Genomic DNA, 118,045 nt, shown 5'->3' with positions numbered 1-118,045 from the left:
ATAACATAGGAATTTTAAATTTACAATTTTTTTAAATTTATCCGTTACCAATAATTGTACAAAAACACTTTGATATACTTTAAAAAGGTCTAGAGAGTAATTGGAAAATTTTGTGTTTTGAGGGTCAAACATGACATAAACCATTTTTTACCCTATTAAACCCCGTTCCCATGGTCCGATCATTCTGGTTCGTGAACTTATTTAAGTATGTCCCGCCTTACACCTTCAAACTCAATTTCATAAAAATCAGACAAAAATTACTCAAGTTATCGTGTTCACAGATGGTAAAAATACTAATAACTGTATTGTATTCTTGATTAGCAATCTTTTAATAATTTCCTGTGGAAGAATCACAATATTAATCCCACCCAAGGTCAAGGTGGTTATGCCAAACTTGCCATACCATAGTTATTATAATAGTTTCTAGAAATTATGGTGGCATAACAAAAACACATCAAGAACTAGGGGAAATTTTCTACTTCCCTCTTATTATCTTTGCCCACAAACAATAATTATTGTGCTATAATAAAACAAATAAACATTTTAAAATATTTGTCAAACATTTTTTTTTATAACTATTGCTTTGTGTCGATGAAAGTGTTGTGTACCTACTGCCTTGGGTCTTAAAATTAGCCTAGCTTTTTTATACAACCAAAAAATAACACTTAGAAGCAAAATTTAAGGGATATAGAGTATTTTTGTTTAACAAGGGATAGTAGCCATGAAGTATATATTACAACCACATTAGACACCTCTACTAGATTGAATGTAATGCATTTCTTGGTTAACCAGATAGCGGGACGTTAGCAGTGCAATATAGCGTAGTGTAAGGGTAATTAACAGGTGTTCTGACAAGTGCTGCCCCCTACAGAGAATTTGAAAACTACAATGAGAGCCGAGACTAGTCGCCTGTTGAATAGACAAAGTAAAATGTTGACGTATGTGTGGTTGGTAGTAAAACCATCACACTTCCAGTCTCACACCCACATCAGGCTCACTGGCTCATTCATAGTTGGACGACATAGCTGACACTGCTAAGACTGAGTTCATATAACCAAAGTCAGCTGTTGTACAACTTTTGATTAATGAAAGAGAGTAAAGGTGTATAGTCAATTTCAGTACTAACCAAACCCTTACATTGGACTGCAGTTAAAGTTTAAGGATAAGGAATGAAAAAATTCCATATCACAGCAACTAGAATGATATATTTTGACATTTGATAACAGTTTTCTGATCTCAAAACCATTATATAGAGTAACATTCAACATCATTACATATAGGTTTAATTTTTAAATAACAGTTTTAAATGTTTTGATTACTAATAATTGTACAAGTGAGATTGTGTATTGTTATAAAACAAGGCCAAAAGTAAGGCAAATATACAGATAAACTGTTGCTAAAAGTTCAATTGAACATAAAATTATCTCAGAGTATGAATCAAAATGCATTACACATATTTAAATATTAATAATGCTTACAAGAATCAGGTATATGAACTGAGACAAAACTCAAATTAGGCAGTGTTACGCACAGTTGACATATTTAAAACATTTTTAGGGAATCTTAAAAGAGTTCAGAAGTACATTTCATCACAAATACTTTAATAGACTGTTTTAGATACAATCACAAACTTGCTTTGTCTGGAAAATAAATATTGTAAAGAAAATCTTTTTCCTACAGTCACCCATACATTATGGGCTATTATCAGTAGTCAACAGGCAGCTGTAGACATTTATGTGTACTATGTTTAAATATTTATTTTTCCCAAAGATAATTTATCGACAAAATCATAAAATCATATTTTAAAAGACATTTATTCTGACTGAAAATCAAAGACATCAAGCCTAATACAATGAATAGGCTATTACATCAATTAACCTACAGATCCATCGAAGTACAAAAATATATTGGAAACCAAGCAAAATAGTATTATTTAACAAATATCAAAAATATATAAAGAATAATCCAAAATATACATGTTTAATTAATAAAATACAATATAGATTAAAGGTAAAACAGGATAAACTTGGTAACTTTAGATTATATCAAAGGATAACCAAGGATAAAAGGTACACGACACTGGTGCCCAACTTCACACCGATTTGGACAAAAGTTTATCTAAAATGATTGGAAATTGATTTTTAAATAATCAGAATTTACCATATAATAAGAATAAAATGTAGAACCCTCAGAAAGGAAAAACCAATTCCCCAGATTTGGGGTTTCATTTCAGAAGAATCAGCTGTTATAATACACTAATGCCAACAACACCCAAATATTATTTCCACCAAGCTATAGAAGTAGTAACTAAGAACTGGATGTCTACTTAAAAACAATCTCATGCATTTTTTTTATTATTTCCCAACGGTATTAGAAGTATTACTGAACTAACTATAATTAAATTATTTAATATACAAGGTCTAAAAACTGTCACACAATATTTGTTTTCTCCAGATCTTCTCAAACGATATTGTTGAATCTTATAGAATATTAACTATTCAAGACGGGATTGCAAAAGAACTTTCAAAGGCAAGACATTCCGTTTTCAACAGGTTCGGAGAAATGTCGTCACGCGGACAACCCCTCTCTCTAATTGGAATGGCGAGAGGGGTTGCTTCAACTTTGGAGCCCTTTGCCTCTGACGATTTTTTGGAATACATTGTCCAAGACAAACCAATTGGTTTTATTGTATGAAATCAAATCAATGTCCAAACTGTGACCGCCCTATTGCCTGTGGGTTTATTGTAAATAGTGGGTGTTGTTGTTCATCCCCACTAAAAGGATATATTTTAGATCACATTTTGTACATGTACAATTTGTAGTTTTTATAGATTTAAAATACAAAGTTTTCAGGATATTTCCGCTGACCAATTTGGCCTTATTTTTTCCCTACCATCACACACACAGGCACTAGGCTCTAGCCCAGGCTCTTTTTCCCCATTACTTCAGGCTACGCCAGAGGTTGTGGCATTATCACTTAGATAAGATTGGTGATTAACAGGATTTGAGCCCAGGAACTCAGGGACCGAAGTTCCACACTGTGCCACTACTAGCTTGCTCCCCAAATTGACCTTATTGAGCTATGATTTGTAATATTGGATGCTGGAGGGAAAAAAAAACATAATACTGTACTATCATTGTAGTTGAACTAAAAGTAGAGTAGTAGACATCCAGCGCTAACACCGAGGTTGAGAAGCTAGTTGGAGGCTACCATCTGCGGACAGTTGGGTGCGATGCAGGAGAATCCTGCGTCTTTACCACAAGTGTCTGCGTAGGGAGTTAGCTTGGCGCAGGTGCTGCACTTCTGGATCTGCAATCATTGCACATTTACATCTTCAATCATTGCAAATTCCTATGGTTTTCCAATAAATAAAAATCTCTTTATTCTGACACATAAACGTTTGTGCATCTCTATAACGATTGGGGCTGTGGCGATGGCGGACGGTAAGGACGTGGTTGAGTGCCCGGTCTGCGAAAAACGATGTTTGGACAATGACAGAGCGATTTTCTGTAATGGAATGTGTCATTCCTGGCACCACGCTAAATGTGTGAACATAACTGTAAAAAAGTATGGTGAAATACAAAAAGTGGAAGATTTTATGAAGTGGTTTTGCCCGGTCTGTGACGTCAAACTGAGGAACTACATCTCCCGAAACAACGTGGAATCAGAGCTATCTCGTGAGTTACTTGACATTAAAACCCAAATTACATCATTTCAAAAGACTGGCTTAGGACTCGAAAAAAAACTAAATTTGCTGATTAATCATAGCATTAAAACTAAAGTAGCAATAAAACAAATTGTAAACTCAGATAATTCGTCTAGTAACAACATAACCTCATTGGACAAAACTTCAAAACCTGACATGTCTCCAATCCCCTCCACACATATGAGTGATGACGTATTTATGTCAATGACGACATCGAATGATGACTCTGTTATAATCCAACCCTCATTGGCTGGCGAAAAATCACATGAAATACAGAAGGCAGTGGATGAAACTGAAACTACAGAGATGACCAATCACAACGAAGAACCAAGAAATGGAAATGGACTGCTGGAATTGACGCTAGTTTCGGTACATAAGGAAAGTGAACTAAACGGTTATAACGAAACTGCTGATTCTCAAACTTCTAAATCTTCTCCATCCCAATTTTTAATTGAAAATAGTACCTCTTATCTCAACACAAGTAAAGCATCGAATATTTCCAAATACCCGAAAAGCTATTCTGATGTCCTTAAAACCAAGTCAAACAACACTGATGTTCACACTAGCAAGTCAAAATCGAAATACAATGACGTTCATAGTTGGAAGTGGTGTCTCAAATAAACTGAAAGCAGCTCGCAGAAAATCCCTGTTCTTTGTCTCTAGAGTCAGTTCCAACGCTTCAAGCGAAGAAATTTCTTGCCTGCTGAACGACAATGGCATAACCGACAGTGAGTGTTATGAGCTCAAGACCCGTTTCAAAGACTACAAGTCATTTAAAGTGTGTGTTCCTGCGGACCTTGAATCCAAAATCCGTGACCCTAACCTATGGCCTGCTGGAATATTAGTAAGAGCCTATCTTCCATCCAGACGTGAAAATAGTGAAAAGTCGTCTTTTTTAGGCAGAACCTTTTATCGAACTGTGGTGAGATAGTGGAAGAGAAGACTGTGGTTTTAGGCTCATCTAGGCCTACTCCCCAATCTAACATCTCAATTAGGCCTAACCTAAACCTGTCAGCGACTAGGCCTAGGCCATTGCAAGTTGGTGCTAAAAAGCCTGTTAGTGTAAATAAGCCTGTTATAAAACCAGTTACTGTAAATATAGCTTCTTTGAACGTTCAATGTCTTAGAACTAAAGTTGAGCTCTTGTCCCTCTTTGTGGAGGAAAACAACTGTGACATTCTGTGTATCTCGGAGCATTGGTTGAACGCTGAAGAATCAACTTACTGTATGAACTTAGCTTCCCTACAACAGGTTAGTGCCTATTTCCGTGAGGACCATAGAAATGGTGGTGTGGCTATCTATGCAGCATCCAATTTTAATTGTAAATATATTGATTTGAACATTTTTTGCATTGAACTTGCTTTTGAGGCAACCGCTGTGGAAGTAGTTGACATCTCGACAATCTTGCTGTCCGTGTATAGGTCACCTGATGGTCCCTTTGAAACATTCATTACACAGCTTGATTTGTGTCTCGACTACCTTAGTAAGCTCAACTCAAGACTGATTGTGTGTGGCGACTTCAACGTACATCTGGAACGCCCTTCGAGGGAAGAATCTATCTTTGTGAACTTACTAAGAAGTTTTGATCTCCACATATCCTCGAGGGCTCCGACCAGAAGAAGTGCATGCCTGGATGCTATAGCGACCAACATAAACTCCTGGGACCATAGGACTGTGGTTGTCAAATCACTGGTGGCGGATCACGATGGAGCTGTGCTCATGTCATTGGTAGCGGACCAGGTAAGGACCCAACCTGCATGGTGTGATAACTATCTAATTAAAAAGAGAGTTGTAGATAAGACCTATCTGCCTTCTTTGTGTCAAGAGCTAGGGAAAGTAAACTGGGACCCAATTCAAAATATTCAACATGCCGAATCTGCTTTTTCCGTCTTTTCTAAAGCATACCATGATAAATTTGATGAGATTTTTCCGCTTAAAGTTTGCAAATTTAAATCTAGTACCTCAAATAAGCCTAAGCCCCCAAATAGCAATAAATCATGGTATACCCCTCAACTTGCAGAAATTCGCTCTCATATGATCCTAGTCCATGATCATTACAAACTTGCCGATGATGAAAATCAAAAAAATCGCTACTTCCTACTCTATACTAAAATAAAACAGCACTATAGTTCTGAAGTTAGGAATGCAAAGAAGGCTCACAATGTTAAAGTGATCTCAGAATCCACAAATGCCTGTAAAGCCGCGTGGGGGATTGTTAATGAACACCGCAAACAAACTCCTGGCCCCATTGCTGTAGTGTCACCTGACGAATTTAATGATTTTTTTGTTGAAGTTGCGGATGACATAATCTCTACCTTACCTTTGTTACAGCATCAGGACCCCATAGACCAACTTGAAGATTTTTCCTCAAACCATACACTAACCCATTGGAGCAAGGTGAGTGAAAAACAAATTACTAGTATAGTCAAGGGCTTTAAAGATTCAACTTGCCAAGATATAAATGGCCTGTCAACCTCCATACTTAAGAGTACGATTAATGAAATAGTAAAACCCCTAACTTACCTGATAAATTTATGCCTAAGCAATAGTATTTTTCCGAACTGTCTTAAAATAGCAAGAACCATTCCAATTTTCAAAAAGGGAGATCCTTCAGTGATGTCTAACTATAGGCCAATCTCTATACTACCAGTGTTCTCCAAGATCTTTGAGACCGTCATGAAAATCCAACTGATGGCCTACCTTGAAAACAATCACTTACTTTCTGAGGCGCAACACGGCTTTAGGCGCGGGCGCTCAACGACCACTGCATTGACGTTCCTTGTTGAGAAAATCACCGAAGCCTTTGAGCAAAGCGAGTCAGTCCTTCTGAGACTCTGCGATCTAAGCAAGGCCTTCGATGTCGTGGGTCATGATTTGCTCATAGCGAAGCTTAGGAAGTATGGAGTTGGAGGTGCTGTCCTTGATACCTTGTCATGCTACCTGGCCGACCGCAAGCAGGTTGTCTCCCTGAATGGTGCTTCCTCTTGTATTAGAGATGTTCCACACGGAGTACCTCAGGGCTCGGTGCTAGGCCCAATCCTCTTTACCTTGATGATAAATGACCTGTGGCTTGATGGATCCACCATGTTATTTGCAGATGACACCACCCTCATATCACAAGGAAAGGATATTGGACTGGTTCGGACTGAGGCCGACCATCTACTGGAACGGGCCAAAGACTGGTTCAACATGAACCGTTTCAAGCTGAACGAAGACAAAACACAATCGCTGCTGTGCACCCTGAAGCTTGATTTGCATAAAGATGAGGCCGTGAAACTTCTTGGGTTTTGGCTGGACCCCAGGCTAAGTTGGAATACACATATAGAATATAGATAAGGTATGTACTAAACTTTCGAGAGTACTGTGTCTTTTAAGAAAGCTTCGTTACGTCATCTCAACGACCTATCTACTAAATGTGTATTATGCACTTTTCCATAGCCATGTCACCTATGGCATAGCAATGTGGGGACACGCACCACAAACTCAGGACATTCTCCTCTTACAGAAGAAGGCTGTGAGAATCATAACATCCTCAGACATTGATGAACACTGCCGGCCTCTCTTCATGAGGTTAGGAATACTAACAGTGCACAGCCAATATGTCCTGAGCAGCCTGCTACTCCTGAAAGAAAACCTTCACCGTTTTGAATTGAGGGAAAACCAACATAACCATAACACCCGAAAGGCCCAAGACCTTGATCTGCCGCGGTGTAGGCTTAGCCACTCCATCAAGAGCTACCCTCGCTCAGCTATTAAGATTTTTAATACGCTGCCAAAAGAAGTGAGAGAGCTGGACAGTGCGAAGTTCAAGGCAGTACTGCACGGCCAACTGGTAAATAGACCCCTCTATTCATTAGAGGAATTGAAGGAGGTGCCACTAAAAGTCAGTTGAAATCAGCACTCCAGTAGGTTAGGAATACAACCGCCACAGCCAAAAACCAAAAAAAATTTTTTTTAAGTGTATTTTATGCAAGAAGTCTGTAAATATTAGTTTTTAATTAATGTGTAAATAGTATGTTAATATGCCACTGACGCAATCTATCCGACATTGTCGGTCAAGGATTAAGGACACAAGTATCAAATATCAAGTATCAAGTAACCTACAGTTCATAAAGGTCTCCAACCAGCTCCTATTACGGACCAAGCTGGTTTAAATCATTCTTTGCTACTCCCACCCTTAATTCTGGGGGACCCCTTCCCTGTGATGCTGAAGTGTTGACGCAGTAATCATCACAGTGGAAGGGAAAACTGATGCTCCCATCAAGTAAAAACTCCATCCTATAATTGGATTTCTGAGATTTGAGGGGATCTCAACGCCTTTGTGTGTGGAAGACTAAAGAGTTCATGGTTGTAAATATGTGCTTAATTATTTCTCACTCTGTGACTAATGAACTATGTAAGCATTTATGATTATCAAATATATATATAAACAAACCTAAAATTATGTAAATATTATGTACCAGCTTGTGAGCTTATAGATAAGTTTGTTGACTTGCATCAAAGCTTGATTGATACAACAATACATATATTTTGTGGTAGTTTGAATAAGTAAAAGATGTTTTTGGCTTCCATTATCTTAGGATTTCCGTCTAAGTGGTTCTGTGACCTGATCGTAGAACATATCAAGCAAAGCAAGGGGTGATCCGGTACAGTACAAGATCCAAACTTTTAGTCTTTACCTAACCTCTAACCTTTAATCTAAAACTGTATTACTTTATCCATTACTTTCTCTTAGATGTCTCTCAGTATTTGAAACTTAAAATAATCACCCAATAAGAGGATTTTCATTATCGTTCTCCTGAAATCAATTATTGTGATTATTTTAATTCGTAATTTCAAAGAAATTGAGATTGAATACCTTCCAGATGCTCTAATACCAGTAGTTCTATACAGTATTAAAATAAGTAAGTTAAGCGCTTTCAAAACATTTCAAATGCATAGTAAATGGATAGTTTTCAATGAACAGTTCATCAACATACCGGAGCGAGTGGCAGTTTAAGATAGGACCAGATCTCAAGAAGGTCGTGCACAAAACTGTCAATCATCTGTTGGGAGTGGCGGGGGGTCGGGGCGAGACGTAGCTTCTCCTCTCCCAGCCGGACAGTAGGGTAGTTGATGGCTTGTACGTAATGTCCCTTCTTGCGCAACAACAAATCAGACACAGCTGTGCATTGAGCTGGGTCTCCAATCTGGAACCGAACATACTTTCAATTGTCAATATTTCAAACCTTGTGGATAGATAACCTATTTAATTTTGCCAACTATAAGATAATTCAACATGCAAAATGGTTTCCTGTGTTCAAATTCAGCCATTTCACACCAATCATAGCAACTGACTTTGAGGGGTGTACATCAGAAACCTAGGAAGACAAATGTGTGTTTTTTTATACTGCTAACTTTCAATTATCTGTGGCCCTTCATGGTGAAACACACATTTCGAAGAGGCAATAAATTAGTCATTGATATTGGTAGAACAATAAATTTTAAATCATGATGTGGAATCTTGTGACTTTTCAGTCACAGTGTCCAGTCTGATTCAGTGACACCTACAGTGAACAGTAGTAATTAATGGGTATAATAAGTACATTTCTGTGCTTTGTTGGATTTTTGACTATTGAAATCACCTAACTTTTTTAGCATTTAAATTAATGTAACTCAGGTGGGCCTTGTTCAATTTAAAATATAGGTTATCCTTAAGATATTCAAGCTCACAATGTTTTCAAGACCTTTCAGGATATAGAATCTGACCCTGTACTCAGGTGATAAAATATTTAAACATTACAAGAATAGTACACAAACTGAGCCGAAGCTGGAAAAACACAATAAAAACCACGTTCAGAGCAGTATAGTAGTCAAATACAAATAAATACCATAAGAATAAAAACAAACGAACGCCACTATAAAATATAAGCATTTGTTAGATAATGTACACTCCCCATCAGCAAAAATAAGGTTAAAAGGGATGTCGGATTAGTTTGGATGTCCAATTGTTGAGGAGTACATAATGAGGCTTCATGAGATGACTTTTCTTTGCTTGAAGATTGAATGTTGTAATTTTTTTTGGAAACTCAAAGTTTTTCTTATTTGACCTTGCTCCCACGAGAGATTCAGATTCAGATTCTTCATTTGTCACAATACATTTTCCTCCACAGCACAGCTGGTAAAACAGGTGACATGTCAACAACAGAGTTGAGTGGCAATAGGAGTGACACTTCAATTAGATATTCTAGACTTATTTAACTTTCAGATTCTGTAGACCCACCCTGATAGGAATGATATGAGATGGGGAAGGCTCCACAGGGAAGCCGTGCTCCAGCAGTTTAGTCTTCATATATGCCACATTCTCCTGATGTTTCAGCCGCAGACTACGACCCTCGGGTCCACTCAAGACGGAGATGGCCGCCCTTGCTCCAGACACCACCGTGGGGGGTAGTGAGGTGGTAAAGATGAACCCAGCAGCGTAACTGCGCACCATGTCAACCAGTTTGCTAGTGCCAGCGATGTACCCTCCAACGTTTCCTATCGCCTTCCCTAGGAACATAGCTCAATTAGCATATTCTGCAAATACTTCATGTATTTTTTTAAGGTTTCTTACCATCAAGTTTAGATATTCACTTAAAAAATATCCTAAATTAAATTTTTTGCTATCTATGAAATTATCAACGATGTCAAACCTTATTTATGTACACATTATTTTCTTTTAACATTTTCCAACACCAGATAATTTTATACAGTCAATCTCAAAATAAAAAAAAATCAGAAAGTAATGAAGAAACTTGAGCAGAATTAATAAAGTCCAAGACATGGTCCTATAGTCTATAGTCCTAAGAGGTGATGCTAAGCCTTTAAATGCCTAGAATTAAAAGATTTAAAATAGATTTCCCCATAGTGAATCAGATAATGAAAATTAAGTCCTTTATTTTAAATTGAGAAATAAGCCAACTGTAACATTTTACACTGGAAACGAGGTGGTTTCCTTCTCCATTGATATAGAATAGACTAAATTTTACTAGTCCTACTAGTTCGAACACTCCAAACATGAGTAATCCAAATGTCCCCATGATCTGAAAAAGTTCCAGAAATTTGTTGCTAATAATTTATAATAATGTAAAAATATATTTTAGAATATTAAATAAAATAAAAAAACTGTAAGTTAATTATTAATCTACTTTTTAATGTGTTGAGATGCATTAAATATTTAACTGCTCTAGCCCATTATTGACGTACAGGCTCCCACATCATTGTTTTTGGGACATCACAGTTCATTTGGCAAAAATAAAACGAAAGCAGAAAAAAGAAATATTGACCAATAGCTCAAAGATGACATCAAAGCTTGCACTGAAAATCGTCTGCTCCTGCAGATCTGTCTTTTGTGTGCTGTCATGCTAAATTTAATTAGCTTGGGACTGATGATGACAAGCTTAGTAGCTTGTGATTGAGTGTTTAAAAACCAGGGAAACTTTTGTAGCTGTGATTGGGTGATAAGTAAGGCCGGCCGCACACTGATCAGATTTACAAAACGTTTTGTCGGAAGACGTCTTGTCGGAAAACAAAAATGTCGCATTGGTGTGCGGTGGTCTCAGACAAAAGACAAAAACAGGAGGGAAAACTAAATTCTGTCACCCATAGACCAGTGTTCTGAAAAGCCAGAGATTGTGTGGTGTTAATAAAATGGATGAGGAAGTGGACGTAGCAATTATGTTGTGGAACTTTATACAACTTGCAGAACTAAACGAAGGAAGGTAGCATAAATATTCTGTATTTTCTACATAAATATAAAATGAACGACTACTAACTGTAAAGAAAATTATTACAAAATATGGAATAAGCTGAAATATTTAAAATTGAAATAACATTTATATTATTTTCTGCATAAATCGAAAATGAACAACTACTAACTGTAAGAAAAATTATTACAATATATAGATAATTTGAAGTATTTGAAATTAAAATATTGTTTTATTATTTTCTGCGTGAATCGAAAAGAAACTACTACTAACTGTAAGAAAAATTATTACAATATATAGATAAGTTGTACTGTATCCGCCCTCCGTGCATGCGCAGAACTGTTTGTCTGATCGCGTTTTGGCTTCAGACGAAATATTGGAGGCGATCACAAAAACACCCAAAAACGTCTTCAGACAAAACAACGCGTCTGAAGCTTCTGTCGCATCAGTGTGCGATGCCTCCATTTAACTGCATGGTAGGCCACTCCCTTCCGACAAAACGTTTTGTCGAAAGACGTTTTGTCGCATCAGTGTGCAGACGGCCTAACTATAGCAACTTGTTGAATGCGTGGAAGAAGAGAGACTAAAAAAAGAAGAGAGAAACCAAGAGAAAGAATTACACAGTGTTGTGTTGTTTTGATCTCTATCTTCTTTTTACGAGTGTTGTTATGATCTTGGGAAAATCAATGCTACTTGACTATTATTGTTATTGACACGCCTCTGTTCTGAAACAGCACGTTCCGATGAACTATCACCAGCAGGAGGTTACAATGGCTAGTTTGTTCTATATATGATTCATTTCTGTACAGTATTTGTCTAATTTCTTGTTAAGTTTGAGTTAAATGTAATTTAAAACATTACAGTTTGTATATATATCTTAACCAAAGTCAGTGACTTCAAATATCATGATTATGGAATATTAATGATTGCGCAGTACTTTTTTGTTTTGATGATGTAAAAAAACAAAATGTCCGATTACTGTGGTTTTAATTATTTGTGGTCTTCCTCCTCCCAATCACCCCGGTTAATCCAGGTTCTAATATATTTAAAACATTTAGGCTAATCTGAACAATCAAGTGATCCGAACACAGTTTGGTCCAGAATAGTTTGGATTAGCAGACTTAATGAGTACATTGCACAAAATTGAACATATAAAAAAGTCAAAGAAACTAGTCGCATTCTCATCTCAAACAAGATTTACAAATATGCCACATGTCTGGAAGTCTACCAACCTAAAGTTCCAGAAATGATATCCATCTGATCCAGAAGTCCGTCCCTTTCTCCGACTCCGGCCCCTTTGTATCCGTAGAGACCCACAGCGTGGACCTCGTCCACGAATGTCAATGCTCCAAAATCATGAGCAACCTGCCAATAGGTTACCGGTATATGAGAGATTATTATTTAAAGTTTTCTATTGTATGTTATCAAATACAACATTAATGTAGACAGTTACTCCCTTGATGATAGTAAAAAAGTAAATACCACAGCTGAAATAAAGGTCAAAAGTTCTATATTGATTTTGTTTTAGCCCAAATGATCTATTGATGTACCTAATGATTAAGGCTAGGATTATACTAGGACGCTGGCGTCCGGGATGCTGGCGTCCGAGAGGCTAGCGTCCCACCTCGAGCCGAAAAATGACGTGATTTGTGTTGGGATGCTAGCCTCTCGGACTGCCATTTTACTTCAATGTTTAGTCACTTTTTTATATCTAATTAAATAACATTATGTTTAACGAGTACCAAGGTTTGATGCTTTAAGGGGGCTAATAAAATGTGTTTTTAGTAAAATACTGTATTATTAGCTTAGTATAAAACAAATCGTCCAAGTTTAATATATCCATACACAAGCAAATTCCAACACATAACAACATTTTCTATAAGAATAACATGGCAATTTTTAGTTACTCTTTTTTTAATTTTCTCCATAACTAATAACAGTACAAAAACACTTAAATATATTAAATTATTTGTTTTTAAGCTCATTAAAATTGTCTAGAGAGAAATTGGGAATTTTCCAGTTTTATGGGTAAAAAATGACAAACCCCCTTTTTTAGCACATAAAACACCGTTCCCAAGGTCTGTTCATGCTGGTTCGCGAACTCATTCAAGTTTATCCCACCCCTCACCTTAAAACAGAATTTCTTCAAAATAGGACAAAAGTTACTCCAGTTATCGCCTTTACAGACAAATATATATTATTTAAATCTATACGAACGGATGGTGTTTTTGGCCTCTGGGGACATCAAAATTAAAAAGTAAATCGGTCCCGGGCCTAGGTCATACCATGCCACCTACGGTAATAGCTTCGAGCGTCCGGTGGCTCTTTTTAGCATCCGACGCTAGCATCCATAGTATAATCGCCCCCATTTGATTTAATGCCCCGCTAGCGTCCCGGACGCTGGCCTCTCGGACGCCAGCGTCCTAGTATAATCCTAGCCTAAGTTTTAAATGAGGAGCCCAACTGACATATTTTAGGTGCCAATTGAATATTAATAAAATATATCAGGACAACGACTAATATTGGAATAGTATATTTCATCACAACTACTGAAAGTGCCATTTTTCTGTGCGTGTTTAAGTTTCATGTGCAAGGCAAAGATGAACACAGGAATACCGAATTTGCCGTGTGTGATAAAGCCCAGAATGGTAGAATGAGTTTCACATATGAGGTGAAGCTAAGGTCGGGAACAATTGGAGCAAGCGCCAGAAAATTACTTTCAGTATAAGTTATGAACGATACTTTTCACCACGGCACAACAATACACACTCACAGAATAATAGACCTCAGTAAGATTAAAACTTTTGTATTTCTCAATTAAAATTATTTTATAATAATAAAAGCAAATAAGTAATAGTAAGTAAACCAACTTAACAAAGTAAAACTTATGCTGCATACATTTAGCAGGTTAAACAGTAACAACAGCTGATTTAAATTATGAAAATAACCACTAGAGTGCTTAGTGGACAAATGGAGAACTGATTGAGAGTAAGCGAAATTGTTCTTCACTTGCTCTGAATTAGAGCTTGGGAAACATTTGTCAATGAACATTTTAAGGACAAACGTTAAGTACGTCTGTCAAATGACTCAAATAATAGTAAATGGCATAATATTTTTAATCCATTACTGAGACGCCAAGGTCTGAATTTTTAATTGTCTATTGTTTAACACTGTTTAGGTATTAAGAGTGCTTTTCTTCAAATAGTCTTTTAGTTAATTAAGTTTTTTCTTGGACAGTGAAAAAATGATAACAATTAATTGTAATTAATTAAGTTGGTTACGTAATCCTGATTTTAGTACTATTTTCATAATAAATTTAACATTTAACTGACCTGACAAAGCTCATCCAAGGGGCAAATAGCACCCGTCATGGAATGGACCGTCTCAAATGCTACAATCTTGGGCACATTCTTGTCTACAGTAGAGAGCAGCTCAGCAAGGTGGGTCGGATCATTGTGGCGGAAAATGTGCTTAGGAACTCTGCTGTTGCGGATACCCTGAATCATAGACGCGTGGTTCCCCTCATCCGAGAAGATATGACATCCTACAGAAGAAATATAACATAAGTCATCAAATATTGTAATGGTTGCAAACCATGAGATGGAAGATGAAAACTCCAGAGTGAATTGGTAATGATGACTAATAAATTCAGAATATTGATATATAAAACTTATTTACAACAGGCAAGACTATGTTTTGCAAGTAAGAGTTGGTTTTGTCCTTCTGCTGAAATGTAATGTACATCAAAACCATGTCAGTAAATTCAAGAGTTACATTTTTCTTGCAATACGGTTCTTCGTTAATAATTTTGCAATAGTCTTCATTCATGATATTATCTCAAATTGAAAATATTATCGTAAATTGAATTTGAGATGTAATTGATCCAAATTGTTTACAGAAAATTTACCATACCCCATAAGGGATTATAATAAGATATATGAATCAGCGATGTATTTTTCTGCTTGTCATACTGATCCTAGTGTTTAAGGAGAAAGATCCAATTTTGTATTACTGTGTATCACTATTTAAAGTTGTTTGTACATTTACAATTAAAGTTAGAACAGTTACTTAACTCTATGAATACAACTTAAACAAAATCTTATACGTTTTTGAACACACCTGGTAGAGCCTTGGCTAAAGTAAACAATGTTGAATCATTTGCTACAAAACAGGAGGTAAACAAGAGAGCGGCTTGTTTCTGGTGCCACTGGGCGAGATCTTGCTCCAGGTTCTCAATGAGGATAGAGTTGCCAGAAATGTTCCGAGTTCCTCCAGCCCCGGCCCCGTAAGTGTCCACAGCGTCCCTGGAACAACCAATGAGGTTGTAGAGTGCCAAAAAGGTATAAATAGTTTATAGTTGTAGCAGAACAAAATGTTTGTTAACAGTGTCACTACATCTTAAACAGTGCTGCAAAGCTGTGAACTGGATTACAAAACTTTGAACAACTCAACAAAGTTGTACAAAATACTAAAGTTGGGAACTGTGTTACAATGGTTTCCAGGGATACTCCTTGCCTTGAATGTCTATATTTTTATTTTATCAATACTTTTAATAGTTAACAGTGAAATGACTTATAGACGTTGATCTAACAATTAATCTTATTAAGTTCATCAACCTTATTTTTAATTTAAAAGTGTCTATCGAGTCTAGATAGTTCTTCAGTCCTACAACATTCATCAACTAAGCTTTTTTGTCAATAAACTATTTATTTTCCAGTTTCTGATAATCATAAGTTTTGCCTTTTTTTGGTTTTCTATAGTTTTATAGTTTTTGTGTATTGGTTTTTACTTTTTGCACCATTTATGTATATAATCAACTTTATATAGTAAATGTGTACTGTAGAACCTCGATAACAAGACTCTCATAGGGACGATTAAATATGACTTGATATCAAGGTTGACTTCTTATCGAGGTTTGAGTAACATGTGATAGATAAGTGGTTAAATAAATAAAAGAAAGAGGTTTTGAAAATGACACTTGTTATCAAGGTTATACTGTATATTCATATTTAATAACATAAATTAATATGTTAACATATTCAAATTTGAAATGTTATACAGGGTGTCCCGGAACATTCTGGACCATAGACAAGTCAAAATATCATATCCAAAATTTCAAAAATACCGTATTTTTGGATAATTTAATATTTAAATAATACTAAGCAGCTCACTGATTTACATTATAACAGTTGGTATTGACATGAACACATTTTCTTACAAATTAGTTTTCTCCCTTATTTTATGAGCCGATTTTTTAAATTTTGGTGTCAACAGTTTTTTAATTGAATTCTCTTTTAACTACATAATCTACCAACACACCAGATTTATGTTATTTACCGGATTTATGTTTTTACATAATAGTTGAAATTTTTTCATTTGAGGTTTTTGAGATACAGTTGAACCTCGTTTGTACGAACCTCGATAAACCGAATTCCTCGATAAGACGAATTTTTCTTAATCCCCTTGACACTTTCATATAGGTCAATGCTAAAAACGCCTCTATACAACGTAGTAATTAAGTTAAAAACCTCCATAAGACGAATTTGTTTGTGACATGGACTAGGACTGATTAACCTCTATACAACGAATATTCTTAGCACAAAACCTCTACAAGACGAACGTGACCTCTATAAGACGAATTTATCATAATCTTAACCTCCATAGTACGTAGTTTGTACTCCAAACAGAAGCTTGTCTCAACATGAAACCCCCACCCATCCCTCCTCCTTCCTCAGTCATTGTTTTTGGAGAAACCTTGGAGCGAGGAGAAACCTCTATAAGAAGAATAACAGCAGCATTAAACCTCGATAAAACGACCCTCTTTATTAAGAATACCTCTATAGTACGAATTTTTCCCGTACCCCTTGAAATTCGTCTTATAGAGGTTCAACTGTATTTATTATTTACGTTTTAAATTTTTAAGTGACCGCCATTTTGAAAATGAACACTCTTACAAAAATATTTTTTTTTTAATTAGTTAAGGTAATAAATAAGGCTATATAACAAATTTCATTTTTTTTATAAATAGCTGTTTTTGAATTAAAAATGTTTTTGAAAAAAAAACAACAAAAAAGCATCTATACGAGTGTTTTTGATATTTGGAATATGATATTTTGACTTGTCTATGATCCAGGAGTAATACCTGAAAAGTTTGTTAGAGTTATGAGTTTGAATATTTCAAATGAAATTTAACTGTTAACTTCAATTTTGAAATGAGATAGTCACAACAGAAACTTTCAATTGTACAGCAATAGGTAGTAAGGTGACAGTTGTTGTCAGTTTCTACATGGAGGTGGCTGTCTGCCTAGCCACTTGTGTATTCATGAGCTTGGCTTATATTCAACCCATATGAAAGTCAATACCGCCTCTTTCTATTTATGGATGCACTAAATCTAAAACCTAACCTTACCTACTGAATGAATGGGGCTTGCTTCTTTCTTTATGGATTCAGTAGATTATGAACTTCCTGTCATTCGGTGTGAATTATTCATCCATCTTAATGACGTTTTTGGCAAGTTCCCAAAACATTATAAAGAGAATTTTTGATGTTAAGTTTGCCTATTTTAAAACTTTTGTAAAGTTGAAATACTGACAGCCTCTAAAGTATACATAACTTTCTTAATTTCATCCGTACTGTATTAATTTCATTTGTACTTTTTTACAGTACTTAAGTTAGAGTTGTGTACGGTATTTGAATTTTTTTATATGTTCTTGTGTAGTACATATAAAATGTAGCGTATATCTTTTTACTATGATGATGACAATGCCAATTACAATATTGCATTGTTCAAAGACTGAATAAATAACTATTCATTGTAAAATCACATGATACCTTATTTGTGAAACCAGAGACAATAAAAACATATCAAATAATGTAATATGATATGATTATATTATATGAATGAATAATGATGATAAGATATGAAAATGGAAAAACCCCTGAATTTAGAGTACACAAAGGGCTATCAGCCGCTTGTTGGTGTTGGAATGAGGACAGCAGTGTTTGTTTGTGTTTTGCGAGTGTGTGTGTATTGGGAAGAAGGTCTGTTATCTTTTGGGGGAAGGGTGGTGGGAGGAGGGGAGGGATCTACCGTTTGTCCAGTTGTTAAATAATATTATGTTAGCCACCAATCACTCAGACCACCAGCATAGCTTTCAACCTGCTCAAAATTCTTTTTCTTTCATCTTTTAAAAAAATTGTCAAAAATATATCGATTCTCTCCCATATACAGGAGTGAATTCTCCTTTGTGGGATATAACTGTGTTTGGTTTGATTTAAAAAGCGTTTAACAGAAACTTGTTATATTATTTAAAAAACTAAAAATATTGTAAATATCTTTGTACAGAGATTAAATTATGTAATATTTTAATTGTTTTTGCAAAATAAATGATATTTAGATTTGAGGGTTTGCAAGTTTTGGGTAGGAATAAACAAATGTTTTCTTGCAGTACCTGACAGCTTGTTTGATGGTTGGATGACAGGACATGCCGAGATAGTCGTTGGCACACCACACAGTGATTGGTTTCTCTCCGTAGCTGTACTCGAGGGCAGAGGGAAACTCCGAAGCCAATCTAGCCACCTTCTTGAACACCCTGTACGAGTGATCACGCTTCTTTCGCATTATCTGCTCGTGGAAGAAATCTTCATAGGGGAATGTACTTTCTGTAAATAGAAGGAAAATTATATAAATAGTCTTAACATTATACAAGGGCAGTTCGGAAGATAAAAATAACCTACATTTTCTTCTTTTGCGGGAAGTGAAAGGGGTAGCGCCGCCATCCTTGTGGCTGTGCACATCGCAGGTCAGTCGGCGTCCAGCTGTGGTAGTGTAACGGTCGTCTGAGCGCTAGTTTTTTTTCCGTTGCTAGTCAAATGAATACTGCAAACGAAAATCCCGCCAAGTGTGAAGTGCATCCTGTGATTAAATTTTTCGTAGCTAAAACAGTTTTCGGCATCAGCTATTCATAGAGAGCTTTGTGTTCTGTATGGACCTAAAATAATGAGTGAAGGAGTTGTTTGGGAATTGGTTCCCTTGTTAAAAATGACCGAACGAACGTGCATGATGAAGAAAGAAGTGGCAGGCCATCAGCGGTCAGTGACGAATTGGTTGAGAAAATCGACACAAAGATTCATGACAACAGACAATTCACAATCTCAGAACTTTTGGACGAATTTCCACAACATTTTTTTAAAAAAACTTGACTTTTCTGTATGAGTGACTAACAGGTTAGGTTACCATAAATTTTGTGCTTGGTGGGTCCCGGAAATCCTTTTGGAAAACCACAAGACTCAACGAATGACCTTGGCTCTGGACTTTTTGACTCAATACGACAAGGAAGGAGAAACCTTTTTGAACCGAACTGTGACTAACGATGAAACCTGGGTAAAACACATGAATCCTGAGACTTCTAAAGAACAGTCTAAGTTGTGAGGTCATTCGGCATCATGACACAAACTAACAAAAGCCCGGCAAGATTTTTCCAAGAAAAGCTCATGGTAACTGTGTTTTGGGACTCCCTTGCTGATGTTTGAATTTATGGAATGTGGTGCAAGAATCAATGCGGATTTGTACGTTGAAACTCTGAAGAACCTAAGACAGGCAATCCAAAACAAACCCTGCGGTCCTCTGTTGTCAGGCGTCGTTCTTCTGGATGACAACGCACGCCCTCATACTGCCTAGAAAACCATGGACCTTTTGGACCACTTCAAATGGGATGTTTTTTCGCATCCTCTAACATGTCCTCATATACCATCTCTTCAATCACATGAAAAAATTGCTGGGCTCCCGACGATGATGAAGAACTGAAAGATGCAGTCACGGGATGGCTCAAGGCACTGGTGGGTGATTTTTTTTCAAGAGGGAATTTCAAAGTTAGTCCATAGATATGATAAGCATTTGAATGTCCAAGGAAACTATGTTGTAAAGTAGAGGAAAGCCGTAGTTTTAAGATGTATATATAAAAATGTTGTTTCTACTCGTGTTTTATTTATAGAAAAACTGGGGTTGCTTTCCAAACAGCCCTCGTATATAATCCTGTGAGTTTCTGGATTTTACATATATAAATTATAGATATTTTTCACCCTAACAACCAGATTGGTAGATTGGTTATATGATGAGTGGCAGTAAAGTTAAAGAGTTGCTACCACGATAAATAATCTCAAATAATATGGAATAGTCCTAAATATTTTGGTTCTGTTCAAGTATTTTCAACATCATTCAGTCTTTTTTATAGATCTTGGTAATACAGCTTTATTTTAATGCTATAACATTGTAATTTTAAAACTAAAGAGGAAATTTTAAATCTAAAAAATTTAAGAAATGCAATTAAAATACTTATTGCAAACCCAAAATAAATAAATGGTAATTTTGAATGTTTGTTTTGTTGGATATTATGTTTCTATGTTAACTCTAAAACAAACAAAATTTGTATTAATGGATATTCCAATAAAAAGTAGTGACATCAGGCAATGTAGTGAACACCAACTTGAATAGAACATGAAGTTATCAATGTAAACACGTAGATGCTATAGCAAACACATTGCATGATAAACAATTCATAGACGTTTCTTGTTGAATGGGTAAGGTTTTCAGTAACAATGGACAATGCTAATCTTCCAATTGAAATAAGGTGCTTTTAGGTTACCTAAGCCCATTTCTCTATTCATCTAAGGAACTATTTTCCAAGTATTAAAAAAATCGCTGGAAAAAATCATAGACAAATAGAGGTTTTCACGTAATATATGCTTCGCATAAAACCGTTTACAAGGAATAGAGTTGAGATTTTCAATACTGTACTAAAAAAAAGGTTTGAAAAATAATATAAAAACACATCAGTTACACCTAAAAAGAACATCATGTAGACAATCAAGAGGGATAAGGGGGTACTTTTTAATTGGGTCGGAATCATAGTGATGGCTATACGTTTATATACAATGCACAAAGTACATACACATTCTTACGCGTTTTAAATAAGATCACTAATTTTGTAAATAGCATGTTGGGTCCATGAACCTGTCCACTTTTAGGGAGAGCCAAATCAAACATAATCACAATACCAGAAATAGAAACATCACTAAACCAGTAGTTTACAATTTACAAATATTCTAGTAATCACTATACACTATAATTTAATTAAGTCTATTTGCATTTTTATGTATTTCTGAAAGGTTTGGTTGTTTTTATGTAAAAAAAGAAGCAATTTAGTTTTGCATCTAAGATTTAACCCTTGACAATATGACCTGTCATTTGATGTACTGACATGTAATTCAATAAATAGATTTTGGTAAAGTGCCACTACAGCTAGCTTTGTCCATTCCAATATTCTTATGTCTTTCAATTAAGCATGATTGCAAAATCAAACTAAATGTGAAATCAAATTTTTATCTTAATTACTCTACACTTTGATCTAAACTGACAGATTGGAAATATTTCTCTCGGATATTTTTTGTGGTTATAAAATTATGTAATAATCACCAACAAGGAAATAGATTTTTTCTTGTAATAAAATTCAATTTGATCAGATAAAAATATGGGACTTCGGTCTAAACTGGTTATCTGTCTTCTAATGTTTCTCTGGTAGTCATTTGTTGTTTTTCTTGTTCTATTTGTCATTTTATGGAATAGTTGCATGTTTAATTTTTGCCTGGTGAGATCAACAGACTTTTTTTATTAATTGACTTTATTAATTTTTTTCCATTGGACTCAATTTCATATTTTTTCACATTTAGATTTATTGTCTATGTATAATAACAATGTATATGTGCTACAATGCAGCAAAAATAAGAAAAACCCATTTTATATTAATCTCATCAATGGTTTATGTCAGTAATAAAACAGTTTCATTTTTAACCCATGGTCTAGGCTCATATGTTTCAACTTTTTGCTTTGGTGTGATGGTTTTGCTTTGTGGTAGAAGAAAAAATTGGTAATATCAAGTTACATAATTAGAAATGTTTGCTGTGGAGTTAGAATGGCTGTTTATTAGATGTGTCACACCATCTGACATGTATTGTTGTCCTTTTTTTATATCAACTAATAAATCTATCAAGAATCATAATTTAGAAAAATTTCCAATCATATATACACCATATTAATACCTCAACAGATTTATGAACTTTAAGTACACAAGCTTAAAAATATGAACACAGGATTAATAGAAGTATATGCATTACAACATAACTATATAAGTAGAACTGAAAATGTGCATGCAAAAGCATTTAAGCTTAGCCCACCACCTTTGTCCTGTTGCGAAGCTTTTTCGGGGGACTTTCCTTTAACATCACCAAGGTCCTCATTCTGCTTGCCTGCCAACATAACATAACTGTATAACACAGACAACACAGACTAGTCAAATCCCAACAACAGACTGTACTTTAGACACTAATCAAACCCTTTCAAGAGACTGTACATAAAACTACTCTAGTCAAATGACTTCATGGTACTGTAAATCAAATACTAGTCAAATCCCTTATAGCCTAATCAAATACAGTAGACTCCCTCTTATCCGGATACCTTTTAACCGGGCTACACTCGGCGGAAATGACATCTCGTTAACCGGAAAAGTTTTATCAGCACATTGGTTTAACCGGAAAAAAATAGATCGGCAGGAAGTGGGCGGTACTGAAACGACTGTTCTCGTGGGAAAGATTTGAGACCAGTGATCACATGTCTAAATACAATGCTTTCCTAATTTTAAGTCAAATATCACAGTAAATGGTCCGTTTTAACGAGTTTTTAGGGATGTCAGTTTAACCGGAAAAACAGTTATCCGGACTGGCCTCGGTCCCGAGGAGTCCACTGGTCCAGTAGGTCCGGGGAGTCTACTGTACTAGTCTAATCGCTTCAAGTTACTGTACACCAAATACTAGTTAAACCCCATCAATCATGCACCATGTACAAATGTTAAAGTAAAATTCTCCATTTCTAATACCGAAAATGGGGGATACTCTCTGGGCATATTTAAAATAAATTTGGTGGCCTCTATTAATCTTGTATTTGATGTTTACATTGTCCTCGACCAGTACATAAAACATATAGAGCAAAGCAAAGGGTGAGCCGGTTAAGTACAAGAATGAACCGAGATAAAAAATATCAACGGCAACACTGGGAGATGAACCTATTACATAGCTGTCTTTGCTTCGTAGTTCGTTGCGCTACCGACTAGGCCACCTACTTACCTCAGTAATTTTAGGCTTACGTGAGGTCAAATATATTTGGACACATTATTAAAGGATAGGTTGTTCACGAGGTCAGTGTTAAGTGGTAGTCTCAAACCAGTCAAAATAACTGACAGTTAATTTAAGGTGGGCGATTTTGTTGGACTGGAATGTTTGAGTTAAATTTAAAACTTTTGGCTCTTGTCTCACTTGGGGATTAATGGTGATTGGTACAGATCATTCAGTAGGCATGCCAGTTCTGAGCTGCCTGTAATATTACATTAAAATTTTTGTTACAATTGTGTAGACCTACTTGAATTTCTTCTATCAATTTATGATTTATTTTGACCTTGGAAAATTTCCAGTGACCAATTTGAACTAGGCCTACTTTGCTGATAAAAGTCAAATAAAATAGTCAAAATAAAGCTCAAACACCCATGGGTCAGTAGTCCTTTTTGTTTAACACGTTCGCTGCTGACCGCTAGATGCCGGGACGGCGCCAGGAGCTGAACTAACGCTCGCCGCTGCGTAAAAATTGCTGCCGATACACTGAATTACAGTAAAAACAACAGTAGCTATACTGGATGGCAATGTTCTGCAATAAAACCGGCTTTGGACATAGTACTAAGTGATTCTGATAGATAGCAGCACTACCCAGGTTGCAGTCGGTAAAGTAGTGTCGCTATCTAGCAGGAAAGAGATGGGACAAAGCCCTGTTCTAAACGACCCTGGTGATGATTTTGGGAAACAATATTTTTTATTGTCAGAAAAATACGTCCCCACGAGCTGCAAAGAAATAATAGGACGCTCGTGATGAGCTGGCTGATCCATGAAAACATTAAACAACAATGAACGGCGACGTTCCGGAACGTTCCTAGCTCCTGGTGCCGGGGCCCGTTTGACGTTCCGGAACGTCCGTAGCAGCGAACGTGTTAAAATAGGTAGGCCTAACACATGCAAGCTATTTCTTTCAACTTATAAAAAGCTAAAGTTAAAATTAAAACCAGCTAAGAAAGATCAAGGACAATCCAACTAATAGGATCTGTTTCAACTGAACTAAGCCATCTTTCTTATTTGGGCTTGAATGTAAAAAAAAAAGAATTCAGTGTATATCCCAAATATAGGTTATACTTGCAGTTCAATTACATTGAGTTACAAATGGCTTTAATACACCCTCAGTATAATTTAGTAAATGATCAAATTAGTTTTGAATACTCTCACAATGTTATCTGTAGCAGAAGATTGTATAGACCTACCCATTTTACGGATGGAATAAGACTAACGATCAAACCATGTGGATTACTTACCAATGGAAGTTTTGTCTGGAAACTCCATGACATCTGCTTGCTGTTCCTGGCTCGCCTCCTTGACCACAGGAGTAGTGACCTCAGCCAGGAAGGGACATCTCGTAGCCAAACCCTCCAATTGTGCGGCTTGATCACTAGAACTGATGCTGGCTGCTAGACGCGACACCACGGGGCAGTGGCTGCCCAGGTTCTTCAGTAGGTTCAGCCCGTAGTTGCGGACATAAGCCGATGGTAAACGGCTCAGGAACGGGCAGGGCATCTTCATTTAGTTATTACCTTGATAATGAACTAAATATGCGTCTGAAAAATAGCAACATTTTTTTACTAAAGCATAGCATGTGATTACCATAGAGGTAGCACTATTAATAGTTGGTAACAACCTTTTTTGGATAAAAACATTTTAGTTATGTACTAAAAAAAATTATGATTTTACAATCATCTTAACTATTTAAAGTGCAAAGGTTGTACTATAAGAGACCAGAGCCATATTCTTAACTTTCCCCTCTTTTATTACCAATCTGGTCCCCAACCCTATGCGACTAGTCTCGTCGTGATGTAAGGAAAAATCCTACCAAGGATGGATTGTTCTGTGATTTGGTTACTTTTAAAATCGAGAAAGCATTAGATTCAGTTAACAGTTGACGGTCCTATGATGTGACAAGTGTAGCCTATAGGCCTAGATGTAACAAATGTGTCCAGCAATATCTTATTCAGTCACACTGTAATCCACAAGCTAAATTTCCATAACTTTGATTACTGCCTCACAGCCAACACCCTGCACATTTTTAAACATCGAGCAAATGTTTACCTCAACTAAACCCTATTCAATCCACCAACCTACTTCTTGTTTGATGATTTAAATTAAATTAAAAAGGCAAACATGAAAACAACCTAAACTTTAAAAATATAACGAAGAATTTTATGAACATTTTTGACTGAATACACTTTCTTGGCTATAACTACGCCCAAAATTAAACTCTTCTGTTTTTTCCCGTAGCATAATTAGCCTAGAAGAAGTTTAACATTCTCCTCAAAACGTTGGAAAGTCTATGTCCTTTCACTTTCATTAGTGCTCAAGTGTAAATAGGCCTATTTTTTCTGAAGTAATCATTTTGCTAAAACTTATTCATAATGTGACTTCTTAATTTGTTGATATCATATTCGGTAGCGGTTAATAGCCCTTGGTAGGGTGGGCTGCAGCCCCCCCCCCCAGTTTTAGGTAACTTAGGCCTAGTAAAGTCTTGAAAGATGTTAAGAATTGTGATTTATTTAATCTAAAAAACATGTAGGCCTACATAGCTTCTACTCTGACAGTATTTTTTATATATTTTTTTTTTTTTTTTTATTAGGGCAAACTTAACTCCGATTGGGATGTTGAAGTGACCATACAAAAATGTTGACAGTTCAATTTCTTGTAATATTTATTTGTTAAAGCAGAAAATGATCAGCTCTAAGAGTGTCCAACGTCACAATTCGAGATACATTTAAATGAAAAATAATTTGGATAAAAATTACAATATTATGTAATGTTAGGTTCAAGGAATTTTTAAATAATGATGTGTTGGCATTTAAAAGCTACGGTATTCGCGGTACCACCAGTACTTGCAGAAGTGCAAGTACTTCTGGAACTGACGTCAAAATGCCGAACTGGTACTTTTGCAATTTACCTATGAATTAGCCTACCTGCGGTGACTAGGAAAATAAGTTATAAGAAGGAGATCCAATTATCACAATCCAACTGTGTACGGACACATATTTTATAATGCTCAATAATTTGTGCTCTGCTGTTCGCTGTTACGATGGCAAGCATTTATTTTCCAAAAGATTTGTTTACTATGCCTAGCCTATGACAGAACCTAACTAAGTTATCATAAATTACAATTTTCTGCAACAAAACTTGGGGAACTAAGTCAGAATGAGTTATTAACGTCCATTGAAGATGATTATCACCTTTACAATGTGGAGGAGAAGGCCTGAGTGTTTATTAAGCCCTCCGATTAACTTATCCAACTAAATGTAAAAGCAATGTAAAACCAACAAAATTAATGGTGTTGATATGTTGTTAATTTTTTGTAAGATTTTTAACTAACTATAGGCCTAGTATACAAAAGAAAATAAAAGAATTTAGTATGCTCAAATTCAAATAATCCCTTAAGAATTAGTTTAGGCATAAGTGTGTGAGAACTGAGAATGTTTAAAAAAAGAATAAAGTCAAGTCTGGAAAAATTTTACTTAGAATAACTTATCTATACCTGATAAATGTATTTATAGTTTATCAAGTATTCACATAGTAATATATTCATCGTTAACTTAAAATTATTACCTTAGCAAACCAGGACCAAAGGTTAGCAAATATTCCTGAACTATGACTATAAAGATGTCTTCATTCTAATTGAGAATTGAGAAAGAGGTTATTGAGGTTATAGAATCAAGGAATGATAGCAGACGACATAATATCTGAAAGGCTGGCAACGTTTGAAAGACAATTATTTATGTACAAGCACTAATATAAAAGTATATATATATTAAAGAATTTGTACTTTCTTAACTGAGTTTTAACTAACTTTGGATACTGCAAGTATAAAACAAATATTTTAGTAACATCTGGAGCTTTTCTAGTTTGTATTTCATGTCTGCTAACGCATGAGTGCGTTGATGTTGACCACAATTCCAGTTTAATATTATAGGTGCATGTTTTACCTTCAAAAAATGTCCCTGTCCGTAGACGGTACGGAAAGTCCTAGACCCGGGACCAATTTACTTTTCAATTGTTATGTCTCCAGAGGCCAAAACGCTATTCGTTAAATTATATAATATGTCTGTATGTGTGTGTATATATGAACGTACGATAACTCTAGTAATTTTGGTACAATTTTGAATTTTTGATGAAGTTTGGCATGAATGTGTAGAGCTGGATCTAGGATGATTGAGCTGGACAAACCCGAATTAGTTCGCGAACCAGCAAGATTGTGTCATGGGAACGGGGTATTGTGATTGCGGAGGTTTGAAGTTCCAAAATGTTATCCTAAACATGGAAATGCCCAAATTACATTGCGGCTATCGTGTAGAGCTTAAAAACAATTTGTACATTAATGCATTGTTGTGCAAATTTAAATTGTCCATGATATTCTTAAGGAAGACAAACTGTCGTAGTTTGCTTGTTTATGGATAAATTTTGATAACATTATTGGGAAATTTTTTTATTTTATCCTATACTCAATAAATTTCTCGATCAATTGAAATTCGTTTAGTCTGCAGGTCTGCGCTGTGGCGTGGGTATTTTGTTTAGTCCTCCTTTTTATTTGCTTTACCTCAGGACATGGAATAGCCATGACCATAGTTTAATCTATGCAATGACTAAATCCTTCCAATCGGTCGTTATAGTTTTAAAAGTGAGTAAAATATTCGTATGAATAAAGAGAAACTATTAAAGTATTTTTTTTTTTTGCTATTTATATATCTCGAGCATACATTTATCACGGGACGCGATCTTTGACAGTTAATTGTTGAATATTTACTTCCCTTTCACTGTTGATTTGCAACCATATATCTAACTTTGAGGAGCGAACTGGTCAAAGGCAGAGAGAGCAGGGCTTAGGTCTCCCGGGGCTTAGGCCCCGGGTTCAAATCCCACCAATCATCTAACACTATTTTATAATGTCGAACCTTCTAGGTGTAACCTAAAGTGATTTGTAAAAAGTACTGGGTTGGAGTATAGCGTCCTAGGATGTGATTGTGAAGGGAGGAAATTATAAACAATCTGTTTAACGGCAAACTATTGTATACTGCAAGTCAATGACTTTCTTATCTGGTCCCATAGTAAAACATAAGTCAAATTTTGATGTCCTGTAAGCCTAGATTGCTTATAATGATAAAAATGTTTCTCCCTTTTTGAGGATAGCTTTAAATAGTACAAATTACTCTTTGGCTATGGCACCAGAGGAAAACAGTGACATGCATACAGTATACAACCTACGACCTAATTTATGACCTAATTTTCAAGTTTTAGAATTTAAAATAATAAAAAACCTAACGCCAACATAAAAGTTTCTAGACGTAAACGTATCTGTTCGGATGTAATTTTTATTAGCTGACCCATAAGAATGAAAAATATAAGGGGTAATTTAATCCCCTCGTCTTTGGTTAAATCTATCAGGACCCCCCCCCCTCCTCCTGAAATGAAACGTTAAAACTATCAGCCCCTCCTTAACAAACCCTTCATTGCATAAGCATAACGTTATTGTATAGATTAAACACTAGTCTATTGTTATGGACTCTGTTCTTAAAGATATATTGAAGAAAAACCCCTGTAAGAATTTGAATTCGCATTATAATGTACAATAATTAACGAACGGTGTTCAGTATAATCAATTTTTGAACCTGAAGCCGCATTCACACGAAGCCAGTTCCAGTTGGCGGGTATGTTACCTGCCTAAAGTAACTTGAAATACACTATAGATACACTATATGGATACTGCAAGTAGACGTCCCATGGACGTGAAACCATCTATGGGAACCCAAATAGGCGGGACGCTAAAAAAAACGGGTTGTTTGGGGGGGTGGGCACGGGGGGCCTGTGTCCCCCAACTTTTGGTAATGTCTTTAATAAAAATACAATTTTAGCTTATTTTTAGACTTCATATAGTGCTGATATGTTGTGCATGCCCCCCCCAATTTTGGTCACGGGACGCCTCCTTGCTAGCAATAAGATTTTTGGTTAATGGCACTTATCATCCAGAAACTGGTGATTTATTGGATGTTAGTAAAGCTGCGGCATGTCAAAAAGTTCACAAAGTGGTGGTAGCTACGATATTTTTGTTTGCTAATGAAACCAAGAATACCTCAAATTTCCAACTCAAAACTATGCCACAAGTATAGAAGAAAAGTTTTTCCTAAATATAGAAGGTTTGTAATACTGTACTAATGTAGCTGATTTAAAAAATCGCAACAACACACAAATACAAATTAAACAAAAAAACCATATCTGTTTACATATAACCATTGTACTATACACCTCTATACTGGTGGAGGTGTATAATCAATGATAACTTGCCTGCTCTACTGGCTTCGTGTAAACGCGGCTTAATCAATGTAAATGTTGTAAAATAACTGTATGTAATTGTAATTACCACGAATCTCAACGACACTACTATTAAAGCCGTCCTCTTATTAAGATTTGTCCCTGAAATAATTAAAATTTTTAATTGGTAGCTATAGAACATTCGTAAGGACGTGCTGTGGCATTTTGATTCAACGCAACGTTTAAAAATTGCAAAAGTAAAATGTAATAAAATTATTACCTTTCAACAATTCGTAACCTTGACAGTGAATGTGTGAGATAATATTTAAAAATATCGGTTGTATCACAATTATTGGCAAGTACTAAATTATAACATTTACTGGCCAACATACCTAATCTTATCACGTTCATGCAATTTAAATTAAGATCGTCTTGAAAAATACATAACTCATCTCCTCACGTTTGGATCAATGCCAAAAATAAAATTATTTGATAACAATATGGTCAACTTTATTTTTAAACCACAGCACATATGAAACAAGGATTATTTTGCATAGTGTACGAGTACGATTCAAAACTTAGAACGGTTTGCCATTAGAAAATCTTATACTAGTATTTTTATTATTGAACAATAGATTAGTACACATTTATCATTGTGAAGAGTTATTAACATTACAATAGAATAGAATGAACGTTGTGTCATATAACAATGCAACGTCACTAACTGTACAGTACCTGTATTTTGCTCTTTCACTAGAAAATTGAAATTAGGTACAACCAGAAAATACGGAAAGTAAATGAAAGATACGTCTTATAACATTTAAAACATATATTTACGCTTATACTGTTACTCACAAGACGGTAAATATACAAAAAAGATGGTAAGGGGTGATCGATTTCGATTGGACACTCCAATCATCATCAGACCTAATAGGCGAATATTCGCCTTATAATGATGTATAATAATGTTATAGAATGATTTTTAAAGAATAAACATGTGGACTTTTTGGGTAGGTTTAACATTTTCTGGTTGTACCTAATTTCAATTTTCTAGTGAAAATGCAAAATACAGGTACTGTACAGTTAGTGACGTTGAATTGTTATATGACACAAACGTTCATTTTATTCTATTGTAATATTAATAACTCTTCACAATGATAAATGTGTACTAATCTATTGCTCAATAATGCAAAAGATAGCAAATACTAGGGAAAATTCAATAATAGATTAGTTTAACATCACTATTTGAAAGTGGACTGAAATTGTCGTAAATTTGTATTTAGATGTTTTTGGGTCATTTATTTATTGACATCGTAGATTCATCGATGTTAACAATAATTGTCAATGTCTCGTCATCGAACTTCAAACCTGGTGTTACACCTGACCCATGTCATCGGTGTAAGACCATCCATGACACCAAACTAGCCTAGATGAACCCAAGGAAACACGGCGGAGTCTACTTCATAGTGAGATACTTATTCATTATGTTCTATATTGACCCTAAATACGTAATGTTTACCGCTTAAATACCTTACCGGTGGTGGTGCCAGTAATGTTCTTTTAATGGTTAATATGAATGATGTAACAGAACACAACGATCAGTAGCATTAGCAAATAAATTGGACCTTTTCCGTTGATTCACTACCACTAGTGTGATGTGGTTAGGTAAGGTGTTTTATTAGGTTAGAATTCTAACTCTATACTAAACTTTACCCTAACTAACCTAACCAAAGTTTAATTCATTACAACTTCTATTGGTAATAATCTATTGCTCTGAATATTAGTGGTTCAGTGAATTAACGGAAAAGGTCCAATTTAATTGCTTTATTTGTAACCTAACACTGTCAAGCGACTAGCGTCCGGCCGTCCGTGAGAACAAACAGCAATAATCATGATTTGCTTTACCGGCAAAATACTACTACTATGTAGCTCTGTCGGTTAACCGCTTGAAGCCGATTATTTACCCTTGTGCTTATGCAATTATTTTGGTTATTAGTGCAATTTTATAGATGCAACTTTTATGACGCATTAGCCTCCCTTGTTTTAATCCACTGCATCAACTATGTTATCGCATGTTCTGTGGTTTGGAAATTTTCTTGAAGGGTGCATAATTAAATCTTTGGGTTCTTTCTATGTTTGAAATTACTCAGTATTCATATATTATATTTAAATGTAGCACGATTTTAAATCAATATGTATTATATGTAACTTTGTATTAGATCCTGTCTTGCAACGTTTCTTAGATGACTAACTTATCAACATGTTGTTTTGTTTTCTGTCTGTTATCAATAATTGTTAGTTTCATTAATTTTCTGCCTAAATTCAAATAAATGTGACTCATAATTTTGTTTTTATTCGAAGTGCTTTTGACAATTAAGATAAGTTTAAACCCCTCTTTTTTCGTTTAAAAACTGCAAAATTTTCCAGGGGAGGACCCCCGAATATTGTAAGAAGAATAAAGAAAGCACCTAAACATCTTTAAACTTTGTTCGTTATGTGCTAATCAATATAATTATGTTTTTGATTATTTGTTTTCTCGCATGTATACGTATACGCAAATACTCGAACGAGATGACTAACTATGTTGTGTACAAAATATTCAGGATAAAATGAAATATTCTACTTATGATGAATTTTACTTATAATAAAGTCTGTTTAAAGACTGAATATCAGAGAACTAAAGTACAGTACATATCTTAATCAGGATGTAGTTTATTACGTAATTACTTACAGTCTACCAACAGCTTATTTTTAAATGCATTGTTTACTGTACTGACAGGAAATACGTATTCGAACCTAATATATAGAGATGGATTCAAAAGAAGCTTACCATTTGGTTTTAGGCAATGATACCTTTTCAAGACAGTTTTTTCGAAGCTGCGTATGAACAATATTTAGTTTTTCGTTATAAACAGCTGTTTACCTGTTTGAGCTGTTTATCGGTTTTTGTTATTATTATTACTTCAATTGTGTTATCTTTCATAATAGCGCTGCCAAAAACGAGACTTCATTTTATGTTTACAATTTCCTTCCATTATTCATAATACCGGTATGTCACCTCTCTAAATAAAGTATTAAACATAAGAATAAATTAAATAACTTCAAGATACACGATAAACAATGTTTTTTTTTAAAGATACATAAGTACAATGTTTTTTTTTAAAGATACATAAGTTCAAACATATGATCTTATCACAACATACTGGTACAATTTAAACGTAAATCCAAATAAATCTTGAAAATCTACATTGCTATCACTAATGACGGAAAACTACTTGTATATTTTTACTGTTTATTTAATATATTTCACTATCTACACTGTATTAAAGATTGAATGAATAGGCCTAGTCTAGTACAAACTAACCGGAAGGTTTCGACGAATTGTATTTGTCACAACGACCAATCAGATATTTATTTGACCACAAAAATGTGTAATTTAAACCGAATGATTCTCTTTCCCCCTTGTCAACTGTCAAATGACTCAGCAGAATAGAATGACTTGCTGATCGTGTTACAAACACTTAGGAATCGGCCACGCGTCAATCATGACCTGCCTTGAAATTCAGATAAAGATGGCAATACCCTCATCACAGCACTTGATAGCTGAATATCATTTACAAACCGGATGTGTTCACGTTTTCGTGCGCGTTTCTACGGTTTGTAATCATGAAGTCGACTATCCAGATCGGTTGTCATTGTTTTTTTTCCAAACGGAAAATTCTCTCACGTATCCTGTTATTGTCTCATTCTGAAGTTTCCAAAACTGCATCATGTAGTTTATTTTTAGTATTTTGGAAAATAAAGGTGATTATTATTGTAAAAATGCGTTGTTAGTCGTTTGATTAAATGAATTGCACACTTAGGTTGTATTATCGATAAATAAAACTCCTTTAAAACTTTCCAAGTGTTTAAACATCAAGATAGGGAAGGTCACCGGTTCGATTCCAAGAAAAGTCATTAGCTTTTTGATTAGTCGAAACCAACCCCATCTGTCCTTGGTCATATTGGGCTTTTCACAAATCACCAGTTCATTGGTTCCTGATTAGAGAAACGATCTTAGTCAGTAACAATAAACACATCAGTCTTATCTTGCATTCATATTTGGATTAAATCTTTATATTTACTACATAAAACTAATATAAATATATTTTGTTCCAATTAAATAAGGTATACTTTCTTAGTTTCGACTGTAGATATTTCATTCCTCAGATGTTTTAATGGTTATGAATTTCAGACAAAATCAGATTTAAATACGATTCCCAGCCCCCATATTTGCACTTTTATGGAATAAGCTAAGTGTAGACCACTTCAGCACCCAACCTACAGGGTCAGGTAATGGAGTATACAACTTTTACTTCTCGGCAAATCGAAAGGTTTAACCTTGACACAGTAATATAGGCGTGCACGTTTCCTCTACACAGCCATTCAAAACTGGGGCATATTCAAAGGTTTTATAGGTACCGATCAACTATACATACGGTTTACCGATCGAGTTGATTTTCGCCAAGATTTTTAAAGATTAAATTTAAAGATGTGTGTGCTCGTCGAATTCGTTAAAATGTTTGATAAAGTTGACTAGTATTTGATTCGTCCTATATCAAGAAAGTAACGCAACCAAATGATGAAATAATAAAATGTAGTAATTACTAATTAGTAATGAATTAATATTTATCAATTTCAAAAAACGCTTTAGGGCTATATTAAAGAGGGTTACACTTAGAGTAAATATTATCACTTGTCGACTTATTTGTAATACAAATATAAATTAAGTGCAATTAAACTTTAATTTAATCGATAAATAAATTTCATTTCTTTGCCTCAATTAATCCAATACCTAAAAATCTCTAAAAATACTTATAAAATTACAGAGCTTACTACTCAACCAATATAAATATAGATGAAACAGGATATGAGATCATATCATCTGAGCTAGATATTTTAAAAAGTGGAAAATAATTTCAGCAGTGTACATCTTTTAACTTGATGAGTAAATTAGCACTTGGCCTAAATAATTATTAACACGGGGATTAAATCGAGTAGGCCTATTCAAGTTCGTAACTCTAATAAATAAAATAAAAATACCGAATTCACTTAAATAATAGAAAGTACATTTTAATAGTGGCCTTAAATATGTAAGGTTAGGTCTCCATGGGTAATGCATATACAATGTTCATTTAACTTTATTCTAGTTTATTTTGATAATAAGTCACAGCTCTCTAATATACTACTATATTATTACGTATATTATATAATATAATTCAAGTTAAATGCTCCTCAAACACATAATGTAAATGTATATTCACATATCCATCGTTATAGAAACATACCTGGATTTCACTTTCGCTGATAGAGCGCGAAACAGCGTGATCAAGCGACGTGGTGTTGGGCAGTAGGCCTAGACCTGACTGAAGTGATACCTTGAGTTGTCTTCTGTTCTCTCCAACTTTCTCCCCCCCATTGCGTCAGTATCCTTGAGTTGATTGCTATTATGTGATTTGCCGAGTTAGCCTGCAGCATATAAACCGTATGGTAGGACTAGTATATATGAGCTCATTGATGGTGGTTTATGGGGGTTCCCTAACTGTACTACAAACCATCAAAGATTTGGTTGCTGCGCACAGTCGGGGAAAGTGCTTTGAAATATTGTAGTGGATGGAGCTCTCCTTACAATAGACCAACGCTTTTAACTATAGGTGCACCTACAGTTTATGGTTCTGGTTCTGGACAACCGACTCACCTAAAATATATCAGTGATTGGCAGGACTTAAACCCCACACTTAAGGCCCCAAACTCAGAAGTTGTGCTCTAACCACGAATTAGCCCGAAGGAAGCACATAGTTTAAGTCACTGTATACAGTAAACTTATCTAAACACACGCATTAACATTTGTTATTCGGGGTTGCGTAGGGATTCTCTGATTGTACTACATAATCATCAAAGTTTTGATTGATAGCTGCACAACGTCAGAGAAAGTGCTTTCAATATTTTAAGGGCTTTTATTAGAGGGGTTGAGGTTGATTAGTACATAAAAAGTCCTTTTTGCCCGAGAGACCTGTCATTTTTTATTTTCAAGGCTGATGGATCAATAGCTTAAGACATAAGATCATCGGATCAAAGAACCTCCAGCATCTAAGTCCCTCGCTCTAACTCTAGACCCCTTGGGAATGAGGGTGGCATTTGTTTATTTATTTGGAGTTTAATTATATTTTTTACATTTTTTGATAAGACTATAAGGCATTACGGTGTATTATGTGATCACACTGAAGTGAAGCCAAATTGTTATATCGCTCGCCTTCAAAACTGAAGGCTGCTGTTTCGTTCCTAAGTAAGATCGAATCTGGAACCAGATTCCATTTGTCATTGGACTAACAATCAATCAATCAATCAATAACATATTTATTCAGAACGTACAGATACATCGTACATGAATGCGTCATTATGTTATTTTTAAATAACATAAATATATTACTTAAAGTTAAAAGATGTATATAACAGCAGTTTTTAGATAAAATAAATGCATTACTTAAATTTAAAAAAATCATCCAGTCTGTAAAAAGAATTTCTTATTAAAGATTTTGTCAGTTTCTTTTTAAATTTAATTGTGCTTTGCTCCTATGCTATCTGGGAGTTAATGGGTAAATATAATGCCAATATACTGAGGACTTTGCTTATATTTTTCTTTTTTAGCGAATTTCCCTATAGGGAATTAGCTATTACCGTAGGTGGCACGGTAAGACATAGACCCGGGACCGATTTACTTTTTCATTTTGATGTCCCCAGAGGCCAAAAACACCATTCGTTCAAATTGTATATATGTATATATATATATAGACATATATATATATATATATATATATATATATATATATATATATATATACGTCCGTGAACGCGATAACTTGAGTAATTTTTGTCCGATTTTGATGAAATTTGGTTTAAAGGTGTAAAGCGGGATAAACTTGAATGAGTTCGCGAACCAGCACGATCGGACCATGGGAACGGGGCTTTACGGGGGGTTTTATGGGGTAAAAATTGGTTTTTCTCACTTTTGACCCTCAAAACACAAAATTTCCCGATTTCTCTTTAGACCTTTTTAAAGAGCTTAAAAAAAACAAATAATTTAGTATATAAAAGTATTTTTGTTCGATTATTAGTAACGAAGAAAATTAAAAAATTGTAAATTTAAAATTCCCATGTTATTCTTATGGAGAATAATGTCAAATCTTGTAGTTTGCTTGTTTATGGATATATTTTGATCACACTTGGCAAATTTATTTATTTTGTACTAAGCTATCAATATTTTACTCAAAAACACACTTTATTAGTTTCCTTGTAGCAGCAAACCTAGGTACTCGTTAAACCTAATGTTATTAAAATATATTTAACTGAAAATCAATTCAGACAAATGGAAATTCGCTTAGTCAGCAGGTTTGCTGCGGCGGGGGTATTATGATTTTTAATTGAGAAATTTGGTTTATATCTAGTATTGTAATTGTGGATATCCTGTTGTCGCTCTAATTATGATTCTTTATTTTTTACATAAAGAATTGTTTTATAGATATATAAACACGGAACTATTAAAATTTCCAAAATCTTAAAAATATTTTCTTAATGAATTTTCGCTAAAGGTTCTTTCTAAATTTAGGATGTGCCTTATAGCTTCCATTTGTAATAATAAAATTCTTTTTGAATTTTGATTACTCGTACCCCCATAAATTTCAATTTCATAAGATATATGGGAGTGAATGGGAGCTTGGAAGTGAATGGGCAAACAATTGAATAACAACAATTGACGGTAATCATATAAAAAATGGCAATGTTAGGTGACGTTACAAGACTAACGTACGGGACCGTTCCCTTTAAATGGAAACCCGCAAAAATTCCAATAGTGTTTAATGCACGCAAACATCTCCTCCATAATAACTTTACTTTTTTGGATTAATTTATTGGTTGTACTCTTCGGAAATTCATAAGTTTACAATTGTAAAAGTGTTTAGAAGAGTATTAACAATACGTATTGTTTATTCTACTCATTTAACCATTGAATAACCATAAAGTATAAACGAGAAATCCCGTGAGTGAACGCTTTAATTTTAAAACAGATAAAGAGTAATAAAGCCATAAGAAAATTGTTAACTGTTTGAAATAATTAACAGCTGTAAAAATAGTCGTACAGATTATTCGGCCGATTCCAGCTGTCTACAGTTCAATATTGATAAAAGGTGTTAATGTGTTACTGAAATCGGCTTAGTCTTATTCACCTAATAAAGGGTACTTAGGATGAAAAGTATCTAGTTATATTGGGGGCTCAAATATGCATCCGATGCAATTTTTAAAATTGACACCAAGAATAAAAATAAAACATTATTATTTATTAAATACCTGTTATGAGTTATAAGTAGGTCCAGGTCCTATTCATACATCATTTATGAATTGTAAATAATAACTATTAATTGATTAGCTACACTTTATTACAGTCACTCAGTGGTTTAGCTGCGTAATACCATTGACTATAATACACCTCTACGTATAAAAAGATGTGTATAGTCAATGGTAGTATATTGAGCTACAAGTTTCCTAAGACCAAAAGACTCAAATAATGTTCGTTTAAATATACATGGAATGTATTCGATATTCCAAACGGGCGCTTACAAACGAGTTTCTAATGGTCATATCATATTTGCGAACTAAACTATACGTTGTTCCTCTACAAAGTCATCACATGCATTCTTCTAAGATATTTCGAGCTATTTTTATATGTAAAATTAATTCACTTTTTTGAAAATTTGCTAACTTTTAGCCATTTGTTTAGTAAACTTGTGATGGGAATTAATTGTATGGAAGTATATATTTATCCGAAGAGAATTGTAGCCATCTTAAAAATACAATAAAAGATTATTTTTATCTTTATTGTGTCAGTAATATAAGGTAACATACCAACAATACAACAACTTGAGAAATAAAACATGAGATCAATAATGACTGAATGATGTTATAAAACATAGCTATCACAAGACATAGCTAACCAGTTTTTACAGAATTATTTATTAGACAGATCATATCTGACTTATTGCGTGCCTTGAACTAGTTTTACATCTTGAATAAAGTTTTAACTCATCTCCTCGACAAATTGCTCGACCTATAAATATTACGGTAAAACTGTAGTCTATTATTTCTCATTATCTTTTTATATAATTTTAGCAGGTTTCATCAATTTGTCAATTTGTCAGTGTGTAGTAAACATTTTGTGGCATCAGGTCAGCATGCTGCAATAGGTAGTTAAAAGTTGTTTAGAGACTCTGTTTAAAATCTTTTGGCTGTAGCCTAAGGCTATAACATGTAAAAATACCCCCGCCGCAGCAAACCTGCCGACTAAGCGAATTTCCATTTGTCTTAATTGATTTTTAATTAAATATATTTTAATAACATTAGGTTTAACGAGTACCTAGGTTTGCTGCTACAAGGAAACTAATAAAGTGTGTTTTTGAGTAAAATATTGATAGCTTAGTACAAAATAAATAAATTTGATAAGTTTGATCAAAATATATCCATAAACAAGCAAACTACAACATTTGACAATATTCTCCATAAGAATAACATGGGAATTTAAATTTACAATTTTTTTAATTTTCTCCGTTACTATTAACCGAACAAAAATACTTTTATATACTAAATTAATTGTTTTTTTAAGCTCTTTAAAAAGGTCTAAAGAGAAATTGGGAAATTTTGTGTTTTGAGGGTCAAAAGTGAGAAAAACCAATTTTTACCCCATAAAACCCCCCGTAAAGCCCCGTTCCCATGGTCCGATCATGCTGGTTCGCGAACTCATTCAAGTTTATCCCGCTTTACACCTTTAAACCAAATTTCATCAAAATCGGACAAAAATTACTCAAGTTATCGCGTTCACGGACGTATATATATATATATATATAGGGTGAGTTTTAATTGTCCCCCCCCATTTTTTTTCTACATTTTTTCAAATATCAATCCCAGACCACTTCCAAACATTGTTGGGTAGTAAGTACTTCATTTTGACAAGGTGGCCATTTCCGGCCGCCATCTTGGATCCGCCATATTGGATGCAAAATTTTTTTTTTCAAATGTAAAGGTGGGGTTGTGACCCATTATTTCGAACTAAATTTTTACCCTGATTACAATGCCGCAAACCGTTTAAAAAAATCTTGATTCATTCTAAAGTTATGAGGGCTTTTTAAAACTTTATTTTTAGCCCATTTTAACATTGTGCATTTACAAACTAAGACCACAATCTCAAAATAGTGCTAGATAAAGATAAGTATACACTACCAGTAATTGTCGACCTATTTTCACTTGGTTATGACTGATGTATTTTTTCCGGCCGCCATCTTGGATCCGCCATTTTGAAATGTGATAAATTATTTTAAATATGAAGGGGGCGTTGTGACCCATCATTTCGAACTACTTTTTTAAGCTGAAGACAATGCCGCAACCCATTTTTTGTTATCAAGTTTTATTAATGAAATATTGAAATTTTTTTGTTAAAAATGTCAATATTTCAAAATCAAAAAATGAAATTTAAAAACGGATCATGGAATTAGGTTCAGCTTAAAAAAGTAGTTCGAAATGATGGGTCACAACGCCCCCTTCATATTTAAAATAATTTATCACATTTCAAAATGGCGGATCCAAGATGGCGGCCGGAAAAAATACATCAGTCATAACCAAGTGAAAATAGGTCGACAATTACTGGTAGTGTATACTTATCTTTATCTAGCACTATTTTGAGATTATGGTCTTAGTTTGTAAATGCACAATGTTAAAATGGGCTAAAAATAAAGTTTTAAAAAGCCCTCATAACTTTAGAATGAATCAAGATTTTTTTAAACGGTTTGCGGCATTGTAATCAGGGTAAAAATTTAGTTCGAAATAATGGGTCACAACCCCACCTTTACATTTGAAACAACATTTTTGCATCCAATATGGCGGATCCAAGATGGCGGCCGGAAATGGCCACCTTGTCAAAATGAAGTACTTACTACCCAACAATGTTTGGAAGTGGTCTGGGATTGATATTTGAAAAAATGTAGAAAAAAGTTGGGGGGGGGGACAATTAAAACTCACCCTGTATATAAGTCTATACTGTATATATATATATATACAGGGTGATCAACTCAAGGAGGCCACCATTGGGATATCGGAAACGGTAAGAATTAGAGAAAACTTTAAATGGGGGACATTCCTTTATTTTTTGTGGCAGTTAAAAATATGATTTTAGTTTTTGAAAATCCAGCCGCCATTTTCCAAAATGGCGGCCAACTTTGAAATTTCTTATGTAACACCCTGTATTTTATCATGTTTTCGGATAGAACATGCAATTTAAAAACTTTTTTATTCTTGACATTTTTTCGATAAACCCACTCGTTTAAGAGTTACAGCTTATAGAAAAATGACTTCCGGTGTACATTTTACATCATGTAGCTCCAATAAAAGTTGGTTTATAGCGAAAATGCGAAGAGTAAATAAGTCAAATAAATCTTAAAATTGCATCCACATTCCATTAAGACCATAAAATACACAGTTTTCCACTTTTCAAGTTTGCCGCCATTTTGGAAAATGGCCGCCATTTTTTAAATAATGGAATTAATATTTTTAACGAATTTTATGGACTTTTTGGAATGTGGATGCAATTTTAAGACTTATTGATTTATTTTATCTTCGCATTTTCGATATAAACCTACTTTTTTTGAAGCTACATGATGTAAAATGTACACCGGAAGTCATTTTTCCATAGGCTGTAACTCCTAAACGAGTAGGTTTATCGAAAAAATGTCAAGAATAAAAAAGTTTTTAAATTGCATGTTCTATCCGAAAACATGATAAAATACAGGGTGTTCCATAAGAAATTTCAAAGTTGGCCGCCATTTTGGAAAATGGCGGCTGAATCTTCAAAAACTAAAATCACATTCTTAACTGCCACAAAAAATAAAGGAATGTCCCCCATTTAAAGTTTTCTCTAATTCTTACCGTTTCCGATATCCCAATGGTGGCCTCCTTGAGTTGATCACCCTGTATATATATACATATATAAAAATTTGAACGAATGGTGTTTTTGGCCTCTGGGGACATCAAAATGAAAAAGTAAATCGGTCCCAGGTCTAGGTCTTACCGTGCCACCTACGGTAATAGCTACTTCCCTATAGGGAAATTCGCTAATAATTAGAAGACGACCTAAGAAACGAACAAAACATAATCGATATTCCAATTCAACATTCATAAAAAAAATATCAAATCAAAACTATCGTCATTTTTTCATTTTTATCGAATTGATAGTCAAAAGTATCGATCCATAACTACTCTTCCTTTAACAGTTTGACAATCTTATGATTTTATAATGCTTTTATCAGTGGTAATTAATTTACACAATCAGTAAAATAATTCCGCCTTTATTATAATCGACCTCAAAACCGTGATAAAAATAGCAAGAAGTTATGAATAATAAGTGGTTGTATTAATTAAAACCTGTTGTAGAATCGAATACAACTGAATCGATATCAATTCGCAAACTATAGCGATAGCTATGTTCTAATAATACGGGAAATTCATCATAGAAGTCGATTTTTAATTACAATAATCTTTGATTTTTTAACTAATTTTTCAAGTTTTTTTCATGTTTTTAGTTGAATTTTCATTGTTTTGGCAACTTGCGAGTTTACCCTTAATTCACCATGGCCTTAAACTCTACCCTAAGACCAGTAAATTGCCCTAAAAAGGGGTAATTACCCTAAAAGTAGTCAGTTGCCTCGCCAGCCGCTATCGCCCATCGCCTCCGCCACAATGTGCGCTTTCACTTTGACGTTCGCAACAGTTCGTCTAACTGCCGCTAGGTGTCTCCCGTGTTGAATTTCCAGTTTTAACCCACCGTCGTTTGATTTATTTATCTATATTATTAATTCTATAAGGTGAAACAAAAAGCTGAACCTTCCCAAACAAATAACCCAACATATATTCAAAACGAATCACGTTTTTTACATTTAAACCAGTGTTAGTATGCTTAATACGCGTTTTTTACTTGCACACTCTCACATTGATTTTGTAGTAGCTGGTACATGACCTCTGCAATCCTAATTGTTTTGTTTTATCTTTGCTTTGGACTCACGTTGATATTTTATTATTTAAAAAGCCGAGAGTCGTGTCTCTTACCTGAGACCGATGATTGGCTTAAAACTCTCAATCCTATAGTAGTGTTGTCACCTCATTATGGTGATTTTACCATTAGGTGGGCTAAAATTAAATTACCCTAAATCTACATTGAGCTACCCTATAAATTACTCTAAATGTAAATGTAACTTTTTGTGTAAAATGCTATCCCCAACATTGTTAAAATAATATAAATCTTCAATAAGGTCGTTAATTATACTTAATAAGGTTTCAATATGAATTAATATACGTAAAATATACTCGATTCTCAAAAACAACATGAAAAAAAGTATACAAAATGTTCATATTCAGCTCTATGTGTACGAAAAATATCGAACCCAGAATTATTTTATTTATTTACATTTTTATTTATTTATTATTGTTTCATACAATTATCTTCTAGACTATCATTTTCAACATTTCCTCTGCCTTACTTATAATTTTATGAAGTATGATAACAAAGTAATTTAAAAACTAATGCTACACATCCGAGGTGGTGAGTGTGAAGGGGGGAAGGTGTAGTTTGTAATACGACAGCCCGACATCTCAGGAATAAGGCCGGGTGTCCACCATCGAGGTAAATAATACAACTACCTGTGGAACATCGAATGAGTTTGGAACCATCATCTACAAGTTTTTGTAGTCGTAGCTCCCTTTAAAAGAAGGAAAGTCCACACTAATTGTGTACAGCAATGGCTGTGGGTATCAAAACCGGAGCTCAAATTTGGCTAACGCGTTGCACTTTTCATGTACAAAAAATGTTACTGTGGAACGGAAGTACTTGGAAGTGGGTCAAACCCAAATGGAGGGTGACTCAATGCACTCTTTAATTGAGCGTATGCTCAAAAATAAATGTCCCAGCAAATTACAATGTTTGTAAACAAGCCAGGAAAAATCCAGCTGAGTTTGACGTTCATTTAAAAAAAACTCATGTTTAAAAAAATTTTAAGCTCACCTATGTTTCTGACATTTGAGCTTTACAGTACAACCGTGAAGGAACTAGTAACTTTAAGTTCAACTTTTCAGAAGAATGGTAGCTCCTACCACAGCGGAAAAATGGGAAAGTTGAAGTAACAGCATTTGAACATCTGCCAAACCTGTATAAAGAAAGGTCTATCATTTAAACACAACACCTAAAATCGGTTATTGCTGGGGACTACCATGATTTTATAACAACAGACCAGCAATGTAACTGAAGAAATTTTTAATTAATTTTATAGTCCTATTATATAGTATAGACTAAAGTAGAATTAATTAAAACACAATTTTTATTCTATGAAAAGTATTGTTTCTTTATTACTAGACCCATTTTACTCATTAGGCATACTGTAATTACTTTTATAGAAAAACTCTAATTTCCAATATATAAATCAAGAGAAACTAACTCATCCACTAAGAATATTACTTGTTATAAAAATTGTTTGTTCGTCTTAACAATGCTATTTACTTAGTTTATTATTGCTTTACTAGACTATCTTTTATGTTACATACATAAATGATGTAAGAATGGAAAAATGGGGGAATTAAATTAAACCATTGTCTGTGATAGTACTCGTATATAGACAATGACAATAACCATTATTATTATTGTTTCAATAGTGCGCCAGTTTGCTAAATCACCGCTAGGTGTCACCACCACCATACAGGTTCGCAGCAGTTCGCCAATTCACCGCTAGGTGTCTCAGGAGACTTACTGTCGTTCATTCATTTATCGTTCATTTTAATTGAATTAAATACAATAAATGAACTTAGCTTCAAATAAACACAAAATAATCAAGTTATAAATTATAAACAACTGGTAGTGTTCAATCGGCGCAATGGTTTCATTCATAGCAAGGAAAATAATCGATCACATTACTGGAAACGTTTGAGTCTTTGTTGTTGATTTATTGTTTGTTGTCTTTTGTGTTGAAATGTTATACAGTATGTATTATGTGACTTGGAAATTAAACATTTTTAAAGACATAAATATACACATAATCATACATTATTTTAATTATACCTAAACACTGTTCACAATTCGTGTACAGTACGAGTTTATCTAACAGTGGCGGGGATGAGAGCCCTTCGGGCCCCCGCAGGTTTGTTCGCTGGGCCCCCTGTACCAATAATCTGTAAAACATTATCGCATGCATTACCTCCTAAACTTGCACTTTAGCTTAGCACGGCAACTCCCGAGGCACCGAGGGGTCATTGTCGTCTGCCAAGATGGCGGCAAAATCGTGAATACTTCCCGTAGTCATGGGAGAAAGATTAGCCTATCATAGTCTACCGTGATTGCAATCAAACCTATGGCCTATGACATCATCAGATAACAACATCATCGTCTCCCGCGTATACGTCCCAGTCCCTAATATCTCCCGCGACCCGTGGTGACGGTGAAATAACTTTTTCCGCAATCGCGGCAAAATCCTAGATATATCCCTCGCGGAAAAAGAAGCGTCATTAACTTATCGTCTTCCACAATTACGGCAAAATATTGCTCATGAACAATACATCAGATAAGTAAGTACACTTTTAACTAGGCTAATATAATGTGATAGGCCTAGAAAATAGAGTTAAGTTTGGTTTTTTCCCTATGCTGGTTTAAATGCGAAGTTTAATGTAACAACTAATCCTTCAGTTAAATGTTAACTAGATTTTAAACAAGAGAATGAACATGCATTTTTCACCTTACTGCAGCAAATGAACAGTGTATAATTACTAAACATGAGTTGCGGGTCTAAAGTAGTTCTCTTGCTCCCTAGAAATAAAACGCCCTTTTAGTCCATAGGGAGAAAAAGTCAGCTGTTGTAAACTTCCACTTAAACAATCACATGTATCGAAATTATGAATTGACTGAGATTATTGGTTGTAGCTTATAATTACCTTCTTTTTTGACATATCAATAGATGTTATCCAATAATATGTACACTAACACAGTCGCAATAGCCGAATTCATTGAATCGCCTACTTGTTTGTATTATCCTATTATCAAAATTAAAAACAATCAGGAATTAGTTCTGAGGGTTTATTTTTACATTTAATATCATAGAACCAACTTGTGCAGTTCAAACAGCTGACGAAATTCTGTATTTTATTTTAAATATAAACTAGAGGACCCATGCTGTTCCGCAGCGTTAAAATAAATATTGTATCCGAAAAATAATCAAACTTATGATTTTTTATTGAGTAATCCAGTATTTTAAGCTTAACTGATTCAAACGATCAATAGCTAAACCCTCAAATTAAACCCGACAATTTATTGATTATTTTGAGTACATCTTAAATAGAAATAAGAATTAAAAAATTAATCAAATTGTGTTTCTTCATTGTGGTTTCGAGTATTTTTGAGAACACAGGTAGAATGAAAATAGGCCTAAAGTTATTGGAAACATCACCCTTCTTATAGACAGGTACGGTTCTAGCTGTTTTCAATAAATCTGGGAATTAGCTCACTAACCTAGTGGGCAAATGAAGATTTAATAAGAGCCTTTAGGGCCATGCAGGACACTCCGTAAATATCTTTAATTCTAGAAGTTTTTCTTAACCATTGATATGATATAATGTGTATACTCACTCACCAATTTCCAAGTTGTTAGTGAGAGCTTGTGGTATGTCTTTAATTGAGGTCAGGAGGGTCTATCTGCAAAACAGGTAGGTTAGAGACAAAATTACCTAAACACTATTTACAAATAAGTTATCAAGAAGCTATGTATATTGTTATGTACATGCAAAATTTTACGTGTATTTACAACTTTCGTTTATATCTTGCTGAAGTTGTAAGCATTTCACATACAACCAAAATTTTAAAAGAAAGGGAACCCGCAAAATTTATATTGTAGTTGTAAACACAAGACACGTTGGAAAAGTACAATTTAATAATAGTAACATTTCAGAACCAACATCATAAAATTATTTTTTTAACTCTGTATTCAACATTGTTCAAATGAAGAAAACTGTATACCAAGAAAAACATTAATGCTGTGGTTCAAACCCTTACGGAATCATGATCAATGTTTTTATAAAAACCACAAAAAAAGTGTTTGCAGAATTTCAACGCTGTGGCTTAAACCGTTTAGGAGTTTGTAAAAAACACATACACAGACAGACAGGTGCTAAGAGGTTCGAGATAGGACACATTTTTTCCTTGTTTTAATATTCCGAATTATCTGGTAAAGTTTGTCTTTGTTGAAACTGGATACCCTGTAGATATATTGGATAAATATCTGCTTATATACTATAAAAGACTTTGATATTAAGAGCAATATGGTTGTGTATGCAAAATGCATGATGTGATGGCAATAGTAAGATGACTGGGAGTTTTGAATCCCTCGCACAATATCTTAAAAACGTAATCTATAGGAAAATGTAAGACAATGCTTTGTCTGTAACATAGGCTATAAATAAAACTGCTACAATGATTAATTGTAAAAATATTTGTAGTTTTCTATGAACGTTGTTGTAAAAAGAGCATTCAATATTATTCCTAAAATGAATTTCCCTACTTGCATTTCAACTTTAACCTTATACAATCCATTTTATAATTTTCTATTCTTGTTTAGTTTATTGAGATAAACTCAGTACACAGTGAAAAGTTTGGTTTGCTGCATACTGAGGTTTATTTTGCACTGAAATCTGGTATCTCTGATATCTTACTCTTTTCTGAATTAGTGCTTGGAAATAAAAGACAAATTATTGCCTATAAGGTATCTGTAGTAATCTTCCTTTCAAAGCTATTCATTTAGTAAAATTCCGTATTAGACCTATTGGGTACTTAAATGATTTTTTCAAGACAATATTTTAAAATGTGCCAAATTGATGAGCATGATGCTAAATGATTTTCTCTTATTTTACAATTTATGCTGCTTTCTGTGGCTATTATGCCTGAAAAAAATAATGGTTAGCAAAACAATTTTATATTTAGTTGAATTTTTGAAATGGGTTTAAAGTTAGTTACTTGGATACTTGAATTAATTAACAAGAAGTTATAATACAATTTATTTATGGCAGGGTGATCTTATTAATAACAAAATACCAATTGAAATATTCCCTCTTGTTGTTGGTACAATTTACTTTGACCAAAACCATAGATTAATTTACTACTATAATCTATAGTAAGACTCTCAATTATGTGACCAAAGGCAATAGAAAAAACAACACGGTTTTGGAACACTGTTTATGATTATGGATAGGAATGGAGGAGAAGAAGAACGCATAATAACAAAACAACGGCTAGCAGCAGCAATAACAGCAAACAGCATCAGCATCAGCATCAGCAAACTAACTAAAACAGTCTTTTCAAGTTCAGTAATCAGTGTTTGGTTTGTTTATTCTAAGATAGAAACCTACGTTTTTGAAGAGAAAGGAATACAAATTATATTTTAGTTTAGATTAATGTTTAAAAAACAGAATGGCTGACAGACTAACGCAACTTCAAGACACTATCAACCAGGTACCTATCTATTAGGCATATTAGTTATTAAAATTACAGTGCTTAGTTTAAATAGGTACCCTTTTTCATGGACTCCTTAGATATAGTGTGTCATCACAAGGAGATGAGAGTATATATTTACTTAAGCTATCAAACATAAAAGTAGGTCTAAGCCGAAATGTTATCTTTCTGTGCCTATAGACCCAAATGGCTGTTTGACTAGCCTTCATTGTAGACCTAACCCTACTCTAGAATTCTTTTCTTGACTTTCTTTTTCAATGTTTGTTTTTGAAAACTGTCTTTGCCTGCATCACAAAAGTAGCCTTTGGACATAGGGATTGTTAAATAATCTTGTTGTCATCAGAGCTGTGATGAAAAGTAACTTAAGTTAACTTAGGCCTAACTTACCTAAAAATACCTTGTAACTTAACTTGTTTTTTTCATATTTCTTCGGCTGCACTTTACTTTAGCTCCTACACTCATTCGAATTAAAATATTGATTATTCGTATTCGATTGTTTCATACGATACCTATATCGTTTGGTTAGTTAGGTTAGGTTAACCTTACCTAAATAACCAAACGATATATCGAATAATCAATATATCGTTCGATATCCCTTTGAGTGCCAACGTCCGGGGAACCGGACGTTTTTAAAACGAGCCAAAAGTGCCGACCGGACGTTTTTAGAACAAGCTAAAAGTGCCAACGTCCGGCTGACCGGACGTTTCGTAATGATCAAACAGTTGTCATAACAACCGAATGGATACTCGGATTCTTTTAACCCATATATTAACATTGTGTCAAAAGTTACTAGATGCGATAGGCCTACATCGATTTTCGTTGGTCGAAATATCGAAAATTCGATTTTTACGAAATTTTAACCTAAAAATCGCCAGATCGCGCTCGGCATTTTTAGCGCGACCTTCGGGAAAAATCATCGGCATTTTTTGAGCGTTACTTTTATTTCTCGCCTGGCACTCTAAGGGTTAAGTCGGGAGGCTATCATTGTTCAAAATTTTCAAATAAAATAAAATGATCAGTTAACTTAACTTAAATCCTAAAGATGAACTAACTCTTTATGCTAATGCTCTTTATGGTAGTGATAGCAGTTATAAATAGGCCTAACACTGTTTAAACATCCTTCAATATTCTTTCAGCAAGCTGAATACTTCTGTAACAGCATTGGAATTCTGCAGCAATATTCAACTCCAAGCAAGTTTTCCGGTTTTGATCGAAGTGGATCTCAAACCCCACAGCAGCAAGAAGGTAAAAAATATTGTTTTCAATTAGGCTATAAGCTAGGCTGTAAATAAGTACAGTAGAGTCCCACTGTTCCCAACTAGCTGGGACCGATCCTTGTTAGTGATGTGACGAGTCGAGTACTTTCCCTACTCGAGTCAATTCGACCCGATACCACAACTACTCGAGTCGGTACTCGAGTACTGGACTCGATTCTTACCTGTATAACACCGAAGCTCTGTTGACTCGTAGCTGCCGTGCGAATAGGCCCTACTGGAAATGGAACTTGTTTGACTCGGACTCGAGTCCCTTTACTCGAGTCGGACAGACTTGGCTCGGACTCGTTTTATACTCTGTGTAGATTTAAGATGAGAGCGAGATAGGTTATTTATCTCACATTGAGTTGATAATTAATTATGGATTTTATTCGTTATTATAAAACTTAGATTAATAACAAACAATGTCTTGACTCGAGTAAGCAAATTACTCGAGCGCTATGTACTCGTAGCGGATAGTTTTGAAACTATATCTTGAACATTCAGCAGTGTATTAATACGAACTGTCAGTGTCAAGCTAAGCACACAAGCGCTGTCGACTCGTAGTGGCAAAATCTGGAACAACATCCGAGTCTCGACTCGAGTAGACATGCACCCAACCCAAGCGCTATGGACTCGTAGCGGCGGATCTAGTAAGCTTTAGTTCACGAGTAATAGTACTCGAGTATTGCCGATTTGGTATCGAGTCGACTCGATACTTCATTGGACTCGATACTCAACGAGTCAAGTACTCGACTCGTCACATCACTAATCCCTGTTTAGATTTAGGGGGAATTCGGAATAAACACATTTAGACTATATGGCAAATATCAACAAACCGTAACCGTGTTCACTGTAGTCATTTCGTATTGATTGTGAAATTGTAGAGATCCTAGTTGACATTTGTGTAACTGTGATCGCGAAGGATGGTGACGGTGTTTTAGGTCATGCGAAGGACAATAACAAAGTCGCCGCACCGCAAACTTAGGAGGTGATCACAATGTTGCTCTAACATTTACTGTAAGTTAGTCTAGTGTTTTGAAAACCAACCACCAACACTCACAGTTTGAAAAGTATTTAGCCTAACTACGGTCGCTGATGTTTTTGTGGTATGATCACCAGATTCTCCACCGTCCATGTTAACGATTTAAATTTTGCTGAAATTTGTGATAATGCTGAATTTACCACCTTTGTTGAAGATGCGTTCATAGTCGTAGTTCCCAAATTCATCACTTGATTCTAGGAAATTTACGGAAATTCGCTAATATTGCCCCACAGCAACACCAATAGCCTTGCTGACGTTCGAGCTAAATTTTAAAATCCGACTCTACTAACTTACCCCAGGGACCCAGGTAAGTTCTTGGAGGGACTAATCCAGTGGGGCAATGAGGCATGAAGCGCAATGTAAACAAACCAAATACTTGTAGCCCTCTCGGTGTCAAAGAATTTGACAAATTTTGGAGTTCCCTCGCCAGGTCATTGTCTCCTTGCAACCCTCTAAATAAGAAATTACAGTACCAGTACTTCAATGTTAAAATAAAAACTAGCAGCGCTCTCAACATCAAAGAATGTTGTGAATTTTGGGGTTTCTAAGCAAAGTCTTAGGTCTTTCCTAACTGTTAAAAATGCACAACTTTTACGTAAACGACTAATCACCTTTGAGTTATATTACTACCCTTATTCTTACACCTTCTCAATAAATACCTGATACATTGTTAGGTTAACAGGTCAGTTTTGTGTGTGACTTTTTGTGAATAGGCTAGAGTATCTCTGTGAGGGTGATGCTATAGGCTACAAAGTAGGCTATAAACAAGTTTAAAGAAAAAAATAGGGGATGCTTTAAGGTAACACAGTAGTCAAAAATAAAAAAATAAAAAATATTTTTTTTTATAATTAATTCTAGTTTTAAATTTTATACTGAATCCATAGATACCAAATATGTTATATAATAAAATTTATTTGATAGATTTTTTGTCATTTATTATAAATCTTGCACAGCTGTTTCAGTGATCGCATGACAGCGCCTAAGGCTTTATATTCAAAAATTTAAAAAAAATATTTTTTTTAATAATTAATTCTAGTTTTAAATTTTATCCTGAATCCATAGATACTAAATATGTCATATAATAAAATTTATTTTATATATTTTTTTGTCATTTATTATAAGTCTTGCAAAGCGGTTTCAGTGATCGCATGACTGCGAATAAGGCTTTATATGAGGGGTTGAGAGGCCAAGGGAGATAAGTGACTTTTTAAAAAATGTCATTGTATTTTTTTCAGAGTCATAAAAAATAAAATAAAAATAAAAATAAATTCACTTATACCCCTTGGCTTCCAACTCTTAGGTGTTTAGTTTGGAGGCCAAGGGATATAAATGAATTATTTGTTGAAATTCCACCCTTTTTTAACAAAACCCGTTACCATGACAACATTTTTTAAAAAGTCACATATCTCCCTTGGCCTCTCAACCCCTCATATGCGATTTACCAAAAATTTGCTTTTTTCTTCGTCCGGTACATTTTTTTGACACATTTATGAACCGATTTTAATGAAATTTCTTACAGACCTTCTGTGTATATTAACAAATAATAATAGGAAGTGAAATTACAAAATTATTGATACAACCCGAGTTTTAATTATTTTTTAATTAGAAAACGCGATAAAATATTTATGTTTTTGAAAAAATGCATAAAAAAATTATTTTTGACTCTAGAACAAAAGTGGTTCCTATTATCGTTGAGAAAGGTGTGTAAGACAATGTATAAAAATATCAGGTTGTTAGGATACTTTTTAAAGAAGTTAAGTGTACCTAAAAATGGTGAAATTAACATGGGCGGGATAGGGACTACTGTGTTACCACCAACACTCACAGTTTTTGAAAAGTATTTAACTACGGTCGCTGATGTTTTTGTGGTATGATCACCAGATTTTCCACCGTTCATGGTAACGATTTAAATTTTGCTGAAATTTGTGATAATGCTGAATTTACCACCTTTGTTGAAGATGCGTTCATAGTCGTAGTTCCCAAATTCATCACTTGATTCTAGGAAATTTACGGAAATTCGCTAATATTGCCCCACAATATTACTAAACAATACTTGCTGAACTTGAATGTACAGCAAATCGAAAAATGTCAAGAAGACAGAAGCATTTATTTTATTTATTATATCATTTATTTACTATATCAGTTTATTTAACATAAGGTTGTTATTTATTTAACTCAATGTTATAAAACATGTGGATGCTGGGAAATCAGCAAAATATTGCAATAGAGTTAAGCAACTAGCTCTTGGGCCCATAGCCCATCACATACTAACCTCGGGCCTGTTTGTATACTTACCGTACTGTTTGTGATATTGAAATTTCAACTTTGCACATTTCCTATTTTTATATTTTTGTATAAAATATCCAGATATTCCAATTTAGCAGATGACGTTACAGTAAGCTAATTGTGTTTTACAGATTATGCTCACTTGTTCGCCTCATTGATTGCAAAAACCGCCAAAGATATCGACACCCTCATAGAGTCCCTACCAAACGAAGAGTCCTCTACTGAGTTACAGGTAAAAAGATTGTAAGATAAGATTAACTTATTCTGGAATTTTGCAAATTCAGGTATTTACGAAAAAATCTAAGTTACATGAATAGGCTATTTAGAAATTACCATTATTACTTAACGATTTTCTTGTAGCCAATACTAAATACTTGGTATGGACGGGATTGAATTTTTAGTTCAGGACAGGATTTTTATTTCCTTCCCGATTTTCGGGACGGGATTTTTTCCTGTGCATAAAAAGCAATTCTTTAGTATTTACCAAAAAAGACAAACAAAATCAATTTTTATCATTTGTGGCACTGATCTATCAAAACCAAAAAAAAGGGTACAAATTTACAGGCATAGAAACTTGTGACTCTTGGTCGAAATGACTTGCGGTAACGGTGCGATCGTCGAAATGACTCAATGGTCACGGTGCAATGGGCGAAATAACACGGTCACTGTGTTTATTTTCACGATCACAGCGTGATCGTCGGTATGACTCGCGTTCACAGCATGTTCGTCGGTATGACTCGCGGTCACGACTCGATCGTCGGTATGACTCGTGGTCACGGCGCGATCGTCGGTATGACTCGCGGTCACGACGCGATCGTCGTTGTGACTCGCGGTCTCGACGGGATCGTCGGTATGACTCCGTGGTCTCGGCGTGATCGTCGTTATGACTCCGCGGTCATGGCTCGATCGTCGGTATGACTCACGTTCACGGCGCGATCGTCGGTATGACTCACGTTCACGGCCAGCATGTTCGTCAGTGTGACTCGCGGTCACGGCTTGATCGTCGGTGTGACTCGTGGTCTCGACAGGATCGTCAAAATGACTTCGTCTCTTGCGTTTGCGGAACTATCGTGAATATCTCTCGCGATAGCGGCGTCATCGTCACTCGCGAAGCTGTAAAATCGCCGACGATTGGAACAAATCCCGTCCCGAAAAATTCTCGAATCAAATGTAATCCCGTCCCGAAAATCGGGAATATTTATTTCCCGAAAATTTCCCGAAATTTTGGGACCCCTCCATCCCTACTAAATACAGTGGACATATCTCTAAACTAAACCCCCACATCAAATTCATATTCACATGATACAACTTGTATATACACGGTGTCACAAAAATCCGTAATTGGCTTTACATAACCATACATACAAAAATAAATCGAAAATGCTCGGTAAAGCTTTTTCGATTTAAACTTCGTTAAGCAGTAAATAGTTATTGATTTATTTATTTAAATCTTCTGTTAATAACTCTAGTTTAAGAAAAGTAAACATACCTATTATTTGACATTTGGTTTTTTAGGAGTTTGAAAATTAATACCTAGCATAAAATTCATTGAATGTCTAGATTGGTACAGACTCGTTAGCTTTGGGTGCAATTAATGGAAGTTTCCTATATATTTACCTAGAGGCAAAGAAGTTACCGGTATTATTAAGAACAAGAGATTTAAAATTTCTCAGCCGACTCAAAGTTATCAACTTTTGTTGAAGTTTTTGGCAAGAAAATGTTAATTGTTGTGTTTAATCTTTAAAAGATGGCGAGTTTGCGGAGGTTGGAGCAGGACAACCAAGAAGCTGCAGAGAGACTAGAAGAGGTTGTTCATCGAGGGGAAACACTTCTCGGGAAGATACAAGAGGCTCTTGCTGACATTGCCCAGAGTCAACTAGAGATGCAAAACACGTTCGGAGAGTCTTCCAAAGACACTAATGTGTAAATCTTATTCTTTGCAAGGGGGGAGGGGTTTCAAAAAGTATTAGTATATGGCTTGGCAGAGTTACACTTTCTGCCATCCTGAAAATAAAATTTGCCAGAGGTATTGTAACATGTCTGCAATTAAAAGCATATTTCATCAAGGACTAAAGTGACTTTTCGACACAAACTCGAGTGGGACAACCTTGGATTTGCCTCAGTAAGCGAATGAGTGTGGATCAAAAAGACATTTTGGCCTGTGTTAAGATCTAGATTTTTTTCTATTGCACGATTTTTTAAGCAATTCAAATAAAAAAAACAAATATTTTGTTCATTGTTTACAGTTATAAATCTCTTAAGAAGTTACGTTATTAAATACAAACAGTTGTGTTGGCTATTACTCCTACACAATAATTGAAATTTAAATTACTTTGAACATTTTTACTCTTCAATCAGTGTAAACAAAGATAAAGATATTTTGTACTGTTGTAAAACATACGATGTAAGTCAATGATAAAAAAATAATAACAATATGATTATATATTTTTTACTTCAATTTTTCTATCAAAATAAGTTTTTACAAAGCGAAAAATATACAGTTAATGTCCTCAAATCCAGCTACCTAATCTTTTTTGCCCTTTGGATAAAAGAATTAGTTTTAGTTTAGCTAGTGTGTTTTGAAAACAGCCGTTTTGAATTTATTATTGTGTTGGCAGAGTAATACCTGTTGCTTATTATTAGTAACAGTAACATTGTAATTGTAATAGTAACAATAGCAAAACAAGACAGAAATTATTTTTTTGATCTTGACAATCTATGAAATTATTGTTTTTGTTGTGGTTAGCTGATATTATAATGGTGCAGAATAACAAAAAAATATTGTCCATCACATAAGCCAGAAATGTCTTTCCTACCCTCGCTCATTTTCCATGGTCTTTAAACTTGGGCTTGTGTCGAAAAAAGTCGCTTTGGGCTCTGGCCCTAGTAATGAAATAGACTATTTTTTTAGACTAGTTATAATTTTTTTTTATGGACTACAAATGATGATGCAAACTAATATGTCAAATAAAAAATGGAGGAAAGTGTTTCAACCTTTCCTGTAAAACCATAAAATTAGACTGACGTATATGTACCAAAGAAACTTGTAACCGAGCACATAATCAAAGCTTCCGAATGCAAAGAGTTCAATTGATGGACCTTTTAAAGTGAGATCCCAATTCTATGCATTCGTCAAGTTCATTAAAATATGATTAACAGAGTTGCATAAAGCATATAACATGAAGATTGGTCCTTTAGTTCTAGGTTTATTAATAGACTAATCATATTTTAAAAATTTTTGGTAAATTTGATAATTCAACAATATTTAACAAATATTAGCATCATACAAATTGGTATATCTTTTTGGAAAGAGACAAATTATAATTAATGTATGGTACTTTGTAGAAACATTTATTTTATATTAAAAATCTCGATGAAACCCAGAGAGAGATTCAAGTACAGGGATCACTTAAGTGACTTTAGTCGTAAGCAACAAATTGTATATAAAATAGTGTACAGATTGTTTCTGTGAAACAGTATTCTTTAGTGAGTAATGTTTATTTATTTATTGTTTTTTATATTGAAAAAATCCATCAAGTTAGAAATTAGGACCTGCATCTTTACACAGGACTGGATTAACTACTGTACTAACCTAGGCCATTTCTTAGGGCATGCCAGGGGGGTATTGAGTTTGTCAATCGATGGTTTTGTGAGAGAAGTTGGGACGGCCCAATCTAAAAGTTCTGAGTTCAAATTATAACAAATTGTGTTCTCTATCTCAAATAACCTGTAAAACCTGTAAAAAACCAATATAGAATCCACTGTAGAAAAAGTGTCTCGCCATTATTTACTTAATTTTTGATAATTTCTAAACAGTTTATTTCCAAAACTGTTAACAGAATCACAGCAACACATCAAGATTATCCACCATGATCACGACAACATTGTTATAATTTTTTGTGATCATGATTAAATTGCTAGATTTCCGTCTAAAATCCTCAAATCATAGCCAACACTCGAAAAACAGATATAGACATTTTCATAAGCTTGCACATCAATCTTCAAATTCTATTACATTTGCTGCCAAAAGGAACGCGGTTCTTACGTAAACAGTGGGTGTAACTTAATTCGAGATTTCAATTCCAAATCCACTTGGTGGATCTATAATTGGCATTTTATCCTGAGATTCAGTAGATTTGAGTTTTAGGGCCAACAAAACATTAGACAGAAGGAATGTGTATGTTCCTACTGTACATCCTGCTATGTGTTTATTAGGTTACAATAACCTTCCAAGAGCAGTGCATTTTCAATTTCACAAATTAATAAAAAGCAGTGTCTTGCAGCCAAATCATGCATAAACTAAGTCACCACCAACTTTCTGTAATTCTTGAAAAATTCTGGACAGTGTGTCTATTGTTCTTAAAGACAATAGACATCATGTCTCAATCTCAAATCATAAACGTGTAAAATCCTACATGAATCGAAAGCTGTCAATTTATCACTAACCCTAAAAAAGCTAGAGTCTCATTAAAGTTTTGTTCCCTCACAGATAAAGTAACTACCAACTGGAGTAACCTACAAAATAATTAACCCCTTTTGGGGGTGGAAGGGTATGAGTTGAGTTTGGCCTAGGGTGTCATAGAGGGTTAATCTGGACCTGTCCCTACAAAACTAGACATACATTAGATTGTGTCTTAACACTGCATCAAACCTCTCTATAAGAGGAAGCTATTCTTCAGCCTACACTTGCTAGGTGAGAATAACTTACTGGGCTACATTAAGGATCTAACTAGGAGGAATTTGCCATTAGTACTGAAAAAATCCCCTACCAAAACTATTTTGTTCTCTGAATGAGTTTTGGTAATGTTTTCCGTGGTTTAGTTATGAACTCTTTTTAGCTATAGGGTTTATTTAAAGATTATCCTTTAAGACTTAACTTTAAGGAAAATTGTATTGTATTTTCATGGATACTCATAGGATACTCCCATTTCACTAATCACTTTTCATCTGTAGAGAGTTTAGCATTTCATCAAAACATTTAAAAGTATTTAGCTAATCAATAGTTTGTTTTGCAGTAATTCACTTTGTTCCTAATAGAGAACAATGACATTGAAGTATTTAAAACATCTCATGATTTTAAGAACTGTGCTTGATGTTCTCTACTAAGAAGGCTTTAATTTATTTGTTTTCAAAGGGCTTTTATGTTTTTTGGAACCGAATACAAATTCAATTTTGAAAGTCTTGAAGCATTTCAAGTATTAAGAAGGGTGCTTCATTTTGTTGTACTAAGAAGGTTTTTATTTATTTTATTTAAAAAGGTTTTATACTCCTGGTATTAGTATTCATTAAACACCCTCTCTTTTAGTTGTTAAGGACTTGTGTTTGTATAGCAGGCTCATATAAATATAGGCAAGACCTTTATTCAATTTACACAATTTAAACATTTCACTGCAATCACATTTGCAACCAAGAAAGTTTTGAATTGAAAAGAGCTTTTATGAAGATTTTTCTAACAGTCATTCCCCTGAAATTTTAAGAAAACGTAAAATCAAATTTAAATTCTGTATTCTTCCCTAAAAAATTTTGTATAATCCTTTTTTAATGATATGTATAATTTCATCGCATATGGGGTCATTGTCCCTCAACTTTAACATTAGCAAAATAGGTATTTCATCTAAACATCCTAATTTTTCCTCTTTAATAAAATACAAATGTATACATATTGGTTTTCTCTGTAACTGTGAGTGTATGAAATTCTTCTTAAAAGCAATTTATGGTAATGCAATGATCAAAGACAACTAGACATTACTCTCACGATTGAGTTGTTCCCACAAAATGTCCTTCCCTTTAACTGTTGTTTAGTGTTGTAGTTATACAGATGGAAGAATTTACAATAAACTCAGATGCAGTTTGACTAATTTTCCACGTCTGCCAAAAGAAGATAAACATTTTAGAGTAACATACTCAGGTTTTGGATTTTATAGTGTTAAAAATGCCATTGTTGTTTATAAAATAAACAGTTAAGAGTTAAAATACTGTAGTACCCTTAAGTATTGTTGTTTAAATAGGGTCATCATTTTTAGAATGGCATTTGTATGTACATTTTGTTGAAAGTTTCTATAATAAATTTTTATTGTTTACTGATATGTTGATATTTTTGTAAAAATCCAGACTTAACACTTAACATTACATATTCAATGACCTTACAAATACAATTCCCTTTTCGCTCAGTCAGTTTGTTTCCTCTCACTTAAAACATTCTGGTTTTTCTTGCAAGCACAACATATAGTATGTAACATTAAATAATCAGTATCTTTTTTCAAGTAGTGTTGTTTAAAAACATTTCAGAGCTTAGGATTTTGAAGCTTATCAATCAAGTATTTTAATACAATTCTTACCTATACTGTATAACGTTACCAAAGTGTTATTGTTTAAAATTGAGTGTTCATAATTCTGCTAAAGGCCGTAAGGAACTTTTTTTAACACGTTCGCTGCTGAGCAGTTAAAATTTTCCGGTGCCGGTTGCGGGCCAGGTGCTGCGTGGTAGTAATCGGCCGTTCCCATGATTTAAATTTGAACAGTCAGAATGAGCTCAGCCATTGACGCGGAACGTTTAAACGTTGCCAGTCTGTAGCTTAGAATTTTAGTTTAGAGCTTTTATTTTGGTGTAGGTTGGTAATAAAATTTCCAGTAAAATCCCATCTGGCAATACTTTTGTCCCGGTTTTGGGGATTTTCTCTCTTCGAGCCACATTACAAAGACACTGGCTACGGATCCAGTCAGTGCTGCTACCATTGGGTGTTTCAGTGAACTACGTCCACTCTCGGGGGTAACTCAGCACAATCACCGCTGCTCTTTTGTGATTAATCAGACTGAAACATTTGAATGTCAATTGCATTCGCTGATTGGTGGTGCGCTGGGACTTCGCCCGGGCCTCACCGCCATTAGCGAGCGCCTCTTTGATGTATGCCGTGGTGAACGTGTTAAATAAAGTGGAAATTGTGTTCAAAGACTAGAGTTTGCTATGGTCAAGTGGTTTTCTTTTCTACTAAAGATATTTCTGATGGTTCTTATTATAGTGATTTAGTAAAAAAAAAACATGGACCATTTTAATTTTAATGGTCCCATGTTGTTCTACTCAGATAGCTATTCCATAATGCTGGAGGATGGAAATAAGGAATTTAATAGTACATATTGCTATAGTTAACAAATGTTAGTGTTCTGGGTTTAAAGGAAACAAAATGAGAAAAGGCAGATTTTTGTGCAGAAATAATCATTGTGGTTGTGATATTTTGGACAAAACAAATTATTAAAAATAACCCCGCTGCAGCAAACCTGCAGACTAAGCAGAAACTGTTCTGTTTTATTGAAATCATCTAATTTGTTAAGATTAACATTTATTTCATGTTAATAATAATTAGTATGTTTTTAAACACACAATTTATCAAATGTTATGACATTTTTACTATTTTATTTTATTCACTTTGTGTTGTGTCTAAGTTTTCAAAACAATAATTAATGAAAGTTGTTATTGTTTTGAGCTCTACACCAATGTTACAGTTTTGGCAGAACAATGTTACCTAATCTGCTTTACCTACATGTGAAATGTACTTCTTGATCTGCTTTATCCACATTTAGAGTGTGCTGCACTCTAGTGAGCAAAGTCCTAACCACACCCTGATAACATTGTAAACACACTAGTAAGAGCTCACAATCAGGCAGATACTGGACAGACAGCAGTCAAAACGAACCTCTTCTAGTAGATAACACAGGTTACAGAGATGAAGAGTTTTATTCCTTATCCAGAAAACTCAGAGTTTCCCATAGAAAATCTCCCATATGGGGTGTTTTCAACACAAAACAATGTAAGTAGAACAAACTTTATGTCATAATTGAAGATAAACCAGTACAGTATTTAATCTTTTGTATATGAGCATAGATTAATCTTTTATTATTCTGTTGTTTAAGCAGATTATAGAAATACATTTATGATTTCATGTAGAAAAAATTTCAAAGAATTGGTTTTCACTATTTCTAACTGTATACTAAAAAAAAAATTCTATTTGATATTCATTGAAACAATGTTGTAATGTTTGGTATATTTAGAATTGAAATAAATGCTTTGCAAGGTAATATTCAATGAGGGATAACAAATGTGTTGATTTGATTTTGTATTCCATGATAGTGATAGTGTAATTCCAGATTTTGGAGTTGTTTACTTAGCTCTAGCTGTTTGTTGTGGACATAACCCACCGGTTTCTGTTTATCACTTGGAACGATTTCAAGGTCAACTGCATGTGGTGGTCATTTCCATAGGAATTGTTTATCTGTCTCTTTCCCAACTATTTAATTTATCGTAACTGTAAAGGGGGTTTAATGAAAAATATATCATATTTTCTATTCCTCTCCTTTAAAAAACTGCACCATTTAGTATTTTATTTTAATGATAGTTGATTATCAAATCTAAAAAAATACTCATTATTAGTCATAACAAAAACATATTAAGTGTATTTTGTTTGGTTAAACAGAAACAGCACAGAATTGGGGTGGCTATTGGAGATCAAATTTTAGACTTGAGCAAAATAAAACACTTGTTCAATGGACCACAGCTGAAGAATCATCAAGATGTGTTCTCCCAAGTAAGCAGTCTTTAACATATGTTGTCATAGTTATTTGTGGAGGTAATAAATACCAAAGGGGTTTAATATCTAGTTTTACATATAATACACATTCTCAATTCATCAAAGACCTGTGCTATTGCAGCTTACAAATGACATTTGAAAAATAATTTTCAGATTTTACTTTTTATGATCAGTAAAATATCTAAAAATTAATTCCTTGTACGTCATCATTAATTGTAATAATTAATTATATATTATATGGAAAGTTGTTTATTTTTTAAAGCAAAGTACAGCAGGCAATTCATTCTCATATTTTTATGGTAAGAATCCAAAATAAACATTGGTTTCAACTATATAGCAGCATTTTAAAACAAGGCATAGGAAAAGATGATAATCCAATATGTTGAGAGGATATAACTTGTGTACAGGAATAACAATTAAAATAACATTCATATGTACTAAATGTGGTGTATAGTTTTGTGGAACGCTATTACATACACAAATACACATGAAAAAAATACTTCAATTTTACTATGGGTTTCTATTAAAATGTAATTTAATTTTTTATGAAACAGTATCTTAAGAAATTATATAAAATAAAAAAATTGAAATTAACCATAAATTAGCCTAAGTGAACTAACCTCAAATGAGATTAGACATTTAAAAATATACAACCCTCACTTTGTTATAGTTTTTTTTTTTGGAGCAAATGTTTCTGACTAGTGAATTTGTTTACTATGTAGTTTACGCTTTGAGTCTTCTATTAGATGCATGATTTTGTCTATTATTGTTCTGTTGTCAACCACAAACGCCATAGATGACTCAGAGTTTGGTTTTAGAGTTCACTGAACGACTTCATGAGCTTACCGAAGGCTGCATGGAAAGAGGCTCGCTCGGAGCTGCAAAATCTGCTGTCAGTGAACAACAAGACTCTTCAAAATCTTCCAGAGTAAGTTTTACTTTCCAGCTAACAAATATCAAGTTTTTAGCTTTAGAATTAAAAACTTCTAGCACACAAAAGTTTTTTTCTTTCATACAAAATACCATTGAAATCATTAACAAAAAAGAATTATCGTATATTTTGTTCACTTTTATAATTTATTAGTCAAAATTACTTATCGATGGGAATGGTTGTCATTTATGAACATAAACATACGTTTATAATTTGTGTTCTTATAATGTTTACAGAAGGCATATGTATACTCCATGTATACATCTTTATAAAGTGCCAGAACATTTTATCGTATCAGTTAAGATTAGCACAGCTGTAAAAAACCACACATACCCAGCATAAGTTTCCAACATAATCCCTTGGACTCCTTTCTCAGTTGAATGTCAACTACACTATTCAAAAACAGTGAAATATAAAGTAATAAAATAATGGGAAATGCTGAAATCACAATTTTTAAACAGCAGAAAGATAATACTGTTTTTGTAAATCCACATGCAAATACACTGTGCTCATTTTTTAATTGAGACGTTAAAAACTGAAACCTACCAAAATAGATAATACATTTACTCGTCACCACTCCTTTTATCCCCGTCCTATGAAGATAAATAATGCGCTATCCCGTCCTTTGAAGATAAATTTGCTATGCCACAATAAATAGCAGATAAACAATAAGCATCATCTTAATTTGTTTAGGGTTTTGTCTTTTTTGAAAATATATACAAACTAAAAAAAATGGCTTTACAGAGAGTTTAGTTTATTCTATGGTAGTACTGAACTCCACCTCAAATTGAACCCTGCTATAACATCTATGATGGAACAAGGGCAACTTTTTACTATACTTTTACATTTTGTAGCTTCCTCATGCCATGTTTCTGCCCCCAGACTCCATATGCATGTCTGTCAGCCCACTTGCCTTTACAAAGCCCCCTTTATCTCCAGGCGGCATTTGTGTCTTGGTAGTCCCTCTTTTTACCTTTCTGATAGAACCCATCCCAAAATCTAATGCATGGGTGATCCTTCTGATTACAAAACCAAATCTAAAAAAAACTGCCTCTTTCCGCATTCCCTATGCGGGGTGGTGCTACAAAAAGGAAACCCAAACGCTAAGAGCTATTTCATGAATATTGCAACAAACATCACCCAGCAGTGCTCTGAGATGGCCAGCAAAATCATGGACCGAATGGAAAATTTGGTTACTAACGAAGGACGAGCTTGTTTAGTGGTTAGAGCGTGGGACTTCGGTTCCAGAGGTCCCGTGTTCAAATGCCGCCAAATCTCCTAAGGATTTTATCTAACTGATAATGCCGTAACTCCTAGATCTAGCCTGAAGTAATGTGAAAAACAATTCCGGGCCCGTGCCTAGCGTACTAGGACAAAAAAAAACTAACGAAGGACGACACGTAGAACATATTTTGTTTAGTTAAGTAATTGTAAACTATTTAATAATTTATTTTTGGGTTTCCTTTTTTTTGTACCACCCTTTATTATGTTATTATGTTCGCACTTTTATTATTTCTTTCTATATCTTTATTCCTATTTATATGTTCATCTCTCCAGCCCAACCTTGTTGCCCTTTAACTCTTCCTAAGCACATCCATTTTTTTAGCTAATAGAACTCCCACATTATGTATTTGCCTTTCTCAGCTAGATACTGAATGCTAGGAGTTGTTGTGTTTTTAGCGTGTTGGTTGCTCAAAGCGAGGCAAAAATGCATCTTCCAGCCAAGATTGGAGACTACACCGACTTCTACTCATCCATGCACCATGCTCAGAATGTTGGGGCCATGTTTCGAGGAGGAAATGCAGCTCTTCTGCCTAATTGGTAATCCCTTCATCGGGGAAACTGTTGAACTATTACTAGTGGTGTGGTCGTAAAATTATCAGTAGAAGAACACTCCCCATAGACTCAGAAAAAAACACAGGTCGATGTGTTTTAGCGAATTTCCCTATAGGGAAGTAGCTATTACCGTAGGTCTCATGGTAAGACCTAGGCCCGGGACCGATTTACTTTTTCATTTTGATGTCCCCAGAGGCCAAAAACACCATTCGTTCAAATTTTTATATATCTATATATAGAGATATATATATATATATATATATATATATATATATATATATATATATGTGTCCATCCGCACGATAACTTGAGTAATTTTTGTCCGATTTTGATAAAATTTGGTTTGAAGGTGTAAGGCGGGATAAACTCGAACGAGTTCGCGAACCAGCATGATCGGACTATGGGAACGGGGGTTTACGGGGGGTTTTATGGGGTAAAAATAGGTTTTTCCCATTTTTGACCCAAAAAAAATAAAATTTTGCAAAATCTTTTCAAACCATTTTGTAGAGCTTAAAAAAACAAATAATTTAGTATATTGAAGTGTTAGTATGCGCCTAATGGTTACGAAGAAAATTCCAAAAAAATGTAAATTTTAAATTCCCATGTTATTCTTATGGAGAATGAGTAAACTGTTGTAGTTTGCTTGTTTATGAACATATTTTGATCAAATTTGGAAAATGTTTTTATTTCTTACTAACTATTAACATTTTACAAAAAAAAGTTTTACCCTCCCTGATGCAGCAAACCTAAGAACCTGTTAAAATAATTCTATTTAAATAGGAAATAAATGTTAAATTTTTAAGTAGACATTTTAGTGTAAATCCAATCAGACATATGGAAATTCGCTTAGTCTGCAGGTTTGCTGCGGCGGGGGTATTTGTATGTAAAACAGTGTAAAGCAAAGTGGAATGCTGTTACCACACCAATTTCATGTATTATTTTGTGACACTATAAGGTAAATTTAAAAAAGTTAATATCAGAAAGCATTTTTGGTGAATCTATTTAAGTTTTCACTTCCTGTTAATCTAGTTAACATTCATACAAAGTGTCTTGCATCATACCTTTTACAAGAAGACTAATTATTTAATGATGATTTTTTAATTGGTACACAATTGAGAAAAAAGTTGTTTGTTAATTAATTTCAATTAAAAACTTTTAATCAAAACTGGTTTATCTGTCAATAGCCAGAAAACTGTTTGGTGGTTCACGTTTTCTTAAATCCATATTTTTCACATTACTTGGCACAATCTACATTTATGGCCATAAACTGCAACTGTATATAACTTACACTATATGGCACATAATCATTCAAGAAAGTTTGTTGCATGGAACTGATTTTCATGTAGTTGGATACTTTGGAACCCTGTTCATAAATCAATTTGACCCCATTAGCCAATTTTAAAGATCAGTTTATGTTCAAATAATTATTCTTTTACTGTGATCACGTAACTGTACGATCCACTTTTAAACTTCTAAAGATTCATTATTACGATTATGAGATGGAGACCCAACTAAGTATCTAACTCATAAAAAAATAACTATAGCGAGTGTGTGAGTGCGTAGAATGTGAGTGTTTTGGTTTTTTTTTTTTATTAGAGATAAGCTGATTTTAAAGCCAGGTCAGTAATTCAAAGCTTGATGGTAATTGAAAGCTTAGCCTTTGAACCATCAAAACAAAATGCTACACACTTTACTCACCATCGAACTGGTGACCACCATCATAGAAGGCTAGTCCTATAAACACTCAGCTATTCTGCTAAATGTACATCTACTTTTTTAGGAAGCATATACCAGTTGGGTATCATGGGAGAGCTTCAACAGTTGTCGTATCAGGTACTCCAATTAGACGACCCAATGGCCAGACTTGCCCATTTGAAGGCGAGCCACCAGAATATGGACCTTGCAAAAACATGGACTTTGAACTGGAGGTAGCTTTCTTCTTTGGGGGACCTTCCAATAGCCTTGGAGAAGTGATTCCAATTGAAAAAACTGAAGACCATATTTTTGGGTTGGTTCTCATGAATGACTGGAGTGGTGAGTTGATAACTTTAATTTGATAGTTATTTATTATTATTTAGTAAAATATTTTGAAAGTATATGTTCAATATCAAGCAGACATGATTGAATTATAAAAATGAACTTTTAACAAATCATTGGATCCAAACTTATTATAATATGGTTTTCATCTCTTCTTTTAATCTTGTGAAGGCCTTTCTACTCCAATATTTCATGGAAATTTCTCACTAAAGTATTCTTGGATAGAGAATTGCATTAAAATACATTTATAATTTCAGCACGTGATATTCAAAAGTGGGAGTATGTTCCCCTGGGCCCATTCCTCTCAAAGAATCTTGGGACTAGTATTTCACCCTGGATTGTCACCATTGATGCTTTGGAACCTTTCAAGACTGACAACCCAGAACAGCACCCAAAGCCCTTCCCTTACCTCCAGCACTCTGAGTCCTTCAACTTTGACATCAACTTGAGTGTAGATTTGAAACGTAAGTTGTTTGTAATTTTGTTAATTTATTATTTAGTTTAATATAAATATACCTTTAATGTTGACTTTACCGTATGGTTGGAGGCAGAAAACATTTGTTTGCCCCGTCTTTCTGATTATACAGCCACGCCACTACAGTGAAATTTCAAAATAGATGTTAGCTTTTAACATTGCTCACTTTTGCCAGCTTTGGTTCTGAGAGAATTGACCCCTCATTCTCTTGTAAAATGATAGTTTTTCTATTATCGACCATCAATGTACCCGCTAAGTCCCTGACTGGAAACCTCAACCATACAAAAATAAAAAGTAGACCATTCATAAAATAGTTACTTGGTCATCAGTAGATAATAGTTTAGAAAACATTGACTGTGACTGTAAACAAGAAGTTCTCCAGAATTAACACAGAGTGACTGAGAACAGACATACATGCAAAAGCATAGCATTCAAAAGGAACATCATTATTTTAAGCTGATGCCTACATAAGGTGTGAAACATTATGATATTTGTTATCAGTGCTGTGCTCACTGCATATCATCAGTGGTTATTTTTTTCTACTAAGGCTACGTACACATGGGAGCGTTGCAACGCGCGTTGTAACGCGCTTCAGATAAGCCTTTGCGTACACATGACAGCGTTGCAACGCGCGTTTGAGCAATTTTGTCTCATAGCATGTCTCGGCATAGCCATAAAAGTCGAAAAGGTAGTTTTTACTAACTTTTGTAAGGGAGTAGTACTATATAGATATAAAGAAAGAAAAAAAAAATACCCTCGTTGCAGCTTAATTTAATATTTCAATTATAAAATATTAAATTAATGACGTTTTTTGCCTTTTGGACATTAAAATGGAAAAAGTAAAGCGGCCCCGGGAAAATTCCTTAAGAACACTTTTTACAAGAAATTTTAGCTCGTATGTTTTTTCTTTGTAACCTAATCGAGGATGCTAATTGCTTTATTTAACGAAAGTTAAAGTCTGTCTAGCACCTTGTGAGAGCATTTAGGGATTGGATTTTAACAGAAGAGATCATCGTCATTACCATAAGGTATTTTATATAGAAGTACTCAGTAAACATACATAAAACCTACTCCCCTCTACTCCAAAACGCGCGTTACAACGCTCACATGTGTACGGTCCCATAAGAACCTTCGTAGCTCGCGTTGCACGATGAACCTCTGAGGCGCGCGTTGCAACGCGCGTTGGCCGAAGCACTGGCGCTGCATGTGTACGCACTCATTTGATTGCTGTGTTTCTAGGACGCGCGTTGCAACGCGCAACACGTAACGCGCGTTACGACGCTCTCATGTGTACAGGGTCTTAGGTGTGATTTTGACACTCTTTTTGCTATCCAAATCCTATCAGCCAAAATTCTACCAAAAAATAAAAAGAAACTGAGAAAAATGCTCAAATTCATTTGCCTGAAAGAAAAAGATTTAACTATCAGGAAAAGTGTTGCAGACATTATTTCATATCATGTGAACTTTTAAACCGAGTAATTAAAATGCAATCATGATTTTTGTGACTAACGCTAGGATAAAATATGCAGTGATGTAACTTTGATCTACAGCTGACAACAGTCCAGTGGCCGCAACAATCTGCCGTACCAACTACAAGTACCTCTACTGGACTGCAAGGCAACAGTTGGCCCACCATTCTAGTTCCGGATGTGTTCTTCATGCTGGGGATCTGTTGGCATCAGGGACTATTAGTGGACCAGTAAGTATTCATCTGAATCTGTATTAGCGGAAAGCTCATGATAATTTGAATAGGATGGCGTGAGTTTGAATTTTCTTTATAAATACAAGCTCAAATTTTTGTGTTCATATACCAAGTGGTGACACAAAGAGGAATGTTCTTGAAGTCAATCCATGGCTTGGGGCTTAACGCAATTAAATAAGATATATCATGCCCTCAAAAATCAGTTGGAGCACCGCTCAGTTACAAAGTTCAACTATAGCTCCAAAGCTTGTTATCCAATAACATCATTGGTTTTAGTGCTCAGTGTTTATTTAGTGTTTGATACATGTAAATTGAGGTGCCAGAACTACAATGCACCAAGAGCTATACACCTCCGTTTCTTCAATCATCCCTCTCCTACCCAAAGACAGTTTTATTATGCTCATGTTAAGAAATGGAAAACTTTAGTGCAATACTTAAAACCTTGTTCATTAGCTGTGAATAGTGGCACTATTGGAAATAAGAGAATAAGAATCTGTTGGAACCCTCATACAAGTTAATCAAAAACCTTATTACGCAAAATAAACCTTAAAATAAAAACCTTAAATAGCAAAATAAAACCTTAGTAAGCAAATTCATATTACGGTTATAAATTTGTACGGTAATCAATTTACAGCTTGTGTGTAGCAAATGTAAATATTGTCAAACAAATTTTATTAATGTTAATCCTGGAGATAGTTTTTTTGGAAGTTTCCAACAGATCTGACAAGAAGTAAGCCAAAGCCACCCTTCTGTAGGAATGGGGTTAAATCTACAAATTAGGCTGATTATTTTTTTAATTCAGGGAGAAATAGTAAACTAGTTCAGTAATAAACTTAGAAATTAATATGAATGATTTCTAGACATCAGACTCATTTGGTTCAATGCTGGAGCTCGCCTGGAAGGGAACCAAACCAATCAAGTTGCTTGGTGGAGACTGTCGTAGATTTCTGCATGATGGAGACGAGATTATTCTAAATGGTATGTGGAAGTATTAAGTGAAAAATGTTTGCTAAGTTGAATTGGTTCTTTAAATTATAGAATCCACATGGAGTTCACATGTGAATCCAACAAAGTAATCACTAACATAAGGATTTCCAAAAGTTAACAAAAGTGTAAAACTGTAAAGCATTGGTCAGTCATGAGGAACAAGATACATTGGTTAGAAGAAAAACAATTATGTAACACCCAACAAAACATTTTGACAGAAGGCAACTGAAACCGCAAAGTTTGCATGAGTATAAATGGAACTATTCCAATACTACTTCAAACAAAACACAACGGGACAGATAAAACACCTTTGAACATTTTTCTCTTGCTGTTAAAGGTTTGGAATAATTCATCTATCATCAAACACCATCAAGCAGCCAGAAAATTCTCTCTGCCATATCATTGCTAATAATCCTTCCTATCCAATAATACAAAAAAATTTCATTTAATTTCCTCCCATTTCATTTCCTCCAAACACAACCCTTCTTAAATGTCAAACATCTTTAAAAATCAATTTTAGTATCATTCGATAAAAAGTGCAAAACTAAACAAAATAAATAAAATACAAATTAATTTGTTCTGTCTTGTTTGGTGTACTGTGCTGCAAGTCTAAAAGAGAAGCACCATTGGAATATTCTTAATGCTAAATTTGTAATATTTCATTTGCGATTTTATGCCTGGCTCACTAAAATAGTCCTAGTTGACTTCATTATAGGAAAAACATAATTTTTTTTACACAAAATGAGATAAACTACAGCATTAACTACTGGATGTCTCATTGCAGGTTTCTGTCAAGGAGATGGGTACAGAGTTGGCTTTGGTTCGTGCAAGGGAAAACTTCTTCCAGCTCATCCATTGTAAATGAAGACTTTACATATTTTTTACAGATAATTTTGTAAAACACTGACAAAATGTAAAGGAATTTTTTTATATAAACCTAAACTATGTTAAGAGTTATAAAACTAAGTATCGTCATAGATTTTGTTTATCAATTTTCCTATTCTAAATCCTTTTATTATTTTATTACTTTAGAAAGAAAAGAAAAACTTGCGCCCATCACAGGTAAAAGTTCTTAATGTAACATTTTGTAAAGTTTTATGTTGTATTTTATGAGTTTTTTTTTCCGCTCAGTGGTTCATCAAAGTAATATGAATGTAAATACTCTTGTCTTGTGAAGACACAAGTACTGACAAGGATTGTACGAATATTGAATGTAATTAAGCTCGTTTTAATATCAATTTGTAGGCCTTGATTTGTAAATAACTTTCTGGTTTCAGCTTTTTTCCTTCTCTTACCTTTTGATCTGCACCCATTCTGAATTCCTCGTGGTATTTCAGGATTCCCTTATTGACTGATGATACTCATCCAAACTATGATCCAAACAAGGTTTATTTATTGTTCCCAAACAATTTGCAATATTTAAAAGGCTATGTACAATTCTAAATTGCCTTAAAGATACGAACAATAACTAGAGCTGACCCTTTTTGCAGCATACCAACTCAAATCCGGATCCTTGTGTCAGGTATTAATGTGCCCAGGTGCTCCTGGCCTCTAGCCTCACCCCACTGATTCTTCAAACCCTCTAGGTTCTCGCAGTCTTTTACTGCTCTTGTATCAGCAAATTTCCAATTTAAGGAATAGGCTATTATCGTAAGTCTCATGATATTATATAATTGCCTGCAACTCAAGTAAAAATAATTTATTTGATAACATTTGATACAAACGAGTAAACCTATGTTTATTTGAAAGAGTTTGTGATCCAGCATGATCAGACTATGGAAACATGGTTTTAAAAAGAGGTGGTTTATTGAGTAAAAAAGTGATTTCTCCCATTTTTGAACCGCCAAATTTAAAAGTCTGCAAATCATTCTCAGATCACTTTGTAAAACTTAAAAACACAAATAATTAAGTACGTTTAAGCATTATTGTACATTTATTGGTTACAGAGAAAATTCCCGAAAATTTTAAATTTAAGTATTGGTGGCCTGTTTATCATGTTGCAGCAGCTTCTATTAAATCTCAATGCAGCCAGTTTTTCTGACAAAAGTTGGCTAGCTCTCTTTTCGGACAATTGGTGACATTCTACACTTGTGGAGGGGGTCTCTACATCCCCCTCCCATCGGATTATTGGTCTTCAGAGGCTGGTCATTTGGCTTCAAAATAGGTGTTGGGGCTCAAAATGGCTTAGGGTGCATTCCTGACTGGTGGTGCTTACCGGCAGGGTCATATAAAAGAGTCAAGACTCCCAAGGATACCCCTTGAGTAGAGATGCAATATGCTTTGAGGGTAAGAGTACTAGGCATGTTTCGCTAAGTTCTTTCCATCAGGGATGTTGCCAGAGACTTTATCTGGTGTATGGCGTTTGTATTACTCTGTGTGAAACTTTGGTGTTTGCACCTATTGTTACAATTCCTTTGTCTCAAGATCCATTGCACTTTTTTCTTCTTTTTTGGCCTGAGGTTCTTTGATCTTGACTTGTTGATACGTTTACAAAGGAGGAAAGGCCAAGTAAGGTATTGTTTTCAATGGAGATAATTTCAATGTCCGTCCAAAATTCACTTAGAATTTGGTTAAATACATTGACCTCATTATTTTCCTCTGTTTCTCTTTGGTGAAACTTTTCCTTTGGGGTTTGTCGCTTGGTTTTGGGTATATTTGGCATGCAAGACTTCTTTTGTACATGGAGTAGAAGGTATCTTTTTCTCCTTATCATGGGGGGTTTCGCGACCTCTTGGTGCTCAGCTGTGGGAGAAGAGCTGTTATTTGAGCATGCCAAGGAAGTAGGCGACGCACTGTTATAAGTTGAAGAGTCAGTTTCACAGTAATTTCTTTTTGCATTCTTGTTAAAGACGGTTCCTGCCTTGTTTGGCTCTCCATTGTCAAATCATGGTTTGTACTTGGCTAATTTCAAATCATTATTTGGGAAGGGTGAAGGGAAGGTGGTTTGTAGGGGTTTTCTTTGTACGGGGTTGACCTGACATTAATTCCCTCTCACTGCCCTTCAGAGAGAGGCTGAGAGGCAAGGCCCTGGCCCCACCTAGATGACACTATCTCAAGACAGTCTGTGATGCAGTGCCTCACTAGAGGCAATGCTGTGTGGGGAAGAGCAACGTCCTGCCAGAGGTGTCCCTGCTTTTACTGAACATGGCAGATCTTGACTGGGAGGTCATTCCTGGTAGTGGATCCAGTAACCACCAGAACTGACTTGGGGCCAAAGACAAGACAAGTCAGATGAGCCCATTGCAGGACAGCTCTAGACAGATATGAGACAAAAAAAATGGGAAAGGAAACAAGCCCAGAAATTTGACTCCCATTGGAGACAGAAGAAACCTAGCCAGATGAGGGTGTAGACCAAGCATGTCCAGAAAATACCTAGTCTGCAAGTGCACCCCAACAATGTAAACATCAGAATAAAACTAGTTTCCCTATGGTTCTGCAAATCGATCCATGGAAGGACACCCCCTCCAGGCTGAGAAAGAAAAGAAAAACAGATGCCTATCCAAGAACAATACAGAACATCATGAGAGAAAATACCATTCCTTGCCAAGATGTTGAGAAAGAGAGGTATGGTCCAATCCAAAAACAAGGATAAGTATCAAGAATTGTAGTACGGACCTACAAAGCTTCATGGTAATTGTCAACCAGAGGAATACTGTTCACAAAATGTGGACAACAGCCCAAAGATCTTCGGAACCCTACTCCAACTTAATCCAAGTAAATACTTTGGCAAAGGAGAAATAAACAGTCTTCTTAAATAATGCACGTGTCTCCCAAGGAAGCAGATTGGTATTTCTGAGAGGGCAGACCTGGTAGAAGATGAAACCCATGTGAATAACACTATACTCCAAAACGAGGGTTGGATTCAACACGAAATACGAAGAGACATGAGAAAGGAAAGGGAAGAGAATAAAGACCAGGCAGACCTTCCTAGAGCTTTTCTGCTTGCAGTCCCTCTTGTCTCTGAAGAGATATCCCGGAAAGTGCATCAGTAACGTAATTCACAGGGCTCTATCAATATTCAACTTGGAAATGAAACGGTTGTAATTCCAGATAAAAGGGATTTTTGTTGAGTGAAACCATAACCAACAGCTCACCCTTTGGTTATTCAGGTATGAATTGCTGATCATGTGGTCCGAGGCGTCATACAATTTTGAAATGGTCTAGAAAAGCTTGTTACTAGGGTTTAGGATATGTATAAAATTATATTAAACACAATACTATAAAATTGAAATGCATTTTGTAATAAGGAGTCGTGATATTTACCTTATATAACATTATAACACAGTGATTATCAAAAGCTTGGCACAAAAAAGCTTGAGGCTTACATGAAAATAAAGGGTGGTCATAAATTATTGAACACAAAAGATTAAATAAATAACCAAACAACTCAGAAACATGGGAATTGTTTCATTAAATGGCACATTTAAAACGGTTGTATACAATAACTGCAAACAAATAAATTTTTAAAATATCAATAATTATAAAAAAGTTGTTATAAAAATTCCGTAAAATCATCTAAACTGTGAGTGTAATTTATGTTTTCTTCTCAATGATATGTGTTGTGGTATAGTCAGTTGGCCAACTTGGACCTTTCTACATCAGCTGTGTATGACATGTGACCAATCAAACATTATACTGACCTCAGTTTCAAAATAGCTAGTGTGCAAGAAAAAGCAAAGTGTGTTTTCATGAAAGCAGCTCTGCAATAACTGGTGGAAGAAGGTTTCGTTTAGAGTATGGCCATAATCCTCTAACATTCTATAAAACGGTGGTACAGGCAGTTTGAATGAACGGGTATCCAACATGGAAAAGGTGCTGGTAGACCTCCAGTTTCTGAAGTTGTTAATTTGATCAAGCTATAGATAACTGTTTATGAGGAGCCCAAATGTACATTACGACTAACCAAATGTATATTTATAAGCCTTAAGAAACATAGCCTACTAAAACTTTTGTTTGAAACATTTTGCGTATTTTATTTGTAAAAAATGTATAGAGGGTAAAACAAAATTGTGCTCTAAAACATAAACATTACCAAAGTTTACATGTTATAACTCTTTGAAAATAATTCTTAGAAGAATACCTTGAGTACAAAAGTGGTAGATAAAATAATTATAAATAAAACAAATGAAATTTCAATACGATGGCATGCATAGAATTTGAATTATATCCAATAAAGTGAACGACTGTAATTTCCAGGTTTGGAGGGGGTGGGGGCAAAGATCAAGGGGGACAATTGGGATCTTTTCGAAAATAAACGTCTTAAGTGGTTCTATCACATATATAAAATCCAGCTTTCCCCTATTTAGCTAGAAAAAAATGCAGTTTGTCCGTTTATTTACTGGGCTAGATGCGATGACGCAGCGCAGAGGTGTTCAACTAGCCCGCACGCGCTCTCTTTTCCGACGCCCAGCTATTTACCAGTTCACCTAGATGACTAAAAAATAACATATTTGTAAACCTTTAAGAACGTACTAAAACTTTTATTTGAACCATATTTTCGTATTATTTCTATACAGAATGATATATTATATATTGAGAAAACAAACTTGTGTACTGTACTCTGAAACAAAGCTTTAATGAAGTTTATAACATTTTATATCTCCCTAAATACAGAAAGACATTTTGAATACAAAAGTTGTAGGAAAGCTAATCAGAAATAAATCAAAACAAATTGCAACACAATAGTGTACCTATATAGTATTCCACTTATGATCAATTATGTATAACACTGCAATTTCTAGGTTTGGAGGTGGGGGAAAGCTCAAGGTGTAGAAGTGGGGACTTTTGGCAAAATAAACCTCTCCATGTGGATCTATCACCATAGGTTAAACATACGGGAGTATGTTTGATCTATGCTATCACATATATAAAATCCAGTTATCCACCATTTAGTTGTGAAAAAGGGTGTTTTATTTTTTTCATTGACTGGACTAAGAGATGCAACTACTGTACCGGTACCCATAAATTTGTGTATTTTCCTTAAATCTTAACAAACTGAAATATGAATTATCTAATGCTAATGAAGGTCGGATTTAATATTGCGGTAAGTATTAGCGGTAGTCGCCATATAGGATTAATTTAATTTGGGAGATTTGGATATTAAAAATGGCACTGGAGAGTGTTTTTGTGTCAGTATTAGTGTTGTAGGCATATGATACATCTATCATCTTCCGGTTGATATGAAAGTGTGGGCTTGTTATCATTGTTGCGCTAGGCACTGACTGTCATTTGGTGCAATGGACGCGTGCGAAACTACTATTCGTTTGTTACTGCTAGTATTTTTGGTTTTCGGTTGTTCAATAACTTGTTTCGTGCTCGCAGCCTTGTTTGTGGCAGGGGTATCCTATGTTGAGCGATTTCTCCGAGATTTATATAGGAATCAAGGTATGTAGATGATATATAATGTATGTATTTGTTAATTCACGCTTAGCTAAATTCTACCAATAATAATATTATTTAATGATATTTATGACAGGAAACGTATCTTGGTAGCTTCATTACGGCTGCATATGAGTGGCTTTTAGTCCTAACTCCTAACACGTAGTAAGTGAAGGCCGGCCAAGCCACTCATTCCGCCCCCGCACAGACACGCCTTTCGCCACCGCGGCAAAAAGCAACGCCCGCGAATATCAGGCCCCGTTTATGCACCAAGTGCGGGAGCGGTGCGATAGCGGGCCCGCTCCCGCTGTAAATGAGTCTGTTTATGCACGAAGAGCGATAGCGGTAGCGGTTGGTTAAAGGAGAATGGAAGGGGGACACAGTCTTGCCAACTCAAACTCTGCCAAATAATTAACACAACTATTTGTACTAAGTGCACGTGCGCGTGGGTCAAGTTGGCAACACTGGCTTCAGCCCAAGCAACCGCTGCGATTCCTAACTACACAGCGGGCGAATTAGAAATCGCAGCGGGAGGTCAACCGCTATTGCTATCGCTCTTGGTGCATAAACAGCCCCATTTAACTCAATGGTGTTAGAAATCGCTCCCGCTGTCGCTACCGCTACCGCACTTGGTGCATAAACGGGGCCTCAGGGGAACCGCACGCAACGCGGATGGAACTATCCGCCACTACACGTAGCGCGGACACAGCGCACCAACACCAACCCTGGACCAGTCCCATAAGAGCAATGTTAAATTTGCCGGTGTTATTTATAAATATATAGTTTTGAAAATGAATAACTAGGTTTATAACATATAGGCTAGTACTAGGGAATGACGAAATCAGAAAATTATTTTTTTTGTCTTTTTTAATAAATTATTTAATTAAAGGCTTAATTAATGTTCATTATCTTATTAATTGGAGGAAAAATTACAAAACCAAAATCCTCACTCCCTAGAGGACCACTAAACCTTAATTTTTACTCCTCGATCATTATTTTATCACAAAAGGTTTTTTTTTTAAATTCTGTTACAAAGTTAACATTGCTCTTATGGGACTAAAATCCAATATGGCTACCACTGATGAAGACTAAGTATACAAGCACACCCACACAAACAACTATACACTATACACACATGCATTGATTGGTTAATTCAACGTACTCCGTTTATTTATTTAGTACCAGGGGACCGAGCATTGATCATGGTGTTTTAATTTCTTTGACAGGTTAAACAAATAAAACATACGTTTGTTAGATTTTGATAACATTACAAAATACAGCATAAATTGTTTGATAAAATGTATAATATAAGAGTATTTTATCATGCTCAAGCATTGGTGCTGTGACAACATTTTAGTAACAATCTTGTCATCTAAAGTCATTAAAACCATCGTAACTAAACATGCATCGATCATAAAGCAAAGAAAAAATAACAAATCTACATTTAAAAACAACACACCAATTGTATCATTGTTTTTAAGTTGGTCCATTTACAAGACTTGATGTTAAACTAGTTCATCTCATGCCATATTTTATAGTTTATTGGTCTATACTTGACAACGGGTTGCCTTGTCCAAGCCTATTGACGCATCATACAGTAGCGTTATACAACATGTTATTTTTTAACTAAATAATTCCCAATCTACTCTTAACATTTATTATAATTTTGTATAAACATAATGACAACTGCACAAAAACACTCTGTATATTCTATGATACGGTTTTTAGGCTGGATAATAAAGCGCGTTTCAGAGGCTAAATTTAAGGGTTTGGTTTGCGTGACAATAAGGTGATAGGCTAATCTTCTTTTATGCCATAGAGGCTATGTGTTTTCATCTATTTGAGTGTCGAAAGATTAGTTTTCATACTAAACGACATTTTGAGAAAGTCCGAATAAAACAGACAAGTTAGAGCAAAAGTTATGAATTTGTAACTCTACCCTTACAACTACTCGTGATATTATTAACATCTGTTGACCAGCTGAGCTATTACGGAACGCTGTCCGCTAGGATCGCGAAACGTTTCAACAATGGGATTGTCAATCAACATGCCGCTCCGGCCGCGGGTCGTCGAAAACTATAAAACGTTTATGGCTTTTCCTCAAGGCTCCTAGTTCAACTTTAATTCGCACACGAGAGACTTTTTGTCGGCCGACTATTTAGTCGTAGTCGGGAGTCAAAGTCGGCCCCATAGTGGTAAATCTGAGTGCGCACACGGACCGACCGCAGCAAGACAGTCGGCAGACTGTCTGTAGCCAGTCGGGGCAGTTTGGTGCTGACCGATTTTCCCGCCGACTGCTCCCCGACTCAACTGTCGTGTCTTATTGATAAAGGCATGGAGATAAGTTAGAACGCGCACACTGACGACTAAAAAGTCTACCAGTCTGACAGTCGAGTGCGTTGGTATCATGTGTATTATTATTGTTATTATGATTAGTATTCAATTTGTGTGTTATTGTTATTATTAAGGCTTCGACAACCACCAGTGCAAGTGTTTTGAGGGACGAGAAAGTTGATAAACTTATCGATGAAGTTGAGGCACGGTCCCCTCTTTATAAAAATACTTTGAAGGAGTATTTGGCCATAATAAAAGATTACCCCCGTTGCAGCAAACCTGCAGACTAAATGAATTCCTATTTGCCTGATTTAATTTTGTATTTAATCTATTTCAATAAAATTAGGATAAACGAGTACCTAGGTTTGCTGCTACAGGGAGGGTATTCAGGGTGTGTTTTATTAATAGCTGAGTATAAAATAAATAGATTTGCCAAGTTTTATCAAAATACATCCATAAACAAGCAAACTACAACAGTTTACTTGTTCTACATATAAATGACATGACAATTTTTACTTTAAATATTTTGGAATTTCCCTGTAACCATTATGATAACAATTAGCATGCTAAATTATTTGTTTTTTAAGTTCTGCAAAATGTTTTCTAAAGAAATTACGGAATCTTTTGTTTTTATCGTAAAAAAATGGGAAACCCCCATTTTTACCCGATAAAACCCCCCATAAACCCCCGTTCCCATAGTCTGATCATTCTGGTTCTCGAACTCGTTCGAATAAAATACATGTAGGTTTACACGTTTGTACAAAATTTCATTAAAATCGGATCTTTTTTGCTCGAGCTATCGTGCTAACGGACAAATATGTGTGTGTTAATTTGAACGGATGGTGTTTTTGGCCTCTGGGGACATCAAAATGAAAAGGTAAATCGGTCATGGGACCATGTCTTACCATGAGATCTACGGTTACAGCTTATTCCCTAACCGTTATGGGATGAGGTATTTGAAGCCGGGGTATTAACAATTGGTCAAAACTATCAACACTCATTCATGAGTACATGACAAATTTGTCCGGATATTTCCTCGGATCCGAGTATAGAGGTAAATCTGGTCTTTCAAGGTTCTTGGACTATAAATTCGATGCACCCAGTATTTTCTCTTACGTTTTCATGCACGAAATCTTATCAGTAACGCACATATGACACCGGTTTTGTCATATACATCTTTTTAACACTCGAAAGACGACTAAACAGTCGTGGCGTGTGCGCACCCATAGTCAACGACCGAACAGTCTTGACGACTTTTCGATTGTCTACCCGACTCCAGCCAGACAGATGGCCAACAGTCGGCCGACAAAAAGTCTCTCGTGTGCGGTAGGCCTTACTGTATAATATTTTCCTGTAAAATACGATACGATTACGTATTTGAACTACTGTATACAATATGTTAGTAACCCAGTATGGCCAGCAAAGCTCACAGCGGCGATACGGAATCGGAATTAAATCACCGGAGGGGGGCTCTTTTTATAAACACTGCCATCTGCCACGGCTTCTGCCGATTGTTACGAAAATCACGTTTTCTTGGATTTTAGTGCCGACAAGATTATATATTATTTTAATTTTTCTCGTCTTATATGTTTCCCGCATACTAATTCAACCGACTCTTGCTAATGTATAAGATTGATTGATAAAGCAAACAAATTGTTTGTGGTTAAAAAAAAATCTCCATTATTACATAGTTGTAATAACGTTAATAGTTAATAGAAATGAATTTTTACATTCTAACTCCACGCAAACATTTTTGTATTATCACATTGTAACTTATTTTGTCTGTGTAACGTTTTAACAATATCAAAAGAACAATATCAATTTTCTTGGTTTGATAGGATTTTCAAAGTTAAAAGGTCTAAAAGTTCAAAGGTATGTAAATCTCCATGTCTGATCTAATTTCATACCCCACACATGCTTGCATTATTGTTGTGTTCTACATATCTTGAAAAGATGTTCAGCAAAGGTTGTATTGCAAAGGGACATTTACAAATCGTGTTCTGCAAAGTGTAAATAGTTTACAATTTTAGTTTTTTATGGAGTTTTATCATCGCACTTAGGTAGTATTTTACAGATCACATGGATAGGATAGTGAACATTAAATATGCTAAAATTATTAAGGAGCTTATTATAACAAATAATTATAATTAAAAAATATACTAGAAACAATATTTTAAATGGCAACTTTAGAACATTTCTTGTATTTTAGAGATATTATTTAAAATTAAGACATGTGTTGAACTGGACTTCAAAGCATGGACGAATCTAGATAAGATATTTTAGTTTACTGCAATGGCGAATGTTAAAGTAGATCATTTACAGTGAGCCTCCCTACAGCAAAGATTCATTGTATTCATTGTAATCATTCCCCACAGCAAAGATTCAACGGTCTACTAATATCGTAGCCCTTAAAAATTTTTCGAAATATATTTTTGTCCTGGTGTACAAATTAACACGGTATCAAGGTAGCCTAGGTTCAAACATACGCTAACTTTCTGGGTATTTATTTTTTAAATACTTGCTAAGAATCACGTTAACGTAAGAGTTTGCATAGGCGACTCAACAAATGGCCGCTATATGTTTGGGATGGAAGTTACTCATCCATATCACCCCTTAAAAAAAATAGTTTCATCCCAACCATCGTAACCTCGAGTTAAAATTCCAGACATAGTAAAACGAAAATTATATCGGTCCAAAGGAGGTGGAAATAGGATAATCCAACGGGAACAAATCATTATTTTATTTAAGAAATTCTTACTTCTGTGGACAAATATATCCTTGTTTATATTAGGTTAGGACATAATCCTTGTATTTTTCATTAGTAAATCTCATACGTCACAACATTTCTGTATAGAATGAGCGAACAACTAAACTGCACAGAGAGAATTGAATTCTCACCAAATTATTCCTCTATGGCATCGTATGTTTCGATTACGAGCTGCGAAAGTCCCTAATGTACTTACATCCCAGAGGTTATAATTTACAACTTTACCGATAAAATACCCTTTGCTGTTGGTACATAGCAGAGCAAAATTATCCCTACGATATGTCAAAATATGTCACGAATATTAGAACAGAAGCGGTATGGATCATAAACATAAACATAAGACGTCACTGACTCTTGAGTAATCAAGTTTGTATTTATATTAAAATAGAAGTGTCAAAAAACGTCTAAACCAGCTGATTCGGGGTTTACTATAAGATTCGGGCTATGACGTCATATGTTTCTGTTTATAATAAAGTAAAATGCATTCAAGAATATAATAAAAAAATAAATATTTTTAAAGTATTAGCTCATAGCAACTAAATAACTAGGCAAGATTTGTTATTGATTCTAAAATCTAAGAACACGATACCATAGCTCAAATACTGTTTTCCGGGCATGCCAAATGAGAATAATCCACTTTATCATTTTTCTAAACTTACCACAAACTAAAACGTCGAGGTTAAAAATATAAATATGAGCTGTGCCATATAATTGTATAAATAAACTTAAGATCCATGAGTGTTTAACTGAAAAAAAATACAAAGTCAACCTCTACGATCGGGGTGGAGGGGTTCCACCAGGATCGTAACTGACGTCGTTAAATTGGGGATGGTTAGGGCCTCTAATTTTAACGACACTCTCTCATTTTATTTCTTGTACGTGTGACTTTATTATTTCTATCTTCATAAACTGGTCTGATACTCATAAATGATTTATTTGCTTTTGAAATAACCGTCGAAGTGAAGTAACGCTCAATATTCTTGTAAAATGACAAATTTAAACATTTGCAAATCTTTACATTCTCTCACATCAGTTTTTGTGACAGAGATTTTTGTGTTTGTTAGGTTCTAGAACGCAACTTTTTTACTCATTACAAAATACTTCAGGTTAGTCCTAGAGGGTCGCGGCATTATTACTTAGATAAACTCCATTGGTGATTGGCGGGATTTGAACCCTGGACCTCGGGTACCGAAGTCCCACATTCTACCACTAGACCCGCTAATTTTAATCATGTTTGGAGACAAAACATCAGAACAAACACCATCTTCTTTAGGTCCAGTGGTTTAGATGCCAAAAGTGAAGATCGCCAAAGGTTTAGGTAAAAAAACCAGTGTAATTGTATAGAGAGAAGAAAATAAAGGATGGATATTGATTTCTATGCTTACCCATACTAGTAAGAGGTTGCTTTTTTCGTAATATACCACTTCATTAGCCTACCACCATCAAAAAGTTAAAATTCCTTTGTAGTTACGACAGTTTTAGGGCACCAGTTTGCGAATTAATTAACCAGCGATGTTATAAACAATTTAGTAGCTGATATAGTTATAGCTTAAACTATATAGTTATCTTAGGTATGATAGATTTGAACAATCCCAATGAGCAAAAAATTGTAAACAATTGTCAAAAGCTGTATTACATTATAGTTTAAAAAAAATTAAAAACAATTTCGTTTAATCTTCATATTATAAAAATTTTAATATAAGATTGAAAAAATATTAAAATTGTTTGGCAATTAATTTGTTTGCAGTTTACAAAAATAAGTTTTAATAAATGTTGTAACTATTTAAAACAATTTTAAAATTGTTTTATTCTTAGTTTTGTTATAGATTGATTTGATCACTGTTTAAAAAAAATTCCCTAACAATATTTTAGAGCCAATATGCTCAGGAAATGGAAAACAACGAGATACCGGGATAAGTAACCGTTTTTGACATTGATAACTTTGACATTGATAAAATTTTCATGCATTACTTGAATATTTAACTTTAGATTTTCGCTGAATTTAATTGGTCTGAGACCCCGAAAAGATCATCATAATGGATAAAATATGCACATAGATGGCCGCTTTCTTAGTCTACAAGTGCTTAAGCTGGGAGAGCCTCGGTACATCACATTAGCGGGTCTACGACCCTGTACAGTTGTACACATGTGAGCGTTGGAACGCGCGTCCTAGGAACTCAGCAATCAAATGAATGCGTACACATGTTCTTCGAGCAACGCGCGCTAGCAGCCTCAAGTTACAATAGTTTTTATGGGACCGGATACATATGAGCGTTGGAACGCGCGTTTTGTTTTGGAGTAGGGTGGAGTAGGTTTTATGTATGTTTGCTGTGTATCCTATACTCTAATACGAGCAATGTTTGCTTGTATGTATGTATGTATGCTTGCACCAAGATCTCGAAAACGGCTCCGACGATTTTCTTCAAATGTTGTAAATAGTTTATTCCTGGCCTAAAAACGAGTTTCCTGCAGTTAGAACTGCCAACAAAAATCTAATTACATAGAAATATGAAACTGAAAGTCACATTTCTTTAACATTAGTCTTATGGGTTGCTAAGTAACCATCTTGGCTGAATTAAATAACAAGGAAAAGTAAACAAAAGACTTGTAAGTTGTCTATCCACAGTATACTAGCAAAACAAAATACAGTAGAAAAGGAAAAACATCAGTTACTGAAGATTACTCGATACATTGTAGTCAAGGGTAGCAGTGTGGAGTGTGGGATCTGTTTATGACGATTAGATTACGGTATCTGCAATCCTTAAATGCTATGGGAAGGGGAGGAAACAGGTCCGCGACGTAGGAAGTGATGAAGGAAGTAGTAAAGGCGAGCAGTCCGGAGTGTGGAAACTGTTTATGACGATTATATTAAGGTATCTATAATCCTAAATGCTATGGGAAGGGAGGGTAGCAGGTCCGTGACGTAGGAAGTGATGAAGGAAGTAGTAGAGCCGAGCAGTCCGGAGTGTGGGAACTGTTTATGACGATTATATTAAGGTATCTGCAATCCTAAAATGCTATGGGAAGGGAGGAAATAGGTCCGAGACTTAGGAAGTGGTGAAAGAAGTAGTAAAGGAAAGCAGTGTGGAGAGTTGGAACTGGAAACCGTTTGTAGCAGTTAGATTAATGTATCTTCCATCCTAAAATGCTTTGAGAAGGGAAGGAAACAGGTCCATGAACGTAGGAAATGGTGAAAGAAGTAGTTAAAGGCCTTTTCACACCGGCGTACTGGACGTACTGTACGTTTGGTACGTTTTTTTTTCAACAAATCGCTGTCCATGTTATCATATGGGCTCGTTCACACCGCGCGTACAGAACGTACTGTACGTACAGTACGTACGCGATGGTTTTGTGAGAATCGCTCGGAGAGCGATTTTTCTAAATCGTACGAGGCGTACGCGAGCTCGCGCATGCGCAGTGGTCACACCAAAACCACGTGCTCAGCCAGTGTTACTTGTCTGACTGCAAACGAACAAGTGTACGTTTTGGAAGTTTCTGTGCGGTGTGAAAGGACCGCGTACTGTACGAACTGGCCGTACCAAACGTACAGTACGTCCAGTACGCCGGTGTGAAAAGGCCTTAAGGCCAGCAGTGCAGAGTGTGGGAACTGTCTTTGGCAATTATGTATCTGCAATTCTAAAATGGTATAGGGAAGGAGGGCAAACAGATCCACGACGTAGCGAGTGGTGAAGGAAGTAGCAAAGGCGAGCAATGTGGAGTTTGGGAATGGATTAATCTATCTGCAATACTAATTTGCGTTCAGAGTAAACTAATGATTTTCCCCGTACAAAGCTCGGTCCCCAGGTACTTTACTATTAAATACAGTACAGTAGTACTCGCTCTAACCACAGGCTTCACTTTCCAAAGTCAGGATTGAGGTAAGAAGAAAGTATCTTCTTTACCTTGGCTCCAAGTTGTTTAACAGCCTCCCTCAAGATACTAGGAACACTAAGACCTATAATGCCTTCCAAGCTGCAATAAGAAACACAATTATGGTGTATCTTGTAATATTTTATATAGGCGTTAATAGGCTAGGTTGGATTTCATTTTTCAATTATTGATTAAGTTTAAAAAAACGTTTGATGTAAAACGTACTTGTAAATTAAGTTGTTATTAACTTTATTCATTTATCAAGTAAACACCTTTAATACTGACCGGGAACGTGCTAAAAAGAGTAGTTATGTAAAGGTCTGTTTGAGCGCAGGGTGAGGGTGAGAGCAGTCCTAGAACGGGATAAAAGTCCTAGAACGGGATAAAGTCCTAGAACGGGCTCCTCAAAATCCGACACTCAGAGAGCGGTCTTCTGCAGTTCTAGAGCAGTTCTGAGAGCAGTCCTAGAACGGGATAAAAGTCCTAGAACGGGATAAAAGTCCTAGAACGGGCTCCTCAAAGTCCGACACTCAGAGAGCGGTCTTCTGCAGTTCCTTTTCATAGAATCTGCCTATAATTTATTCCCCATTTTGATCAGTGGTCTTAGTAGTTATGTATTTACGGGTTCTAGGCCAGGATGAGGATGAGAGCTCTAGAATAGGGTACAGCCCTAGAACAGGGTACAGCCCTAGTATAGGGTACAGTCCTAGAATAGGGTACAGCACTGAAATAGGGATACAGTCCTAGAAACAGGGTACAGTCCTAGAACGGGGTACAGTCCTAGAATGGGGTATGGTTCTCAAAGTCCAGTCCGACACTCAGAGAGCGGTCTTCTGCAGTTCCTTTTCATAGAATCCGCCTATAATTTCTTCGCCATTTTGATCGGCGATCCTATAAGTAACCGGTCTAGTGTTTAGAATTCGTGCTATTGTAAATATCTCCGAAGTCCAGTTTTGTTTATATTTATTCGCAAACACGTCTTTTTTCGTTGTGATACGAACTCTATCACCAAGGTCGAACTTGCTGTTTTTACGAATTTTGTGTTCGCGCTCAATGTACATTTTTAATAGATCAGCCTCGTTATCTTTGTTGACCTCTACTGGTCTCATTTTAATAGTGTGGTGATAATCGTGTTGGTTATACTCATCTGTGACTTCTTGTAGTATATCGTACCACTTGTGGGATTGTCGGACTTGGAATTTCACTTTAAGTTTCTCATTCAATGTCCTATGATATCTTTCAATTATTGCGGACTTCTCTTCACTCTCTGTATGGTATAGTTTGATATTGTGCCTCCTCAACATGTTGTTGAACGGTTTGTTTTTAAACTCTGTACCTTTGTCGGTATGTAAAAGCTTCGGTGCTTTATGACCATCACTGTTTGCTCTTTTTATAATCTTCTCGAAAGCCGTTGTCAACTCTGCCCCGTCTTTTTTCTTTAAAGGTTCGGACCAAACGAATTTGCTAAATGTATCTATGACATTTAAAATGTACTTGTACCACTTGTTCTCCCTAGTGTACTGCTTCATTATTAGTAAATCTGCAGCCCACAAATCATCGATACCCTTGGTGACTATTCGGCGTTTAATGAACTTTTTAATAACCGGCCTGTGCAACTCCTTGGCTTCTAGGTAAAGTAATTTGTCATAAAAATCAGTTAGAGCTAGGGCAACGAGCCATACTCGAGCTTCAGAGACTGCAGAGGAACACCAGGCCGGGCTTTTAGCTGATTCGATCAGACATGCCTCCCATAGAGAATCTGAAACCCCCAATGAACGCCACGTTAGGCTTTTAGCTGCAGGCACACCTCACATAGAACCTCAGAGACATCTGATGAACGTAACATTCTAGTACCAGCCAACACAAGTAGAACTGCGTCACATAGAACTGCTGAAACACCTGAAGAGTACCAATAGTTGAATTGCATCACAAAGAGCCGCTTAAATGTCTGATGAACAGCATCAGGCTGGGGTGGTGGCCAACAGTAACAGAATGGCTTTACAAAGAGCTGCACAAGTACAAGAGGAAACCCCTGCTATTATACAGGAAAGACAACGACGGAGATAAGACTTCATGAGTATGATGTGGAACCCATTTAATGGTATAGCTTTTCGATATGATCTGTTCATTGATTATATCAATCACAGTTTTTTTTGTATAGGCAGAATGAGCCAAACATGTAGATATTGTGATACAGTAAAATGGGAGCTAATAGGGATGTGTTGTTCAAATGGAAAAGTAAGGCTTACTTTACCTGCTGAGCCAATTGAGCCACTAAAGACCCTTGTCGTTGGAGAAACAGCAGAATCCAGGTGTTTTTATACTAAATTTGGAAATATAACTCATGCTTCCAAATGACCTCATTTGGTACTTTTGGCCAAGTTGTATAACATGACTATCCCACAACGTTCACTGTGCAGGGGCAAATATAACATAGAATTGGCTTATTACTCCCACAACCCGATCAGCCTCATGGCTTCCTACAAATATTCTTCATTGGTGGTCGACAAGCTGAGGCTATAAGGTGCTGTGACAACATCCTAAAACATAGTACAAAGCCTTCAACGCATTTTTTATGGCAACAATATTTTAATTGCGTCCTTTAAAACCGCATTAGATCAGTGGCCGTCAGATGGTTTTAAAGCCATTATGCGTGCTGACTGCTGTCCAGCTGGGGAGCATGAGTGATGATTCGACGCTTCGACTGTTGATGAAGTGGCAGTGGTCATTGTTGGCAATAAGTTTCACTCGCGAGATATTGTGCTGTGCCAAAGAGATGACACTTTTGGTTAGAGTATCTGAAACTCATTGCTTCTATGATGTTTTGCAATACCTTCCATATTTTAGAGTGATCAGGAAAGCTACCATTTCAACATTCAACAGAGTAATCCCACAACCAAGCATCCTACAACTAAAAAGCGACTGCAATACAGTTTTATGTGTCATAATGGTTTGTCAAAACCACTTCAACCCAATCATTCACTACAGATAACGGTTTAGTCGGTTTATTGTAGACATGTGTGCTAGAATTGAAATACCAACAATGAAACAGTATGCTCTAATGATCTTGGTCAAATAGTGATGGAAAGTGTACAAAGATATATCCCAGATAGATTATGACTGAGATATAGCTATAATGGGTACCCTTTGTACAGAAAGTGATCAACAAATTACGGTGGACATTATTCTCAAATAAATGTATCAGGATGAGGATCTGTGGATATTGACAACTGTTGGATTGTACCATACAACCCAGTTTTGACAAAAATTTTCAACGCCCATATTAACATGGAGTACTGCAGTTCAGTGAAGAGCATAAAATACATATGCAAATATGTAAACAAGGGAAGCGACCAAGCTGTTGAGGGAAGCTGCACCAGAGATGAGGTAACTCTTTACCAATCAGGACGTTACTTGAGTTGTAATGAGGCAGAATGGTGTATCTTTGGGTTTCTAGTTCATGAAATCCCACTGTTACTTATCCGAGTGTTCACTTTGAGAACTTCCAGAGGGTTTACTTCAACGACAACAGCCTACATTACGTTTTACAAAACCCAAGAGATACTAAATTTACTGCATTTTTTGAGCTGTGTACTAATGATGAATTTGCTAGGACCCTTTTTTGCAATGAAGTACCCCACTACTACACCTGGAACGCTTCACGAAAAGAGTTCCAGCGTTGCGGTATTGGCTTTCCAGTGGAGAATCAGCCTGATTTAAAGTATTCAGAAGCGCTAGGACGAGTACCACGGCCGTTAACTTCGAGTGCTACTGTTTACGTATGCTACCGTACTTCAAAGTGTATGTGGTCCTACTTGCTTTGATGACTCAAGAACTGTTGAAAGCCATACATACAATCCATATAGAGAAGTGTGTGAAGTCCATTCTTTGCTCGATCGTGATGACTGCTGTGAATCCACAATACGTGATGCTGTTCTGACTCGCTCTCCACAATGTATCAACGTGAGTCAACGTGAGCCACATCAACGTGATCCTGGCGAGCACCTGTGGGCTGTCAAACCCCTTACAACTTTGAAAAACCCTTAAAGACGACATGGCTGAAGACATATTGGTGTGTTTTCATTGAGAAGTTCCAGGTACACTCTATAATGAGGTAGTTTACAATGAAGTGTTACTGGCAATTATATGTCTGGTTTCGACGATGTGTGGTAGAGATTTGAGTTCATTTGGCCTTCCCACACCTCAACTAGAGGTCAATGTCAATACAGAAGTTCCAGGTACACTTTATAATGAGGTAGTTTACAATGATGCGTTACTGGCAATTGCATCTCTAGTTTCAACTATGTGTGGTAGAGATTTGAGTTCATTTGGCCTTCCCACACCTCAACAAGAGGTCAATGTCAATACAGAAGTTCTCAAAGAGATGCCATACAATACTACTGACCTACAGAACCATGTTTTAGGAAATTTACCGGAACTTTCACCGGAACAACTTGATGTGTTCTGTTTTGTTGCAAACAGAATTGCTCAGCAAAAAGGAACCATAGTTTTCTTGGATGCACCAGGTGGTACTGGTAAGACTTTTCTAACAAATTTGCTGTTGGCAGGCGTAAGAAGAAAAGACCAAATTGCTCTTGCTGTTGCGTCATCTGGAATTGCGTCAACGCTTCTAGAAGGCGGTCGTACAGCAGCTTTCAAACCACCTCTCAAGTTGAATTCTGGTGATGCTGTTACCTGTAATATAAGGAAAATTCTGATCGTGGGGGAAAGCTCTTAGATGCTGCAAACTTTTGGTATGGGATGAGTGCACCATGTCACACAAACGTGCACTAGAAGTTCTCGATTTGACACTTAAAGCTGCCATAAACCGTTAGGACTTAATGGGAGGGTTGGTTGTTTTATTGGCTGTAGATTTCAGGCAAACCCTTCCAGTAATTCCTCGAGAAACACCTGCAGACGAAATAAGTACCTGCATTAAAAAGTCTGCTTTGTGGAGTTACGTTGAGGAAAATAATTTGATGCAGAACATGAGAGAGATTCTTCAAAACGAACACGATGCTGAATTGTTTTTTTTCCAATTTATTAAACATCGGAAATTGACAGATACCTGTTGATAGCCAACAAAGAATCTCATTTCCTCTAAACTATGCCAACATGGTTGATTCATCGGAGAAACTAATACTTAAAGTTCATTAGTTACCATCAGTTGCTGAGAATCATTTGTCCAGTGAATGGTTGTGTGAAAGAGCTGTACTTGCTCCCAAAAATTACACTGGTAATACAATCAACAGCAAGATAGTTACAGCAATTCCAGGTGGCACATCAGAGTATCTGTCTATTGACACTGTGTTAGAAGAGGATGCAGCCGTTCAAAATCTAGTATAGTTTCTCAACACCTTGGAGTTTCCAGATGTCCCTCCTCACAAAATTGAATTCAAAGTGGGGAACCTGTAATGCTACTGAGTAACTTGGAACCTCCACGACTCTGCAATGGTGTCCGACTTATCGTTACTTCGTTTAAACAAAACGTTATTGAAGCCCAGGCTTGTGCAAAAAGCTATATAGTTTTCATACCAAGAATTCCAATCATTCCAACAGACTTAGCGTTTACATTTAAACGGCTTCAATTTCCAATGAAGATTACCTCTGCCATGATAATAAATAAAGCACAAGACCAAACTCTTTAAGTAGCCGGTTTACATCTAGAAAACTTCTTGATTAGCATTGTATTTGTTATTTTAAGTGTTACAAGACGTTTCTTTTATTTACTTACTGTACATCTAGAAAATCAATATTTTTCTTATGGCCAACTGTACGCGGCATGCTCACGTGTATCGTGCAGCAGAGATTTGTACACATACACACCAGACAACAAAGCTGAAAACATTGTTTATAAAAACGTTCTGTAATAATTGCTGCAAAGTAATCTCAACCCCATTGTAATCTGAAACTGCACAAAGCCTTTTGAACCAACCACTCTTTCATTTAACTGTTAGCTACCCCAGAATTTGGTACATTTACCTCCGCACTTAAATTCAATATCGCCCGCAGTGAAGTGGGGGTATTTTAGCTAGCTTCAAAGAGCGAATTTGAAAATTGAAAATCCTAACTATACCAGTATTGATTTATTGTATGGATTCAATTAGTAAGCCCCCAAAACTGTGATCATAATAATTAAAATTTAAGAATGTTAAAAGTGATATAGTTTCTTAACTAGGCTATGCTATTTCTTGTTTTACAAGAGAATAAAAATTGTTTTTAGTTCTAGAGTTAAGGAAGCGAAAAATTCAGCAATGTTAATAAGATAGCTGCCGCTCTCAACACTTGCATAGCGGCATGGGAGCTGGTCAACGAGTACAGAAAACCCATTTATCGCTCAGGAAATCAATACACTAACAAGTTGGACTGAGTGGGTGAAAACCATATCCTGGGATTAGTGAAAGGTTTTAGGGACTCCGAAAGTTGGGATATCAATGGTCTGTCATGCTCTATTCGTAAGGGCACAGTTGATGGATAATCATGCCACCGACTAAACTTGTTAACCTCTGCTTGACTAAGGGAATCTTTCCTGACAGCCTAAAGATAGCTAGGACTATCCTCATATTCAAGAAGGCTGATCCCTCTTACACGACAAATTATAGACCTATCTCTATCTTGCCAGTCTTCTCTGAGATGCTGGAGACCAAAAGATAATTGTTGACATATTTTGAAAACAACCAACCATTCCCAAATGATCATCTAGGCTTTAGACACATCCTCTGCTCTCTTGAAACTTATCGGTGCTATTACAGATGCTTTCGAGGATAACGAGTCGGTCCTTTTGAGACTCTGTGACCTGAGCAAGGCCTTTGATGTGGTTTCACATCACATACTGTTGGCCAAGCTAACGAGGCACGGTATTGGAGGCACAGTTTTGAACACCTTAAGCAGCACCTCAGTAGCTACTTGACAGACCGAAAGCAGCTAGTTCTGGTGAACGTAAATGGGTAAACCTTATTGTTTGCTGACGATACCACCCTGTTCATTAGGGAAAGACCATTGAGCGATTGATAGATCTACAAAAAACGCTGCATACACTCGTATTTGAAAAATATTACGTATATATAGCAATTATTGTTAGATCTACAAAAAACGCTGCATACACACGGATTTGAAAAAAAATACGTTTATATAGCGATTATTGTTAGATCTACAAAAAACGCTGCATACACACAGTTAGATTAGGCTAAGTTAGGTTAGGTTAAGACAGGTTACGATAAGTTAGGTTAAGTTAGGCTAGGCCAAGTTAGGTTAGGAAAATCCGGCAATGCCTTACACTTATCTTTACATACTTAGCTAGTTACACTTTCGCATCAGCTATCTTATATGGCGTAGGTTAGGAAAATCCAGCAACGCCTTACACTTATCTTTACATACTTAGCTAGTTACACTTTCGCATCAGCTATCTTATATGGCATTGCCGGATTTTCCTAACCTAACTTGGCCTAGCCTAACTTAACCTAACTTATCGTAACCTGTCTTAACCTAACCTAACTTAGCCTAATCTAACTGTGTGTATGCAGCGTTTTTTGTAGATCTAACAATAATCGCTATATAAACGTATTTTTTTTCAAATCCGTGTGTATGCAGCGTTTTTTGTAGATCTAACAATAATTGCTATATATACGTAATATTTTTCAAATACGAGTGTATGCAGCGTTTTTTGTAGATCTATCAATCGCTCAATGGTCTTTCCCTAATGAACAGGGTGGTATCGTCAGCAAACAATAAGGTTTACCCATTTACGTTCACCAGAACTAGCTGCTTTCGGTCTGTCAAGTAGCTACTGAGGTGCTGCTTAAGGTGTTCAAAACTGTGCCTCCAATACCGTGCCTCGTTAGCTTGGCCAACAGTATGTGATGTGAAACCACATCAAAGGCCTTGCTCAGGTCACAGAGTCTCAAAAGGACCGACTCGTTATCCTCGAAAGCATCTGTAATAGCACCGATAAGTTTCAAGAGAGCAGAGGATGTGTCTAAAGCCTAGATGATCATTTGGGAATGGTTGGTTGTTTTCAAAATATGTCAACAATTATCTTTTGGTCTCCAGCATCTCAGAGAAGACTGGCAAGATAGAGATAGGTCTATAATTTGTCGTGTAAGAGGGATCAGCCTTCTTGAATATGAGGATAGTCCTAGCTATCTTTAGGCTGTCAGGAAAGATTCCCTTAGTCAAGCAGAGGTTAACAAGTTTAGTCGGTGGCATGATTATCCATCAACTGTGCCCTTACGAATAGAGCATGACAGACCATTGATATCCCAACTTTCGGAGTCCCTAAAACCTTTCACTAATCCCAGGATATGGTTTTCACCCACTCAGTCCAACTTGTTAGTGTATTGATTTCCTGAGCGATAAATGGGTTTTCTGTACTCGTTGACCAGCTCCCATGCCGCTATGCAAGTGTTGAGAGCGGCAGCTATCTTATTAACATTGCTGAATTTTTCGCTTCCTTAACTCTAGAACTATAAACAATTTTTATTCTCTTGTAAAACAAGAAATAGCATAGCCTAGTTAAGAAACTATATCACTTTTAACATTCTTAAATTTTAATTATTATGATCACAGTTTTGGGGGCTTACTAATTGAATCCATACAATAAATCAATACTGGTATAGTTAGGATTTTCAATTTTCAAATTCGCTCTTTGAAGCTAGCTAAAATACCCCCACTTCACTGCGGGCGATATTGAATTTAAGTGCGGAGGTAAATGTACCAAATTCTGGGGTAGCTAACAGTTAAATGAAAGAGTGGTTGGTTCAAAAGGCTTTTAATTTGTGCAGTTTCAGATTACAATGGGGTTGAGATTACTTTGCAGCAATTATTACAGAACGTTTTTATAAACAATGTTTTCAGCTTTGTTGTCTGGTGTGTATGTGTACAAATCTCTGCTGCACGATACACGTGAGCATGCCGCGTACAGTTGGCCATAAGAAAAATATTGATTTTCTAGATGTACAGTAAGTAAATAAAAGAAACGTCTTGTAACACTTAAAATAACAAATACAATGCTAATCAAGAAGTTTTCTAGATGTAAACCGGCTACTTAAAGAGTTTGGTCTTGTGCTTTATTTATTATCATGGCAGAGGTAATCTTCATTGGAAATTGAAGCCGTTTAAATGTAAACGCTAAGTCTGTTGGAATGATTGGAATTCTTGGTATGAAAACTATATAGCTTTTTGCACAAGCCTGGGCTTCAATAACGTTTTGTTTAAACGAAGTAACGATAAGTCGGACACCATTGCAGAGTCGTGGAGGTTCCAAGTTACTCAGTAGCATTACAGGTTCCCCACTTTGAATTCAATTTTGTGAGGAGGGACATCTGGAAACTCCAAGGTGTTGAGAAACTATACTAGATTTTGAACGGCTGCATCCTCTTCTAACACAGTGTCAATAGACAGATACTCTGATGTGCCACCTGGAATTGCTGTAACTATCTTGCTGTTGATTGTATTACCAGTGTAATTTTTGGGAGCAAGTACAGCTCTTTCACACAACCATTCACTGGACAAATGATTCTCAGCAACTGATGGTAACTAATGAACTTTAAGTATTAGTTTCTCCGATGAATCAACCATGTTGGCATAGTTTAGAGGAAATGAGATTCTTTGTTGGCTATCAACAGGTATCTGTCAATTTCCGATGTTTAATAAATTGGAAAAAAAACAATTCAGCATCGTGTTCGTTTTGAAGAATCTCTCTCATGTTCTGCATCAAATTATTTTCCTCAACGTAACTCCACAAAGCAGACTTTTTAATGCAGGTACTTATTTCGTCTGCAGGTGTTTCTCGAGGAATTACTGGAAGGGTTTGCCTGAAATCTACAGCCAATAAAACAACCAACCCTCCCATTAAGTCCTAACGGTTTATGGCAGCTTTAAGTGTCAAATCGAGAACTTCTAGTGCACGTTTGTGTGACATGGTGCACTCATCCCATACCAAAAGTTTGCAGCATCTAAGAGCTTTCCCCCACGATCAGAATTTTCCTTATATTACAGGTAACAGCATCACCAGAATTCAACTTGAGAGGTGGTTTGAAAGCTGCTGTACGACCGCCTTCTAGAAGCGTTGACGCAATTCCAGATGACGCAACAGCAAGAGCAATTTGGTCTTTTCTTCTTACGCCTGCCAACAGCAAATTTGTTAGAAAAGTCTTACCAGTACCACCTGGTGCATCCAAGAAAACTATGGTTCCTTTTTGCTGAGCAATTCTGTTTGCAACAAAACAGAACACATCAAGTTGTTCCGGTGAAAGTTCCGGTAAATTTCCTAAAACATGGTTCTGTAGGTCAGTAGTATTGTATGGCATCTCTTTGAGAACTTCTGTATTGACATTGACCTCTTGTTGAGGTGTGGGAAGGCCAAATGAACTCAAATCTCTACCACACATAGTTGAAACTAGAGATGCAATTGCCAGTAACGCATCATTGTAAACTACCTCATTATAAAGTGTACCTGGAACTTCTGTATTGACATTGACCTCTAGTTGAGGTGTGGGAAGGCCAAATGAACTCAAATCTCTACCACACATCGTCGAAACCAGACATATAATTGCCAGTAACACTTCATTGTAAACTACCTCATTATAGAGTGTACCTGGAACTTCTCAATGAAAACACACCAATATGTCTTCAGCCATGTCGTCTTTAAGGGTTTTTCAAAGTTGTAAGGGGTTTGACAGCCCACAGGTGCTCGCCAGGATCACGTTGATGTGGCTCACGTTGACTCACGTTGATACATTGTGGAGAGCGAGTCAGAACAGCATCACGTATTGTGGATTCACAGCAGTCATCACGATCGAGCAAAGAATGGACTTCACACACTTCTCTATATGGATTGTATGTATGGCTTTCAACAGTTCTTGAGTCATCAAAGCAAGTAGGACCACATACACTTTGAAGTACGGTAGCATACGTAAACAGTAGCACTCGAAGTTAACGGCCGTGGTACTCGTCCTAGCGCTTCTGAATACTTTAAATCAGGCTGATTCTCCACTGGAAAGCCAATACCGCAACGCTGGAACTCTTTTCGTGAAGCGTTCCAGGTGTAGTAGTGGGGTACTTCATTGCAAAAAAGGGTCCTAGCAAATTCATCATTAGTACACAGCTCAAAAAATGCAGTAAATTTAGTATCTCTTGGGTTTTGTAAAACGTAATGTAGGCTGTTGTCGTTGAAGTAAACCCTCTGGAAGTTCTCAAAGTGAACACTCGGATAAGTAACAGTGGGATTTCATGAACTAGAAACCCAAAGATACACCATTCTGCCTCATTACAACTCAAGTAACGTCCTGATTGGTAAAGAGTTACCTCATCTCTGGTGCAGCTTCCCTCAACAGCTTGGTCGCTTCCCTTGTTTACATATTTGCATATGTATTTTATGCTCTTCACTGAACTGCAGTACTCCATGTTAATATGGGCGTTGAAAATTTTTGTCAAAACTGGGTTGTATGGTACAATCCAACAGTTGTCAATATCCACAGATCCTCATCCTGATACATTTATTTGAGAATAATGTCCACCGTAATTTGTTGATCACTTTCTGTACAAAGGGTACCCATTATAGCTATATCTCAGTCATAATCTATCTGGGATATATCTTTGTACACTTTCCATCACTATTTGACCAAGATCATTAGAGCATACTGTTTCATTGTTGGTATTTCAATTCTAGCACACATGTCTACAATAAACCGACTAAACCGTTATCTGTAGTGAATGATTGGGTTGAAGTGGTTTTGACAAACCATTATGACACATAAAACTGTATTGCAGTCGCTTTTTAGTTGTAGGATGCTTGGTTGTGGGATTACTCTGTTGAATGTTGAAATGGTAGCTTTCCTGATCACTCTAAAATATGGAAGGTATTGCAAAACATCATAGAAGCAATGAGTTTCAGATACTCTAACCAAAAGTGTCATCTCTTTGGCACAGCACAATATCTCGTGAGTGAAACTTATTGCCAACAATGACCACTGCCACTTCATCAACAGTCGAAGCGTCGAATCATCACTCATGCTCCCCAGCTGGACAGCAGTCAGCACGCATAATGGCTTTAAAACCATCTGACGGCCACTGATCTAATGCGGTTTTAAAGGACGCAATTAAAATATTGTTGCCATAAAAAATGCGTTGAAGGCTTTGTACTATGTTTTAGGATGTTGTCACAGCACCTTATAGCCTCAGCTTGTCGACCACCAATGAAGAATATTTGTAGGAAGCCATGAGGCTGATCGGGTTGTGGGAGTAATAAGCCAATTCTATGTTATATTTGCCCCTGCACAGTGAACGTTGTGGGATAGTCATGTTATACAACTTGGCCAAAAGTACCAAATGAGGTCATTTGGAAGCATGAGTTATATTTCCAAATTTAGTATAAAAACACTTGGATTCTGCTGTTTCTCCAACGACAAGGGTCTTTAGTGGCTCAATTGGCTCAGCAGGTAAAGTAAGCCTTACTTTTCCATTTGAACAACACATCCCTATTAGCTCCCATTTTACTGTATCACAATATCTACATGTTTGGCTCATTCTGCCTATACAAAAAAAAACTGTGATTGATATAATCAATGAACAGATCATATCGAAAAGCTATACCATTAAATGGGTTCCACATCATACTCATGAAGTCTTATCTCCGTCGTTGTCTTTCCTGTATAATAGCAGGGGTTTCCTCTTGTACTTGTGCAGCTCTTTGTAAAGCCATTCTGTTACTGTTGGCCACCACCCCAGCCTGATGCTGTTCATCAGACATTTAAGCGGCTCTTTGTGATGCAATTCAACTATTGGTACTCTTCAGGTGTTTCAGCAGTTCTATGTGACGCAGTTCTACTTGTGTTGGCTGGTACTAGAATGTTACGTTCATCAGATGTCTCTGAGGTTCTATGTGAGGTGTGCCTGCAGCTAAAAGCCTAACGTGGCGTTCATTGGGGGTTTCAGATTCTCTATGGGAGGCATGTCTGATCGAATCAGCTAAAAGCCCGGCCTGGTGTTCCTCTGCAGTCTCTGAAGCTCGAGTATGGCTCGTTGCCCTAGCTCTAACTGATTTTTATGACAAATTACTTTACCTAGAAGCCAAGGAGTTGCACAGGCCGGTTATTAAAAAGTTCATTAAACGCCGAATAGTCACCAAGGGTATCGATGATTTGTGGGCTGCAGATTTACTAATAATGAAGCAGTACGCTAGGGAGAACAAGTGGTACAAGTACATTTTAAATGTCATAGATACATTTAGCAAATTCGTTTGGTCCGAACCTTTAAAGAAAAAAGACGGGGCAGAGTTGACAACGGCTTTCGAGAAGATTATAAAAAGAGCAAACAGTGATGGTCATAAAGCACCGAAGCTTTTACATACCGACAAAGGTACAGAGTTTAAAAACAAACCGTTCAACAACATGTTGAGGAGGCACAATATCAAACTATACCATACAGAGAGTGAAGAGAAGTCCGCAATAATTGAAAGATATCATAGGACATTGAATGAGAAACTTAAAGTGAAATTCCAAGTCCGACAATCCCACAAGTGGTACGATATACTACAAGAAGTCACAGATGAGTATAACCAACACGATTATCACCACACTATTAAAATGAGACCAGTAGAGGTCAACAAAGATAACGAGGCTGATCTATTAAAAATGTACATTGAGCGCGAACACAAAGTTCGTAAAAACAGCAAGTTCGACCTCGGTGATAGAGTTCGTATCACGACGAAAAAAGAAGTGTTTGCGAATAAATATAAACAAAACTGGACTTCGGAGATATTTACAATAGCACGAATTCTAAACACTAGACCGGTTACTTATAGGATCGCCGATCAAAATGGCGAAGAAATTATAGGCGGATTCTATGAAAAGGAACTGCAGAAGACCGCTCTCTGAGTGTCGGACTGGACTTTGAGAACCATACCCCATTCTAGGACTGTACCCCGTTCTAGGACTGTACCCTGTTTCTAGGACTGTATCCCTATTTCAGTGCTGTACCCTATTCTAGGACTGTACCCTATACTAGGGCTGTACCCTGTTCTAGGGCTGTACCCTATTCTAGAGCTCTCATCCTCATCCTGGCCTAGAACCCGTAAATACATAACTACTAAGACCACTGATCAAAATGGGGAATAAATTATAGGCAGATTCTATGAAAAGGAACTGCAGAAGACCGCTCTCTGAGTGTCGGACTTTGAGGAGCCCGTTCTAGGACTTTTATCCCGTTCTAGGACTTTTATCCCGTTCTAGGACTGCTCTCAGAACTGCTCTAGAACTGCAGAAGACCGCTCTCTGAGTGTCGGATTTTGAGGAGCCCGTTCTAGGACTTTATCCCGTTCTAGGACTTTTATCCCGTTCTAGGACTGCTCTCACCCTCACCCTGCGCTCAAACAGACCTTTACATAACTACTGTCCCGATTTAAACAAAAGCATATGTCCAGCAACACAAACTACCACGGTATTGCTTTAATTAGCCTCTCAAATTTAATAGCGACTCAGACTCATAATTTAACTCAATGGTATAAGTATGGTGATGCACTGTGGTCTGTACAGTGCTGCTACGGGCGGCAGAATCGCCAGTTCTCTAACTCTCTGACATGCGCCACGGCCGCCCTTCGCCCGCCCGCCGCTGCCCCGGCCAGTGTAGGCCCGCCGCCCTCGTAGACCATTAGTTCACGTCACCCATTCTTTCATATTTACGTTTTTCGCGTTCTTGAAGCTAAATATTATCATATGTAAGTATTTTGATTTAATTTTACAACTAATTAAACTGATTCAGTGTCGGAAGAATTGTTGTGATTAATTAGTAATTTTGTAAAAAGTACACATTTTTATTGTTTAGAAGGGAAAAAATCAAATACTCAAATCAATCAATGGATTTAAAAATGTTAAGATGTTGTATTGTATATAATAGGTATCACATGTAGCATTGAAAATGACGAATTTATGATGGGAACTAATCTAATAATATAATTTCTACTTCTGGTACACAAATATACGTGGTTCTTAAATTAAATCGTTTATATTAAAATATTTTTGTGGTTTATAGACAATTGACCGAGGTGTATAAATGTATGAAAAATGTTTGTTTATTATGAAAACTATTAAGACTTAATTATAGCTCCGTACGTGGTAGGACAAAATAGTATCATACCACGTACTGGTATTATTCGTTTCTATATAAAAATACAGCAAATTTTAATTTATTAGTCCAGTCAATGAATGATCCAAAAGTAGGTGTAGAGTGCGTGAGCAGGTAACTAAGCGATTCCTTCAGAAACTTGTTCAGGGGGCTTAGGGTGTTAACATACCAAAAGTCCTGACTCCTAGGTGGTGAGCCAGGGGGTTGAGGGGGGGAAAAGGGGTGGAAAAAGGTACGCATTTTGGGTTTTTTTATTATATCTCGAAAACTATCAACTTTTTGTATACTATAGTAAATTATAAAATTGAAGAAGATTAAATTTTCTACAAGAAAAGTATATAATGTGTTTATTTTGGCTCAACAGATTACGAGTTATAACTTATTTAATTGATATCTTATTGAAATACTCCTTCCATAAGAAATACATGTAAATTAGTATGCGAAATGGGGCGAATCCTATCCGCCCAAAGGAAATATAACTGATATTCTGGAAATCTTGACCAAATTTCCAGTAATTTGACACTTAAATCATGAAATTTTGTCAAAAATTAAAGCGAGGGTGAGCGTTTAAAAATGGGATGATTTAAGGTTTTTTTTTATATTTCCAATAAAAAAACACCAAAACTCGATTTTGTTACCTCGCCCTCGCCTTAATTTTGGATCAATTTTAATGAATAAAAGTGTCAAATTACTGGAAATTTTGTCAAGATTTCCAGAATATCATTTATATTGCTTTGGGCGGATAGGATTCGCCCCATTTCGCATACTAATTTACATGTATTTCTTATGGAAGGAGTATTTTAATAAGATATCAATTAAATAAGTTATAACTCGTAACCTGTTTGAACCAAAATAAACACATTATATACTTTTCTTGTAGAAAATTTAATCTTCTTCAATTTTATAATTTACTATAGTATACAAAAAGTTGATAGTTTTCGAGATATAATCAAAAAACCCAAAATGCGTACCTTTCTCCCCCCCTTTTTCCCCCCTCAACCCCCTGGCTCACCACCTAGGAGTCAGGAGTTTTGGTATGTTAACACCCTAAGCCCCCTGAACAAGTTTCTGAAGGAATCGCTTAGTTACCTGCTCACGCACTCTACACCTCATTCCTTGACTGGACTATATTATATTTGAACAAATCAAAAGTAATGGAAGTAATAAACAAATAAAGTCATAAATAAGAAAGACTAGGGATGGAATTTATACTAATAATTAAATTTATGAATTAACATGGTATAAGTAATTTTACATTTCAATGTGATGTAATGCTATTTTTATAGGTTTTGCCATTAATGAAAAGTATATCAACAACTAAACCACTTTTGACTGTAAAAATTAATATTTGTATAATTTAAACTATACCATGTGCACTGCCTTATTCTTACAAATTTATTTATAAATTATTAACCAGTGATGTCTAGAACAAATTATTAAAAATTTTTGGGTCGAGGAAAAAAAGCTTTGTTTCAAAGACTTCCTTCCATTAAAAATCATAGGACGATAATTTTTTTATTGTTTTAATACATAATTTATTTTAATAGTAAAATAGTTAGCTGTGTGGTTATAGTACTCGCCTTACGATCAGAACTTTGATGGTTCCTCTTTTAAAACAGTCAGTAGCTTTTTGACGGTAAAAAACTGGACCCAATTGCACCTGCTAGTTGGGATTTCTTTGAATGATCCAATATTTTTAAATTGACAGATGGTCTTAGCTTGTACACATTTCCACAAGTTATCTCACTCCATTATTAATAATTTAGTTATGTTTTTTGGTAAACGTATGCTGACTTTCGTTTTAGTTAATTGATAGTTTGGTAATAATAATAATCAATATTGCTGTGTTTCAATTCGTGGTTTGTTTTGTTTACCCACGTCCGTGTGTAAAGGCGGGTAGCGCCAGCTGTGAGCTATACTGGGCACGCTGGAATTAGCCAAACTGGCTACGGAACCAAACATAACTCGGGAATTATAAACACAATGGCACAGTAGTCACGCTCACACATACATGGCTCAGGAATCAGTATCCTGGAATAGCTTACTTTTATATTATTGGTGTTTCTTTATGAGAAGCAAATTCGGATATTTTACAATAATCGTTATGTGGAATTAAAATTTTAAGTCATATTTTCAGGGACGGTCTACCAATACAGTATACAGTTGTAGATTTTTGCCAGGTGTAATGGCGTCATACGGTTAGAATTATTGAGTATACGTTTCGATAAGATTTTTTTAGTTTTCGAAGCTACTTCGATCGTTTCAATATTGCAAGTTTGCGGAACAACAGTAGTACAATGGACTAATGTTAAAAAAATAGTTTTGTTGTTTTCTATACAACTGCAGTTTTTACGTTTTGTTTATGACAACAGTCCGAAATTTATAATGCTATTGACACAGAATAAACCGTTGTGGTTGAATCAATCTACGTTCAGATACATACGTTACACACAACGTGAGTGTTTAATAAAAAATAAAACTTTTTTCTATTTATTTGGGTTTTTAAATTCTGCATTTTTTTTAAATGTTATATGCAATGTAAGTTTTAATTTGATCATTTCTGTGACTTTTGAGTTATGTGGATTTCGATGTCTGAGGATAACACGTATTTTGTACTCCAAAATTCAATTTCAAAATTATTGACGTGAATGTCACGAAAACTTTAAAAAAGTGAAGAACATTAGCAGTAGATAACTTTTGCTACATCCAAACATGTTTGTTATATTGTTAAATTTGTCATTTAAAGTTCAGCGAAGCAAATAACATGTTGAATTTAGTGAAATGATCTTTGTAATGTTTAATGAAAACAAATTAAATTTAATAAATTGCATATTTTTAAGTTTTGAATTGTTTTTTGCCCTCCTTAAAAAGTGATGCATCATATTTTACCTAGTGAAATTTCAGCACACATTTATTTCTCAGTTAAACCTAAATTTTATGAGCATAAATGTTGCTAAAGTGAACAATTTGACCCTGCATTTAATAAAATCATACACAAATAACCAACTAAAACCGTTAAACTACCAGTTTTTGTAAGTCTCTAATAGTTTCAATCAACTGAAATATTTTCCCACTAAAGTGCACGTGAAATGTTATAGATTCAAACTATTGAACTATTGAATTGAATTTAACTGAGGATTTGTTTGATTCTTGAATTTATTATGTTATTTGTCAACGCATTACATTTCATAAACTGTACCTTACTGAGTTGTTAGCTTACAATTGCACGCATACTCGCTTTCTAAATTAAATGTTTTAACATCGAAAATTAATGTTGTGTCATTTGAAGCCACAAGAAATTAAATTAAGCTTAAAACATAAAATGAATACATTTTGAAAAGAACAGAACATTATTTAAACATTTTTCAACTGAAGACATAAACAATTGTAATCTATTGTAAATGTATAAGGGGGGTAAAATCATCAGAAAATATTTGTATGGACTGGTTAAATTTAATGCCATTATAGACCACAAGATTTGTTTATATAGTGGATAACAAGTTTTTATATTCCTGGGTTATATTTTTGTCAACTTCTTTTTCCATATTCCTATATATATATATATATATATATATATATATATATATATATATTTATATTTTCCACCCTCCGGCTGGATTCAATCATTATCATCTTTCGGTCACAAATGTATCCATTGTAAGTTATAATTTTTTTGGAAGATTTTAAATCAATCAAACCAAATATCATAGTAAAACATTCTTCAGTCCTCCACTGATGGTTGAAATACCAGTTATAAAATAGCTTATAGCAAATGCCATGAAATAAGTAATTTTATCCAAAGTAGTAAAATGAGATGTTACATTAAGCACTTGAGCCATCATACTATAATCATCTCACTACTATGAACTTACTACTCAGTAATAGGGCTATTTTTATCGATATCTTTTATTTACACAAATTAAATTATAACAATTGTAATGGTGGCAGTGTTAATCTTAGTCCAACGATACTCAAGTCATTGGTCTTGGACTAGTTACACTCCATCCGCTATCAGTTAAGTAAAAATTATTACGGCAATAGTCAGAAATAAATTGATTGTTATTCATCAGATTGTGTTCTGGTTGTTTGTATTTCGGGGATTGATTTTAGAACTACTGAAAAGAATTGTGGTTGTATAATTTTATTTTGTAACTTTTTAAATATTTAAATGATTTAATGAATGGTTAAGGATTTCATGTCTATTGTATTGTATGGTGGATTTACCTTCAAAGAATGGGTAAACAATCAGACAGTAGTACGTAAATAGCTTTTGCTAAACTTAAATCGATCTAGTAAAATGCGACCTAGTTTAAAATAAACCCACGTTATTATTCGCACTCTCCAAAAAGTAATAAATTTCATTGCAGTCACATTTTTAAACTACTACTTTATCATCGAGTAGTTTATTATATGTAATTTCAAACACACGGACTTGATATTCGCATTACATCATTTTATTATACCTAATAATAACAAAATGGAATAAGACGGTATCATGATATGCTTTTTTTAAAACTATTTTGAGCTTTTGCATCGTATGTAAACTTTGAACTTTTGGTTAAGATTGCACATTTTATCAACTTTACACTTTATTTAACTCTTTCACGACCACTACAATTTCTTATTTTACGTTTGCACTGAATTCAACAAGAAATCAAATAAGCTCATGGTTTTTGTATTAATTATAATTGTTAATTTGTTATCTTTGACAGATAAGTATGTATTAATTAAGAAAATGCAGGGTCCTAACGGAATAGAGATGATATGAAAACCAAGGTTAGTGAGTTTTCTTTACTGCGCAAATTTGTGAAGAGAACGACAAATAGCACAGGGATACAGGGCTAAACTGTTTATTCTAATAAGGTATTATATTATTATAAAAATATTCCTTTCTACACCAACAGTATCGTTGCTGACTCATGGCAATTCGTGTTTAGCATACACTAAAAGATGAATAAACAAAATATGCTTAAAATAATTTTTTTTTAACACGACTGATCAATTTATTACATTTGTGGCTGTTGGTGATGAATTTTTACAAACAAATCCGCCAACCTCTTAAAAAAAAAATAAGGTTCATAATAAGAACAAACTATACATACACCAGAACCATAAACAACATGTTAATCATAAGAAGTCTGGAAAACTCCATTTCATAACAAGATGAGTATTTTTCGTTAGTTTTTACACCATTGGAGATAATAATAAACAATGTCAATAACAATAACTAATAACAATAACAATGTCTACAACCCTTAAAATCTGTTATGAGATGAAGAAAATTGATTCCACGCTTTTCGTCCCAAATCAATTTCCAAGACACGTAATAGACACATGCCCCCATTTGTCACCACCCAGTTTAACAATCACAAAAATCTATACGTAAATCTTCCATTAATGTACCACGTACTGTTGATTGTTACAGTTCAATGAACTGCAATGAGAACAGTGATCCACCCTTAAGTCCCCACATCGGCATCTACGGGTGGCGCAAGAGATGTCTCTACGTGCTCATCTTGGGGCTTCTGGTGGTCGTCATGGGGTCCTTCGTGGCCACATTTCTGCTCATCAGCGCCATTGACTTCAATTTGGTAAGCAGCAGCTGTAGCGTTGGAAAAGCATCTTAGGTTAAAAACTACATTTCTTCCCTAAAAAGTCAATGGCACTTACACTCACTTAAACAAATATTTGATGAATATTATCTGTGGTAAAGAAATAGTTAGCTCCATATGACTTTTAAATCCTTTTTTGTCAATGTCTTACTTTAAATTTATCATTGGCCACTTTTCTCTTCAGTAAGATAACATTTTATTATTTGAATTTACACATCAAAATGCACATTCTTGCCCACTGGGTTGCAGTGAAGTATTGCTATTCAACTATCCTTTTGCCCTAACTGATCCCGTAGCCATAGTCTTCATGGTGAGTCGTATACCTAGGTCCAATTTACTTTTTTGTTTTACGGCCACCGGAGGCTCTCAATCACTCAGTTACGCTTGAAAAAGATGGTACATTGTTCAAAGCTGATGTTACACAAGTAAGGTATCAAAAGTAGGCTGTCTTCTATGTTACTCTTATGGAGAATGAATAATGTAGTTAGCTAGTTGATGGATATAAAGGTGTAAGGTTATATAAATATTTTATTTTGTAGCTTTTAACCTTCCTTAAAGTAAACTTATTGCAACATTTATTAGTAACTACTTAAATGTATATGAAGAGTCCTTACTGTAAAGTTATTTGTTGCTTTTTTTTAAATATCAAATCCATATACATCCATAAATTCAATAAGCCCCCAGAAATACCCGAAATGGCTGTGGACCCCTGATCTTTTTAGAGTGATAGGGATATGAAAATAGCTAATTCGTTCTTCTTCCTTCTGAAGAACAATTATTGTTGGAGCGGAGTAATTAGATTGGCTTGTGTCGAGAACCTTTAGTGTTATGTTATGAACTCTTTTCTTGAGTTAGTTGTACGTCCATTCCTTTTTGTCAATGTATTCTTTTGCTGTGCTCTTTCCTCCACAAACTAACATTAGGATCAATGATTTACATTCTACGTACTCTACTGATGAAGATTCTATCCCACCTGCGTGTAGGGGGGCTTAGGAGACCTCAAAATCTCCAGGGACGGTGTACGACTGAGAGAGTTCAGTTACGTCCTGGCGTCCCTGGCAGCTTCTAGACTAACCTCCAAGACTCGGGAACCTCTGTCTTTCGAGTCCCACTACAATATGACATTGAGTGTCACTGATCAGAACGGCCACCCCGAGCAGTCCCTGCACTTCTGGAGTGCGACACAAGATACCAGTAAGGCGTTGTAAATTATAGACCCATATCGATACCTTTAGTTAATGTTAACACTTTTATTATATATGAGTAGACACGTGTTGCTCATTGTTGCTCTTAAATACAGTATCTGTGTATTTTAACGTAATGAAGAGCGTTGACTTCCACGGTAGTTTTCCAACAATATCCTCATGGCTTATGAATTGAATCGTGTTGTTTAGGCAGTGTGGCCATTGTTCATGCAGTTCAATATTATACCCTACTCCTTAGTTCCATACAGCATTAAAGAATAGTACAATACGAACTATTCATTCCTGACTTAGGAGTAAGGGAACTATTAATTAGCGTGAACGTTGGTCTGAATATTAAATCTTGTTATGTCTACAAAACGTCGTTATCTTACATCAACCAATCAACAAGCCTCAAACCAGAAGTCACGAGGATTTAACCTTACTTTAACGTAGTCTACTATTATTCGAGTAAAAATCGTTAGATGCTGGATATGGTGTAAATAAACATGTGTGTATATTTGTTTATGTAAACTAGCAGCCAGCGTCACTTCGTGACTTCAAGATCCGTGATATATTTGAATTAATTAAAAATTTTCTGTTGTATCATCATTCTAATCATCCCTATTATTTGTATTGTGTACCCTATCATTTTCATTGCTTGCGCGTTATCTTCAAGGCATCTTAGAAAAATTACAAATACTAATGAAACATACTATGAAAACATAAAATCTAACTTCAAATTATACTTTTCATTGTTATATAAACTGTTTAAATTTACATTACAAATGAATTTCACTAGGCCTATACGGTTTGCATACAATCGTAATAAGTATTAGTAAGTACACTAAGCTTATGTTAAAGTTTCGTTTCCTTCCTCATAAAAATATATGTACAGTATTCGGCTGGGCGTCTGGTCTAAATCGTTTTGTTTGCCACGCGTTCAAAAATTGTAATTTCAACGTTGTCCTTTATTAATGTATTTAAAAATTGTGATATATGTTTTTTGCAGAATTAAACTGTTTTATGAGATTTAAAAGAGAAGCAGTTATGTTTCGAAAATAGTAATCTAATAATAGTAGTTAGCAGACCCGTAGATATACGACGACAAAAGGAACGTTATTTTATATATCATAGAAAAACATTAGATTGAAAATACTGTCATGTTTTAATTAATCGAGTGCTTAGTTGTGTCGAGTGTTAAGCTGGCCCGTTGTTTTTTACCATCCATAATGTAAGGACTATGTTTGGTTGGCAGACAGAAGATATTTGGTGGCCGAAGCATCTCAGTTCCGTGTCAGCGACCTGAGAGGAAGAACTCTGTTCACCGCACAGCCGGGCCAAGTGACCGTCGGCACAGATAACCTTCGGGTGCTTCAGGGTTAGTATTCATAGATTAAACATATTTTATCATAAATTTATCATCATTATTTATGGATCAGCTTAAGCCAATTTTAAGGTTAGTTTCGTCAGGTTCATGGTTCATATAGAGAGCATTTTGTTGGTTACTATTTGCTTCTTGTCATTTAACTTATTTTAAGCGTATAAAAAAAAAAAAAAACTATATATCTTAATAAATATTCATACAGCAACGGCTTTAAAGCACAAATCGTTAAATCTACCCTAAAACAAAAAAGAAAAACTTGTTCTCCGTAAACATGGAACACAAAATATAAATTTAATCAGACTTGAGACTTAACAATAGTATGAGAAGTCTACTTCAGCAGGCATAGTCAAATTTTTATATTATGTGTTAAAAGTATTTCTTGTATAGAACCAATAATATTTTCATCGATGTGGTATGAGCACGTTTAGTTATACGTAACATATATCAAACTTTGAATTAATAAATGACAAAATCAATAAATGGCCAAATTAATAAATGAGTCAACTTTGATTCCGCCGCAACTTATCGGAATTCCGTTCTGAAGCATCTAGTGACCAATATTATCCACGCTAATTTTAACCAACTTTTCGAGTGTACCAATTTAGTATCATCAATTTGAAAACATTCTTGTATTCCTAGGAGGAGCCCACTTCTCTGGCAGTGTTCAGACGGCGATGCTGAGATCCAGTTTAGGAGCTGAACTAATGTAAGTAATAATTGTATTAACAAATCAAACCAACAAATATTTTCCTAGGTCTATAATGATTGTTTTGTTTTGTGAGTAATTATAGCGTACGCCAAACACACATATATTTACTGTGATCCATTAAGTATATCACTTAAGTAATCTAGTTATATTAAAATTGATGAAAATGAATGTAGAGTTATTTTTGTTAGAGTTAATTTAAAACAAATGTGAAACTATATTTTACAATATTAAAACCAAACTTTTAACGCTTCCTCCAACATTAATATTTTGAATGTATGAATATTAATAAATAACATTACTCTATGTCAGGCTGGAGTCTGCGACAAGAAGGCTCCATGTGATGGCTCCAGCAGGAGTTTCTATTGAGAGTAGAGGGGCTGATATCAGCGCGTCCTGCCTCACAGACCTTCACTTGTCATCTGTAGATGGAAGAGTAAGAAAATTGAGACAGTTATACAGTAGTTCATTATTTATTTACCTCTTGTTTTATTTTACGATATTCGTTATGATAGTGCAGTGCATTGAGCGTGAGGAAAATTAGCTGTAACGCTTATAGTTTTAGTAAAAAGATTTCGTACGAAGAGGGCTAGGTTTCTTTTGGTACTATTAGAAATACGTTTAGCAATTTTAACACAACCTATTCTTCACCATCTGCTTGATAATTGGTGTATTCTACTGATATTGATAATCTGTTACCCTATTGAGTGCATATGTATGGCTCTGCATACAAATATGCAAGGGAAAATATTTATAGCTTTTTCAGCCTATAACAGCTAGGAAATTGTTAAAACATACAATTTTACAGAAAATAAATCACTACGAATACCTAAGAAAACTTGAATGGTTAGAGGTTCCAAAAAATGCAACCCAGTTAATACGGCTTTAATGGCAAGATTGTTATTGTTGCGAAAAAATCAGAAGTTTTTAATTTTTCTCAAATAAAATAAAAATACAGTGTCTTCCAAAAAAGGAAGATGATAGATGATAAAAAAAACCCAGCAAAACAGTGTTAAACTTAATTAACGCACCAAATAAAACCATGCATCGAAATAAATAGTTGATAATAAATGATTTAATTATTTCAATTAATAATGTAAGAAATATCTTCCAGGAAATAAACATCGATGACCTGAAAAAGCCTGTGCACTTTCTTAGTCACAACAGTATTTTGACCATTGTAAAATCAACAAAGGAAACGAATGTTTTCCATAAATCTTGGAAAGGATTTTGAAACTTTTTGTTTACAGATAAAACTGAAGTCGCCTGGAATCTATATCCCCAACCTGGAGAGCATTCCTCTTCTGCAGCCTCAGCCTTCCAGGTACATCCATCTGGAGTCCAGTCCAGGGTCCAAGCAGTACCAGGTCTGCATGTGCAGCAACGGGAAACTCTTCATCTCCAAACCTAATGGAGAATGTAGTGTCAACAATGACGGGAAACAGTGTCATTGAGCATGGCTGAGACGATAGGCTATTCTACCTCACTCTTCGGTGGCGAGGGAGCCCTGCATGAAAATCAAGTCTCTAGTTGGTGGTCAGGAGCTCAATAACGGATTGTACAGTACGAGCTCGTCGTGTATATCAGAATTGTCATCGGTGAATTGTATCGTATGAGAACTAACTGCAATAGTATAATGAACACTGAGCTAAAGACACAGAGTGCTGCAGCTGCAAATGTGTTTATGTAGAAAAAAGATTGAAAGTAGGCCTAATTTATTAAAAGCAAAGTCTGTCGTTGGAATGAATTGATTATACGATTTTTGTTCCTGATCAACAATTTATTTGCTAGGGATACCAGCTACAAACTTATCTGTCGTACAATTAATTTATTTCTGTTAGGTGTGTGTGTGTGTGTGAACAATCACTAAATAAAATTGGATTGTATAGACCCAACCTAACTATTTACCAAACACATATTTCCTCTCGTAACAAAATTAAATGCATTTTTAATAACCCCAACCGGTCCCTCAATCCGTCCATAGCTTTTGTTTGGGCGTCTCAAGCTCCTGTTCAATGAAAATAGCCTGGAACGAACAATTTAGACTAGAATTCATGTTGAATTTGAACACACCTAGTAAATAAACTAATTTTTACAAATTAATCCACAGTGGGTGACAAATGGCATTTTAAGTCAACACAGTGCGGCAATACTAAATTCTAAGCAATTGAAACGAATTTATCCATAATTCATCGGCAAGTCAAATTGTTCCTGTATACAAACAAAAATTTTATTGAGAAGCAATGTTGTACTGATTTTTACTAAGTCGTTCTAATGTAGACTTAGATCTACTGAGTATTACGATTATAAGCCTTCACACATAATCCTGACGAGGATTAAAGTTTATCATATAGTCATCAGGGGACCTAAAAACATTACAAGTAACATGATAACAAGTATTATATGACAGTAACACTATTGACAAGTAGTATATTTAGTACTCTAAGATAAATTGTATTATTTATTGACTGTTAGTGGTTAATGCTGTAAAACTATGTAGTATATTGTTAAAACGATGTTATTTTTTAGATAAATAAAGATTTGTTTTATAAACGACTGATTAAATTTACATCACGGAGGCTGTTTTGGTAATTTTCAAAGTCAGGAGAATGTCTATAATGTTTTAAACGGTTTAACCTAATTTAAGTACTATCAGCTCTGAAACGACATTTGCTATTCAGAGTTTATATTTCAATTGTTGTTTTGCTTGGTTTCTTTACAATTCAAGTTTAAACGGTTCAGGTTCTGAATCAGATTTGGTTCAGGTTTACCAAGTGATATTTAAAGATATCAAACATTAAAGTGATTTTATATACAGGGTGTCCCTTAAGTAAACAGCCAAACTCCCGGAAATGGTTTTATGGGTCTAAATAAAGAGAAAATCAAAAAACAAAATTCTAAAATTGGTCTTTTCTACCTTAAATTACATACCAAGTTTCATAAAGATCGGTTAAAAACATTCAAAAATAAAAATGTTTATGTCAAAAATACAAAATGGAGGGGTTAACGAAGCATTTTGGAAAAAAATGTTATTCCTGATTTTCTCTTTATTTTGACCCATAGAACCATTACCCTGTTCAGTTTGGCTGTTTACTTACGGGTCATCCTGTATATGTTCAGATTTGAACCCATGAACCTCAGTTTTGGAACGCCCTGTAATTTTATTACGACGAAAATGTTTTAAATGGATTCCTCATATATGGTTTAGTAAAAAATAACCTTACTTCAAGCCTTTAGGCCAAACCGATCTCTCGTTATAAGCTAAACTATATTTCAGTTCTCGCAGGAAAGAAGTGTAATGCTCTACGAATATATACAGCCCGGCTAGATGGACCACCAAGGAGGACCGATGTCACCAGGTATCTCGCTGCAAAGTGAACGTATACACTATACACTTATAGTATTATACAGTCTATTGACACTTATACCTCGGTGACGGCCTTTGTTCTCCATTTTTGTTTTTAGTTCTTTCAATTTTGAGTTAACGGCAGTCATCGAAATATAATACCAATACTCAACTGGATATCGTGCTGTATGGTGGAAAAACGGCCCGTGCCCACCATTCGAATTGGCGGGATACTGAGGCGGACGGGCCGAATGAACCTGTCTGTTTTACACAAACATACATTCACTCAACCTGCTCTGCTACACTTATTTGTTAACATGAAATTTCAAGTTGATGTTTTATTTTTCTGGAAAACTAGTGCTTATTACTATGTAGTTAGTTTTTACCTTAACATGTTTTTTATAATTTATTTAGACAAACTAAAACTGATGATTGATTTTTAGCAGCACTAAAAACATGAAAATGTAGTAAGCGAGAAACTTTTTTATTTTTTCGTCAGGAAAAAATTCTTGCGGCAAAGTTTTAGATTAAAGTTAAATTTTATTTTTTGTTCTAAGCTTTTTCTGATACGGAGTTTGCTTGTATCATTTTTAATCGATTAAAGATAGGCGTACAATCGCATGACGCGGCATTGGCGCTAGGAGCTCATGTCATAAGCTCATGTCGAGTTTGGTATCAATTTAATTTCATTCTAATTAAGGGCCATAAACCTGACTTCAAAAAGTTTTCTCTGTCCTAAGAAATGAGTGGTTCAATTGTACAAAATTATAAGGAAATAGACTATAACTACCTATTTCTAATATTGTTAAAAGCCATTTTACTGAGTTCATTATATTATATTATTATTACGTAATGTTAAATGTAATGTTAAATACATACGGAATAATCGGGACAAACAAAACAAAGATATTCTATCCTCAATAATTTACCAAATCAGCTGTTCAACAATATATGTTGTCAGCAGTTCACAAAGAAAGTGTCATTTTGTTCTATTGAATTAGTATGCAAAACAGCTGGTTTATCAACATTTTACTTTGATTACTACTTTTTTGCACTCTGGGTAACAACTGATCATTACACAATTTTTGCAGATTTTATTATTGATATTAAATTAATATTAATCTGATTTTTATAATAATCAGCAGGAAATGGGCCGTATGAAGATTAATACTTTATAAGATTCGGATACTTTCCTGGATAGAGGGTGAGAAAAAATGCAATAGACCAATGTTTTTTTTTAATTGTATCAAACATTTTAATTTTTATCTTTGAATCTATTTACAATGGAGTTTTTACAACTGATCCCCCGTCATTTTCTATTATTCTTATTCAAAATTTAATGTAGAACACGAAAATGACATTATCTACTCAAATCCATTAACAAGTAATTGAGAAATAGCTATATTAGGTTTAAAAACATAGTTTTTTTTGAAAAACATAAAATAATTCTTTGGGAAACTAATTTTTAGTCTTGGGACCTTTTATATGCATCATCACACTGCATTTACTTTGTACTTACACCAAAAAATTGTCGTCGCACTGAGTACCAATCACCCTGTATAGAAAAAGTGTCAAGGAAAACGCACATTTTGAGGAATTGAAGGGATAATAAGATAAATCTACCATCAAAGATTAGTAAAAATAGTTTTAAAACTATTTTTAGCTTCACAAATCATAACTTAGGGTAGTTATTTAGTCAAAATAATAAGTTAGATAAAACAACTATGGTCTTAGTTAATTGAATATCACTCAAGGAAATATCATCGTGACAACTTTAACCAAGGTTAGAAGGTAGCGGGGGAACGATCTGGTCTAGTGGTTAGAGCACGGGACTTCTGTCCCTGAGGTCCTGGGTTCAAATTCCGCCAAAACACCAACGGATTTTATCTAAGTGATAATGCCGCAACCCTTAGGTCTAGCCTGAAACAATGTGAAAAACAATCCCGGGCCCGTGCCTAGCGTCCTAGGACAAAAAAAAATGGTAGAAGGTAAACTGAATAAAAGCCTAACAGTTGTCACAATGTATCGAATAGCATTCTAAAGTTTAAAGTGAAAGCTATTTCTCTCGGTATGACAAAAAGTTTCCCAATACAACTTAGTAAATAAAACGCATTGCTCCCTTGGAAACAGATCTGCTTGACAACAAGTATTTACAAAATCTTTACTGAAAATTCAGGAAATTGTACATTTGTATGGTACTTACTAATTTTTTGGGACATAATTTAGTAACGAGTATGCTACAAATTAAGGTTCACTGAAGTTTTAGTATTACATCAGTATCTGACAATCTTTTACTAGGTAATCTATAAGTTTCTGATAAAAACCAACTTGCATACTACATTTAATCTAATACACAATTAAAATTTATTAAAAACAATCTATGTTTAAATGAAGCCTTCAAAACATTTAATCAGTTTTCTCATTTGCATTCAAATCGAGTGCTACAATCAATTACGCTTCCAGTAATCAAGTGATTCCTCAGTAATTGAAGTTTTAAGTGTTAATGTAAACAATATGGTAGATTGTATTGTATACGTTGGGGTAAAATGTTTGTACTGTACTAAAACTGTATGCAAATCAACATTAAGTATTCTTCTACAGTTTAGAACTTAAAGCATGCTTAATTTCGCATTGAAATTACTAGTACGTAATACAGTATAATATCTATTTCAATCACTATAAGTTACTAAATTGATGAATCATAAACATGAATCAAATACAAAATCATTAATGTCAGTTTTGACCCTCAAAACAATAAATGATTATGTATAGTAGGCCAGAAATCAGAAATCTACCAAGGCTAGCTTGGGAAATTATGAAAATAAAACTATTCTACGACTATCAAAGCACAATATATCCTTACCTAACATCTATAAAGGTTATATCTGCTATCATGAGCATTTTTGTAAACCTAAAAATAATTACTATATATACTAATTTGGGTGAGCGAGACTGAATAAACTACATAATATTACTTATAAAGGTATAAAAAGTCATACAATTATTATCATTGGAGAAATAGATATACGGTAACAAATGCCAAACTGTAATACCTATTTTTCACATCAGACTTTGTTCTCCTAAAGAAATTTATGTAAATATTGAATAATGCTTAGTTATAAAACATATTGATAAAAAAACATACCATTCAAAATGCTACTATAACTCTTTTACAAGAACTTGCTACAGTCTGGCCTGTGTTGTATTTTCAAATTAAATTGTAATTGGATATGTAATAGTCCCAACAAATAAAACATTCTAAGAGAAATGCAATTCAATTATATGTAATAGATAATTTACAAAAAATGTGGAAAAAACTAAACATAGAAAAAATAAATTAGGCTTACAAAAATCACACACTATAGGACCTCAAATAAAATTACATGGAATCATCTGTGTTCCTGTAATTTATTCAATAAACTACATAATAAATACAAGAAAATATAAACAAGATTCAAAGTCAATATGTAAAAGTATTAACCAACCTATAACAAAAGTAGAAGGGAATATAAACACAATTCAATGTCAATATGTAAAAGTATTAACCAACCCATAACAAGTAGAAGGGAATATAAACACAATTCAATGTCAATATGTAAAAGTATTAACCAACCCATAACAAGTAGAAGGGAATATAAACACAATTTAATGTCAATATATAGAAGTATTAACCAACCCATAACAAGTAGAAGGGAATATAAAAACAATTTAATGTCAATATGTAAAAGTATTAACCAACCCATAACAAGTAGAAGGGAATATAAACACAATTCAAATTCAATATGTAAAAGTATTAACCAACCCATAACAAGTAGATGGGAATATAAACACAATTCAAAGTCAATATGTAAAAGTATTAACCAACCCATAACAAGTAGAAGGGAATATAAACACAATTGAATGTCAATATGTAAAAGTATTAAACAACCCATAACAAGTAGAAGGGAATATAAACACAATTCAATGTCAAAATGTAAAAGTATTAACCAACCCATAACAAGTAGAAGGGAATATAAACACAATTCAAAGTCAATATGTAAAAGTATTAACCAACCCATAACAAGTAGAAGGGAATATAAACACAATTGAATGTCAATATGTAAAAGTATTAACCAACCCATAACAGGTAGAAGGGAATATAAACACAATTCAATGTCAATATGTAAAAGTATTAACCAACCCATAACAAGTAGAAGAGAATATAAACACACTTCAATGTCAATAAGTAAAAGTATTAACCAACCCATAACAAGTAGAAGGGAATATAAACACAATTCAATGTCAATATGTACAAGTAACATATTGAATTAAACTTTCAATAAAACTATTGGGTTACCAAACTAGATAAAGGTGGAATATAGTTTATATTATTATCATACAGGTGATTCTGTACTCACACAACACTCTGTTTTGATTGAATATTAACAACGTACCTCATATTTTTGTTTGTATTATTTTCTTATATTGCAGACTGGCTCCATATACATTGCCATATATATTGCTTACAAGAGTAAAGGATGAAGTTTAAAATAAATAAATTTGTTGAAGATTAAACTAGGGGTACGTTGCAAGACGAACGGTCGACTCAGTCTTTCTGTATTACATTTGTGATTTATTCCCCTTCATATTCCAGAAGGCATCTCCTATTCATATAATACCCTTCATAACTTACTTGGCCCTACTTATATTGTTATACTTGGGGCGGCTGGCATCAAGTAAATCACAAATCACGAAATATTTTTTTTTGTTTTGCTCATTTATACTGAGGGGGTGATTGACGTTGTCTTGAAGTTATAGTTTCTCAGTTTTAAGGATTTTTTGTATCCATTATACAATTAATGTTTTATAATAGAAAGTACCACTATACCATACTGTTATACCGTTTGCACGTTGAGACGATCTTTAGGTTACGAGTAAGTTTATCGTAAAATACTATAGATTGTCGACCTATAGACGATGGGCAAAAGCTGGTCTATTTTAGGTTTGTGTTGCCAAGAGACACATAAACTACTTGTTTATTACTAATAAGATATCGTAAACCCAGTTTCTTAATAAAGAAATCTTGAAAAATCTTGATAGTATTCCGTATCATTAGGTTTTTCTTATATAAAATTAATTATCCCATTGGATGTTCATGTTAAATCTTAGTACATCAAAGTTTGCAGTTTCAAACAATCATTACATCTGAATACTATTACATAATTATGTTATGTGTTTAAATAATGTAAATAAAGATAAATCTTTATTTTCATCGCCTATAATTACCCAATTATGTCTTAATTAGGGGGAAAATGAAACAAGATTGTTAACAACGTTTCAATTTAAGTGAAAACCAATATAAATTTAAATATGAATAACAAATCAAAGTATAATTTTCTATCTAAAAGTTTAAGAAAAAAAAATAAAAACAAGAGTAGGCCTACTAGTAAATGTATATGTTAATTATTAAGGGGGGGGGGGTTAATGTAGATATTAGTTCAGAACATACATTATAAGTTTGAGCAAACATAACGAGCTGTTCTCCTTGATTTATCAATTAGACAAAATATGTTTACTTACGTACAACTCCATGTCAAGTCTTTCAAATATTTACCAAAGGACATCGTGCATATTAAATGAGAAACAATTAGAAACTAAGTTTTTGAGAATTTACAAGAGCATAGCGTGCCACACGAATCAGCA

The 118,045-nt window shown here is 35.0% G+C and overlaps 4 protein-coding genes across 7 annotated transcripts; 3 read left to right on the top strand and 1 right to left on the bottom strand.

The window, feature by feature from the left end:
- Positions 1 to 1,185: 1,185 nt before the first annotated feature.
- LOC128984463 (5-aminolevulinate synthase, erythroid-specific, mitochondrial-like) lies at positions 1,186 to 35,341 on the bottom strand. 3 transcript variants are annotated; one of them, XM_054403795.1, is made up of 10 exons: positions 35,246 to 35,341; positions 24,899 to 25,198; positions 22,671 to 22,739; positions 18,887 to 19,097; positions 15,554 to 15,738; positions 14,767 to 14,978; positions 12,667 to 12,799; positions 9,970 to 10,238; positions 8,687 to 8,896; positions 1,186 to 3,310 (listed from the first exon to the last, which is right to left on the bottom strand). In XM_054403795.1, exons 2-10 carry the CDS (start codon positions 25,161 to 25,163, stop codon positions 3,197 to 3,199), a joined length of 1,668 nt encoding a protein of 555 aa, XP_054259770.1. In that variant the 5' UTR covers positions 25,164 to 25,198; positions 35,246 to 35,341; the 3' UTR covers positions 1,186 to 3,196. The 3 variants fall into 3 exon arrangements, with proteins under 3 accessions (XP_054259770.1, XP_054259763.1, XP_054259779.1); XM_054403788.1 differs by lacking the exon at positions 35,246 to 35,341 and adding an exon at positions 27,222 to 27,353; XM_054403804.1 differs by lacking the exons at positions 22,671 to 22,739; positions 35,246 to 35,341 and adding an exon at positions 27,222 to 27,353.
- Positions 35,342 to 48,370: 13,029 nt separating this feature from the next.
- LOC128984453 (mediator of RNA polymerase II transcription subunit 21-like) lies at positions 48,371 to 59,196 on the top strand. Its single transcript, XM_054403776.1, has 4 exons — positions 48,371 to 48,528; positions 49,665 to 49,773; positions 53,244 to 53,344; positions 54,860 to 59,196. Exons 1-4 carry the CDS (start codon positions 48,487 to 48,489, stop codon positions 55,037 to 55,039), a joined length of 432 nt encoding a protein of 143 aa, XP_054259751.1. The 5' UTR covers positions 48,371 to 48,486; the 3' UTR covers positions 55,040 to 59,196.
- A 1,578-nt stretch (positions 59,197 to 60,774) lies between these two features.
- On the top strand, positions 60,775 to 70,617 carry LOC128982819 (fumarylacetoacetase-like). Its single transcript, XM_054401835.1, has 9 exons — positions 60,775 to 60,917; positions 61,581 to 61,691; positions 62,513 to 62,622; positions 64,306 to 64,446; positions 66,242 to 66,495; positions 66,756 to 66,962; positions 68,524 to 68,672; positions 69,536 to 69,653; positions 70,447 to 70,617. The coding sequence occupies exons 1-9, from the start codon at positions 60,834 to 60,836 to the stop codon at positions 70,521 to 70,523; spliced, it is 1,251 nt and encodes a 416-aa protein (XP_054257810.1). The 5' UTR covers positions 60,775 to 60,833; the 3' UTR covers positions 70,524 to 70,617.
- Positions 70,618 to 75,905: 5,288 nt separating this feature from the next.
- LOC128982817 (delta-sarcoglycan-like) lies at positions 75,906 to 111,529 on the top strand. 2 transcript variants are annotated; one of them, XM_054401833.1, is made up of 8 exons: positions 75,906 to 76,046; positions 99,543 to 99,724; positions 105,557 to 105,722; positions 106,727 to 106,937; positions 108,183 to 108,305; positions 108,951 to 109,017; positions 109,330 to 109,453; positions 110,268 to 111,529. In XM_054401833.1, exons 3-8 carry the CDS (start codon positions 105,561 to 105,563, stop codon positions 110,469 to 110,471), a joined length of 891 nt encoding a protein of 296 aa, XP_054257808.1. In that variant the 5' UTR covers positions 75,906 to 76,046; positions 99,543 to 99,724; positions 105,557 to 105,560; the 3' UTR covers positions 110,472 to 111,529. The 2 variants fall into 2 exon arrangements, with proteins under 2 accessions (XP_054257808.1, XP_054257809.1); XM_054401834.1 differs by lacking the exon at positions 99,543 to 99,724.
- Positions 111,530 to 118,045: the final 6,516 nt, after the last annotated feature.

Source organism: Macrosteles quadrilineatus, unplaced genomic scaffold, assembly GCF_028750875.1.
Source record: "Macrosteles quadrilineatus isolate MER2022 unplaced genomic scaffold, UCM_ALF_1.0 Scaffold_1__1_contigs__length_201487025, whole genome shotgun sequence".
In the NCBI taxonomy this organism is placed as follows: Eukaryota; Metazoa; Arthropoda; class Insecta; order Hemiptera; family Cicadellidae; genus Macrosteles; species Macrosteles quadrilineatus.
Note: the sequence above shows the minus strand (reverse complement) of the source record. Positions and strands in the feature narration are given on the sequence as shown.

Excerpts from the sequence above, each read along its gene's own strand:
- LOC128984463 (XM_054403795.1), bottom strand. The coding sequence starts at position 25,163 with ATGAAGATGCCCTGCCCGTTCCTGAGCCGTTTACCATCGGCTTATGTC. Across the intron at positions 15,739-18,886 it reads ACCATCAAACAAGCTGTCAG|GGACGCTGTGGACACTTACG; the intron begins GTACTGCAAGAA and ends TGGTTGTTCCAG. Across the intron at positions 3,311-8,686 it reads TTAAACTGCCACTCGCTCCG|ATCCAGAAGTGCAGCACCTG; the intron begins GTATGTTGATGA and ends CAATGATTGCAG.
- LOC128984453 (XM_054403776.1), top strand. The coding sequence starts at position 48,487 with ATGGCTGACAGACTAACGCAACTTCAAGACACTATCAACCAG. Across the intron at positions 48,529-49,664 it reads TTCAAGACACTATCAACCAG|CAAGCTGAATACTTCTGTAA; the intron begins GTACCTATCTAT and ends ATATTCTTTCAG. Across the intron at positions 53,345-54,859 it reads AGTCCTCTACTGAGTTACAG|ATGGCGAGTTTGCGGAGGTT; the intron begins GTAAAAAGATTG and ends AATCTTTAAAAG.
- LOC128982819 (XM_054401835.1), top strand. The coding sequence starts at position 60,834 with ATGAAGAGTTTTATTCCTTATCCAGAAAACTCAGAGTTTCCCATAGAA. Across the intron at positions 68,673-69,535 it reads CAGGGACTATTAGTGGACCA|ACATCAGACTCATTTGGTTC; the intron begins GTAAGTATTCAT and ends AATGATTTCTAG. Across the intron at positions 69,654-70,446 it reads AGACGAGATTATTCTAAATG|GTTTCTGTCAAGGAGATGGG; the intron begins GTATGTGGAAGT and ends GTCTCATTGCAG.
- LOC128982817 (XM_054401834.1), top strand. The coding sequence starts at position 105,561 with ATGAACTGCAATGAGAACAGTGATCCACCCTTAAGTCCCCACATCGGC. Across the intron at positions 105,723-106,726 it reads GCGCCATTGACTTCAATTTG|GGGGGCTTAGGAGACCTCAA; the intron begins GTAAGCAGCAGC and ends ACCTGCGTGTAG. Across the intron at positions 109,018-109,329 it reads AGTTTAGGAGCTGAACTAAT|GCTGGAGTCTGCGACAAGAA; the intron begins GTAAGTAATAAT and ends ACTCTATGTCAG.